Consider the following 144,179-nt stretch of genomic DNA (forward strand, 5'->3'; position numbering starts at 1 on the left):
AACATATTTGATTAGAAGGAAGCTGAAAGAGTCTTGTAACATTTCAAGAAGAAGGGGGATTTGGAGGGACTTTGAAATGGGCAGAGGGGCCGTGGGACTCTATACTGAAACATAGTGCAATGTTAGTGTTTAAGCTTTTTCAGACTGACACTTTCAAATTGATTAGGTTCCCTACAGCTAGAAAGCTAAAGGTTCTCTTCCTCATTTCTGAAATGTTCCTCCCCTTTGCCTTCCTCCACCTACCAGGGAGGTTTGTCCAACAGCACCTCAGTCCACACTCAGTAACCACCTGCATCCATACACTCCCACCCTGTGTCCACATTAACGAGGCTCTCTGAGTAATTCCTGAGCAGCATCACCAGTGTCCTGACACTTACTCTGTGTCCTCCTAGAGCCCCCTGAGGACCTGTTGGAGAAACTGCCCCATGTGAGGACAATTAAAGTGGCTCCTGCTACCTCCAGGGTAAGCTCCCCTTATTTATCAGAGATTAAAAGTTTGCTTCATTTCTTTCTTTTCCAATTGATTTCAGATCTGAAGATCTACAATGTTCAAGACAGCTGATGTATACAATTTTGCTTGGTTGGATGAATGCTGAGTGAAGGTCTTTCCCAACAGATAACTCATTCAAAAGGCCATTTAAAAAATGGCAACATCAGTTAGAAACTGTAGAGTCAGACACACTTTCCTCAGCAGAAAATTTCCCTCCTTGAAATAGACTTTTGTATTTGCTCCTCAAAGTGGACCTGAGAGATCTTCCAGGCAAAGCTCCAGCCTTTCCCACAGCTGTCTTCTCTGGTTTCTTTTGGGGCCATTGACTCAACAACCGTTTCCCATTTGGTTTTCTGAGGACAAAAAAAGAGATGAAATACCTGTGTCCACAGAGCACAGGATGCTGAGATCCTTACACTGTTTTCTCTTCTCTAATCACAGGTGGATTGGACAGCAAACAAAACCGGTATGTATTCAGAGTTCACCCCTGTGCTGAGGAACAATCTAGATGATGAAGAAGGTGGGACTCTCTTGCTGGCTTTGCTTGGAGAGACACCCTGATTCAGGGTCCCTCCAGGGATGAGGGCTGGGGGTGTAGAGCTAGAGAGTGATTTCCCAGTAAAGAGCCGTGCCCAAGTTCTATGGTCCTGGAAGTAACTGCATCATTTAGAGGATGTGGGTTTGTGTGTATCAGGGTTGGGGTGGGATCCATGTGTGAGCCTATGTGGTGTGATTGTGAACCTGCATGCGTGAGCGTGTGTGTGTTTCCTCAGGAGATATTTCCCTCTTACACAGCACAATTCACCTGTCAACAAAGCTCATCACCACTGCACACTGTCTGTACACTACCTTGTTCTTCCCTCAACACAGCTGTTGCCCAGATTTGGTTAATATTCCTTTTCCTCAGAAGGAGATGGTGCAGAGATAAATGTTCTCAGCTCTTGACCTCCTAAGTGGAAAAGCCAAACTGAGAACCCAGGTGTGGGTCCCAATGTGGGTGCTCTGGATCCCTGACCTGCACTTACCACTCAGCCAAGGGATCCTCAGTCATGGAGCAAGGGAGTCCCTGCATCCGTATCCTTGGCTGGAAGTCCTAGCATCTCCAAAGGTCCAGACCCTGCCCATCAGGTGGCCTTAGTGGTCACAGAATCCAGGGCAGCTATGGGTGGACTTATCAGTTGACTTTGGCACAGTCATTAATGTGAAATTCACCTCAGGACCTGCATTCTCCTGGTCAGCTCACAGATTCTGAGAGGTGTGAGACCCCATGTACACAGTACAGGTCATATCTGTCAGTGCTGGTGTCATTGCTTAAACAAGGCCAGAAGCAGATAAGAATCAGGGAGCTATTTTATTGTATTGGATAACATTACCATAAGCCTTAGAATTGGTCAATTCCTGTAATCCACACCCAAGGACTCAAAGTGGAACCTGACTGTTAGCCTGTACACTTCTCCTGCGCAGCTGGGTTAGAGACAGGCTGTGCTCAGTCCGGGCTCCCTCTTCATAACGAAGTGTCCCACTTATGGAACAGCTCCCTAGAGTATGGACAGCCCCTGACTCAATGGGCATACGTACATTGTATAGAAAACAAAGACTGGGAGAAAAATATGATACGATTGATAGTGGCTGTATCTAAATGGTAGGATTTCAGTTTTGTCAAATCTTGTGTATTTGATTTTCTTTAAGACAAGTGATTAGTGAATAAATGTAGCATATTTTGTCTAGGATTGAATTCAGTCCTTTAATGGAGGTTTCTGTTAATCAAGTATAAAATATCATACAACAGAAGACATGATAAAGGCAGTAGCTGGCATTGTGGATGCTGGGGAAAGAGTGATCTGGGAAAAATCAAGCGACAGTGGCAATTTAGCAGAAGCTCAAAAGAGGCAGGATGGGTCATGGGCCTGTGTCATTGAAACAGAGCATGCATTTTAGTGTTTACCATTTTTTAGATCGACCCTTCCCTTCTGATGAGGCTCCCCTTAGCTAGAAAGCCAAAACTCTGTTTTCATTTCCTTCCTCTTGTCCTTTGCCTTCCTTCATCCCCCAAAGAGGATGGCCCAACACCAGCTCAGCCCACACTTACTAACCTCCCACATCCATACACACCACCCCATGTCCTCATCGAGAAGAAAGCCCCTGAGTAATTCCTGAGCCGCATCACCAGTGTCCTGACAGTTACTCTGTGTCCCTCCAGCTCTCCCTGAGGTTTCGGTGGATGACCTGCACCGTGATAGGACAGAAGAAAAGCCCCCGTGGATCCCCAAGGCAAGCTGGATTTTTTCTGGTCTGAGATAGAAATATTGCTTTATTTCTCTTTCAATAGAATTAAGTTATGTATATTTGAGGGTATTCCTTCCAGATACATACAATTCCCTTGGTTGGGAGAATGTGGAGTGAGAGTCTATTACCAACTCATGGTGCCTGATTCCACAGGACATTACAATTGACAGCATCCATTACAGCCTGTACAGTACAGAGCTCTCTCTCCTGCAGCGATTTTTCCTCTAGGAAAAGAATTCTGTAATTTCCAACCTAAATGGACTTGGAAGTCCCATCCTCCCAGCCAAGTTCTTGCCTTTCAGCCTGAGTAGGTTTGCTCTGATAACCCTTGCTGGGTTCCCTGGACCACTGTTTCTTATCAGGTTTTCTACTGTCAGCAAATGAACAAAAGACCTGAGCATCACTGTGATCTTATCCTCATAGTGTTTTCTCTTCTGTAATTGCAGGTGGCCTTCCCAGAAGGTGAAAACGGTATGTATTCTGGAATCAGTCACTTGGGGAGGAAGAACTTTGAAGATGAGAAAGTGGGACATTCTTGCTGGTTTTAGTGTAGAGGGCAAACTGATTCCAAATTTGTGCTGGGAATGAGAGTAGGGGTCCTGGTGATAGAAAGTGATTTACAAGTAATGTGACCAATTACTATAGTCCCAGGAAGAAGCTGTATTACGGTTAGGTTGTGTAGGTTTGTGTGCATGAGACTGGGTGTGTCTGTATGTGAAGTGAGTGGTATGACTCTGTGTGTGTGTATGTGAACTTTTTGTGTTGTGTTTCCCTTGATATATGTTCCCCTAAACATCACTGTTACTGGTGCCAAATTTCTAGAAAATATTCCCATCACTGCATCATAAATGGGTATGGATATAAAAGTAAATATACTGTACACTTTCAGTGTGTGCATTGATTTTATACCAAGTGAGCCTCATTTAACCTGGAAAACAAATCCTATCACCACCCAGGCAAATGTTTACTGGATTATTATTATTATTATTATTATTTGGCTGTGTTGGGTCTTCGTTGCAGTGCGTGGGCTTCTCATTTCGGTGGCTTCTGTTGTTCCAGAGCATGGGCTCTAGGTGCATGGGCTTCAATAGTTGTGGCACGTGGGCTGAGTAGTTGTGACGTGCGGGCTCTAGAGCACAGGCTTAGTAGTTGTGGTGCACGGACTTAGTTGCTCCATGGCTGGACTCTTAATGAGCAAAACTGGGTTACAGCATCCCTACTACTGGGTCAATTACAACTCCATTTAATAAGAAATCTCATCTCTTAGTAGGTCTCATAGCATTCTGAATGGTTATGATACATCTCTCTGCCACTTCCCTCATTCTAACTGTTTCCTATTAGAGCCTCGGGATGAGTCCTCCCCCCTTACCTGAAGCACCTAGTGCTAGGCAGGCCTCCTTCCTTTTGCAGGGAGCCCATGCTTGTACCCACATGCCACACCCAGTTCTGGAGGAGTCCGAGAAAGAAGGAGCCTCCAGGAGTAGATGGAGGAAATTCACTCCACCTTTCTCCTTTGAGGCTAATATTCACTATCGGATTCTGTGCTAAGGAAAGGAAATGTCCTTCTCCTGTGGAAAGTCTGTCTTCCATCACTTGTGCCGGCCCTGTTTCTGTGTGCTGGGCAAGAAACACTGCATACAGTGAAGACAGAACCAAAAGATCTACCCCAGGGATTAAGCTCAGGGTAGTCACTGGCTCTGTCTGTCCTGTCCGTGATCCATCATTCATCATGGTTGTGACTCTTGAACAGTCACTTATCTCTCTAAATTTCCACACCCTCCACCATAACATGTGGGTTACAGCCCCACTTTGCCCTCCCCTTCACCCCCAACAGGGATGGGTGTCAGACATGGTAATGGATATTCTCCATGAACTGTAAAGCATTGTTCCCATGAAAAAGCTGAAGAGTAAGCTTGAATCCCCCTTTACTTGGAGCCGTCAAATCCCTTCTTTCCTTTCAACAGCTACGAAATATCCAGCTGCTTCTTGCCATCATTCAGGATTGAACACTTATAGAGAATTTGTGAAGCACAGGTCCTTTATTTTTCAAACATTTTACCGTTATTCAACCATTTTTGGCCACATGGCATAATGCTAAAATTAGGCCATATTAACATTTCTACATCTCAGAACAGGGAACTGAGGCAAAGAGGGATCTACATATCTTTCCCCAGTACATGCTTCTTCTAAACGAGATTTGAATCCAGTCCCTCCGTCATGGTCACAATGGTTTGCTGAGTTTCTAGACATTCTCAGTTAAATAAAGATATTTGCCCACAAAACCTGTCTGTTGGGTGTTTTCACTGCATACCAAACTGCAAGATCTTCCTAAGTCTAACTTTGATTCAGGAGGCTCTGCTGGGCAGCTGGTGAGGAAAGGGACCAAAGGATTGAACTGTGAATAAATTATTGCTTATTTCCCCATGGTCTTCTGCCAGCAAGATGTCAATAGTTGTCTCTATTGTAATGCATTTCCCAGGATGCTGCTCCCAGAATGCGCGAAGAAGAAACACTCATCAGAGGTCAAGAATATCAACCCCAGGCTGGCTGAAAAAGATCCGCATCCGGCCACATTTTAGGATGCACCCTATAAATGACCCAGCTGAAGGTACTGTGGAAAATGTCTCATTCAGTTCACTCAAGAATAATTATTCTAGTTGATTCAGTGCCTCATATTGAAGAAAAAGCTATGAAATATTAAGAAGTATTCTTCTTTTATTCCATGTGTTCAAATTGAAACTTACTAAGCCAGCTGGTACTGTTTTAACCATGGAAGTAAACATGCATTTATTTAATTTTTGAATTTTATTTTTTTTATTAGTTTCTGCTTTATAACAAAGTGAATCAGTCATACATATACATCTGTTCCCATATCCCTTCCCTCATGCATCTCCCTCCCTCCCACCCTCCCCATCCCACGCCGACAGGCAGTCACAAAGCACCGAGGTGATCTCCCTCTGCTCTGAGGCATGCATTTAAAATTCAACATTTGGTTCACGTTTAAGAGGGAAGATGGTCTCTAGTTATGGTTTAGACATTAGCTGATTTTTGAACGTCAGCAACAACACATCCCTCCCTGAAACCATGTTTTGAGATTTCTTTAAATTATTAGACATTATTTAGAACAGGATTATATTGACATAAAAGTTGTACATGCAATACAGAAAATTCCTGTATCCTATCACTCCAGTTTCAGCTATTAATAATATACAGCATAGGTGAAGTACATTTGTTACAATTAGTGAAACAATGTAAGTATATTTTTACTAATGAAAAGTCCATAGTTCACCTCAGAGTCACACCTTGTGTTGTTATATGCAATGATATTTGAAATATGTACAATATTATTTGTCACCATTATGGTGCCATATAGAAATGCGTACACTAATGTTCATAGTAGCATTATTCTTAGTAGCCAAAAGATAGAAACAATCCAAAGTCCATGAGGTGATGAATGGATAAATAAAATGTGATATATACACAGAATGGAATAATTTTCAACCATAAAAAGGAATTAAAGATTGACTTATGCTACAAAATGAATGATCCAAATAATATAAAAAATATATTATTGTTAGTGAAATAAGGCAGGCGCAGAAAGTCAAATATTATATGATTCCTCTTGTATGACGTACCTAGTGTAGGCAAACTCACAGACACCGGAAGTAGAAATTACCAAGGTCAGGAGGCAGGAGTAAGGTGGATTATGATTTAATGGGTACAGAGGTTACATTGAAATGATGAAAAAGATTAAGATGTAGATTGTGTTGATGGGTACACAGCATTGTGAAAGTAAGAAATGCTAGTGAACTGTATACTTAAAAATTATGAAAAGTATAAATATTTATATTTCATCACAATAAAATAAGTCAAAAATCCAACAGAATGGACGATGAATGAAGGAGCAACATATTTGATTAGAAGGAAGCTGAAAGAGTCTTGTAACATTTCAAGAAGAAGGGGGATTTGGAGGGACTTTGAAATGGGCAGAGGGGCCGTGGGACTCTATACTGAAACATAGTGCAATGTTAGTGTTTAAGCTTTTTCAGACTGACACTTTCAAATTGATTAGGTTCCCTACAGCTAGAAAGCTAAAGGTTCTCTTCCTCATTTCTGAAATGTTCCTCCCCTTTGCCTTCCTCCACCTACCAGGGAGGTTTGTCCAACAGCACCTCAGTCCACACTCAGTAACCACCTGCATCCATACACTCCCACCCTGTGTCCACATTAACGAGGCTCTCTGAGTAATTCCTGAGCAGCATCACCAGTGTCCTGACACTTACTCTGTGTCCTCCTAGAGCCCCCTGAGGACCTGTTGGAGAAACTGCCCCATGTGAGGACAATTAAAGTGGCTCCTGCTACCTCCAGGGTAAGCTCCCCTTATTTATCAGAGATTAAAAGTTTGCTTCATTTCTTTCTTTTCCAATTGATTTCAGATCTGAAGATCTACAATGTTCAAGACAGCTGATGTATACAATTTTGCTTGGTTGGATGAATGCTGAGTGAAGGTCTTTCCCAACAGATAACTCATTCAAAAGGCCATTTAAAAAATGGCAACATCAGTTAGAAACTGTAGAGTCAGACACACTTTCCTCAGCAGAAAATTTCCCTCCTTGAAATAGACTTTTGTATTTGCTCCTCAAAGTGGACCTGAGAGATCTTCCAGGCAAAGCTCCAGCCTTTCCCACAGCTGTCTTCTCTGGTTTCTTTTGGGGCCATTGACTCAACAACCGTTTCCCATTTGGTTTTCTGAGGACAAAAAAAGAGATGAAATACCTGTGTCCACAGAGCACAGGATGCTGAGATCCTTACACTGTTTTCTCTTCTCTAATCACAGGTGGATTGGACAGCAAACAAAACCGGTATGTATTCAGAGTTCACCCCTGTGCTGAGGAACAATCTAGATGATGAAGAAGGTGGGACTCTCTTGCTGGCTTTGCTTGGAGAGACACCCTGATTCAGGGTCCCTCCAGGGATGAGGGCTGGGGGTGTAGAGCTAGAGAGTGATTTCCCAGTAAAGAGCCATGCCCAAGTTCTATGGTCCTGGAAGTAACTGCATCATTTAGAGGATGTGGGTTTGTGTGTATCAGGGTTGGGGTGGGATCCATGTGTGAGCCTATGTGGTGTGATTGTGAACCTGCATGCGTGAGCGTGTGTGTGTTTCCTCAGGAGATATTTCCCTCTTACACAGCACAATTCACCTGTCAACAAAGCTCATCACCACTGCACACTGTCTGTACACTACCTTGTTCTTCCCTCAACACAGCTGTTGCCCAGATTTGGTTAATATTCCTTTTCCTCAGAAGGAGATGGTGCAGAGATAAATGTTCTCAGCTCTTGACCTCCTAAGTGGAAAAGCCAAACTGAGAACCCAGGTGTGGGTCCCAATGTGGGTGCTCTGGATCCCTGACCTGCACTTACCACTCAGCCAAGGGATCCTCAGTCATGGAGCAAGGGAGTCCCTGCATCCGTATCCTTGGCTGGAAGTCCTAGCATCTCCAAAGGTCCAGACCCTGCCCATCAGGTGGCCTTAGTGGTCACAGAATCCAGGGCAGCTATGGGTGGACTTATCAGTTGACTTTGGCACAGTCATTAATGTGAAATTCACCTCAGGACCTGCATTCTCCTGGTCAGCTCACAGATTCTGAGAGGTGTGAGACCCCATGTACACAGTACAGGTCATATCTGTCAGTGCTGGTGTCATTGCTTAAACAAGGCCAGAAGCAGATAAGAATCAGGGAGCTATTTTATTGTATTGGATAACATTACCATAAGCCTTAGAATTGGTCAATTCCTATAATCCACACCCAAGGACTCAAAGTGGAACCTGACTGTTAGCCTGTACACTTCTCCTGCGCAGCTGGGTTAGAGACAGGCTGTGCTCAGTCCGGGCTCCCTCTTCATAACGAAGTGTCCCACTTATGGAACAGCTCCCTAGAGTATGGACAGCCCCTGACTCAATGGGCATACGTACATTGTATAGAAAACAAAGACTGGGAGAAAAATATGATACGATTGATAGTGGCTGTATCTAAATGGTAGGATTTCAGTTTTGTCAAATCTTGTGTATTTGATTTTCTTTAAGACAAGTGATTAGTGAATAAATGTAGCATATTTTGTCTAGGATTGAATTCAGTCCTTTAATGGAGGTTTCTGTTAATCAAGTATAAAATATCATACAACAGAAGACATGATAAAGGCAGTAGCTGGCATTGTGGATGCTGGGGAAAGAGTGATCTGGGAAAAATCAAGCGACAGTGGCAATTTAGCAGAAGCTCAAAAGAGGCAGGATGGGTCATGGGCCTGTGTCATTGAAACAGAGCATGCATTTTAGTGTTTACCATTTTTTAGATCGACCCTTCCCTTCTGATGAGGCTCCCCTTAGCTAGAAAGCCAAAACTCTGTTTTCATTTCCTTCCTCTTGTCCTTTGCCTTCCTTCATCCCCCAAAGAGGATGGCCCAACACCAGCTCAGCCCACACTTACTAACCTCCCACATCCATACACACCACCCCATGTCCTCATCGAGAAGAAAGCCCCTGAGTAATTCCTGAGCCGCATCACCAGTGTCCTGACAGTTACTCTGTGTCCCTCCAGCTCTCCCTGAGGTTTCGGTGGATGACCTGCACCGTGATAGGACAGAAGAAAAGCCCCCGTGGATCCCCAAGGCAAGCTGGATTTTTTCTGGTCTGAGATAGAAATATTGCTTTATTTCTCTTTCAATAGAATTAAGTTATGTATATTTGAGGGTATTCCTTCCAGATACATACAATTCCCTTGGTTGGGAGAATGTGGAGTGAGAGTCTATTACCAACTCATGGTGCCTGATTCCACAGGACATTACAATTGACAGCATCCATTACAGCCTGTACAGTACAGAGCTCTCTCTCCTGCAGCGATTTTTCCTCTAGGAAAAGAATTCTGTAATTTCCAACCTAAATGGACTTGGAAGTCCCATCCTCCCAGCCAAGTTCTTGCCTTTCAGCCTGAGTAGGTTTGCTCTGATAACCCTTGCTGGGTTCCCTGGACCACTGTTTCTTATCAGGTTTTCTACTGTCAGCAAATGAACAAAAGACCTGAGCATCACTGTGATCTTATCCTCATAGTGTTTTCTCTTCTGTAATTGCAGGTGGCCTTCCCAGAAGGTGAAAACGGTATGTATTCTGGAATCAGTCACTTGGGGAGGAAGAACTTTGAAGATGAGAAAGTGGGACATTCTTGCTGGTTTTAGTGTAGAGGGCAAACTGATTCCAAATTTGTGCTGGGAATGAGAGTAGGGGTCCTGGTGATAGAAAGTGATTTACAAGTAATGTGACCAATTACTATAGTCCCAGGAAGAAGCTGTATTACGGTTAGGTTGTGTAGGTTTGTGTGCATGAGACTGGGTGTGTCTGTATGTGAAGTGAGTGGTATGACTCTGTGTGTGTGTATGTGAACTTTTTGTGTTGTGTTTCCCTTGATATATGTTCCCCTAAACATCACTGTTACTGGTGCCAAATTTCTAGAAAATATTCCCATCACTGCATCATAAATGGGTATGGATATAAAAGTAAATATACTGTACATTTTCAGTGTGTGCATTGATTTTATACCAAGTGAGCCTCATTTAACCTGGAAAACAAATCCTATCACCACCCAGGCAAATGTTTACTGGATTATTATTATTATTATTATTATTTGGCTGTGTTGGGTCTTCGTTGCAGTGCGTGGGCTTCTCATTTCGGTGGCTTCTGTTGTTCCAGAGCATGGGCTCTAGGTGCATGGGCTTCAATAGTTGTGGCACGTGGGCTGAGTAGTTGTGACGTGCGGGCTCTAGAGCACAGGCTTAGTAGTTGTGGTGCACGGACTTAGTTGCTCCATGGCTGGACTCTTAATGAGCAAAACTGGGTTACAGCATCCCTACTACTGGGTCAATTACAACTCCATTTAATAAGAAATCTCATCTCTTAGTAGGTCTCATAGCATTCTGAATGGTTATGATACATCTCTCTGCCACTTCCCTCATTCTAACTGTTTCCTATTAGAGCCTCGGGATGAGTCCTCCCCCCTTACCTGAAGCACCTAGTGCTAGGCAGGCCTCCTTCCTTTTGCAGGGAGCCCATGCTTGTACCCACATGCCACACCCAGTTCTGGAGGAGTCCGAGAAAGAAGGAGCCTCCAGGAGTAGATGGAGGAAATTCACTCCACCTTTCTCCTTTGAGGCTAATATTCACTATCGGATTCTGTGCTAAGGAAAGGAAATGTCCTTCTCCTGTGGAAAGTCTGTCTTCCATCACTTGTGCCGGCCCTGTTTCTGTGTGCTGGGCAAGAAACACTGCATACAGTGAAGACAGAACCAAAAGATCTACCCCAGGGATTAAGCTCAGGGTAGTCACTGGCTCTGTCTGTCCTGTCCGTGATCCATCATTCATCATGGTTGTGACTCTTGAACAGTCACTTATCTCTCTAAATTTCCACACCCTCCACCATAACATGTGGGTTACAGCCCCACTTTGCCCTCCCCTTCACCCCCAACAGGGATGGGTGTCAGACATGGTAATGGATATTCTCCATGAACTGTAAAGCATTGTTCCCATGAAAAAGCTGAAGAGTAAGCTTGAATCCCCCTTTACTTGGAGCCGTCAAATCCCTTCTTTCCTTTCAACAGCTACGAAATATCCAGCTGCTTCTTGCCATCATTCAGGATTGAACACTTATAGAGAATTTGTGAAGCACAGGTCCTTTATTTTTCAAACATTTTACCGTTATTCAACCATTTTTGGCCACATGGCATAATGCTAAAAGTAGGCCATATTAACATTTCTACATCTCAGAACAGGGAACTGAGGCAAAGAGGGATCTACATATCTTTCCCCAGTACATGCTTCTTCTAAACGAGATTTGAATCCTGTCCCTCAGTCATGGTCACAATGGTTTGCTGAGTTTCTAGACATTCTCAGTTAAATAAAGATATTTGCCCACAAAACCTGTCTGTTGGGTGTTTTCACTGCATACCAAACTGCAAGATCTTCCTAAGTCTAACTTTGATTCAGGAGGCTCTGCTGGGCAGCTGGTGAGGAAAGGGACCAAAGGATTGAACTGTGAATAAATTATTGCTTATTTCCCCATGGTCTTCTGCCAGCAAGATGTCAATAGTTGTCTCTATTGTAATGCATTTCCCAGGATGCTGCTCCCAGAATGCGCGAAGAAGAAACACTCATCAGAGGTCAAGAATATCAACCCCAGGCTGGCTGAAAAAGATCCGCATCCGGCCACATTTTAGGATGCACCCTATAAATGACCCAGCTGAAGGTACTGTGGAAAATGTCTCATTCGGTTCACTCAAGAATAATTATTCTAGTTGATTCAGTGCCTCATATTGAAGAAAAAGCTATGAAATATTAAGCAGTATTCTTCTTTTATTCCATGTGTTCAAATTGAAACTTACTAAGCCAACTGGTACTGTTTTAATCATGGAAGTAAACATGCATTTATGTATGTATGTATTTATTTATTTATTTTTTGAATTTTATTTTTTTTATTAGTTTCTGCTTTATAACAAAGTGAATCAGTCATACATATACATCTGTTCCCACATCCCTTCCCTCATGCATCTCCCTCCCTCCCACCCTCCCCATCCCACCCCTCCAGGCGGTCACAAAGCACCGAGCTGATCTCCCTGTGCTCTGAGGCATGCATTTAAAATTCAACATTTGGTTCATGTTTAAGAGGGAAGATGGTCTCTAGTTATGGTTTAGACATTAGCTGATTTTTGAACGTTAGCAACAACACATCCCTCCCTGAAACCATGTTTTGAGATTTCTTTAAATTATTAGACATTATTTAGAACAGGATTATATTGACATAAAAGTTGTACATGCAATACAGAAAATACCTGTATCCTATCACTCCAGTTTCAGCTATTAATAATATATAGCATAGGTGAAGTACATTTGTTACAATTAGTGAAACAATGTAAGTATATTTTTACTAATGAAAAGTCCATAGTTCACCTCAGAGTCACACCTTGTGTTGTTATATGCAATGATATTTGAAATATGTACAATATTATTTGTCACCATTATGGTGCCATACAGAAATGTGTACACTAATGTTCATAGTCGCATTATTCTTAGTAGCCTAAAGATAGAAACAATCCAAAGTCCATGAGGTGATGAATGGATAAATAAATTGTGATATATACATAGAATGGAATAATTTAAAAACATAAAAAGGAATTAAAGATTGACTTATGCTACAAAATGAATGATCCAAATAATATAAAAAATATATTATTGTTAGTGAAATAAGGCAGGCGCAGAAAGTCAAATATTATATGATTCCTCTTGTATGAGGTAGCTAGTGTAGGCAAACTCACAGACACCGGAAGTAGAAATTACCAAGGTCAGGAGGCAGGAGTAAGGTGGATTATGATTTAATGGGTACAGAGGTTACGTTGAAATGATGAAAAAGATTAAGATGTAGATTGTGTTGATGGCTACACAGCATTGTGAAAGTAAGAAATGCTAGTGAACTGTATACTTAAAAATTATGAAAAGCATAAATATGTATATTTCATCACAATAAAATAAGTCAGAAATCCAACAGAATGGACGATGAATGAAGGAGCAACATATTTGATTAGAAGGAAGCTGAAAGAGTCTTGTAACATTTCAAGAAGAAGGGGGATTTGGAGGGACTTTGAAATGGGCAGAGGGGCCGTGGGACTCTATACTGAAACATAGTGCAATGTTAGTGTTTAAGCTTTTTCAGACTGACACTTTCAAATTGATTAGGTTCCCTACAGCTAGAAAGCTAAAGGTTCTCTTCCTCATTTCTGAAATGTTCCTCCCCTTTGCCTTCCTCCACCTACCAGGGAGGTTTGTCCAACAGCACCTCAGTCCACACTCAGTAACCACCTGCATCCATACACTCCCACCCTGTGTCCACATTAACGAGGCTCTCTGAGTAATTCCTGAGCAGCATCACCAGTGTCCTGACACTTACTCTGTGTCCTCCTAGAGCCCCCTGAGGACCTGTTGGAGAAACTGCCCCATGTGAGGACAATTAAAGTGGCTCCTGCTACCTCCAGGGTAAGCTCCCCTTATTTATCAGAGATTAAAAGTTTGCTTCATTTCTTTCTTTTCCAATTGATTTCAGATCTGAAGATCTACAATGTTCAAGACAGCTGATGTATACAATTTTGCTTGGTTGGATGAATGCTGAGTGAAGGTCTTTCCCAACAGATAACTCATTCAAAAGGCCATTTAAAAAATGGCAACATCAGTTAGAAACTGTAGAGTCAGACACACTTTCCTCAGCAGAAAATTTCCCTCCTTGAAATAGACTTTTGTATTTGCTCCTCAAAGTGGACCTGAGAGATCTTCCAGGCAAAGCTCCAGCCTTTCCCACAGCTGTCTTCTCTGGTTTCTTTTGGGGCCATTGACTCAACAACCGTTTCCCATTTGGTTTTCTGAGGACAAAAAAAGAGATGAAATACCTGTGTCCACAGAGCACAGGATGCTGAGATCCTTACACTGTTTTCTCTTCTCTAATCACAGGTGGATTGGACAGCAAACAAAACCGGTATGTATTCAGAGTTCACCCCTGTGCTGAGGAACAATCTAGATGATGAAGAAGGTGGGACTCTCTTGCTGGCTTTGCTTGGAGAGACACCCTGATTCAGGGTCCCTCCAGGGATGAGGGCTGGGGGTGTAGAGCTAGAGAGTGATTTCCCAGTAAAGAGCCATGCCCAAGTTCTATGGTCCTGGAAGTAACTGCATCATTTAGAGGATGTGGGTTTGTGTGTATCAGGGTTGGGGTGGGATCCATGTGTGAGCCTATGTGGTGTGATTGTGAACCTGCATGCGTGAGCGTGTGTGTGTTTCCTCAGGAGATATTTCCCTCTTACACAGCACAATTCACCTGTCAACAAAGCTCATCACCACTGCACACTGTCTGTACACTACCTTGTTCTTCCCTCAACACAGCTGTTGCCCAGATTTGGTTAATATTCCTTTTCCTCAGAAGGAGATGGTGCAGAGATAAATGTTCTCAGCTCTTGACCTCCTAAGTGGAAAAGCCAAACTGAGAACCCAGGTGTGGGTCCCAATGTGGGTGCTCTGGATCCCTGACCTGCACTTACCACTCAGCCAAGGGATCCTCAGTCATGGAGCAAGGGAGTCCCTGCATCCGTATCCTTGGCTGGAAGTCCTAGCATCTCCAAGGGTCCAGACCCTGCCCATCAGGTGGCCTTAGTGGTCACAGAATCCAGGGCAGCTATGGGTGGACTTATCAGTTGACTTTGGCACAGTCATTAATGTGAAATTCACCTCAGGACCTGCATTCTCCTGGTCAGCTCACAGATTCTGAGAGGTGTGAGACCCCATGTACACAGTACAGGTCATATCTGTCAGTGCTGGTGTCATTGCTTAAACAAGGCCAGAAGCAGATAAGAATCAGGGAGCTATTTTATTGTATTGGATAACATTACCATAAGCCTTAGAATTGGTCAATTCCTGTAATCCACACCCAAGGACTCAAAGTGGAACCTGACTGTTAGCCTGTACACTTCTCCTGCGCAGCTGGGTTAGAGACAGGCTGTGCTCAGTCCGGGCTCCCTCTTCATAACGAAGTGTCCCACTTATGGAACAGCTCCCTAGAGTATGGACAGCCCCTGACTCAATGGGCATACGTACATTGTATAGAAAACAAAGACTGGGAGAAAAATATGATACGATTGATAGTGGTTGTATCTAAATGGTAGGATTTCAGTTTTGTCAAATCTTGTGTATTTGATTTTCTTTAAGACAAGTGATTAGTGAATAAATGTAGCATATTTTGTCTAGGATTGAATTCAGTCCTTTAATGGAGGTTGCTGTTAATCAAGTATAAAATATCATACAACAGAAAACATGATAAAGGCAGTAGCTGGCATTGTGGATGCTGGGGAAAGAGTGATCTGGGAGAAATCAAGAGACAGTGGCAATTTAGCAGAAGCTCAAAAGAGACAGGATGGGTCATGGGCCTGTGTCATTGAAACAGAGCATGCATTTTAGTGTTTACCATTTTTTAGATCGACCCTTCCCTTCTGATGAGGCTCCCCTTAGCTAGAAAGCCAAAACTCTGTTTTCATTTCCTTCCTCTTGTCCTTTGCCTTCCTTCATCCCCCAAAGAGGATGGCCCAACACCAGCTCAGCCCACACTTACTAGCCTCCCACATCCATACACACCACCCCCTGTCCTCATCGAGAAGAAAACCCCTGAGTAAATCCTCAGCCGCATCACCAGTGTCCTGACAGTTACTCTGTGTCCCTCCAGCTCTCCCTGAGGTTTCGGTGGATGACCTGCACCGTGATAGGACAGAAGAAAAGCCCCCGTGGATCCCCAAGGCAAGCTGGATTTTTTCTGGTCTGAGATAGAAATATTGCTTTATTTCTCTTTCAATAGAATTAACTTATGTATATTTGAGGGTATTCCTTCCAGATACATACAATTCCCTTGGTTGGGAGAATGTGGAGTGAGAGTCTATTACCAACTCATGGTGCCTGATTCCACAGGACATTACAATTGACAGCATCCATTACAGCCTGTAGAGTACGGAGCTCTCTCTCCTGCAGCGATTTTTCCTCTAGGCAAAGAATTCTGTAATTTCCAACCTAAATGGACTTGGAAGTTCCATCCTCCCAGCAAAGTTCTTGCCTTTCAGCCTGAGTAGGTTTGCTCTGTTAACCCTTGCTGGGTTCCCTGGACCACTGTTTCTTATCAGGTTTTCTACTGTCAGCAAATGAACAAAAGACCTGAGCATCACTGTGATCTTATCCTCATAGTGTTTTCTCTTCTGTAATTGCAGGTGGCCTTCCCAGAAGGTGAAAACGGTATGTATTCTGGAATCAGTCACTTGGGGAGGAAGAACTTTGATGATGAGAAAGTGCGACATTCTTGCTGGTTTTAGTGTAGAGGGCAAACTGATTCCAAATTTGTGCTGGGAATGAGAGTAGGGGTCCTGGTGATAGAAAGTGATTTACAAGTAATGTGACCAATTACTATAGTCCCAGGAAGAAGCTGTATTACGGTTAAGTGGTGTAGGTTTGTGTGCATGAGACTGGGTGTGTCTGTATGTGAAATGAGTGGTATGACTCTGTGTGTGTATGTGAACTTTTTGTGTTGTGTTTCCCTTGATTTATGTTCCCCTAAACGTCACTGTTACTGGTGCCAACTTTCTAGAAAATATTCCCATCACTGCATCATGAATGGGTATGGATATAAAAGTAAATAAACTGTACACTTTCAGTGTGTGCATTGATTTTATACCAAGTGAGCCTCATTTAACCTGGAAAACAAATCCTATCACCACCCAGGCAAATGTTTACTGGATTATTATTATTATTATTATTATTATTTGGCCGTGTTGGGTCTTCGTTGCAGTGCGCGGGCTTCTCATTTCGGTGGCTTCTGTTGTTCCAGAGCATGGGCTCTAGGTGCATGGGCTTCAATAGTTGTGGCACGTGGGCTGAGTAGTTGTGACTTGCGGGCTCTAGAGCACAGGCTTAGTAGTTGTGGTGCACGGACTTAGTTGCTCCATGGCTGGATTCTTAATGAACAAAACTGGGTTTCAGCATCCCTACTACTGGGTCAATTACAACTTCATTTAATAAGAAATCTCATCTCTTAGTAGGTCTCATAGCATTCTGAATGGTTATGATACATCTCTCTGCCACTTCCCTCATTCTAACTGTTTCCTATTAGAGCCTCGGGATGAGTCCTCCCCCCTTACCTGAAGCAACTAGTGCTAGGCAGGCCTCCTTCCTTTTGCAGGGAGCCCATGCTTGTACCCACATGCCACACCCAGTTCTGGAGGAGTCCGAGAAAGAAGGAGCCTCCAGGAGTAGACGGAGGAATTTCACTCCACCTTTCTCCTTTGAGGCTAATATTCACTATCGGATTCTGTGCTAAGGAAACGAAATGTCCTTCTCCTGTGGAAAGTCTGTCTTCCATCACTTGTGCCGGCCCTGTTTCTGTGTGCTGGGCAAGAAACACTGCATACAGTGAAGACAGAACCAAGAGATCTACCCCAGGGATTGAGCTCAGGGTAGGCACTGGCTCTGTCTGTCCTGTCCGTGATCCATCATGCGTCATGGTTGTGACTCTTGGACAGTCACTTATCTCTCTAAATTTCCACACCCTCCACCATAACATAAGGGTTACAGCCCCCACTTTGACCTCCCCTTCACCCCCAACAGGGCTGGGTGTCAGACATGATAATGGATATTCTCCATGAGCTGTAAAGCATTGTTCCCATGAAAAAGCTGAAGAGTAAGCTTGAATCCCCCTTTACTTGGAGCCGTCAAATCCCTTCTCTCCTTTCAACAGCTACGAAATATCCAGCTTCTTCTTGCCATCATTCAGGATTGAACACTTATAGAGCATTTGTGAAGCACCGGTCCTTTATTTTTCAAACATTTTACCGGTATTCAATCATTTTTGGCCACATGACATAATGCTAAAAGTAGGCCATATTAACATTTCTACATCTCAGAACAGGGAACTGAGGCAAAGAGGGATCTACATATCTTTCCCAAGTACATGCTTCTTCTAAACGGGATTTGAATCCAGTCCGTCAGTCATGGTCCCAATCGTTTGCTGAGTTTCTAGACATCCTCAGTTAAATAATGATATTTGCCCACAAAACCTGTCTGTTGGGTGTTTTCACTGCATACCAAACTGCAAGATCTTCCTAAGTCAAACTTTGATTCAGGAGGCTCTGCTGGGCAGCTGGTGAGGAAAGGGACCAAAGGATTGAACTGTGAATAAATTATTGCTAATTTCCCCATGGTCTTCTGCCAGCAAGATGTCAATAGTTGTCTCTATTGTAATGCATTTCCCAGGATGCTGCTCCCAGATTGTGAGAAGAAGAAACACTCATCAGAGGTCAAGAATATCAACCCCAGGCTGGCTGAAAAAGATCCGCATCCGGCCACATTTTAGGATGCACCCTATAAATGACCCAGCTGAAGGTACTGTGGAAAATGTCTCATTCGGTTCACTCAAGAATAATTATTCTAGTTGATTCAGTGCCTCATATTGAAGAAAAAGCTATGAAATATTAAGCAGTATTCTTCTTTTATTCCATGTGTTCAAATTGAAACTTACTAAGCCAACTGGTACTGTTTTAATCATGGAAGTAAACATGCATTTATGTATGTATTTATTTATTTATTTATTTTTTGAATTTTATTTTTTTATTAGTTTCTGCTTTATAACAAAGTGAATCAGTCATACATATACATCTGTTCCCACATCCCTTCCCTCATGCATCTCCCTCCCTCCCACCCTCCCCATCCCACCCCTCCAGGCGGTCACAAAGCACCGAGCTGATCTCCCTGTGCTCTGAGGCATGCATTTAAAATTCAACATTTGGTTCATGTTTAAGAGGGAAGATGGTCTCTAGTTATGGTTTAGACATTAGCTGATTTTTGAACGTTAGCAACAACACATCCCTCCCTGAAACCATGTTTTGAGATTTCTTTAAATTATTAGACATTATTTAGAACAGGATTATATTGACATAAAAGTTGTACATGCAACACAGAAAATACCTGTATCCTATCACTCCAGTTTCAGCTATTAATAATATATAGCATAGGTGAAGTACATTTGTTACAATTAGTGAAACAATGTAAGTATATTTTTACTAATGAAAAGTCCATAGTTCACCTCAGAGTCACACCTTGTGTTGTTATATGCAATGATATTTGAAATATGTACAATATTATTTGTCACCATTATGGTGCCATACAGAAATGTGTACACTAATGTTCATAGTCGCATTATTCTTAGTAGCCAAAAGATAGAAACAATCCAAAGTCCATGAGGTGATGAATGGATAAATAAATTGTGATATATACATAGAATGGAATAATTTTCAAACATAAAAAGGAATTAAAGATTGACTTATGCTACAAAATGAATGATCCAAATAATATAAAAAATATATTATTGTTAGTGAAATAAGGCAGGCGCAGAAAGTCAAATATTATACGATTCCTCTTGTATGAGGTAGCTAGTGTAGGCAAACTCACAGACACCGGAAGTAGAAATTACCAAGGTCAGGAGGCAGGAGTAAGGTGGATTATGATTTAATGGGTACAGAGGTTACGTTGAAATGATGAAAAAGATTAAGATGTAGATTGTGTTGATGGGTACACAGCATTGTGAAAGTAAGAAATGCTAGTGAACTGTATACTTAAAAATTATGAAAAGCATAAATATGTATATTTCATCACAATAAAATAAGTCAGAAATCCAACAGAATGGACGATGAATGAAGGAGCAACATATTTGATTAGAAGGAAGCTGAAAGAGTCTTGTAACATTTCAAGAAGAAGGGGGATTTGGAGGGACTTTGAAATGGGCAGAGGGGCCGTGGGACTCTATACTGAAACATAGTGCAATGTTAGTGTTTAAGCTTTTTCAGACTGACACTTTCAAATTGATTAGGTTCCCTACAGCTAGAAAGCTAAAGGTTCTCTTCCTCATTTCTGAAATGTTCCTCCCCTTTGCCTTCCTCCACCCACCAGGGAGGTTTGTCCAACAGCACCTCAGTCCACACTCAGTAACCACCTGCCTCCATACACTCCCACCCTGTGTCCACATTAACGAGGCTCTCTGAGTAATTCCTGAGCAGCATCACCAGTGTCCTGACACTTACTCTGTGTCCTCCTAGAGCCCCCTGAGGACCTGTTGGAGAAACTGCCCCATGTGAGGACAATTAAAGTGGCTCCTGCTACCTCCAGGGTAAGCTCCCCTTATTTATCAGAGATTAAAAGTTTGCTTCATTTCTTTCTTTTCCAATTGATTTCAGATCTGAAGATCTACAATGTTCAAGACAGCTGATGTATACAATTTTGCTTGGTTGGATGAATGCTGAGTGAAGGTCTTTCCCAACAGATAACTCATTCAAAAGGCCATTTAAAAAATGGCAACATCAGTTAGAAACTGTAGAGTCAGACACACTTTCCTCAGCAGAAAATTTCCCTCCTTGAAATAGACTTTTGTATTTGCTCCTCAAAGTGGACCTGAGAGATCTTCCAGGCAAAGCTCCAGCCTTTCCCACAGCTGTCTTCTCTGGTTTCTTTTGGGGCCATTGACTCAACAACAGTTTCCCATTTGGTTTTCTGAGGACAAAAAAAGAGATGAAATACCTGTGTCCACAGAGCACAGGATGCTGAGATCCTTACACTGTTTTCTCTTCTCTAATCACAGGTGGATTGGACAGCAAACAAAACCGGTATGTATTCAGAGTTCACCCCTGTGCTGAGGAACAATCTAGATGATGAAGAAGGTGGGACTCTCTTGCTGGCTTTGCTTGGAGAGACACCCTGATTCAGGGTCCCTCCAGGGATGAGGGCTGGGGGTGTAGAGCTAGAGAGTGATTTCCCAGTAAAGAGCCGTGCCCAAGTTCTATGGTCCTGGAAGTAACTGCATCATTTAGAGGATGTGGGTTTGTGTGTATCAGGGTTGGGGTGGGATCCATGTGTGAGCCTATGTGGTGTGATTGTGAACCTGCATGCGTGAGCGTGTGTGTGTTTCCTCAGGAGATATTTCCCTCTTACACAGCACAATTCACCTGTCAACAAAGCTCATCACCACTGCACACTGTCTGTACACTACCTTGTTCTTCCCTCAACACAGCTGTTGCCCAGATTTGGTTAATATTCCTTTTCCTCAGAAGGAGATGGTGCAGAGATAAATGTTCTCAGCTCTTGACCTCCTAAGTGGAAAAGCCAAACTGAGAACCCAGGTGTGGGTCCCAATGTGGGTGCTCTGGATCCCTGACCTGCACTTACCACTCAGCCAAGGGATCCTCAGTCATGGAGCAAGGGAGTCCCTGCATCCGTATCCTTGGCTGGAAGTCCTAGCATCTCCAAAGGTCCAGACCCTGCCCATCAGGTGGCCTTAGTGGTCACAGAATCCAGGGCAGCTATGGGTGGACTTATCAGTTGACTTTGGCACAGTCATTAATGTGAAATTCACCTCAGGACCTGCATTCTCCTGGTCAGCTCACAGATTCTGAGAGGTGTGAGACCCCATGTACACAGTACAGGTCATATCTGTCAGTGCTGGTGTCATTGCTTAAACAAGGCCAGAAGCAGATAAGAATCAGGGAGCTATTTTATTGTATTGGATAACATTACCATAAGCCTTAGAATTGGTCAATTCCTGTAACCCACACCCAAGGACTGAAAGTGGAACCTGACTGTTAGCCTGTACACTTCTCCTGCGCAGCTGGGTTAGAGACAGGCTGTGCTCAGTCCAGGCTCCCTCTTCATAACGAAGTGTCCCACTTATGGAACAGCTCCCTAGAGTATGGACAGCCCCTGACTCAATGGGCATACGTACATTGTATAGAAAACAAAGACTGGGAGAAAAATATGATACGATTGATAGTGGCTGTATCTAAATGGTAGGATTTCAGTTTTGTCAAATCTTGTGTATTTGATTTTCTTTAAGACAAGTGATTAGTGAATAAATGTAGCATATTTTGTCTAGGATTGAATTCAGTCCTTTAATGGAGGTTGCTGTTAATCAAGTATAAAATATCATACAACAGAAGACATGATAAAGGCAGTAGCTGGCATTGTGGATGCTGGGGAAAGAGTGATCTGGGAAAAATCAAGAGACAGTGGCAATTTAGCAGAAGCTCAAAAGAGGCAGGATGGGTCATGGGCCTGTGTCATTGAAACAGAGCATGCATTTTAGTGTTTACCATTTTTTAGATCGACCCTTCCCTTCTGATGAGGCTCCCCTTAGCTAGAAAGCCAAAACTCTGTTTTCATTTCCTTCCTCTTGTCCTTTGCCTTCCTTCATCCCCCAAAGAGGATGGCCCAACACCAGCTCAGCCCACACTTACTAGCCTCCCACATCCATACACAACACGGCATGTCCTCATCGAGAAGAAAGCCCCTGAGTAAATCCTGAGCCGCATCACCAGTGTCCTGACAGTTACTCTGTGTCCCTCCAGCTCTCCCTGAGGTTTCGGTGGATGACCTGCACCGTGATAGGACAGAAGAAAAGCCCCCGTGGATCCCCAAGGCAAGCTGGATTTTTTTCTGGTCTGAGATAGAAATATTGCTTTATTTCTCTTTCAATAGAATTAAGTTATGTATATTTGAGGGTATTCCTTCCAGATACATACAATTCCCTTGGTTGGGAGAATGTGGAGTGAGAGTCTATTACCAACTCATGGTGCCTGATTCCACAGGACATTACAATTGACAGCATCCATTACAGCCTGTAGAGTACGGAGCTCTCTCTCCTGCAGCGATTTTTCCTCTAGGCAAAGAATTCTGTAATTTCCAACCTAAATGGACTTGGAAGTTCCATCCTCCCAGCCAAGTTCTTGCCTTTCAGCCTGAGTAGGTTTGCTCTGATAACCCTTGCTGGGTTCCCTGGACCACTGTTTCTTATCAGGTTTTCTACTGTCAGCAAATGAACAAAAGACCTGAGCATCACTGTGATCTTATCCTCATAGTGTTTTCTCTTCTGTAATTGCAGGTGGCCTTCCCAGAAGGTGAAAACGGTATGTATTCTGGAATCAGTCACTTGGGGAGGAAGAACTTTGAAGATGAGAAAGTGGGACATTCTTGCTGGTTTTAGTGTAGAGGGCAAACTGATTCCAAATTTGTGCTGGGAATGAGAGTAGGGGTCCTGGTGATAGAAAGTGATTTACAAGTAATGTGACCAATTACTATAGTCCCAGGAAGAAGCTGTATTACGGTTAGGTTGTGTAGGTTTGTGTGCATGAGACTGGGTGTGTCTGTATGTGAAATGAGTGGTATGACTCTGTGTGTGTATGTGAACTTTTTGTGTTGTGTTTCCCTTGATTTATGTTCCCCTAAACGTCACTGTTACTGGTGCCAACTTTCTAGAAAATATTCCCATCACTGCATCATGAATGGGTATGGATATAAAAGTAAATAAACTGTACACTTTCAGTGTGTGCATTGAGTTTATACCAAGTGAGCCTCATTTAACCTGGAAAACAAATCCTATCACCACCCAGGCAAATGTTTACTGGATTATTATTATTATTATTATTATTTGGCTGTGTTGGGTCTTCGTTGCAGTGTGCGGGCTTCTCATTTCGGTGGCTTCTGTTGTTCCAGAGCATGGGCTCTAGGTGCATGGGCTTCAATAGTTGTGGCACGTGGGCTGAGTAGTTGTGACTTGCGGGCTCTAGAGCACAGGCTTAGTAGTTGTGGTGCACGGACTTAGTTGCTCCATGGCTGGATTCTTAATGAACAAAACTGGTTTTCAGCATCCCTACTACTGGGTCAATTACAACTTCATTTAATAAGAAATCTCATCTCTTAGTAGGTCTCATAGCATTCTGAATGGTTATGATACATCTCTCTGCCACTTCCCTCATTCTAACTGTTTCCTATTAGAGCCTCGGGATGAGTCCTCCCACCTTACCTGAAGCACCTAGTGCTAGGCAGGCCTCCTTCCTTTTACAGGGAGCCCATGCTTGTACCCACATGCCACACCCAGTTCTGGAGGAGTCCGAGAAAGAAGGAGCCTCCAGGAGTAGACGGAGGAATTTCACTCCACCTTTCTCCTTTGAGGCTAATATTCACTATCGGATTCTGTGCTAAGGAAACGAAATGTCCTTCTCCTGCGGAAAGTCTGTCTTCCATCACTTGTGCCGGCCCTGTTCCTGTGTGCTGTGCAAGAAACACTGCATACAGTGAAGACAGAACCAAGAGATCTACCCCAGGGATTGAGCTCAGGGTAGGCACTGGCTCTGTCTGTCCTGTCCGTGATCCATCATTCATCATGGTTGTGACTCTTGGACAGTCACTTATCTCTCTAAATTTCCATACCCTCCACCATAACATATGTGTTACAGCCCCCACTTTACCCTCCCCTTCACCCCCAACAGTGCTGGGTGTCAGACATGGTAATGGATATTCTCCATGAGCTGTAAAGCATTGTTCCCATTAAAAAGCTGAAGAGTAAGCTTGAATCCCCCTTTACTTGGAGCCGTCAAATCCCTTCTCTCCTTTCAACAACTACGAAATATCCAGCTTCTTCTTGCCATCATTCAGGATTGAACACTTATAGAGCATTTGTGAAGCACCGGTCCTTTATTTTTCAAACATTTTACCGGTATTCAATCATTTTTGGCCACATGACATAATGCTAAAAGTAGGCCATATTAACATTTCTACATCTCAGAACAGGGAACTGAGGCAAAGAGGGATCTACATATCTTTCCCAAGTACATGCTTCTTCTAAACGGGATTTGAATCCAGTCCGTCAGTCATGGTCCCAATGGTTTGCTGAGTTTCTAGACATCCTCAGTTAAATAAAGATATTTGCCCACAAAACCTGTCTGTTGGGTGTTTTCACTGCATACCAAACTGCAAGATCTTCCTAAGTCAAACTTTGATTCAGGAGGCTCTGCTGGGCAGCTGGTGAGGAAAGGGACCAAAGGATTGAACTGTGAATAAATTATTGCTAATTTCCCCATGGTCTTCTGCCAGCAAGATGTCAATAGTTGTCTCTATTGTAATGCATTTCCCAGGATGCTGCTCCCAGAATGCGCGAAGAAGAAACACTCATCAGAGGTCAAGAATATCAACCCCAGGCTGGCTGAAAAAGATCCGCATCCGGCCACATTTTAGGATGCACCCTATAAATGACCCAGCTGAAGGTACTGTGGAAAATGTCTCATTCGGTTCACTCAAGAATAATTATTCTAGTTGATTCAGTGCCTCATATTGAAGAAAAAGCTATGAAATATTAAGCAGTATTCTTCTTTTATTCCATGTGTTCAAATTGAAACTTACTAAGCCAACTGGTACTGTTTTAATCATGGAAGTAAACATGCATTTATGTATGTATGTATTTATTTATTTATTTTTTGAATTTTATTTTTTTTATTAGTTTCTGCTTTATAACAAAGTGAATCAGTCATACATATACATCTGTTCCCACATCCCTTCCCTCATGCATCTCCCTCCCTCCCACCCTCCCCATCCCACCCCTCCAGGCGGTCACAAAGCACCGAGCTGATCTCCCTGTGCTCTGAGGCATGCATTTAAAATTCAACATTTGGTTCATGTTTAAGAGGGAAGATGGTCTCTAGTTATGGTTTAGACATTAGCTGATTTTTGAACGTTAGCAACAACACATCCCTCCCTGAAACCATGTTTTGAGATTTCTTTAAATTATTAGACATTATTTAGAACAGGATTATATTGACATAAAATTTGTACATGCAATACAGAAAATACCTGTATCCTATCACTCCAGTTTCAGCTATTAATAATATATAGCATAGGTGAAGTACATTTGTTACAATTAGTGAAACAATGTAAGTATATTTTTACTAATGAAAAGTCCATAGTTCACCTCAGAGTCACACCTTGTGTTGTTATATGCAATGATATTTGAAATATGTACAATATTATTTGTCACCATTATGGTGCCATACAGAAATGTGTACACGAATGTTCATAGTCGCATTATTCTTAGTAGCCAAAAGATAGAAACAATCCAAAGTCCATGAGGTGATTAATGGATAAATAAATTGTGATATATACATAGAATGGAATGATTTTCAACCATAAAAAGGAATTAAAGATTGACTTATGCTACAAAATGAATGATCCAAATAATATAAAAAATATATTATTGTTAGTGAAATAAGGCAGGCGCAGAAAGTCAAATATTATACGATTCCACTTGTATGAGGTACCTAGTGTAGGCAAACTCACAGACACCGGAAGTAGAAATTACCAAGGTCAGGAGGCAGGAGTAAGGTGGATTATGATTTAATGGGTACAGAGGTTACGTTGAAATGATGAAAAAGTTTAAGATGTAGATTGTGTTGATGGGTACACAGCATTGTGAAAGTAAGAAATGCTAGTGAACTGTATACTTCAAAATTATGAAAAGCATAAATATGTATATTTCATCACAATAAAATAAGTCAGAAATCCAACAGAATGGACGATGAATGAAGGAGCAACATATTTGATTAGAAGGAAGCTGAAAGAGTCTTGTAACATTTCAAGAAGAAGGGGGATTTGGAGGGACTTTGAAATGGGCAGAGGGGCCGTGGGACTCTATACTGAAACATAGTGCAATGTTAGTGTTTAAGCTTTTTCAGACTGACACTTTCAAATTGATTAGGTTCCCTACAGCTAGAAAGCTAAAGGTTCTCTTCCTCATTTCTGAAATGTTCCCCCCCTTTGCCTTCCTCCACCCACCAGGGAGGTTTGTCCAACAGCACCTCAGTCCACACTCAGTAACCACCTGCATCCATACACTCCCACCCTGTGTCCACATTAACGAGGCTCTCTGAGTAATTCCTGAGCAGCATCACCAGTGTCCTGACACTTACTCTGTGTCCTCCTAGAGCCCCCTGAGGACCTGTTGGAGAAACTGCCCCATGTGAGGACAATTAAAGTGGCTCCTGCTACCTCCAGGGTAAGCTCCCCTTATTTATCAGAGATTAAAAGTTTGCTTCATTTCTTTCTTTTCCAATTGATTTCAGATCTGAAGATCTACAATGTTCAAGACAGCTGATGTATACAATTTTGCTTGGTTGGATGAATGCTGAGTGAAGGTCTTTCCCAACAGATAACTCATTCAAAAGGCCATTTAAAAAATGGCAACATCAGTTAGAAACTGTAGAGTCAGACACACTTTCCTCAGCAGAAAATTTCCCTCCTTGAAATAGACTTTTGTATTTGCTCCTCAAAGTGGACCTGAGAGATCTTCCAGGCAAAGCTCCAGCCTTTCCCACAGCTGTCTTATCTGGTTTCTTTTGGGGCCATTGACTCAACAACCGTTTCCCATTTGGTTTTCTGAGGACAAAAAAAGAGATGAAATACCTGTGTCCACAGAGCACAGGATGCTGAGATCCTTACACTGTTTTCTCTTCTCTAATCACAGGTGGATTGGACAGCAAACAAAACCGGTATGTATTCAGAGTTCACCCCTGTGCTGAGGAACAATCTAGATGATGAAGAAGGTGGGACTCTCTTGCTGGCTTTGCTTGGAGAGACACCCTGATTCAGGGTCCCTACAGGGATGAGGGCTGGGGGTGTAGAGCTAGAGAGTGATTTCCCAGTAAAGAGCCGTGCCCAAGTTCTATGGTCCCGGAAGTAACTGCATCATTTAGAGGATGTGGGTTTGTGTGTATCAGGGTTGGGGTGGGGTCCATGTGTGAGCCTATGTGGTGTGATTGTGAACCTGCATGCGTGAGCGTGTGTGTGTTTCCTCAGGAGATATTTCCCTCTTACACAGCACAATTCACCTGTCAACAAAGCTCATCACCACTGCACACTGTCTGTACACTACCTTGTTCTTCCCTCAACACAGCTGTTGCCCAGATTTGGTTAATATTCCTTTTCCTCAGAAGGAGATGGTGCAGAGATAAATGTTCTCAGCTCTTGACCTCCTAAGTGGAAAAGCCAAACTGAGAACCCAGGTGTGGGTCCCAATGTGGGTGCTCTGGATCCCTGACCTGCACTTACCACTCAGCCAAGGGATCCTCAGTCATGGAGCAAGGGAGTCCCTGCATCCGTATCCTTGGCTGGAAGTCCTAGCATCTCCAAAGGTCCAGACCCTGCCCATCAGGTGGCCTTAGTGGTCACAGAATCCAGGGCAGCTATGGGTGGACTTATCAGTTGACTTTGGCACAGTCATTAATGTGAAATTCACCTCAGGACCTGCATTCTCCTGGTCAGCTCACAGATTCTGAGAGGTGTGAGACCCCATGTACACAGTACAGGTCATATCTGTCAGTGCTGGTGTCATTGCTTAAACAAGGCCAGAAGCAGATAAGAATCAGGGAGCTATTTTATTGTATTGGATAACATTACCATAAGCCTTAGAATTGGTCAATTCCTGTAGCCCACACCCAAGGACTCAAAGTGGAACCTGACTGTTAGCCTGTACACTTCTCCTGCGCAGCTGGGTTAGAGACAGGCTGTGCTCAGTCCAGGCTCCCTCTTCATAACGAAGTGTCCCACTTATGGAACAGCTCCCTAGAGTATGGACAGCCCCTGACTCAATGGGCATACGTACATTGTATAGAAAACAAAGACTGGGAGAAAAATATGATACGATTGATAGTGGCTGTATCTAAATGGTAGGATTTCAGTTTTGTCAAATCTTGTGTATTTGATTTTCTTTAAGACAAGTGATTAGTGAATAAATGTTGCATATTTTGTCTAGGATTGAATTCAGTCCTTTAATGGAGGTTGCTGTTAATCAAGTATAAAATATCATACAACAGAAGACATGATAAAGGCAGTAGCTGGCATTGTGGATGCTGGGGAAAGAGTGATCTGGGAAAAATCAAGAGACAGTGTCAATTTAGCAGAAGCTCAAAAGAGGCAGGATGGGTCATGGGCCTGTGTCATTGAAACAGAGCATGCATTTTAGTGTTTACCATTTTTAGATCGACCCTTCCCTTCTGATGAGGCTCCCCTTAGCTAGAAAGCCAAAACTCTGTTTTCATTTCCTTCCTCTTGTCCTTTGCCTTCCTTCATCCCCCAAAGAGGATGGCCCAACACCAGCTCAGCCCACACTTACTAACCTCCCACATCCATACACACCACCCCATGTCCTCATCGATAAGAAAGCCCCTGAGTAAATCCTGAGCCGCATCACCAGTGTCCTGACAGTTACTCTGTGTCCCTCCAGCTCTCCCTGAGGTTTCGGTGGATGACCTGCACCGTGATAGGACAGAAGAAAAGCCCCCGTGGATCCCCAAGGCAAGCTGGATTTTTTCTGGTCTGAGATAGAAATATTGCTTTATTTCTCTTTCAATAGAATTAAGTTATGTATATTTGAGGGTATTCCTTCCAGATACATACAATTCCCTTGGTTGGGAGAATGTGGAGTGAGAGTCTATTACCAACTCATGGTGCCTGATTCCACAGGACATTACAATTGACAGCATCCATTACAGCCTGTAGAGTACGGAGCTCTCTCTCCTGCAGCGATTTTTCCTCTAGGCAAAGAATTCTGTAATTTCCAACCTAAATGGACTTGGAAGTTCCATCCTCCCAGCCAAGTTCTTGCCTTTCAGCCTGAGTAGGTTTGCTCTGATAACCCTTGCTGGGTTCCCTGGACCACTGTTTCTTATCAGGTTTTCTACTGTCAGCAAATGAACAAAAGACCTGAGCATCACTGTGATCTTATCCTCATAGTGTTTTCTCTTCTGTAATTGCAGGTGGCCTTCCCAGAAGGTGAAAACGGTATGTATTCTGGAATCAGTCACTTGGGGAGGAAGAACTTTGAAGATGAGAAAGTGGGACATTCTTGCTGGTTTTAGTGTAGAGGGCAAACTGATTCCAAATTTGTGCTGGGAATGAGAGTAGGGGTCCTGGTGATAGAAAGTGATTTACAAGTAATGTGACCAATTACTATAGTCCCAGGAAGAAGCTGTATTACGGTTAAGTGGTGTAGGTTTGTGTGCATGAGACTGGGTGTGTCTGTATGTGAAATGAGTGGTATGACTCTGTGTGTGTATGTGAACTTTTTGTGTTGTGTTTCCCTTGATTTATGTTCCCCTAAACGTCACTGTTACTGGTGCCAACTTTCTAGAAAATATTCCCATCACTGCATCATGAATGGGTATGGATATAAAAGTAAATAAACTGTACACTTTCAGTGTGTGCATTGATTTTATACCAAGTGAGCCTCATTTAACCTGGAAAACAAATCCTATCACCACCCAGGCAAATGTTTACTGGATTATTATTATTATTATTATTATTATTATTATTTGGCTGTGTTGGGTCTTCGTTGCAGTGCGCGGGCTTCTCATTTCGGTGTCTTCTGTTGTTCCAGAGCATGGGCTCTAGGTGCATGGGCTTCAATAGTTGTGGCACGTGGGCTGAGTAGTTGTGACTTGCGGGCTCTAGAGCACAGGCTTAGTAGTTGTGGTGCACGGACTTAGTTGCTCCATGGCTGGATTCTTAATGAACAAAACTGGGTTTCAGCATCCCTACTACTGGGTCAATTACAACTTCATTTAATAAGAAATCTCATCTCTTAGTAGGTCTCATAGCATTCTGAATGGTTATGATACATCTCTCTGCCACTTCCCTCATTCTAACTGTTTCCTATTAGAGCCTCGGGATGAGTCCTCCCCCCTTACCTGAAGCACCTAGTGCTAGGCAGGCCTCCTTCCTTTTGCAGGGAGCCCATGCTTGTACCCACATGCCACACCCAGTTCTGGAGGAGTCCGAGAAAGAAGGAGCCTCCAGGAGTAGATGGAGGAATTTCACTCCACCTTTCTCCTTTGAGGCTAATATTCACTATCGGATTCTGTGCTAAGGAAACGAAATGTCCTTCTCCTGTGGAAAGTCTGTCTTCCATCACTTGTGCCGGCCCTGTTTCTGTGTGCTGGGCAAGAAACACTGCATACAGTGAAGACAGAACCAAGAGAACTACCCCAGGGATTGAGCTCAGGGTAGGCACTGGCTCTGTCTGTCCTGTCCGTGATCCATCATTCATCATGGTTGTGACTCTTGGACAGTCACTTATCTCTCTAAATTTCCACACCCTCCACCATAACATATGGGTTACAGCCCCCACTTTGCCCTCCCCTTCACCCCCAACAGTGCTGGGTGTCAGACATGGTAATGGATATTCTCCATGAGCTGTAAAGCATTGTTCCCATGAAAAAGCTGAAGAGTAAGCTTGAATCCCCCTTTACTTGGAGCCGTCAAATCCCTTCTCTCCTTTCAACAGCTACGAAATATACAGCTTTTTCTTGCCATCATTCAGGATTGAACACTTATAGAGCATTTGTGAAGCACCGGTCCTTTATTTTTCAAACATTTTACCAGTATTCAATCATTTTTGGCCACATGACATAATGCTAAAAGTAGGCCATATTAACATTTCTACATCTCAGAACAGGGAACTGAGGCAAAGAGGGATCTACATATCTTTCCCAAGTACATGCTTCTTCTAAACGGGATTTGAATCCAGTCCGTCAGTCATGGTCCCAATGGTTTGCTGAGTTTCTAGACATCCTCAGTTAAATAAAGATATTTGCCCACAAAACCTGTCTGTTGGGTGTTTTCACTGCATACCAAACTGCAAGATCTTCCTAAGTCAAACTTTGATTCAGGAGGCTCTGCTGGGCAGCTGGTGAGGAAAGGGACCAAAGGATTGAACTGTGAATAAATTATTGCTAATTTCCCCATGGTCTTCTGCCAGCAAGATGTCAATAGTTGTCTCTATTGTAATGCATTTCCCAGGATGCTGCTCCCAGAATGCGCGAAGAAGAAACACTCATCAGAGGTCAAGAATATCAACCCCAGGCTGGCTGAAAAAGATCCGCATCCGGCCACATTTTAGGATGCACCCTATAAATGACCCAGCTGAAGGTACTGTGGAAAATGTCTCATTCGGTTCACTCAAGAATAATTATTCTAGTTGATTCAGTGCCTCATATTGAAGAAAAAGCTATGAAATATTAAGCAGTATTCTTCTTTTATTCCATGTGTTCAAATTGAAACTTACTAAGCCAACTGGTACTGTTTTAATCATGGAAGTAAACATGCATTTATGTATGTATGTATTTATTTATTTATTTTTTGAATTTTATTTTTTTATTAGTTTCTGCTTTATAACAAAGTGAATCAGTCATACATATACATCTGTTCCCACATCCCTTCCCTCATGCATCTGCCTCCCTCCCACCCTCCCCATCCCACCCCTCCAGGCGGTCACAAAGCACCGAGCTGATCTCCCTGTGCTCTGAGGCATGCATTTAAAATTCAACATTTGGTTCATGTTTAAGAGGGAAGATGGTCTCTAGTTATGGTTTAGACATTAGCTGATTTTTGAACGTTAGCAACAACACATCCCTCCCTGAAACCATGTTTTGAGATTTCTTTAAATTATTAGACATTATTTAGAACAGGATTATATTGACATAAAAGTTGTACATGCAATACAGAAAATACCTGTATCCTATCACTCCAGTTTCAGCTATTAATAATATATAGCATAGGTGAAGTACATTTGTTACAATTAGTGAAACAATGTAAGTATATTTTTACTAATGAAAAGTCCATAGTTCACCTCAGAGTCACACCTTGTGTTGTTATATGCAATGATATTTGAAATATGTACAATATTATTTGTCACCATTATGGTGCCATACAGAAATGTGTACACTAATGTTCATAGTCGCATTATTCTTAGTAGCCAAAAGATAGAAACAATCCAAAGTCCATGAGGTGATGAATGGATAAATAAATTGTGATATATACATAGAATGGAATAATTTTCAAACATAAAAAGGAATTAAAGATTGACTTATGCTACAAAATGAATGATCCAAATAATATAAAAAATATAATATTGTTAGTGAAATAAGGCAGGCGCAGAAAGTCAAATATTATATGATTCCTCTTGTATGAGGTACCTAGTGTAGGCAAACTCACAGACACCGGAAGTAGAAATTACCAAGGTCAGGAGGCAGGAGTAAAGTGGATTATGATTTAATGGGTACAGAGGTTACGTTGAAATGATGAAAAAGATTAAGATGTAGATTGTGTTGATGGGTACACAGCATTGTGAAAGTAAGAAATGCTAGTGAACTGTATACTTAAAAATTATGAAAAGCATAAATATGTATATTTCATCACAATAAAATAAGTCAGAAATCCAACAGAATGGACGATGAATGAAGGAGCAACATATTTGATTAGAAGGAAGCTGAAAGAGTCTTGTAACATTTCAAGAAGAAGGGGGATTTGGAGGGACTTTGAAATGGGCAGAGGGGCCGTGGGACTCTATACTGAAACATAGTGCAATGTTAGTGTTTAAGCTTTTTCAGACTGACACTTTCAAATTGATTAGGTTCCCTACAGCTAGAAAGCTAAAGGTTCTCTTCCTCATTTCTGAAATGTTCCTCCCCTTTGCCTTCCTCCACCCACCAGGGAGGTTTGTCCAACAGCACCTCAGTCCACACTCAGTAACCACCTGCATCCATACACTCCCACCCTGTGTCCACATTAACGAGGCTCTCTGAGTAATTCCTGAGCAGCATCACCAGTGTCCTGACACTTACTCTGTGTCCTCCTAGAGCCCCCTGAGGACCTGTTGGAGAAACTGCCCCATGTGAGGACAATTAAAGGGGCTCCTGCTACATCCAGGGTAAGCTCCCCTTATTTATCAGAGATTAAAAGTTTGCTTCATTTCTTTCTTTTCCAATTGATTTCAGATCTGAAGATCTACAATGTTCAAGACAGCTGATGTATACAATTTTGCTTGGTTGGAGGAATGCTGAGTGAAGGTCTTTCCCAACAGATAACTCATTCAAAAGGCCATTAAAAAAAAGGCAACATCAGTTAGAAACTGTAGAGTCAGACACACTTTCCTCAGCAGAAAATTTCCCTCCTTGAAATAGACTTTTGTATTTGCTCCTCAAAGTGGACCTGAGAGATCTTCCAGGCAAAGCTCCAGCCTTTCCCACAGCTGTCTTCTCTGGTTTCTTTTGGGGCCATTGACTCAACAACCGTTTCCCATTTGGTTTTCTGAGGACAGAAAAAGAGATGAAATGCCTGTGTCCACAGAGCACAGGATGCTGAGATCCTTACACTGTTTTCTCTTCTCTAATCACAGGTGGATTGGACAGCAAACAAAACCGGTATGTATTCAGAGTTCACCCCTGTGCTGAGGAACAATCTAGATGATGAAGAAGGTGGGACTCTCTTGCTGGCTTTGCTTGGAGAGACACCCTGATTCAGGGTCCCTCCAGGGATGAGGGCTGGGGGTGTAGAGCTAGAGAGTGATTTCCCAGTAAAGAGCCGTGCCCAAGTACTATGGTCCCGGAAGTAACTGCATCATTTAGAGGATGTGGGTTTGTGTGTATCAGGGTTGGGGTGGGGTCCATGTGTGAGCCTATGTGGTGTGATTGTGAACCTGCATGCGTGAGCGTGTGTGTGTTTCCTCAGGAGATATTTCCCTCTTACACAGCACAATTCACCTGTCAACAAAGCTCATCACCACTGCACACTGTCTGTACACTACCTTGTTCTTCCCTAAACACAGCTGTTGCCCAGATTTGGTTAATATTCCTTTTGCTCAGAAGGAGATGGTGCAGAGATAAATGTTCTCAGCTCTTGACCTCCTAAGTGGAAAATCCAAACTGAGAACCCAGGGGTGGGTCCCAATGTGGGTGCTCTGGATCCCTGACCTGCACTTACCACTCAGCCAAGGGATCCTCAGTCATGGAGCAAGGGAGTCCCTGCATCCGTATCCTTGGCTGGAAGTCCTAGCATCTCCAAAGGTCCAGACCCTGCCCATCAGGTGGCCTTAGTGGTCACAGAATCCAGGGCAGCTATGGGTGGACTTATCAGTTGACTTTGGCACAGTCATTAATGTGAAATTCACCTCAGGACCTGCATTCTCCTGGTCAGCTCACAGATTCTGAGAGGTGTGATACCCCATGTACACAGTACAGGTCATATCTGCCAGTGCTGGTGTCATTGCTTAAACAAGGCCAGAAGCAGATAAGAATCAGGGAGGTATTTTATTGTATTGGATAACATTACCATAAGCCTTAGAATTGGTCAATTCCTGTGGCCCACACCCAAGGACTCAATGTGGAACCTGACTGTTAGCCTGTACACTTCTCCTGCGCAGCTGGGTTAGAGACAGGCTGTGCTCAGTCCGGGCTCCCTCTTCATAACGAAGTGTCCCACTTATGGAACAGCTCCCTAGAGTATGGACAGCCCCTGACTCAATGGGCATACGTACATTGTATAGAAAACAAAGACTGGGAGAAAAATATGATACGATTGATAGTGGCTGTATCTAAATGGTAGGATTTCAGTTTTGTCAAATCTTGTGTATTTGATTTTCTTTAAGACAAGTGATTAGTGAATAAATGTTGCATATTTTGTCTAGGATTGAATTCAGTCCTTTAATGGAGGTTGCTGTTAATCAAGTATAAAATATCATACAACAGAAGACATGATAAAGGCAGTAGCTGGCATTGTGGATGCTGGGGAAAGAGTGATCTGGGAAAAATCAAGAGACAGTGGCAATTTAGCAGAAGCTCAAAAGAGGCAGGATGGGTCATGGGCCTGTGTCATTGAAACAGAGCATGCATTTTAGTGTTTACCATTTTTTAGATCGACCCTTCCCTTCTGATGAGGCTCCCCTTAGCTAGAAAGCCAAAACTCTGTTTTCATTTCCTTCCTCTTGTCCTTTGCCTTCCTTCATCCCCCAAAGAGGATGGCCCAACACCAGCTCAGCCCACACTTACTAGCCTCCCACATCCATACACACCACCCCATGTCCTCATCGATAAGAAAGCCCCTGAGTAAATCCTGAGCCGCATCACCAGTGTCCTGACAGTTACTCTGTGTCCCTCCAGCTCTCCCTGAGGTTTCGGTGGATGACCTGCACCGTGATAGGACAGAAGAAAAGCCCCCGTGGATCCCCAAGGCAAGCTGGATTTTTTCTGGTCTGAGATAGAAATATTGCTTTATTTCTCTTTCAATAGAATTAACTTATGTATATTTGAGGGTATTCCTTCCAGATACATACAATTCCCTTGGTTGGGAGAATGTGGAGTGAGAGTCTATTACCAACTCATGGTGCCTGATTCCACAGGACATTACAATTGACAGCATCCATTACAGCCTGTAGAGTACGGAGCTCTCTCTCCTGCAGCGATTTTTCCTCTAGGCAAAGAATTCTGTAATTTCCAACCTAAATGGACTTGGAAGTTCCATCCTCCCAGCCAAGTTCTTGCCTTTCAGCCTGAGTAGGTTTGCTCTGATAACCCTTGCTGGGTTCCCTGGACCACTGTTTCTTATCAGGTTTTCTACTGTCAGCAAATGAACAAAAGACCTGAGCATCACTGTGATCTTATCCTCATAGTGTTTTCTCTTCTGTAATTGCAGGTGGCCTTCCCAGAAGGTGAAAACGGTATGTATTCTGGAATCAGTCACTTGGGGAGGAAGAACTTTGAAGATGAGAAAGTGGGACATTCTTGCTGGTTTTAGTGTAGAGGGCAAACTGATTCCAAATTTGTGCTGGGAATGAGAGTAGGGGTCCTGGTGATAGAAAGTGATTTACAAGTAATGTGACCAATTACTATAGTCCCAGGAAGAAGCTGTATTACGGTTAGGTTGTGTAGGTTTGTGTGCATGAGACTGGGTGTGTCTGTATGTGAAGTGAGTGGTATGACTCTGTGTGTGTGTATGTGAACTTTTTGTGTTGTGTTTCCCTTGATTTATGTTCCCCTAAACATCACTGTTACTGGTGCCAAATTTCTAGAAAATATTCCCATCACTGCATCATAAATGGGTATGGATATAAAAGTAAATATACTGTACACTTTCAGTGTGTGCATTGATTTTATACCAAGTGAGCCTCATTTAACCTGGAAAACAAATCCTATCACCACCCAGGCAAATGTTTACTGGATTATTATTATTATTATTATTATTTGGCTGTGTTGGGTCTTCGTTGCAGTGCGTGGGCTTCTCATTTCGGTGGCTTCTGTTTTTCCAGAGCATGGGCTCTAGGTGCATGGGCTTCAATAGTTGTGGCACGTGGGCTGAGTAGTTGTGATGTGCGGGCTCTAGAGCACAGGCTTAGTAGTTGTGGTGCACGGACTTAGTTGCTCCATGGCTGGACTCTTAATGAGCAAAACTGGGTTACAGCATCCCTACTACTGGGTCAATGACAACTTCTTTTAATAAGAAATCTCATCTCTTAGTAGGTCTCATAGCATTCTGAATGGTTATGATACATCTCTCTGCCACTTCCCTCATTCTAACTGTTTCCTATTAGAGCCTCGGGATGAGTCCTCCCCCCTTACCTGAAGCACCTAGTGCTAGGCAGGCCTCCTTCCTTTTGCAGGGAGCCCATGCTTGTACCCACATGCCACACCCAGTTCTGGAGGAGTCCGAGAAAGAAGGAGCCTCCAGGAGTAGATGGAGGAAATTCACTCCACCTTTTCCTTTGAGGCTAATATTCACTATCGGATTCTGTGCTAAGGAAACGAAATGTCCTTCTCCTGTGGAAAGTCTGTCTTCCATCACTTGTGCCGGCCCTGTTTCTGTGTGCTGGGCAAGAAACACTGCATACAGTGAAGACAGAACCAAAAGATCTACCCCAGGGATTAAGCTCAGGGTAGTCACTGGCTCTGTCTGTCCTGTCCGTGATCCATCATTCATCATGGTTGTGACTCTTGAACAGTCACTTATCTCTCTAAATTTCCACACCCTCCACCATAACATGTGTGTTACAGCCCCACTTGGCCCTCCCCTTCACCCCCAACAGGGATGGGTGTCAGACATGGTAATGGATATTCTCCATGAACTGTAAAGCATTGTTCCCATGAAAAAGCTGAAGAGTAAGCTTGAATCCCCCTTTACTTGGAGCCGTCAAATCCCTTCTTTCCTTTCAACAGCTACGAAATATCCAGCTGCTTCTTGCCATCATTCAGGATTGAACACTTATAGAGAATTTGTGAAGCACAGGTCCTTTATTTTTCAAACATTTTACCGGTATTCAACCATTTTTGGCCACATGGCATAATGCTAGAAGTAGGCCATATTAACATTTCTACATCTCAGAACAGGGAACTGAGGCAAAGAGGGATCTACATATCTTTCCCCAGTACATGCTTCTTCTAACGGGATTTGAATCCAGTCCGTCAGTCATGGTCCCAATGGTTTGCTGAGTTTCTAGACATCCTCAGTTAAATAAAGATATTTGCCCACAAAACCTGTCTGTTGGGTGTTTTCACTGCATACCAAACTGCAAGATCTTCCTAAGTCAAACTTTGATTCAGGAGGCTCTGCTGGGCAGCTGGTGAGGAAAGGGACCAAAGGATTGAACTGTGAATAAATTATTGCTAATTTCCCCATGGTCTTCTGCCAGCAAGATGTCAATAGTTGTCTCTATTGTAATGCATTTCCCAGGATGCTGCTCCCAGAATGCGCGAAGAAGAAACACTCATCAGAGGTCAAGAATATCAACCCCAGGCTGGCTGAAAAAGATCCGCATCCGGCCACATTTTAGGATGCACCCTATAAATGACCCAGCTGAAGGTACTGTGGAAAATGTCTCATTCGGTTCACTCAAGAATAATTATTCTAGTTGATTCAGTGCCTCATATTGAAGAAAAAGCTATGAAATATTAAGCAGTATTCTTCTTTTATTCCATGTGTTCAAATTGAAACTTACTAAGCCAACTGGTACTGTTTTAATCATGGAAGTAAACATGCATTTATGTATGTATGTATTTATTTATTTATTTTTTGAATTTTATTTTTTTTATTAGTTTCTGCTTTATAACAAAGTGAATCAGTCATACATATACATCTGTTCCCACATCCCTTCCCTCATGCATCTCCCTCCCTCCCACCCTCCCCATCCCACCCCTCCAGGCGGTCACAAAGCACCGAGCTGATCTCCCTGTGCTCTGAGGCATGCATTTAAAATTCAACATTTGGTTCATGTTTAAGAGGGAAGATGGTCTCTAGTTATGGTTTAGACATTAGCTGATTTTTGAACGTTAGCAACAACACATCCCTCCCTGAAACCATGTTTTGAGATTTCTTTAAATTATTAGACATTATTTAGAACAGGATTATATTGACATAAAAGTTGTACATGCAATACAGAAAATACCTGTATCCTATCACTCCAGTTTCAGCTATTAATAATATATAGCATAGGTGAAGTACATTTGTTACAATTAGTGAAACAATGTAAGTATATTTTTACTAATGAAAAGTCCATAGTTCACCTCAGAGTCACACCTTGTGTTGTTATATGCAATGATATTTGAAATATGTACAATATTATTTGTCACCATTATGGTGCCATACAGAAATGTGTACACTAATGTTCATAGTCGCATTATTCTTAGTAGCCAAAAGATAGAAACAATCCAAAGTCCATGAGGTGATGAATGGATAAATAAATTGTGATATATACATAGAATGGAATAATTTTCAAACATAAAAAGGAATTAAAGATTGACTTATGCTACAAAATGAATGATCCAAATAATATAAAAAATATAATATTGTTAGTGAAATAAGGCAGGCGCAGAAAGTCAAATATTATATGATTCCTCTTGTATGAGGTACCTAGTGTAGGCAAACTCACAGACACTGGAAGTAGAAATTACCAAGGTCAGGAGGCAGGAGTAAAGTGGATTATGATTTAATGGGTACAGAGGTTACGTTGAAATGATGAAAAAGATTAAGATGTAGATTGTGTTGATGGGTACACAGCATTGTGAAAGTAAGAAATGCTAGTGAACTGTATACTTAAAAATTATGAAAAGCATAAATATGTATATTTCATCACAATAAAATAAGTCAGAAATCCAACAGAATGGACGATGAATGAAGGAGCAACATATTTGATTAGAAGGAATCTGAAAGAGTCTTGTAACATTTCAAGAAGAAGGGGGATTTGGAGGGACTTTGAAATGGGCAGAGGGGCCGTGGGACTCTATACTGAAACATAGTGCAATGTTAGTGTTTAAGCTTTTTCAGACTGACACTTTCAAATTGATTAGGTTCCCTACAGCTAGAAAGCTAAAGGTTCTCTTCCTCATTTCTGAAATGTTCCTCCCCTTTGCCTTCCTCCACCCACCAGGGAGGTTTGTCCAACAGCACCTCAGTCCACACTCAGTAACCACCTGCATCCATACACTCCCACCCTGTGTCCACATTAACGAGGCTCTCTGAGTAATTCCTGAGCAGCATCACCAGTGTCCTGACACTTACTCTGTGTCCTCCTAGAGCCCCCTGAGGACCTGTTGGAGAAACTGCCCCATGTGAGGACAATTAAAGTGGCTCCTGCTACCTCCAGGGTAAGCTCCCCTTATTTATCAGAGATTAAAAGTTTGCTTCATTTCTTTCTTTTCCAATTGATTTCAGATCTGAAGATCTACAATGTTCAAGACAGCTTATGTATACAATTTTGCTTGGTTGGATGAATGCTGAGTGAAGGTCTTTCCCAACAGATAACTCATTCAAAAGGCCATTTAAAAAAAGGCAACATCAGTTAGAAACTGTAGAGTCAGACACACTTTCCTCAGCAGAAAATTTCCCTCCTTGAAATAGACTTTTGTATTTGCTCCTCAAAGTGGACCTGAGAGATCTTCCAGGCAAAGCTCCAGCCTTTCCCACAGCTGTCTTATCTGGTTTCTTTTGGGGCCATTGACTGAACAACCGTTTCCCATTTGGTTTTCTGAGGACAGAAAAAGAGATGAAATGCCTGTGTCCACAGAGCACAGGATGCTGAGATCCTTACACTGTTTTCTCTTCTCTAATCACAGGTGGATTGGACAGCAAACAAAACCGGTATGTATTCAGAGTTCACCCCTGTGCTGAGGAACAATCTAGATGATGAAGAAGGTGGGACTCTCTTGCTGGCTTTGCTTGGAGTGACACCCTGATTCAGGGTCCCTACAGGGATGAGGGCTGGGGGTGTAGAGCTAGAGAGTGATTTCCCAGTAAAGAGCCGTGCCCAAGTTCTATGGTCCTGGAAGTAACTGCATCATTTAGAGGATGTGGGTTTGTGTGTATCAGGGTTGGGGTGGGGTCCATGTGTGAGCCTATGTGGTGTGATTGTGAACCTGCATGCGTGAGCGTGTGTGTGTTTCCTCAGGAGATATTTCCCTCTTACACAGCACAATTCACCTGTCAACAAAGCTCATCACCACTGCACACTGTCTGTACACTACCTTGTTCTTCCCTCAACACAGCTGTTGCCCAGATTTGGTTAATATTCCTTTTGCTCAGAAGGAGATGGTGCAGAGATAAATGTTCTCAGCTCTTGACCTCCTAAGTGGAAAAGCCAAACTGAGAACCCAGGGGTGGGTCCCAATGTGGGTGCTCTGGATCCCTGACCTGCACTTACCACTCAGCCAAGGGATCCTCAGTCATGGAGCAAGGGAGTCCCTGCATCCGTATCCTTGGCTGGAAGTCCTAGCATCTCCAAAGGTCCAGACCCTGCCCATCAGGTGGCCTTAGTGGTCACAGAATCCAGGGCAGCTATGGGTGGACTTATCAGTTGACTTTGGCACAGTCATTAATGTGAAATTCACCTCAGGACCTGCATTCTCCTGGTCAGCTCACAGATTCTGAGAGGTGTGATACCCCATGTACACAGTACAGGTCATATCTGCCAGTGCCGGTGTCATTGCTTAAACAAGGCCAGAAGCAGATAAGAATCAGGGAGGTATTTTATTGTATTGGATAACATTACCATAAGCCTTAGAATTGGTCAATTCCTGTGGCCCACACCCAAGGACACAATGTGGAACCTGACTGTTAGCCTGTACACTTCTCCTGCGCAGCTGGGTTAGAGACAGGCTGTGCTCAGTCCGGGCTCCCTCTTCATAACGAAGTGTCCCACTTATGGAACAGCTCCCTAGAGTATGGACAGCCCCTGACTCAATGGGCATACGTACATTGTATAGAAAACAAAGACTGGGAGAAAAATATGATACGATTGATAGTGGCTGTATCTAAATGGTAGGATTTCAGTTTTGTCAAATCTTGTGTATTTGATTTTCTTTAAGACAAGTGATTAGTGAATAAATGTTGCATATTTTGTCTAGGATTGAATTCAGTCCTTTAATGGAGGTTGCTGTTAATCAAGTATAAAATATCATACAACAGAAGACATGATAAAGGCAGTAGCTGGCATTGTGGATGCTGGGGAAAGAGTGATCTGGGAAAAATCAAGAGACAGTGTCAATTTAGCAGAAGCTCAAAAGAGGCAGGATGGGTCATGGGCCTGTGTCATTGAAACAGAGCATGCATTTTAGTGTTTACCATTTTTAGATCGACCCTTCCCTTCTGATGAGGCTCCCCTTAGCTAGAAAGCCAAAACTCTGTTTTCATTTCCTTCCTCTTGTCCTTTGCCTTCCTTCATCCCCCAAAGAGGATGGCCCAACACCAGCTCAGCCCACACTTACTAGCCTCCCACATCCATACACACCACCCCATGTCCTCATCGAGAAGAAAGCCCCTGAGTAATTCCTGAGCCGCATCACCAGTGTCCTGACAGTTACTCTGTGTCCCTCCAGCTCTCCCTGAGGTTTCGGTGGATGACCTGCACCGTGATAGGACAGAAGAAAAGCCCCCGTGGATCCCCAAGGCAAGCTGGATTTTTTCTGGTCTGAGATAGAAATATTGCTTTATTTCTCTTTCAATAGAATTAAGTTATGTATATTTGAGGGTATTCCTTCCAGATACATACAATTCCCTTGGTTGGGAGAATGTGGAGTGAGAGTCTATTACCAACTCATCGTGCCTGATTCCACAGGACATTACAATTGACAGCATCCATTACAGCCTGTAGAGTACGGAGCTCTCTCTCCTGCAGCGATTTTTCCTCTAGGCAAAGAATACTGTAATTTCCAACCTATATGGACTTGGAAGTTCCATCCTCCCAGCCAAGTTCTTGCCTTTCAGCCTGAGTAGGTTTGCTCTGATAACCCTTGCTGGGTTCCCTGGACCACTGTTTCTTATCAGGTTTTCTACTGTCAGCAAATGAACAAAAGACCTGAGCATCACTGTGATCTTATCCTCATAGTGTTTTCTCTTCTGTAATTGCAGGTGGCCTTCCCAGAAGGTGAAAACGGTATGTATTCTGGAATCAGTCACTTGGGGAGGAAGAACTTTGAAGATGAGAAAGTGGGACATTCTTGCTGGTTTTAGTGTAGAGGGCAAACTGATTCCAAATTTGTGCTGGGAATGAGAGTAGGGGTCCTGGTGATAGAAAGTGATTTACAAGTAATGTGACCAATTACTATAGTCCCAGGAAGAAGCTGTATTACGGTTAAGTGGTGTAGGTTTGTGTGCATGAGACTGGGTGTGTCTGTATGTGAAATGAGTGGTATGACTCTGTGTGTGTATGTGAACTTTTTGTGTTGTGTTTCCCTTGATTTATGTTCCCCTAAACGTCACTGTTACTGGTGCCAACTTTCTAGAAAATATTCCCATCACTGCATCTTGAATGGGTATGGATATAAAAGTAAATAAACTGTACACTTTCAGTGTGTGCATTGATTTTATACCAAGTGAGCCTCATTTAACCTGGAAAACAAATCCTATCACCACCCAGGCAAATGTTTACTGGATTATTATTATTATTATTATTATTTGGCTGTGTTGGGTGTTTGTTGCAGTGTGCGGGCTTCTCATTTCGGTGTCTTCTGTTGTTCCAGAGCATGGGCTCTAGGTGGATGGGCTTCAATAGTTGTGGCACGTGGGCTGAGTAGTTGTGACTTGCGGGCTCTAGAGCACAGGCTTAGTAGTTGTGGTGCACGGACTTAGTTGCTCCATGGCTGGATTCTTAATGAACAAAACTGGGTTTCAGCATCCCTACTACTGGGTCAATTACAACTTCATTTAATAAGAAATCTCATCTCTTAGTAGGTCTCATAGCATTCTGAATGGTTATGATACATCTCTCTGCCACTTCCCTCATTCTAACTGTTTCCTATTAGAGCCTCGGGATGAGTCCTCCCCCCTTACCTGAAGCACCTAGTGCTAGGCAGGCCTCCTTCCTTTTGCAGGGAGCCCATGCTTGTACCCACATGCCACACCCAGTTCTGGAGGAGTACTAGAAAGAAGGAGCTTCCAGGAGTAGACGGAGGAATTTCACTCCACCTTTCTCCTTTGAGGCTAATATTCACTATCGGATTCTGTGCTAAGGAAACGAAATGTCCTTCTCCTGTGGAAAGTCTGTCTTCCATCACTTGTGCCGGCCCTGTTTCTGTGTGCTGGGCAAGAAACACTGCATACAGTGAAGACAGAACCAAGAGATCTACCCCAGGGATTGAGCTCAGGGTAGGCACTGGCTCTGTCTGTCCTGTCCGTGATCCATCATTCATCATGGTTGTGACTCTTGGACAGTCACTTATCTCTCTAAATTTCCACACCCTCCACCATAACATATGGGTTACAGCCCCCACTTTGCCCTCCCCTTCACCCCCAACAGTGCTGGGTGTCAGACATGGTAATGGATATTCTCCATGAGCTGTAAAGCATTGTTCCCATGAAAAAGCTGAAGAGTAAGCTTGAATCCCCCTTTACTTGGAGCCGTCAAATCCCTTCTCTCCTTTCAACAGCTACGAAATATCCAGCTTCTTCTTGCCATCATTCAGGATTGAACACTTATAGAGCATTTGTGAAGCACCGGTCCTTTATTTTCAAACATTTTACCGGTATTCAATCATTTTTGGCCACATGACATAATGCTAAAAGTAAGCCATATTAACATTTCTACATCTCAGAACAGGGAACTGAGGCAAAGAGGGATCTACATGTCTTTCACAAGTACATGCTTCTTCTAAACGGGATTTGAATCCAGTCCGTCAGTCATGGTCCCAATGGTTTGCTGAGTTTCTAGACATCCTCAGTTAAATAAAGATATTTGCCCACAAAACCTGTCTGTTGGGTGTTTTCACTGTATACCAAACTGCAAGATCTTCCTAAGTCCAACTTTGATTCAGGAGGCTCTGCTGGGCAGCTGGTGAGGAAAGGGACCAAAGGATTGAACTGTGAATAAATTATTGCTAATTTCCCCATGGTCTTCTGCCAGCAAGATGTCAATAGTTGTCTCTATTGTAATGCATTTCCCAGGATGCTGCTCCCAGAATGCGCGAAGAAGAAACACTCATCAGAGGTCAAGAATATCAACCCCAGGCTGGCTGAAAAAGATCCGCATCCGGCCACATTTTAGGATGCACCCTATAAATGACCCAGCTGAAGGTACTGTGGAAAATGTCTCATTCGGTTCACTCAAGAATAATTATTCTAGTTGATTCAGTGCCTCATATTTAAGAAAAAGCTATGAAATATTAAGCAGTATTCTTCTTTTATTCCATGTGTTCAAATTGAAACTTACTAAGCCAACTGATACTGTTTTAATCATGGAAGTAAACATGCATTTATGTATGTATTTATTTATTTATTTATTTTTTGAATTTTATTTTTTTTTATTAGTTTCTGCTTTATAACAAAGTGAATCAGTCATACATATACATCTGTTCCCACATCCCTTCCCTCATGCATCTCCCTCCCTCCCACCCTCCCCATCCCACCCCTCCAGGCGGTCACAAAGCACCGAGCTGATCTCCCTGTGCTCTGAGGCATGCATTTAAAATTCAACATTTGGTTCATGTTTAAGAGGGAAGATGGCCTCTAGTTATGGTTTAGACATTAGCTGATTTTTGAACGTTAGCAACAACACATCCCTCCCTGAAACCATGTTTTGAGATTTCTTTAAATTATTAGACATTATTTAGAACAGGATTATATTGACATAAAAGTTGTACATGCAACACAGAAAATACCTGTATCCTATCACTCCAGTTTCAGCTATTAATAATATATAGCATAGGTGAAGTACATTTGTTACAATTAGTGAAACAATGTAAGTATATTTTTACTAATGAAAAGTCCATAGTTCACCTCAGAGTCACACCTTGTGTTGTTATATGCAATGATATTTGAAATATGTACAATATTATTTGTCACCATTATGGTGCCATACAGAAATGTGTACACTAATGTTCATAGTCGCATTATTTTTAGTAGCCAAAAGATAGAAACCATCCAAAGTCCATGAGGTGATGAATGGATAAATAAATTGTGATATATACATAGAATGGAATAATTTTCAACCATAAAAAGGAATTAAAGATTGACGTATGCTACAAAATGAATGATCCAAATAATATAAAAAATATATTATTGTTAGTGAAATAAGGCAGGCGCAGAAAGTCAAATATTATATGATTCCTCTTGTATGAGGTACCTAGTGTAGGCAAACTCACAGACACCGGAAATAGAAATTACCAAGGTCAGGAGGCAGGAGTAAGGTGGATTATGATTTAATGGGTACAGAGGTTACGTTGAAATGATGAAAAAGATTAAGATGTAGATTGTGTTGATGGCTACACAGCATTGTGAAAGTAAGAAATGCTAGTGAACTGTATACTTAAAAATTATGAAAAGCATAAATATGTATATTTCATCACAATAAAATAAGTCAGAAATCCAACAGAATGGACGATGAATGAAGGAGCAACATATTTGATTAGAAGGAATCTGAAAGAGTCTTGTAACATTTCAAGAAGAAGGGGGATTTGGAGGGACTTTGAAATGGGCAGAGGGGCCGTGGGACTCTATACTGAAACATAGTGCAATGTTAGTGTTTAAGCTTTTTCAGACTGACACTTTCAAATTGATTAGGTTCCCTACAGCTAGAAAGCTAAAGGTTCTCTTCCTCATTTCTGAAATGTTCCTCCCCTTTGCCTTCCTCCACCCACCAGGGAGGTTTGTCCAACAGCACCTCAGTCCACACTCAGTAACCACCTGCCTCCATACACTCCCACCCTGTGTCCACATTAACGAGGCTCTCTGAGTAATTCCTGAGCAGCATCACCAGTGTACTGACACTTACTCTGTGTCCTCCTAGAGCCCCCTGAGGACCTGTTGGAGAAACTGCCCCATGTGAGGACAATTAAAGTGGCTCCTGCTACCTCCAGGGTAAGCTCCCCTTATTTATCAGAGATTAAAAGTTTGCTTCATTTCTTTCTTTTCCAATTGATTTCAGATCTGAAGATCTACAATGTTCAAGACAGCTTATGTATACAATTTTGCTTGGTTGGATGAATGCTGAGTGAAGGTCTTTCCCAACAGATAACTCATTCAAAAGGCCATTTAAAAAATGGCAACATCAGTTAGAAACTGTAGAGTCAGACACACTTTCCTCAGCAGAAAATTTCCCTCCTTGAAATAGACTTTTGTATTTGCTCCTCAAAGTGGACCTGAGAGATCTTCCAGGCAAAGCTCCAGCCTTTCCCACAGCTGTCTTCTCTGGTTTTTTTGGGGGCCATTGACTCAACAACCGTTTCCCATTTGGTTTTCTGAGGACAAAAAAAGAGATGAAATGCCTGTGTCCACAGAGCAAAGGATGCTGAGATCCTTACACTGTTTTCTCTTCTCTAATCACAGGTGGATTGGACAGCAAACAAAACCGGTATGTATTCAGAGTTCACCCCTGTGCTGAGGAACAATCTAGATGATGAAGAAGGTGGGACTCTCTTGCTGGCTTTGCTTGGAGAGACACCCTGATTCAGGGTCCCTACAGGGATGAGGGCTGGGGGTGTAGAGCTAGAGAGTGATTTCCCAGTAAAGAGCCGTGCCCAAGTTCTATGGTCCTGGAAGTAACTGCATCATTTAGAGGATGTGGGTTTGTGTGTATCAGGGTTGGGGTGGGGTCCATGTGTGAGCCTATGTGGTGTGATTGTGAACCTGCATGCGTGAGCGTGTGTGTGTTTCCTCAGGAGATATTTCCCTCTTACACAGCACAATTCACCTGTCAACAAAGCTCATCACCACTGCACACTGTCTGTACACTACCTTGTTCTTCCCTCAACACAGCTGTTGCCCAGATTTGGTTAATATTCCTTTTCCTCAGAAGGAGATGGTGCAGAGATAAATGTTCTCAGCTCTTGACCTCCTAAGTGGAAAAGCCAAACTGAGAACCCAGGGGTGGGTCCCAATGTTGGTGCTCTGGATCCCTGACCTGCACTTACCACTCAGCCAAGGGATCCTCAGTCATGGAGCAAGGGAGTCCCTGCATCCGTATCCTTGGCTGGAAGTCCTAGCATCTCCAAAGGTCCAGACCCTGCCCATCAGGTGGCCTTAGTGGTCACAGAATCCAGGGCAGCTATGGGTGGACTTATCAGTTGACTTTGGCACAGTCATTAATGTGAAATTCACCTCAGGACCTGCATTCTCCTGGTCAGCTCACAGATTCTGAGAGGTGTGAGACCCCATGTATACAGTACAGGTCATATCTGTCAGTGCTGGTGTCATTGCTTAAACAAGGCCAGAAGCAGATAAGAATCAGGGAGCTATTTTATTGTATTGGATAACATTACCATAAGCCTTAGAATTGGTCAATTCCTGTAACCCACACCCAAGGACTGAAAGTGGAACCTGACTGTTAGCCTGTACACTTCTCCTGCGCAGCTGGGTTAGAGACAGGCTGTGCTCAGTCCAGGCTCCCTCTTCATAACGAAGTGTCCCACTTATGGAACAGCTCCCTAGAGTATGGACAGCCCCTGACTCAATGGGCATACGTACATTTTATAGAAAACAAAGACTGGGAGAAAAATATGATACGATTGATAGGGGCTGTATCTAAATGGTAGGATTTCAGTTTTGTCAAATCTTGTGTATTTGATTTTCTTTAAGACAAGTGATTAGTGAATAAATGTAGCATATTTTGTCTAGGATTGAATTCAGTCCTTTAATGGAGGTTGCTGTTAATCAAGTATAAAATATCATACAACAGAAGACATGATAAAGGCAGTAGCTGGCATTGTGGATGCTGGGGAAAGAGTGATCTGGGAAAAATCAAGAGACAGTGGCAATTTAGCAGAAGCTCAAAAGAGGCAGGATGGGTCATGGGCCTGTGTCATTGAAACAGAGCATGCATTTTAGTGTTTACCATTTTTTAGATCGACCCTTCCTTTCTGATGAGGCTCCCCTTAGCTAGAAAGCCAAAACTCTGTTTTCATTTCCTTCCTCTTGTCCTTTGCCTTCCTTCATCCCCCAAAGAGGATGGCCCAACACCAGCTCAGCCCACACTTACTAGCCTCCCACATCCATACACACCACCCCATGTCCTCATCGAGAAGAAAGCCCCTGAGTAATTCCTGAGCCTCATCACCAGTGTCCTGACAGTTACTCTGTGTCCCTCCAGCTCTCCCTGAGGTTTCGGTGGATGACCTGCACCGTGATAGGACAGAAGAAAAGCCCCCGTGGATCCCCAAGGCAAGCTGGATTTTTTTCTGGTCTGAGATAGAAATATTGCTTTATTTCTCTTTCAATAGAATTAAGTTATGTATATTTGAGGGTATTCCTTCCAGATACATACAATTCCCTTGGTTGGGAGAATGTGGAGTGAGAGTCTATTACCAACTCATGGTGCCTGATTCCACAGGACATTACAATTGACAGCATTCATTACAGCCTGTAGAGTACGGAGCTCTCTCTCCTGCAGCGATTTTTCCTCTAGGCAAAGAATTCTGTAATTTCCAACCTAAATGGACTTGGAAGTTCCATCCTCCCAGCCAAGTTCTTGCCTTTCAGCCTGAGTAGGTTTGCTCTGATAACCCTTGCTGGGTTCCCTGGACCACTGTTTCTTACCAGGTTTTCTACTGTCAGCAAATGAACAAAAGACCTGAGCATCACTGTGATCTTATCCTCATAGTGTTTTCTCTTCTGTAATTGCAGGTGGCCTTCCCAGAAGGTGAAAACGGTATGTATTCTGGAATCAGTCACTTGGGGAGGAAAAACTTTGAAGATGAGAAAGTGGGACATTCTTGCTGGTTTTAGTGTAGAGGGCAAACTGATTCCAAATTTGTGCTGGGAATGAGAGTAGGGGTCCTGGTGATAGAAAGTGATTTACAAGTAATGTGACCAATTACTATAGTCCCAGGAAGAAGCTGTATTACGGTTAAGTGGTGTAGGTTTGTGTGCATGAGACTGGGTGTGTCTGTATGTGAAATGAGTGGTATGACTCTGTGTGTGTATGTGAACTTTTTGTGTTGTGTTTCCCTTGATTTATGTTCCCCTAAACGTCACTGTTACTGGTGCCAACTTTCTAGAAAATATTCCCATCACTGCATCATGAATGGGTATGGATATAAAAGTAAATAAACTGTACACTTACAGTGTGTGCATTGAATTTATACCAAGTGATCCTCATTTAACCTGGAAAACAAATCCTATCACAACCCAGGCAAATGTTTACTGGATACTTTTTTATTTTTTCGGCTGTGTTGTGTCATCATTGCAGTGCGAGGGCTTCTCATTTTGGTGGCTTCTGTTGTTCCAGAACACGGGCTCTATGTGCATGGGCTTCAATAGATGTGGCACGTGGGCCCAGTAGTTGTGACTTGCGGGCTCTAGAGCAAAGGCTTAGTAGTTGTGGTGCAGGGACTTACTTGATCCATGGCTGGATTCTTGATGAACAAAACTGGGTTTCAGAATCCCTACTACTAGGTCAATTATAAGTTCATTTAATAAGAAATCTCATCTCTTAGTAGGTCTCATAGCATTCTGAATGGTTCTGATACATATCTCTGCCTCTTCCCTCATTCTAACTGTTTCCTATTAGAGTCTCGGGATGAGTCCTCCCCCCTTACCTGAAGCACCTAATGCTAGGCAGGCCTCCTTCATTTTGCCGGGAGCCCACGCTTGTACCCACATGCCACACCCAGTTCTGGAGCAGCCCGAGAAAGGAGGGACCTCCAGGAGTAGATGGAGGAAATTCACTCCACCTTTCTCCTTTGAGGCTAATATTCACTATCGGATTCTGTGCTAAGGAAACGAAATGTCCTTCTCCTGTGGAAAGTCTGTCTTCCATCTCTTGTGCCGGCCCTGTTCCTGTGTGCTGGGCAAGGAACACTGTATACAGTGAAGACAGAACCAAGAAATCTACCACAGGGTGTGAGCTTTGGTTGGGTACTGGCTCCCTTCCCAGGAGGGCGGACAGGAGGTTGTGCTTTGCAAGGTGGGACAGAGAAACCAAGCAGTGTGAAAAGAGCATCTCCACTCATGTTGCTGTGCAAACTGCCAGATGAAGTAGGTTCTTCGTATTTTCTGAAGGCTTAGGTAAGCAAACAAGTCTGGGAGTATAGTCGATTAAAACATGGAAAGTTATACTTAAAAATTTTTTTTCAATAATGAGTCCTTTGAGAAATACATACTTTAATAGAATATGATTGCCTTATATGTGTCAATATTTTCCCCACCAAAGAAAACACTGAAAATGCTTGATTGTAAAATGTCACTTGTTTACACAAGAGACTGTCTATGAGTAAAGTTGTTCTAGAAATCCTCAATCCCTAGGTCATAGTCTCCTGATGGTGCTGAGGGGAACCCTGGTGTGCGATTCAGTGCCTGCTACTCACAGGGAGGCTCTTAAGAACTCAGAGACCCGCTCAGTTGACCCCACGTGTGAGGACAGGATTGGAGCCTCGGGCTGGACTTGAAGAGGGTAATGCTTTAGAGAAGTGAAAGGAGATACAAGAAGGGCACCTGAGCCATGGGGAGTCAGGGGTGGTTGGTTTAGAGATCAAGGAAAAGTGTACACCTGAGCACAGCCTGGGCCACACTTAGGATGCTATTGGCACTTCTGCTTGAATGGGGAAGAGAAAGGACATCCCCCTCTTGCGGGAGTGAACTCTGGAGAGATGTCTTCTTTAAAGCCTGGGGAGAGGAGCTTCTCTCCCATTATCTCCTGATACCTGTGTACATTTGAGACCCTTCCTCCATTCTTCTTTCCCTCTGTTGACGCCCTTTCCTTATTTTTCTTCTATTTTCCCCTTTTTCCACTTTGTATTTATTTTACATATGTATATTTTATTGTTGTAAAAGTACATATACAATGAAATCCAACGTCTTAACAAGTTTTGAAATGTCCATTCAGTCCTGTTGACTACATGCACCTTGTTGTACAGCATGTGTCTAGAACTTTTCCATTTTGCAAATAACACATTATAACCTTGAACAGAGACTCCCCATGTCAACTTCCTGCCAGCTCTTGGAACCACCTTTCTACTCTCAGCTTCTCGGTGTTTTCTTTCAGTTTTTGACCTTCTGTGACTGGCTTATTTCACTCTTACAAATGTCCTCCAAGTTCTTTCGTGTTGCTTCAAATAGCAGGGTTTCCTTCTATTTCAAAGACTGAATGACATTCCACTGTATGTATACACCACATTTTCTTTATTAATTCATGTTCCCATGGACACTAGGCAGATTTCCTGTATTGTAAATTTTGTGTAATGCTGCAATGGACATGAGATTGTAGATATCTCTTAGACATTATTGTTTTATCTCCTTTCTATATAAACCTAAATCAGTGATTGCTGGATTTTATGAGAGTTCTCTTAATAATTTTTGGGGGACCTCCATTCTGTTTTCCATAATGGCTACACCATTTTACATTACTACAGGGTACAAAACAGGGTACAGAAGTTCCACTTCTTCACATCTTTGCCAACATCCATTAATTTTCTTTCTTTTCACTTCTATTTTTTTTTTCTTTTGGCAGTACACTGGCCTCTCATTGTTGTGAGGTCTCCCGACGTGGAGCACAGGTTCCAAATGCACAGTCTCAGCGGCCATGGTTCATGGGCCAAGCCGCTCAGCGGCATGTGGGATCCTCTCAAAACGGGGCACGAACTTGTGTCCCCTGCATGGGCCGGCGGACACTCAACCACTGTGCCCCCAGGGAAGCCCTAATTGTCTTTTTATAATACACATTCTAACAGGTGTGAGTGATATCTCCTTGTGGCTTGATTTCCATTTCCCTGATGCTTAGCGATGTTGAGCAAATTTTCATATGTAGATTGACCACTTGTATGTCTTTATGGAGAAATGTCTAGTGAAGATTTTTACCCATTTTTAAACTCAGTTATTTGCCCGCTGTTTTTCTGAAATTGCCTTCTAGTAGTTTCTTTTATATTCTGGATATTGGTCCCTTATTCAGATGCAAGTTTTACACATATTTCCTCCCATCCTCTAGGTTGCCTTTTCATTCCGTTGATTGTTGAAGAGACTATCCTTTCTTCACTTTGTAATCTTAGAACTTTGCCCAAGATCAGTTGGTCATATATATGTGTGTTTATTTGGCGTCTCTCTATTATATTTCATTGATCCATCTCATTGTCTTGATGCCAGTAGCAGACTGTTTTGACTACTGTGGAATTGTTATGTGTTTTGAGTTCAGGAAGTGTTAATCTCCATCATTGCTCTTTGCTCTCAAGATGGTTTTATCTACTCTGGGGGGTTCCGTATATATTTTAGGACTCTGTCTGCTTCTATAATAATGACATGGAATTTTGTGGGTTGTTGCGATATATGTATACATCATTTTATGTAGTATAGAAATGCCAACAGTATTTTATAATCCAATCTATGAACATGGTATGTCATTCCAATTACTTGTCTCATCTTTAATTTCTTTCCGCAATGTCCTGTAGTTTTCAGTATACAAATTTTTCACCTCCTACGGTGTCTTTTCCATGCCTTCCTCAAGTCTTCTAGAGTCAGGGGTGAGAAGGATGGACTCATGCAGAGAGTGAATTCCCTCCCTCCCCTCTGCACCTAATCTCTAATTATGTCTAATACAGGTGTACTGGGCCATGCCCTTCACCTCTGTCTACAACTGGGCCCCTTGCTGGGAATTCCTCTTGGATCTGAGTGTTGACTGTACTATTTCAGTGTCCACAAGGACTCTCGCAATGCCAGGCGTGGGTCCAAGAGCGCAAGATATACCTACATACGAATGATCAGATCAGGCCATCAAATTTTCTGCAGTAAAGAACAACCAGGGGAGGGGTGGCTGGTTGCCTCTTTCTCATCTTTGGATTTCTTAGAGCTGAGCTTTCCAGTGTGGTAGCCACTAACCAAATGTGTCTATTCATGATTAATTTAGTTCAAACAATAATTAACTCATTCTATTAAAAAATGCAAAAAACACACAATTGCTTGGTCACACTAGCCATGTTTCAAGTGTGTCTGTAACATCTGGAATTTCAGGTTGGTAAGGTTGACGGTGAAAGATATAAATGGGTCTATAGAAGTGAGGGGTCGAAAGGTTATTTTCTCAGCATCTCTCCCTCATTTGCAATTTTCAACGGTGATCAATATCATTTTGAAAGACTCTGTCTGCACAGAGCACAGGGGAGGTCTGAGAACCTGGAGGGAAGACCAGGGGGATGCTGTGTGAGCCAGCAAGTCGAGTAGGAGAAATGGGTGGGTCAACTTGTATAATCACTTTATGCCCATGGTTGTGTTTGTACAGAATGCATCGTGGAGAGCATACATAACAGCGATGCTGATGACGATTCATGTAGCGAACAATGCTCAGGTAGGATCTAAAGCGAGACATTTCCTAGAACACTAGGGTTCCACCCGGTTCTTTAGAATCTAAGGAAGGTGAATATGAAATCAGGAAGAAGAAGGAAATATGTGTAGAATTTTGATTTGTTCTTTCCAAATTTAATTGATATAATAGAGTTATGGTGTCCATGTCCTTTGACTGTACTGTGCTTATAGTCAGCTTTTCTTGCTTTGCCATTCAGAAATTTTCTTTCTCACAAGACTACTCTTTCATTGCTTTTTCACTGCCAAAGATGAAACGTTCATTTCTGTTTGATACCGGGAGGGTATTTTGCACCAGGATTTTGGTTTCCTTTTTACATTCACGTATGTTGGCCATATCCTAGTGGGAACAAAACACTCATAATCACTTGACACTGGAGAACAAGTTCTTATAGTGAGTGTCAGGTGGTGGATGAGACTTGAACTCTCTCCCTCTACACTTTCAGGACTTGTCGCTTCACCTTAGGTTTGTCCTCACTGTTTATTCCTCATGGAAAGGGCGCTCCCAGAGGTGGATGAGTCAGAGAACACATGCTTTGGGATCACTGCATGTGCTCAGTCTCCTCATTTCAGCCTCAGCACCTCCCAAGGCTGATGTGCTGACATGCTTCCATTTGAGAGGGCTCCACGTCCAGCTGCCCCTAAAGACCCTTCATGGCCGGCAGGAATTCTAGAGGACTCTGTGAAGGGGCTTCTGGGCTCGCTTCACACACTGGCTCTCACAGCCCTGCTAACCTGGTCTCCTGGAATTGAACAGGCCCGGGACAAAGACTCAGGGCAGCAGGACCCAGGGTCACTGCTCTTCTTACAACCCACTGCTCCATCCGGACAGCCCTGCCCCTGCTCCCCACACTCCCGTCCTGCCCACCCTCTGACCTTTCCTCAGGCCTGCCTTGGTCTTATCCTTCCCAGTTCTTCCAAGGCTGGGGTAAACCCTGGCAGGTGCTGTGTGTTTATGAGGCTTCCCCTGCTGTAGAACTTTTGTTTCAGTCCAGACTAAGGGAATTGGGACAAGTTACTTTTAACTGTAATATTGCTTTCATCCTCTCTAAGGGGCTAAGAGACTTACAGAGTTGTTTTGAAGTACCTAAGGTTAGCTCAGGCACAGGACACTTACTTCTTTTGTGAAGTTGGTTGCATATCTTGGCTATTGTGGGGAATGCTGCAATGAACCTAAGTTCAACTCATTGTGATACTGATTTAATTTCCTTTGGATATATACCCAGAACTGTGATTGCTGAATCATATGATATTTCTGTTTATAATTTTATAAGGAATCCCCATACTCTTTTTCATAATAGCTGTACCATTTTCCATTCCCACAGGCAGTGTACAAATTTTCCAATACCCCACATCTTGGCCTTGACTTGTGGGCTCTAGAGCACAGGCTTAGTAGTTGTGGTGCACGGGCTTAGTTGCTCCATGGCTGGATTCTTAGTGAACAAAACTGGGTTTCAGCATGCCTACTACTGGGTCAACTACAACTTCATTTAATAAGAAATCTCATCCCTTAGTAGGTCTCATAGCATTCTGAATGATTCTGATACATCTCTCTGCCACTTCCCTCATTCTAACTGTTTCCTATTAGAGTCTCGGGATGAGTCCTCCCCCCTTACCTGAAGCACCTAGTGCTAGGCAGGCCTCCTTCTTTTTGCAGGGAGCCCATGGTTGTACCCACATGCCACACCCAGTTCTGGAGGAGTCCGAGAAAGAAGGAGCCTCCAGGAGTAGATGGAGGAAATTCACTCCACCTTTCTCCTTTGAGGCTAATATTCACTATCGGATTCTGTGCTAAGGAAATGATATGTCCTTCTCCTGTGGAAAGTCTGTCTTCCATCACTTGTGCCGGCCCTGTTTCTGTGTGCTGGGCAAGAAACACTGAGCACAGTGAAGACAGAACCAAGAGATCTACCCCAGGGATTGAGCTCAGGGTGGGCACTGACTCCCTTCAGAGGAGGGCGGAGAGGAGGTTGTGCTTTGCAAGGTGGGACAGAGAAACCAAGCAGTGTGACAAGAGTATCTCCAATCATGTTGCTGTGCAAACTGCCAGATGAAGTAGGTTCTTCGTATTTTCTGAAGGCTTTTGCAAGCAAACAAGTCTGTGAGTAAAGTCAATTAAAACATGGAAAGTTATACTTAAAATTTTTTTTCGATAGTGAGTCCTTTGAGAAATACATACTTTAATAGAATATGATTGCGTTATATGTGTCAATATTTTCCCCACCAAAGAAAACACTGAAAATGCTTGATTGTAAAATGTCACTTGTTTACCCAAGAGACTGTCTATGAGTAAGGTTGTTCTAGATATCCTCAATCCCTAGGTCGTAGTTTCCTGATGGTGCTGAGGGGAAACCTGGTGTGCGATTCAGTGCCTGCTACTCACAGGGAGGCTCTTAAGAACTGAGACCCGCTCAGTGGACCCCACGTGTGAGGACAGGATTGGAGCCTCGGGCTGGACTTGAAGAGGGAAATGCTTTAGAGAAGTGGAAGGAGATACAGGAAGGGCACCTAAGCCATGGGGAGTCAGGGGTGGTTGGTTTAGAGATCAAGGAAAAGTGTACACCTGAGCACAGCCTGGGCCACCCTTAGGATGCTATTGGCACTTCTGCTTGAATGGGGAAGAGAAAGGACATCCCCCTCTTGCGGGAGTGAACTCTGGGAGATGTGTTCTTTAAAGCCTGGGGAAAGGAGCTTCTCTCCCATTATCTCCTGATACCTGTGTACCTTTGAGACCCTTCCTCCTTTCTTCTTTCCCTCTGTTGACTCCCTTTCCTTATTTTTCTTCTTTTTTCCCCTTTTTCCACTTTGTATTTATTTTACATATGTACAGTTTATTGTTGTAAAGTACACATACGATGAAATCCAACTTCTTAACAAGTTTTAAAATGTCCAGTCAGTCCTGTTGACTACATGCACCTTGATGTACAGCATGTGTCTAGAACTTTTCCATTTTGAAATAACACATTCTAACCATTGAACAGAGACTTCCCATGTCAACCTCCTGCCAGCTCTTGGAACTACCCTCTACTCTCTGCTTCTCGGGGTTTTCTTTCAGTTTTTGATCTTCTGTGACTGGCTTATTTCACTCTTACAAATGTCCTCCAAGTTCTTTCGTGTTGCTGCAAATGGCAGGATTTCCTTCTTTTTCAAAGACTGAATGACATTCCACTGTATGTGTACACCACATTTTCTTTATTAATTCATCTTCCCATGGACACTAGGCAGTTTTCCTATGTTGTGTATTGTGTATAATGCTGCAATGGACATGAGATTGTAGATATCTCTTGGACATTCTTGTTTTATCTCCTTTGTATATAAACCTAAATGAGTGATTGCTGGATTTTATGAGAGTTCTCTTAATAATTTTTGGGGGACCTCCATGCTGTTTTCCATAATGGCTACACGATTTTACATTACTACAGGGTCCAAAACAGGGTACAGAAGTTCCACTTCTTCACATCTTTGCCAGCATCCATCAATTATCTTTCTTTTCTTCTTTTTCTTTCTTTCTTTTTTTTTTTTTTTTTTTTTTTTTTTGCAGTAGATAGGCTTCTCATTGTTGTGAGGTCTCCCGTTGCGGAGCACAGGCTCCAAACGCACAGGCTCAGCGGCCATGATTCATGGTCCAAGCCGCTCAGCGGCATGTGGGATCCTCTCAAACCGGGGCACGAACATGTGTCCCCTGCATCGGCTGGCGGACCCTTAACCACTGTGCCACCAGGGAAGCCCTAATTGTCTTTTTATAATACACATTCTAACAGGTGTGAGTGATACCTCCTTGTGGCTTGATTTCCATTTCCCTGATACTTAGCAATGTTGAGCAAATTTTCATATGTAGATTGACCACTTGTATGTCTTTATGGAGAAATGTCTAGTGAAGATTTTTACCCATTTTTAAACTCAGTTATTTGCCCGCTGTTTTTCTGAAATTGCCTTCTAGTAGTTTCTTTTATATTCTGGATATTGGTCCCTTATTCAGATGCAAGTTTTACACATATTTCCTCCCATCCTCTAGGTTGCCTTTTCATTCTGTTGATTGTTGAAGACACTATCCTTTGTTCACTTGGTAATCTTAGAACCTAGGCCAAGATCAGTTGGCCATATATATGTGCGTTTATTTGGCGACTCTCTATTATATTTCATTGGTCTATCTCACTGTCTTGATGCCAGTAGCAGACTGTTTTGACTACTGTGGCATTGTTATGTGTTTTGATTTCAAGAAGTGTTAATCTCCATCATTGCTCTTTGCTCTCAAGATTGTTTTATCTACTTGGGGGGGTTCCATATGTATTTTAGGATTCTGTCCGCTTCTATAATAATGACATGGAATTTTGTGGGTTGTTGCGATATATGTGTACATCACTTTATGTAGTATAGAAATGCCAACAGTAGTTAATAATCCAGTCTATGAACATAGTATGTCATTCCAATTACTTGTCTCTTCTTTAATTTCTTTCCGCAATATCCTGTAGTTTTCAGTATACAAATTTTTCACCTCCTACGGGGCCTTTTCCACTGCCTTCCTCAGGTCTTCTAGTGTCAGGGGTGAGAAGATGGACTCATGCAGAGAGTGAAATCCCTCCCTCCCCTCTGCACCTACTCTCTGATTATGTCTAATACAGGTGTACTGGGCCATGCCCTTCACCTCTGTCTACAAGTGGGCCTCTTGCTGGGAATTCCTCCTGGATCTGAGTGTTGACTGTACTATTTCAGTGTCCACAAGGACTCTCGCAATGCCTGGCATGGGTCCAAGAGCCCAAGATGTACCTACATACGAATGATCAGATGAGGCCATCAAATTTTCTGCTGTAAAGAACAACCAGGGGAAGGGTGGCTAGTTGCCTCTTTCTCATCTTTGGATTTCTTATAGCTGAGCTTTCCAGTGTGGTAGCCACTAACCAAATGTGTCTATTTATGATTAATTTAGTTCAAACAATAATTAACTCATTCTATTAAAAAATGCAAAAAACACACAATTGCTTGGTCACACTAGCCATGTTTCAAGTGTGTCTGTAACATCTGGAATTTCAGGTTGGTAAGGTTGACGGTGAAAGTTATAAATGGGTCTATAGAAGTGAGGGGTCGAAAGGTGATTTTCTCAGCATCTCTCCCTCATTTGAAATTTTCAACGGTGATCAATATCATATTGAAGGACTCTGTCTGCGCAGAGCACAGGGGAGGTCTGAGAACCTGGAAGGAAGACCAGGGGGATGCTGTGTGAGCCAGCAAGTCGAGTAGGAGAAATGGGTGGGTCAACTTGTATAATAACTTTATGCTCATGGTTGTGTTTGTACAGAATGCATCGTGCAGAGCATTCATAACAGCGATGCTGATGACGATTCACGTAGCGAACAACTCTCAGGTAGGATCTAAAGTGAGACAATTCCTAGAACACTTGGGTTCCACCCGGTTTTTTAGAAACTAAGGAAGGTGAATATGAAATCAGATAGAAGAAGGAGGAAATATGTGTAGAATTCTGATTTGTTCTTTCCAAATTTTAATGATATAATAGAATTATGGTGTCCATGTCCTTTGACTGTACTGTGCTTATAGTCATCTTTTCTTGCTTTGCCATTCAGAAATTTTCTTTCTCACAAGACTACTCTTTCATTGCTTTTTCACTGCCAAAGATGAAAGGTTCATTTCTGTTTGATACCGGGAGGGTATTTTGCACCAGGATTTTGGTTTCCTTTTTACATTCACGTATGATGAGCATATACTAGTGGGAAGAAAACTCTCATAATCACTTGACACTGGAGAACAAGTTCTTATAGTGAGTGTCAGGTGGAGGATGAGACTTGAACTCTCTCCCTCTACACTTTCAGGACTTGTCGCTTCACCTTAGGTTTGTCCTCACTGTTTATTCCTCATGGATAGGGCGCTCCCAGAGGTGGATGAGTGCTTTGGGATCACTGCATGTGCTCAGTCTCCTCATTTCAGCCTCAGCACCTCCCAAGGCTGATGTGCTGACATGCTTCCATTTGAGAGGGCTCCACGTCCAGCTGCCCCTAAAGACCCTTCATGGCCGGCAGGAATTCTAGAGGACTGTGTGAAGGGGCTGCTGGGCTCGCTTCACACACTGGCTCTCACAGCGCTGCTAACCTCGTCTCCTGGAATTTTCCAGGACCAGGACAAAGACTCAGGGCAGCAGGACCCACGGTCACTGCACTTCTTACAACCCACTGCTCCGTCCGGACAGCCCTGCCCCTGCTCCCCACACTCCCGTCCTGCCCACCCTCTGACCTTTCCTCAGGCCTGCCTTGGTCTTATCCTTCCCAGTTCTTCCAAGGCTGGGGTAAACCCTGGCAGGTGCTGTGTGTTTATGAGGCTTCCCCTGCTGTAGAACTTTTGTTTCAGTATTCCAGTCTAAGGGAATTGGGACAAGTTACTTTTAACTGTAATATTGCTTTCATCCTCTCTAAGGGGCTAAGAGACTTACAGAGTTGTTTTGAAGTACCTAAGGTTAGCTCAGGCACAGGACACTTACTTCTTTTGTGAAGTTGGTTGCATATCTAGGCTATTGTGTGGAATGCTGCAATGAACCTAAGTTCAACTCATTGTGATACTGATTTAATTTCCTTTGGATATATACCCAGAACTGTGATTGCTGAATCATATGATATTTCTGTTTATAATTTTATAAGGAATCCCCATACTCTTTTTCATAATAGCTGCACCATTTTCCATTCCCACAGGCAGTGTACAAATTTTCCAATACCCCACATCTTGGCCTTGACTTGTGGGCTCTAGAGCACAGGCTTAGTAGTTGTGGTGCACGGGCTTAGTTGCTCCATGGCTGGATTCTTAGTGAACAAAACTGGGTTTCAGCATGCCTACTACTGGGTCAACTACAACTTCATTTAATAAGAAATCTCATCCCTTAGTAGGTCTCATAGCATTCTGAATGGTTCTGATACATCTCTCTGCCACTTCCCTCATTCTAACTGTTTCCTATTAGAGTCTCGGGATGAGTCCTCCCCCCTTACCTGAAGCACCTAGTGCTAGGCAGGCCTCCTTCTTTTTGCAGGGAGCCCATGGTTGTACCCACATGCCACACCCAGTTCTGGAGGAGTCCGAGAAAGAAGGAGCCTCCAGGAGTAGATGGAGGAAATTCACTCCACCTTTCTCCTTTGAGGCTAATATTCACTATCGGATTCTGTGCTAAGGAAACGAAATGTCCTTCTCCTGTGGAAAGTCTGTCTTCCATCACTTGTGCCGGCCCTGTTTCTGTGTGCTGGGCAAGAAACACTGCGTACAGTGAAGACAGAACCAAGAGGTCTACCCCAGGGATTGAGCTCAGGGTGGGCACTGACTCCCTTCCCAGGAGGGCGGAGAGGAGGTTGTGCTTTGCAAGGTGGGACAGAGAAACCAAGCAGTGTGACAAGAGCATCTCCACTCATGTTGCTGTGCACACTGCCAGATGAAGTAGGTTCTTGGTATTTTCTGAAGGCTTTTGCGAGCAAACAAGTCTGGGAGTAAAGTCAATTAAAACATGGAAAGTTATACTTAAAATTTTTTTTTCGATAGTGAGTCCTTTGAGAAATACATACTTTAATAGAATATGATTGCCTTATATGTGTCAATATTTTCCCCACCAAAGAAAACACTGAAAATGCTTGATTGTAAAATGTCACTTGTTTACCCAAGAGACTGTCTATGAGTAAGGTTGTTCTAGAAATCCTCAATCCCTAGGTCGTAGTTTCCTGATGGTGCTGAGGGGAACCCTGGTGTGCGATTCAGTGCCTGCTACTCACAGGGAGGCTCTTAAGAACTCAGAGACCCGCTCAGTGGACCCCACGTGTGAGGACAGGATTGGAGCCTCGGGCTGGACTTGAAGAGGGAAATGCTTTAGAGAAGTGGAAGGAGATACAGGAAGGGCACCTGAGCCATGGGGAGTCAGGGGTGGTTGGTTTAGAGATCAAGGAAAAGTGTACACCTGAGCACAGCCTGGGCCACACTTAGGATGCTATTGGCACTTCTGCTTGAATGGGGAAGAGAAAGGACATCCCCCTCTTGCTGGAGTGAACTCTGGAGAGATGTGTTCTTTAAAGCCTGGGGAGAGGAGCTTCTCTCCCATTATCTCCTGATACCTGTGTACATTCGAGACCCTTCCTCCTTTCTTCTTTCCCTCTGTTGACTCCCTTTCCTCATTTTTCTTCTTTTTTCCCCTTTTTCCACTTTGTATTTATTTTACATATGTATATTTTATTGTTGTAAAAGTACACATACGATGAAATCTAACTTCTTAACAAGTTTTAAAATGTCCAGTCAGTCCTGTTGACTACATGCACCTTGTTGTACAGCATGTATCTAAAACTTTTCCATTTTGAAATAACACATTCTAACCATTGAACAGAGACTTCCCATGTCAACCTCCTGCCAGCTCTTGGAACCACCCTTCTACTCTCTGCTTCTCGGAGTTTTCTTTCAGTTTTTGACCTTCTGTGACTGGCTTATTTCACTCTTACAAATGTCCTCCAAGTTCTTTCGTGTTGCTGCAAATGGCAGGATTTCCTTCTTTTTCAAAGACTGAATGACATTCCACTGTATGTGTACGCCACATTTTCTTTATTAATTCATCTCCCCATGGACACTAGGCAGTTTTCCTATGTTGTGTATTGTGTATAATGCTGCAATGGACATGAGATTGTAGATATCTCTTGGACATTCTTGTTTTATCTCCTTTGTATATAAACCTAAATGAGTGATTGCTGGATTTTTTGAGAGTTCTCTTAATAATTTTTGGGGGACCTTTATTCTGTTTTCCATAATGGCTACACCATTTTACATTACTACAGGGTACAAAACAGGGTACAGAAGCTCCACTTCTTCACATCTTTGCCAGCATCCATTAATTTTCTTTCTTTTCTTCTTTTTCTTTTTTTTTTTCTTTTTCTTTTTTTTTTTCGCAGTACACGTGCCTCTCATTGTCGTGAGGTCTCCCGTTGTGGAGCACAGGCTCCAAACACACAGGCTCAGCGGCCATGCTTCATGGGCCAAGCCGTTCAGCGGCATGTGGGATCCTCTCAATCCGGGGCACGAACATGTGTCCCCTGCATTGGCAGGCGGACTCTCAGCCACTGTGCCACCAGGGAAGCCCTAATTGTCTTTTTATAATACACATTCTAACAGGTGTGAGTGATATCTCCTTGTGGCTTGATTTCCATTTCCCTGATGCTTAGCGATGTTGAGCAAATTTTCATATGTAGATTGACCACTTGTATGTCTTTATGGAGAAATGTCTAGTGAAGCTTTTTACCCATTTTTAAACTCAGTTATTTGCCCGCTGTTTTTCTGAAATTGCCTTCTAGTAGTTTCTTTTATATTCTGGATATTGGTCCCTTATTCAGATGCAAGTTTTACACATATTTCCTCCCATCCTCTAGGTTGCCTTTTCATTCTGTTGATTGTTGAAGAGACTATCCTTTCTTCACTTGGTAATCTTAGAATGTTGGCCAAGGTCAGTTGGCCATATATATGTCCGTTTATTTGGCGTCTCTGTATTATATTTCATTAGTCTATTTCACTGTCTTAATGCCAGTAGCAGACTGTTTTGACTACTGTGGCATTGTTATGTGTTTTGAGTTCAGGAAGTGTTAATCTCCATCATTGCTCTTTGCTCTCAAGATTGTTTTATCTACTTGGGGGTGTTCCATATGTATTTTAGGATTCTGTCCGCTTCTATAATAATGACATGGAATTTTGTGGGTTGTTGCGATATATGTGTACATCACTTTATGTAGTATAGAAATGCCAACACTATTTAATAATCCAGTCTATGAACGTGGTATGTCATTCCAATTACTTGTCTCTTCTTTAATTTCTTTCCGCAATGTCCTGTAGTTTTCAGTATACAGATTTTTCACCTCCTACGGGGCCTTTTCCACTGCCTTCCTCAGGTCTTCTAGAGTCAGGGGTGAGAAGATGGACTCATGCAGAGAGTGAAATCCCTCCCTCCCCTCTGCACCTACTCTCTGATTATGTCTAATACAGGTGTACTGGGCCATGCCGTTCACCTCTGTCTACAAGTGGGCCCCTTGCTGGGAATTCCTCTTGGATCTGAGTGTTGACTGTACTATTTCAGTGTCCACAAGGACTCTCTCAATGCCTGGCGTGGGTCCAAGAGCCCAAGATATACCTACATACGAATGATCAGATGAGGCCATCAAATTTTCTGCAGTAAAGAACAACCAGGGGAGGGGTGGCTGGTTGCCTCTTTCTCATCTTTGGATTTCTTAGAGCTGAGCTTTCCAGTGTGGTAGCCACTAACCAAATGTGTCTATTTATGATTAATTTAGTTCAAACAATAATTAACTCATTCTATTAAAAAATGCAAAAAACACACAATTGCTTGGTCACACTAGCCATGTTTCAAGTGTGACTGTAACATCTGGAATTTCAGGTTGGTAAGGTTGACGGTGAAAGCTATAAATGGGTCTATAGAAGTGAGGGGTCGAAAGGTGATTTTCTCAGCATCTCTCCCTCATTTGCAATTTTCAACGGTGATCAATATCTTATTGAAGGACTCTGTCTGCACAGAGCACAGGGGAGGTCTGAGAACCTGGAGGGAAGACCAGGGGGATGCTGTGTGAGCCAGCAAGTCGAGTAGGAGAAATGGGTGGGTCAACTTGTATAATCACTTTATGCTCATGGTTGTGTTTGTACAGAATGCATCGTGGAGAGCATACATAACAGCGATGCTGATGACGATTCATGTAGCGAACAACGCTCAGGTAGGATCTAAAGCGAGACATTTCCTAGAACACTAGGGTTCCACCCGGTTCTTTAGAATCTAAGGAAAGTGAATATGAAATCAGGAAGAAGAAGGAAATATGTGTAGAATTTTGATTTGTTCTTTCCAAATTTAATTGATATAATAGAGTTATGGTGTCCATGTCCTTTGACTGTACTGTGCTTATAGTCAGCTTTTCTTGCTTTGCCATTCAGAAATTTTCTTTCTCACAAGACTACTCTTTCATTGCTTTTTCACTGCCAAAGATGAAACGTTCATTTCTGTTTGATACCGGGAGGGTATTTTGCACCAGGATTTTGGTTTCCTTTTTACATTCACGTATGTTGGCCATATCCTAGTGGGAACAAAACACTCATAATCACTTGACACTGGAGAACAAGTTCTTATAGTGAGTGTCAGGTGGTGGATGAGACTTGAACTCTCTCCCTCTACACTTTCAGGACTTGTCGCTTCACCTTAGGTTTGTCCTCACTGTTTATTCCTCATGGAAAGGGCGCTCCCAGAGGTGGATGAGTCAGAGAACACATGCTTTGGGATCACTGCATGTGCTCAGTCTCCTCATTTCAGCCTCAGCACCTCCCAAGGCTGATGTGCTGACATGCTTCCATTTGAGAGGGCTCCACGTCCAGCTGCCCCTAAAGACCCTTCATGGCCGGCAGGAATTCTAGAGGACTCTGTGAAGGGGCTTCTGGGCTCGCTTCACACACTGGCTCTCACAGCCCTGCTAACCTGGTCTCCTGGAATTGAACAGGCCCGGGACAAAGACTCAGGGCAGCAGGACCCAGGGTCACTGCTCTTCTTACAACCCACTGCTCCATCCGGACAGCCCTGCCCCTGCTCCCCACACTCCCGTCCTGCCCACCCTCTGACCTTTCCTCAGGCCTGCCTTGGTCTTATCCTTCCCAGTTCTTCCAAGGCTGGGGTAAACCCTGGCAGGTGCTGTGTGTTTATGAGGCTTCCCCTGCTGTAGAACTTTTGTTTCAGTCCAGACTAAGGGAATTGGGACAAGTTACTTTTAACTGTAATATTGCTTTCATCCTCTCTAAGGGGCTAAGAGACTTACAGAGTTGTTTTGAAGTACCTAAGGTTAGCTCAGGCACAGGACACTTACTTCTTTTGTGAAGTTGGTTGCATATCTTGGCTATTGTGGGGAATGCTGCAATGAACCTAAGTTCAACTCATTGTGATACTGATTTAATTTCCTTTGGATATATACCCAGAACTGTGATTGCTGAATCATATGATATTTCTGTTTATAATTTTATAAGGAATCCCCATACTCTTTTTCATAATAGCTGTACCATTTTCCATTCCCACAGGCAGTGTACAAATTTTCCAATACCCCACATCTTGGCCTTGACTTGTGGGCTCTAGAGCACAGGCTTAGTAGTTGTGGTGCACGGGCTTAGTTGCTCCATGGCTGGATTCTTAGTGAACAAAACTGGGTTTCAGCATGCCTACTACTGGGTCAACTACAACTTCATTTAATAAGAAATCTCATCCCTTAGTAGGTCTCATAGCATTCTGAATGATTCTGATACATCTCTCTGCCACTTCCCTCATTCTAACTGTTTCCTATTAGAGTCTCGGGATGAGTCCTCCCCCCTTACCTGAAGCACCTAGTGCTAGGCAGGCCTCCTTCTTTTTGCAGGGAGCCCATGGTTGTACCCACATGCCACACCCAGTTCTGGAGGAGTCCGAGAAAGAAGGAGCCTCCAGGAGTAGATGGAGGAAATTCACTCCACCTTTCTCCTTTGAGGCTAATATTCACTATCGGATTCTGTGCTAAGGAAACGATATGTCCTTCTCCTGTGGAAAGTCTGTCTTCCATCACTTGTGCCGGCCCTGTTTCTGTGTGCTGGGCAAGAAACACTGAGCACAGTGAAGACAGAACCAAGAGATCTACCCCAGGGATTGAGCTCAGGGTGGGCACTGACTCCCTTCAGAGGAGGGCGGAGAGGAGGTTGTGCTTTGCAAGGTGGGACAGAGAAACCAAGCAGTGTGACAAGAGTATCTCCAATCATGTTGCTGTGCAAACTGCCAGATGAAGTAGGTTCTTCGTATTTTCTGAAGGCTTTTGCAAGCAAACAAGTCTGTGAGTAAAGTCAATTAAAACATGGAAAGTTATACTTAAAATTTTTTTTCGATAGTGAGTCCTTTGAGAAATACATACTTTAATAGAATATGATTGCGTTATATGTGTCAATATTTTCCCCACCAAAGAAAACACTGAAAATGCTTGATTGTAAAATGTCACTTGTTTACCCAAGAGACTGTCTATGAGTAAGGTTGTTCTAGATATCCTCAATCCCTAGGTCGTAGTTTCCTGATGGTGCTGAGGGGAAACCTGGTGTGCGATTCAGTGCCTGCTACTCACAGGGAGGCTCTTAAGAACTGAGACCCGCTCAGTGGACCCCACGTGTGAGGACAGGATTGGAGCCTCGGGCTGAACTTGAAGAGGGAAATGCTTTAGAGAAGTGGAAGGAGATACAGGAAGGGCACCTGAGCCATGGGGAGTCAGGGGTGGTTGGTTTAGAGATCAAGGAAAAGTGTACACCTGAGCACAGCCTGGGCCACACTTAGGATGCTATTGGCACTTCTGCTTGAATGGGGAAGAGAAAGGACATCCCCCTCTTGCTGGAGTGAACTCTGGAGAGATGTGTTCTTTAAAGCCTGGGGAGAGGAGCTTCTCTCCCATTATCTCCTGATACCTGTGTACATTCGAGACCCTTCCTCCTTTCTTCTTTCCCTCTGTTGACTCCCTTTCCTTATTTTTCTTCTTTTTTCCCCTTTTTCCACTTTGTATTTATTTTACATATGTATATTTTATTGTTGTAAAAGTACACATACGATGAAATCTAACTTCTTAACAAGTTTTAAAATGTCCAGTCAGTCCTGTTGACTACATGCACCTTGTTGTACAGCATGTATCTAAAACTTTTCCATTTTGAAATAACACATTCTAACCATTGAACAGAGACTTCCCATGTCAACCTCCTGCCAGCTCTTGGAACCACCCTTCTACTCTCTGCTTCTCGGAGTTTTCTTTCAGTTTTTGACCTTCTGTGACTGGCTTATTTCACTCTTACAAATGTCCTCCAAGTTCTTTCGTGTTGCTGCAAATGGCAGGATTTCCATCTTTTTCAAAGACTGAATGACATTCCACTGTATGTGTACGCCACATTTTCTTTATTAATTCATCTTCCCATGGACACTAGGCAGTTTTCCTATGTTGTGTATTGTGTATAATGCTGCAATGGACATGAGATTGTAGATATCTCTTGGACATTCTTGTTTTATCTCCTTTGTATATAAACCTAAATGAGTGATTGCTGGATTTTTTGAGAGTTCTCTTAATAATTTTTGGGGGACCTTCATTCTGTTTTCCATAATGGCTACACCATTTTACATTACTACAGGGTACAAAACAGGGTACAGAAGCTCCACTTCTTCACATCTTTGCCAGCATCCATTAATTTTCTTTCTTTTCTTCTTTTTCTTTTTTTTTTTCTTTTTCTTTTTTTTTTTCGCAGTACACGTGCCTCTCATTGTCGTGAGGTCTCCCGTTGTGGAGCACAGGCTCCAAACACACAGGCTCAGCGGCCATGCTTCATGGGCCAAGCCGTTCAGCGGCATGTGGGATCCTCTCAATCCGGGGCACGAACATGTGTCCCCTGCATTGGCAGGCGGACTCTCAGCCACTGTGCCACCAGGGAAGCCCTAATTGTCTTTTTATAATACACATTCTAACAGGTGTGAGTGATATCTCCTTGTGGCTTGATTTCCATTTCCCTGATGCTTAGCGATGTTGAGCAAATTTTCATATGTAGATTGACCACTTGTATGTCTTTATGGAGAAATGTCTAGTGAAGCTTTTTACCCATTTTTAAACTCAGTTATTTGCCCGCTGTTTTTCTGAAATTGCCTTCTAGTAGTTTCTTTTATATTCTGGATATTGGTCCCTTATTCAGATGCAAGTTTTACACATATTTCCTCCCATCCTCTAGGTTGCCTTTTCATTCTGTTGATTGTTGAAGAGACTATCCTTTCTTCACTTGGTAATCTTAGAATGTTGGCCAAGGTCAGTTGGCCATATATATGTCCGTTTATTTGGCGTCTCTGTATTATATTTCATTAGTCTATTTCACTGTCTTAATGCCAGTAGCAGACTGTTTTGACTACTGTGGCATTGTTATGTGTTTTGAGTTCAGGAAGTGTTAATCTCCATCATTGCTCTTTGCTCTCAAGATTGTTTTATCTACTTGGGGGTGTTCCATATGTATTTTAGGATTCTGTCCGCTTCTATAATAATGACATGGAATTTTGTGGGTTGTTGCGATATATGTGTACATCACTTTATGTAGTATAGAAATGCCAACACTATTTAATAATCCAGTCTATGAACGTGGTATGTCATTCCAATTACTTGTCTCTTCTTTAATTTCTTTCCGCAATGTCCTGTAGTTTTCAGTATACAGATTTTTCACCTCCTACGGGGCCTTTTCCACTGCCTTCCTCAGGTCTTCTAGAGTCAGGGGTGAGAAGATGGACTCATGCAGAGAGTGAAATCCCTCCCTCCCCTCTGCACCTACTCTCTGATTATGTCTAATACAGGTGTACTGGGCCATGCCGTTCACCTCTGTCTACAAGTGGGCCCCTTGCTGGGAATTCCTCTTGGATCTGAGTGTTGACTGTACTATTTCAGTGTCCACAAGGACTCTCTCAATGCCTGGCGTGGGTCCAAGAGCCCAAGATATACCTACATACGAATGATCAGATGAGGCCATCAAATTTTCTGCAGTAAAGAACAACCAGGGGAGGGGTGGCTGGTTGCCTCTTTCTCATCTTTGGATTTCTTAGAGCTGAGCTTTCCAGTGTGGTAGCCACTAACCAAATGTGTCTATTTATGATTAATTTAGTTCAAACAATAATTAACTCATTCTATTAAAAAATGCAAAAAACACACAATTGCTTGGTCACACTAGCCATGTTTCAAGTGTGACTGTAACATCTGGAATTTCAGGTTGGTAAGGTTGACGGTGAAAGCTATAAATGGGTCTATAGAAGTGAGGGGTCGAAAGGTGATTTTCTCAGCATCTCTCCCTCATTTGCAATTTTCAACGGTGATCAATATCTTATTGAAGGACTCTGTCTGCACAGAGCACAGGGGAGGTCTGAGAACCTGGAGGGAAGACCAGGGGGATGCTGTGTGAGCCAGCAAGTCGAGTAGGAGAAATGGGTGGGTCAACTTGTATAATCACTTTATGCTCATGGTTGTGTTTGTACAGAATGCATCGTGGAGAGCATACATAACAGCGATGCTGATGACGATTCATGTAGCGAACAACGCTCAGGTAGGATCTAAAGCGAGACATTTCCTAGAACACTAGGGTTCCACCCGGTTCTTTAGAATCTAAGGAAGGTGAATATGAAATCAGGAAGAAGAAGGAAATATGTGTAGAATTTTGATTTGTTCTTTCCAAATTTAATTGATATAATAGAGTTATGGTGTCCATGTCCTTTGACTGTACTGTGCTTATAGTCAGCTTTTCTTGCTTTGCCATTCAGAAATTTTCTTTCTCACAAGACTACTCTTTCATTGCTTTTTCACTGCCAAAGATGAAACGTTCATTTCTGTTTGATACCGGGAGGGTATTTTGCACCAGGATTTTGGTTTCCTTTTTACATTCACGTATGTTGGCCATATCCTAGTGGGAACAAAACACTCATAATCACTTGACACTGGAGAACAAGTTCTTATAGTGAGTGTCAGGTGGTGGATGAGACTTGAACTCTCTCCCTCTACACTTTCAGGACTTGTCGCTTCACCTTAGGTTTGTCCTCACTGTTTATTCCTCATGGAAAGGGCGCTCCCAGAGGTGGATGAGTCAGAGAACACATGCTTTGGGATCACTGCATGTGCTCAGTCTCCTCATTTCAGCCTCAGCACCTCCCAAGGCTGATGTGCTGACATGCTTCCATTTGAGAGGGCTCCACGTCCAGCTGCCCCTAAAGACCCTTCATGGCCGGCAGGAATTCTAGAGGACTCTGTGAAGGGGCTTCTGGGCTCGCTTCACACACTGGCTCTCACAGCCCTGCTAACCTGGTCTCCTGGAATTGAACAGGCCCGGGACAAAGACTCAGGGCAGCAGGACCCAGGGTCACTGCTCTTCTTACAACCCACTGCTCCATCCGGACAGCCCTGCCCCTGCTCCCCACACTCCCGTCCTGCCCACCCTCTGACCTTTCCTCAGGCCTGCCTTGGTCTTATCCTTCCCAGTTCTTCCAAGGCTGGGGTAAACCCTGGCAGGTGCTGTGTGTTTATGAGGCTTCCCCTGCTGTAGAACTTTTGTTTCAGTCCAGACTAAGGGAATTGGGACAAGTTACTTTTAACTGTAATATTGCTTTCATCCTCTCTAAGGGGCTAAGAGACTTACAGAGTTGTTTTGAAGTACCTAAGGTTAGCTCAGGCACAGGACACTTACTTCTTTTGTGAAGTTGGTTGCATATCTTGGCTATTGTGGGGAATGCTGCAATGAACCTAAGTTCAACTCATTGTGATACTGATTTAATTTCCTTTGGATATATACCCAGAACTGTGATTGCTGAATCATATGATATTTCTGTTTATAATTTTATAAGGAATCCCCATACTCTTTTTCATAATAGCTGTACCATTTTCCATTCCCACAGGCAGTGTACAAATTTTCCAATACCCCACATCTTGGCCTTGACTTGTGGGCTCTAGAGCACAGGCTTAGTAGTTGTGGTGCACGGGCTTAGTTGCTCCATGGCTGGATTCTTAGTGAACAAAACTGGGTTTCAGCATGCCTACTACTGGGTCAACTACAACTTCATTTAATAAGAAATCTCATCCCTTAGTAGGTCTCATAGCATTCTGAATGATTCTGATACATCTCTCTGCCACTTCCCTCATTCTAACTGTTTCCTATTAGAGTCTCGGGATGAGTCCTCCCCCCTTACCTGAAGCACCTAGTGCTAGGCAGGCCTCCTTCTTTTTGCAGGGAGCCCATGGTTGTACCCACATGCCACACCCAGTTCTGGAGGAGTCCGAGAAAGAAGGAGCCTCCAGGAGTAGATGGAGGAAATTCACTCCACCTTTCTCCTTTGAGGCTAATATTCACTATCGGATTCTGTGCTAAGGAAACGAAATGTCCTTCTCCTGTGGAAAGTCTGTCTTCCATCACTTGTGCCGGCCCTGTTTCTGTGTGCTGGGCAAGAAACACTGAGCACAGTGAAGACAGAACCAAGAGATCTACCCCAGGGATTGAGCTCAGGGTGGGCACTGACTCCCTTCAGAGGAGGGCGGAGAGGAGGTTGTGCTTTGCAAGGTGGGACAGAGAAACCAAGCAGTGTGACAAGAGTATCTCCAATCATGTTGCTGTGCAAACTGCCAGATGAAGTAGGTTCTTCGTATTTTCTGAAGGCTTTTGCAAGCAAACAAGTCTGGGAGTAAAGTCAATTAAAACATGGAAAGTTATACTTAAAATTTTTTTTCGATAGTGAGTCCTTTGAGAAATACATACTTTAATAGAATATGATTGCGTTATATGTGTCAATATTTTCCCCACCAAAGAAAACACTGAAAATGCTTGATTGTAAAATGTCACTTGTTTACCCAAGAGACTGTCTATGAGTAAGGTTGTTCTAGATATCCTCAATCCCTAGGTCGTAGTTTCCTGATGGTGCTGAGGGGAAACCTGGTGTGCGATTCAGTGCCTGCTACTCACAGGGAGGCTCTTAAGAACTGAGACCCGCTCAGTGGACCCCACGTGTGAGGACAGGATTGGAGCCTCGGGCTGGACTTGAAGAGGGAAATGCTTTAGAGAAGTGGAAGGAGATACAGGAAGGGCACCTAAGCCATGGGGAGTCAGGGGTGGTTGGTTTAGAGATCAAGGAAAAGTGTACACCTGAGCACAGCCTGGGCCACCCTTAGGATGCTATTGGCACTTCTGCTTGAATGGGGAAGAGAAAGGACATCCCCCTCTTGCGGGAGTGAACTCTGGGAGATGTGTTCTTTAAAGCCTGGGGAGAGGAGCTTCTCTCCCATTATCTCCTGATACCTGTGTACCTTCGAGACCCTTCCTCCTTTCTTCTTTCCCTCTGTTGACTCCGTTTCCTTATTTTTCTTCTTTTTTCCCCTTTTTCCACTTTGTATTTATTTTACATATGTATAGTTTATTGTTGTAAAAGTACACATACGATGAAATCCAACTTCTTAACAAGTTTTAAAATGTCCAGTCAGTCCTGTTGACTACATGCACCTTGATGTACAGCATGTGTCTAGAACTTTTCCATTTTGAAATAACACATTCTAACCATTGAACAGAGACTTCCCATGTCAACCTCCTGCCAGCTCTTGGAACTACCCTCTACTCTCTGCTTCTCGGGGTTTTCTTTCAGTTTTTGATCTTCTGTGACTGGCTTATTTCACTCTTACAAATGTCCTCCAAGTTCTTTCGTGTTGCTGCAAATGGCAGGATTTCCTTCTTTTTCAAAGACTGAATGACATTCCACTGTATGTGTACACCACATTTTCTTTATTAATTCATCTTCCCATGGACACTAGGCAGTTTTCCTATGTTGTGTATTGTGTATAATGCTGCAATGGACATGAGATTGTAGATATCTCTTGGACATTCTTGTTTTATCTCCTTTGTATATAAACCTAAATGAGTGATTGCTGGATTTTATGAGAGTTCTCTTAATAATTTTTGGGGGACCTCCATGCTGTTTTCCATAATGGCTACACGATTTTACATTACTACAGGGTCCAAAACAGGGTACAGAAGTTCCACTTCTTCACATCTTTGCCAGCATCCATCAATTATCTTTCTTTTCTTCTTTTTCTTTCTTTCTTTTTTTTTTTTTTTTTTTTTTTTTTTTTTTTTTGCAGTAGATAGGCTTCTCATTGTTGTGAGGTCTCCCGTTGCGGAGCACAGGCTCCAAACGCACAGGCTCAGCGGCCATGATTCATGGTCCAAGCCGCTCAGCGGCATGTGGGATCCTCTCAAACCGGGGCACGAACATGTGTCCCCTGCATCGGCTGGCGGACCCTTAACCACTGTGCCACCAGGGAAGCCCTAATTGTCTTTTTATAATACACATTCTAACAGGTGTGAGTGATATCTCCTTGTGGCTTGATTTCCATTTCCCTGATACTTAGCAATGTTGAGCAAATTTTCATATGTAGATTGACCACTTGTATGTCTTTATGGAGAAATGTCTAGTGAAGCTTTTTACCCATTTTTAAACTCAGTTATTTGCCCGCTGTTTTTCTGAAATTGCCTTCTAGTAGTTTCTTTTATATTCTGGATATTGGTCCCTTATTCAGATGCAAGTTTTACACATATTTCCTCCCATCCTCTAGGTTGCCTTTTCATTCTGTTGATTGTTGAAGACACTATCCTTTGTTCACTTGGTAATCTTAGAACCTAGGCCAAGATCAGTTGGCCATATATATGTGCGTTTATTTGGCGACTCTCTATTATATTTCATTGGTCTATCTCACTGTCTTGATGCCAGTAGCAGACTGTTTTGACTACTGTGGCATTGTTATGTGTTTTGATTTCAAGAAGTGTTAATCTCCATCATTGCTCTTTGCTCTCAAGATTGTTTTATCTACTTGGGGGGGTTCCATATGTATTTTAGGATTCTGTCCACTTCTATAATAATGACATGGAATTTTGTGGGTTGTTGCGATATATGTGTACATCACTTTATGTAGTATAGAAATGCCAACAGTAGTTAATAATCCAGTCTATGAACATAGTATGTCATTCCAATTACTTGTCTCTTCTTTAATTTCTTTCCGCAATATCCTGTAGTTTTCAGTATACAAATTTTTCACCTCCTACGGGGCCTTTTCCACTGCCTTCCTCAGGTCTTCTAGAGTCAGGGGTGAGAAGATGGACTCATGCAGAGAGTGAAATCCCTCGCTCCCCTCTGCATCTACTCTCTGATTATGTCTAATACAGGTGTACTGGGCCATGCCCTTCACCTCTGTCTACAACTGGGCCCCTTGCTGGGAATTCCTCCTGGATCTGAGTGTTGACTGTACTATTTCAGTGTCCACAAGGACTCTCGCAATGCCTGGCATGGGTCCAAGAGCCCAAGATGTACCTACATACGAATGATCAGATGAGGCCATCAAATTTTCTGCAGTAAAGAACAACCAGGGGAAGGGTGGCTAGTTGCCTCTTTCTCATCTTTGGATTTCTTATAGCTGAGCTTTCCAGTGTGGTAGCCACTAACCAAATGTGTCTATTTATGATTAATTTAGTTCAAACAATAATTAACTCATTCTATTAAAAAATGCAAAAAACACACAATTGCTTGGTCACACTAGCCATGTTTCAAGTGTGTCTGTAACATCTGGAATTTCAGGTTGGTAAGGTTGACGGTGAAAGTTATAAATGGGTCTATAGAAGTGAGGGGTCGAAAGGTGATTTTCTCAGCATCTCTCCCTCATTTGAAATTTTCAACGGTGATCAATATCATATTGAAGGACTCTGTCTGCGCAGAGCACAGGGGAGGTCTGAGAACCTGGAAGGAAGACCAGGGGGATGCTGTGTGAGCCAGCAAGTCGAGTAGGAGAAATGGGTGGGTCAACTTGTATAATAACTTTATGCTCATGGTTGTGTTTGTACAGAATGCATCGTGCAGAGCATTCATAACAGCGATGCTGATGACGATTCACGTAGCGAACAACTCTCAGGTAGGATCTAAAGCGAGACAATTCCTAGAACAATTGGGTTCCACCCGGTTCTTTAGAAACTAAGGAAGGTGAATATGAAATCAGATAGAAGAAGGAGGAAATATGTGTAGAATTCTGATTTGTTCTTTCCAAATTTTAATGATATAATAGAATTATGGTGTCCATGTCCTTTGACTGTACTGTGCTTATAGTCATCTTTTCTTGCTTTGCCATTCAGAAATTTTCTTTCTCACAAGACTACTCTTTCATTGCTTTTTCACTGCCAAAGATGAAAGGTTCATTTCTGTTTGATACCGGGAGGGTATTTTGCACCAGGATTTTGGTTTCCTTTTTACATTCACGTATGATGAGCATATACTAGTGGGAAGAAAACTCTCATAATCACTTGACACTGGAGAACAAGTTCTTATAGTGAGTGTCAGGTGGAGGATGAGACTTGAACTCTCTCCCTCTACACTTTCAGGACTTGTCGCTTCACCTTAGGTTTGTCCTCACTGTTTATTCCTCATGGATAGGGCGCTCCCAGAGGTGGATGAGTGCTTTGGGATCACTGCATGTGCTCAGTCTCCTCATTTCAGCCTCAGCACCTCCCAAGGCTGATGTGCTGACATGCTTCCATTTGAGAGGGCTCCACGTCCAGCTGCCCCTAAAGACCCTTCATGGCCGGCAGGAATTCTAGAGGACTGTGTGAAGGGGCTGCTGGGCTCGCTTCACACACTGGCTCTCACAGCGCTGCTAACCTCGTCTCCTGGAATTTTCCAGGACCAGGACAAAGACTCAGGGCAGCAGGACCCACGGTCACTGCACTTCTTACAACCCACTGCTCCGTCCGGACAGCCCTGCCCCTGCTCCCCACACTCCCGTCCTGCCCACCCTCTGACCTTTCCTCAGGCCTGCCTTGGTCTTATCCTTCCCAGTTCTTCCAAGGCTGGGGTAAACCCTGGCAGGTGCTGTGTGTTTATGAGGCTTCCCCTGCTGTAGAACATTTGTTTCAGTATTCCAGTCTAAGGGAATTGGGACAAGTTACTTTTAACTGTAATATTGCTTTCATCCTCTCTAAGGGGCTAAGAGACTTACAGAGTTGTTTTGAAGTACCTAAGGTTAGCTCAGGCACAGGACACTTACTTCTTTTGTGAAGTTGGTTGCATATCTAGGCTATTGTGTGGAATGCTGCAATGAACCTAAGTTCAACTCATTGTGATACTGATTTAATTTCCTTTGGATATATACCCAGAACTGTGATTGCTGAATCATATGATATTTCTGTTTATAATTTTATAAGGAATCCCCATACTCTTTTTCATAATAGCTGCACCATTTTCCATTCCCACAGGCAGTGTACAAATTTTCCAATACCCCACATCTTGGCCTTGACTTGTGGGCTCTAGAGCACAGGCTTAGTAGTTGTGGTGCACGGGCTTAGTTGCTCCATGGCTGGATTCTTAGTGAACAAAACTGGGTTTCAGCATGCCTACTACTGGGTCAACTACAACTTCATTTAATAAGAAATCTCATCCCTTAGTAGGTCTCATAGCATTCTGAATGGTTCTGATACATCTCTCTGCCACTTCCCTCATTCTAACTGTTTCCTATTAGAGTCTCGGGATGAGTCCTCCCCCCTTACCTGAAGCACCTAGTGCTAGGCAGGCCTCCTTCTTTTTGCAGGGAGCCCATGGTTGTACCCACATGCCACACCCAGTTCTGGAGGAGTCCGAGAAAGAAGGAGCCTCCAGGAGTAGATGGAGGAAATTCACTCCACCTTTCTCCTTTGAGGCTAATATTCACTATCGGATTCTGTGCTAAGGAAACGAAATGTCCTTCTCCTGTGGAAAGTCTGTCTTCCATCACTTGTGCCGGCCCTGTTTCTGTGTGCTGGGCAAGAAACACTGCGTACAGTGAAGACAGAACCAAGAGGTCTACCCCAGGGATTGAGCTCAGGGTGGGCACTGACTCCCTTCCCAGGAGGGCGGAGAGGAGGTTGTGCTTTGCAAGGTGGGACAGAGAAACCAAGCAGTGTGACAAGAGCATCTCCACTCATGTTGCTGTGCACACTGCCAGATGAAGTAGGTTCTTGGTATTTTCTGAAGGCTTTTGCAAGCAAACAAGTCTGGGAGTAAAGTCAATTAAAACATGGAAAGTTATACTTAAAATTTTTTTTTCGATAGTGAGTACTTTGAGAAATACATACTTTAATAGAATATGATTGCCTTATATGTGTCAATATTTTCCCCACCAAAGAAAACACTGAAAATGCTTGATTGTAAAATGTCACTTGTTTACCCAAGAGACTGTCTATGAGTAAGGTTGTTCTAGAAATCCTCAATCCCTAGGTCGTAGTTTCCTGATGGTGCTGAGGGGAACCCTGGTGTGCGATTCAGTGCCTGCTACTCACAGGGAGGCTCTTAAGAACTCAGAGACCCGCTCAGTGGACCCCACGTGTGAGGACAGGATTGGAGCCTCGGGCTGGACTTGAAGAGGGAAATGCTTTAGAGAAGTGGAAGGAGATACAGGAAGGGCACCTGAGCCATGGGGAGTCAGGGGTGGTTGGTTTAGAGATCAAGGAAAAGTGTACACCTGAGCACAGCCTGGGCCACCCTTAGGATGCTATTGGCACTTCTGCTTGAATGGGGAAGAGAAAGGACATCCCCCTCTTGCTGGAGTGAACTCTGGAGAGATGTGTTCTTTAAAGCCTGGGGAGAGGAGCTTCTCTCCCATTATCTCCTGATACCTGTGTACATTCGAGACCCTTCCTCCTTTCTTCTTTCCCTCTGTTGACTCCCTTTCCTCATTTTTCTTCTTTTTTCCCCTTTTTCCACTTTGTATTTATTTTACATATGTATATTTTATTGTTGTAAAAGTACACATACGATGAAATCTAACTTCTTAACAAGTTTTAAAATGTCCAGTCAGTCCTGTTGACTACATGCACCTTGTTGTACAGCATGTATCTAAAACTTTTCCATTTTGAAATAACACATTCTAACCATTGAACAGAGACTTCCCATGTCAACCTCCTGCCAGCTCTTGGAACCACCCTTCTACTCTCTGCTTCTCGGAGTTTTCTTTCAGTTTTTGACCTTCTGTGACTGGCTTATTTCACTCTTACAAATGTCCTCCAAGTTCTTTCGTGTTGCTGCAAATGGCAGGATTTCCTTCTTTTTCAAAGACTGAATGACATTCCACTGTATGTGTACGCCACATTTTCTTTATTAATTCATCTCCCCATGGACACTAGGCAGTTTTCCTATGTTGTGTATTGTGTATAATGCTGCAATGGACATGAGATTGTAGATATCTCTTGGACATTCTTGTTTTATCTCCTTTGTATATAAACCTAAATGAGTGATTGCTGGATTTTTTGAGAGTTCTCTTAATAATTTTTGGGGGACCTTTATTCTGTTTTCCATAATGGCTACACCATTTTACATTACTACAGGGTACAAAACAGGGTACAGAAGCTCCACTTCTTCACATCTTTGCCAGCATCCATTAATTTTCTTTCTTTTCTTCTTTTTCTTTTTTTTTTTCTTTTTCTTTTTTTTTTCCGCAGTACACGTGCCTCTCATTGTCGTGAGGTCTCCCGTTGTGGAGCACAGGCTCCAAACACACAGGCTCAGCGGCCATGCTTCATGGGCCAAGCCGTTCAGCGGCATGTGGGATCCTCTCAATCCGGGGCACGAACATGTGTCCCCTGCATTGGCAGGCGGACTCTCAGCCACTGTGCCACCAGGGAAGCCCTAATTGTCTTTTTATAATACACATTCTAACAGGTGTGAGTGATATCTCCTTGTGGCTTGATTTCCATTTCCCTGATGCTTAGCGATGTTGAGCAAATTTTCATATGTAGATTGACCACTTGTATGTCTTTATGGAGAAATGTCTAGTGAAGCTTTTTACCCATTTTTAAACTCAGTTATTTGCCCGCTGTTTTTCTGAAATTGCCTTCTAGTAGTTTCTTTTATATTCTGGATATTGGTCCCTTATTCAGATGCAAGTTTTACACATATTTCCTCCCATCCTCTAGGTTGCCTTTTCATTCTGTTGATTGTTGAAGAGACTATCCTTTCTTCACTTGGTAATCTTAGAATGTTGGCCAAGGTCAGTTGGCCATATATATGTCCGTTTATTTGGCGTCTCTGTATTATATTTCATTAGTCTATTTCACTGTCTTAATGCCAGTAGCAGACTGTTTTGACTACTGTGGCATTGTTATGTGTTTTGAGTTCAGGAAGTGTTAATCTCCATCATTGCTCTTTGCTCTCAAGATTGTTTTATCTACTTGGGGGTGTTCCATATGTATTTTAGGATTCTGTCCGCTTCTATAATAATGACATGGAATTTTGTGGGTTGTTGCGATATATGTGTACATCACTTTATGTAGTATAGAAATGCCAACACTATTTAATAATCCAGTCTATGAACGTGGTATGTCATTCCAATTACTTGTCTCTTCTTTAATTTCTTTCCGCAATGTCCTGTAGTTTTCAGTATACAGATTTTTCACCTCCTACGGGGCCTTTTCCACTGCCTTCCTCAGGTCTTCTAGAGTCAGGGGTGAGAAGATGGACTCATGCAGAGAGTGAAATCCCTCCCTCCCCTCTGCACCTACTCTCTGATTATGTCTAATACAGGTGTACTGGGCCATGCCGTTCACCTCTGTCTACAAGTGGGCCCCTTGCTGGGAATTCCTCTTGGATCTGAGTGTTGACTGTACTATTTCAGTGTCCACAAGGACTCTCTCAATGCCTGGCGTGGGTCCAAGAGCCCAAGATATACCTACATACGAATGATCAGATGAGGCCATCAAATTTTCTGCAGTAAAGAACAACCAGGGGAGGGGTGGCTGGTTGCCTCTTTCTCATCTTTGGATTTCTTAGAGCTGAGCTTTCCAGTGTGGTAGCCACTAACCAAATGTGTCTATTTATGATTAATTTAGTTCAAACAATAATTAACTCATTCTATTAAAAAATGCAAAAAACACACAATTGCTTGGTCACACTAGCCATGTTTCAAGTGTGACTGTAACATCTGGAATTTCAGGTTGGTAAGGTTGACGGTGAAAGCTATAAATGGGTCTATAGAAGTGAGGGGTCGAAAGGTGATTTTCTCAGCATCTCTCCCTCATTTGCAATTTTCAACGGTGATCAATATCTTATTGAAGGACTCTGTCTGCACAGAGCACAGGGGAGGTCTGAGAACCTGGAGGGAAGACCAGGGGGATGCTGTGTGAGCCAGCAAGTCGAGTAGGAGAAATGGGTGGGTCAACTTGTATAATAACTTTATGCTCATGGTTGTGTTTGTACAGAAAGCATCGTGCAGAGCATACGTAACAGCGATGCTGATGACGATTCACGTAGCGAACAAGTCTCAGGTAGGATCTAAAGCGAGACAATTCCTAGAACAATTGGGTTCCACCCGGTTCTTTAGAAATTAAGGAAGGTGAATATGAAATCAGGAAGAAGAAGGAAATATGTGTAGAATTCTGATTTGTTCTTTCCAAATTTTAATGATATAATAGAATTATGGTGTCCATGTCCTTTGACTGTACTGTGGTTATAGTCATCTTTTCTTGCTTTGCCATTCAGAAATTTTCTTTCTCACAAGACTACTCTTTCATTGCTTTTTCACTGCCAAAGATGAAAGGTTCATTTCTGTTTGATACCGGGAGGGTATTTTGCACCAGGATTTTGGTTTCCTTTTTACATTCACGTATGATGGCCATATCCTAGTGGGAACAAAACTCTCATAATCACTTGACACTGGAGAACAAGTTCTTACAGTGAGTGTCAGGTGGAGGATGAGACTTGAACTCTCTCCCTCTACATTTTCAGGACTTGTCGCTTCACCTTAGGTTTGTCCTCACTGTTTATTCTTCATGGAAAGGGCGCTCCCAGAGGTGGATGAGTCAGAGAACACATGCTTTGGGATCACTGCATGTGCTCAGTGTCCTCATTTCAGCCTCAGCACCTCCCAAGGCTGATGTGCTGACATGCTTCCATTTGAGAGGGCTCCACGTCCAGCTGCCCCTAAAGACCCTTCATGGCCGGCAGGAATTCTAGAGGACTGTGTGAAGGGGCTGCTGGGCTCGCTTCACACACTGGCTCTCACAGCGCTGCTAACCTCGTCTCCTGGAATTTTCCAGGACCAGGACAAAGACTCAGGGCAGCAGGACCCACGGTCACTGCACTTCTTACAACCCACTGCTCCGTCCGGACAGCCCTGCCCCTGCTCCCCACACTCCCGTCCTGCCCACCCTCTGACCTTTCCTCAGGCCTGCCTTGGTCTTATCCTTCCCAGTTCTTCCAAGGCTGGGGTAAACCCTGGCAGGTGCTGTGTGTTTATGAGGCTTCCCCTGCTGTAGAACTTTTGTTTCAGTATTCCAGTCTAAGGGAATTGGGACAAGTTACTTTTAACTGTAATATTGCTTTCATCCTCTCTAAGGGGCTAAGAGACTTACAGAGTTGTTTTGAAGTACCTAAGGTTAGCTCAGGCACAGGACACTTACTTCTTTTGTGAAGTTGGTTGCATATCTAGGCTATTGTGTGGAATGCTGCAATGAACCTAAGTTCAACTCATTGTGATACTGATTTAATTTCCTTTGGATATATACCCAGAACTGTGATTGCTGAATCATATGATATTTCTGTTTATAATTTTATAAGGAATCCCCATACTCTTTTTCATAATAGCTGCACCATTTTCCATTCCCACAGGCAGTGTACAAATTTTCCAATACCCCACATCTTGGCCTTGACTTGTGGGCTCTAGAGCACAGGCTTAGTAGTTGTGGTGCACGGGCTTAGTTGCTCCATGGCTGGATTCTTAGTGAACAAAACTGGGTTTCAGCATGCCTACTACTGGGTCAACTACAACTTCATTTAATAAGAAATCTCATCCCTTAGTAGGTCTCATAGCATTCTGAATGGTTCTGATACATCTCTCTGCCACTTCCCTCATTCTAACTGTTTCCTATTAGAGTCTCGGGATGAGTCCTCCCCCCTTACCTGAAGCACCTAGTGCTAGGCAGGCCTCCTTCTTTTTGCAGGGAGCCCATGGTTGTACCCACATGCCACACCCAGTTCTGGAGGAGTCCGAGAAAGAAGGAGCCTCCAGGAGTAGATGGAGGAAATTCACTCCACCTTTCTCCTTTGAGGCTAATATTCACTATCGGATTCTGTGCTAAGGAAACGAAATGTCCTTCTCCTGTGGAAAGTCTGTCTTCCATCACTTGTGCCGGCCCTGTTTCTGTGTGCTGGGCAAGAAACACTGCGTACAGTGAAGACAGAACCAAGAGGTCTACCCCAGGGATTGAGCTCAGGGTGGGCACTGACTCCCTTCCCAGGAGGGCGGAGAGGAGGTTGTGCTTTGCAAGGTGGGACAGAGAAACCAAGCAGTGTGACAAGAGCATCTCCACTCATGTTGCTGTGCACACTGCCAGATGAAGTAGGTTCTTGGTATTTTCTGAAGGCTTTTGCAAGCAAACAAGTCTGGGAGTAAAGTCAATTAAAACATGGAAAGTTATACTTAAAATTTTTTTTTCGATAGTGAGTCCTTTGAGAAATACATACTTTAATAGAATATGATTGCCTTATATGTGTCAATATTTTCCCCACCAAAGAAAACACTGAAAATGCTTGATTGTAAAATGTCACTTGTTTACCCAAGAGACTGTCTATGAGTAAGGTTGTTCTAGAAATCCTCAATCCCTAGGTCGTAGTTTCCTGATGGTGCTGAGGGGAACCCTGGTGTGCGATTCAGTGCCTGCTACTCACAGGGAGGCTCTTAAGAACTCAGAGACCCGCTCAGTGGACCCCACGTGTGAGGACAGGATTGGAGCCTCGGGCTGGACTTGAAGAGGGAAATGCTTTAGAGAAGTGGAAGGAGATACAGGAAGGGCACCTGAGCCATGGGGAGTCAGGGGTGGTTGGTTTAGAGATCAAGGAAAAGTGTACACCTGAGCACAGCCTGGGCCACACTTAGGATGCTATTGGCACTTCTGCTTGAATGGGGAAGAGAAAGGACATCCCCCTCTTGCTGGAGTGAACTCTGGAGAGATGTGTTCTTTAAAGCCTGGGGAGAGGAGCTTCTCTCCCATTATCTCCTGATACCTGTGTACATTCGAGACCCTTCCTCCTTTCTTCTTTCCCTCTGTTGACTCCCTTTCCTTATTTTTCTTCTTTTTTCCCCTTTTTCCACTTTGTATTTATTTTACATATGTATATTTTATTGTTGTAAAAGTACACATACGATGAAATCTAACTTCTTAACAAGTTTTAAAATGTCCAGTCAGTCCTGTTGACTACATGCACCTTGTTGTACAGCATGTATCTAAAACTTTTCCATTTTGAAATAACACATTCTAACCATTGAACAGAGACTTCCCATGTCAACCTCCTGCCAGCTCTTGGAACCACCCTTCTACTCTCTGCTTCTCGGAGTTTTCTTTCAGTTTTTGACCTTCTGTGACTGGCTTATTTCACTCTTACAAATGTCCTCCAAGTTCTTTCGTGTTGCTGCAAATGGCAGGATTTCCTTCTTTTTCAAAGACTGAATGACATTCCACTGTATGTGTACGCCACATTTTCTTTATTAATTCATCTTCCCATGGACACTAGGCAGTTTTCCTATGTTGTGTATTGTGTATAATGCTGCAATGGACATGAGATTGTAGATATCTCTTGGACATTCTTGTTTTATCTCCTTTGTATATAAACCTAAATGAGTGATTGCTGGATTTTTTGAGAGTTCTCTTAATAATTTTTGGGGGACCTTCATTCTGTTTTCCATAATGGCTACACCATTTTACATTACTACAGGGTACAAAACAGGGTACAGAAGCTCCACTTCTTCACATCTTTGCCAGCATCCATTAATTTTCTTTCTTTTCTTCTTTTTCTTTTTTTTTTCTTTTTCTTTTTTTTTTTCGCAGTACACGTGCCTCTCATTGTCGTGAGGTCTCCCGTTGTGGAGCACAGGCTCCAAACACACAGGCTCAGCGGCCATGCTTCATGGGCCAAGCCGTTCAGCGGCATGTGGGATCCTCTCAATCCGGGGCACGAACATGTGTCCCCTGCATTGGCAGGCGGACTCTCAGCCACTGTGCCACCAGGGAAGCCCTAATTGTCTTTTTATAATACACATTCTAACAGGTGTGAGTGATATCTCCTTGTGGCTTGATTTCCATTTCCCTGATGCTTAGCGATGTTGAGCAAATTTTCATATGTAGATTGACCACTTGTATGTCTTTATGGAGAAATGTCTAGTGAAGCTTTTTACCCATTTTTAAACTCAGTTATTTGCCCGCTGTTTTTCTGAAATTGCCTTCTAGTAGTTTCTTTTATATTCTGGATATTGGTCCCTTATTCAGATGCAAGTTTTACACATATTTCCTCCCATCCTCTAGGTTGCCTTTTCATTCTGTTGATTGTTGAAGAGACTATCCTTTCTTCACTTGGTAATCTTAGAATGTTGGCCAAGGTCAGTTGGCCATATATATGTCCGTTTATTTGGCGTCTCTGTATTATATTTCATTAGTCTATTTCACTGTCTTAATGCCAGTAGCAGACTGTTTTGACTACTGTGGCATTGTTATGTGTTTTGAGTTCAGGAAGTGTTAATCTCCATCATTGCTCTTTGCTCTCAAGATTGTTTTATCTACTTGGGGGTGTTCCATATGTATTTTAGGATTCTGTCCGCTTCTATAATAATGACATGGAATTTTGTGGGTTGTTGCGATATATGTGTACATCACTTTATGTAGTATAGAAATGCCAACACTATTTAATAATCCAGTCTATGAACGTGGTATGTCATTCCAATTACTTGTCTCTTCTTTAATTTCTTTCCGCAATGTCCTGTAGTTTTCAGTATACAGATTTTTCACCTCCTACGGGGCCTTTTCCACTGCCTTCCTCAGGTCTTCTAGAGTCAGGGGTGAGAAGATGGACTCATGCAGAGAGTGAAATCCCTCCCTCCCCTCTGCACCTACTCTCTGATTATGTCTAATACAGGTGTACTGGGCCATGCCGTTCACCTCTGTCTACAAGTGGGCCCCTTGCTGGGAATTCCTCTTGGATCTGAGTGTTGACTGTACTATTTCAGTGTCCACAAGGACTCTCTCAATGCCTGGCGTGGGTCCAAGAGCCCAAGATATACCTACATACGAATGATCAGATGAGGCCATCAAATTTTCTGCAGTAAAGAACAACCAGGGGAGGGGTGGCTGGTTGCCTCTTTCTCATCTTTGGATTTCTTAGAGCTGAGCTTTCCAGTGTGGTAGCCACTAACCAAATGTGTCTATTTATGATTAATTTAGTTCAAACAATAATTAACTCATTCTATTAAAAAATGCAAAAAACACACAATTGCTTGGTCACACTAGCCATGTTTCAAGTGTGACTGTAACATCTGGAATTTCAGGTTGGTAAGGTTGACGGTGAAAGCTATAAATGGGTCTATAGAAGTGAGGGGTCGAAAGGTGATTTTCTCAGCATCTCTCCCTCATTTGCAATTTTCAACGGTGATCAATATCTTATTGAAGGACTCTGTCTGCACAGAGCACAGGGGAGGTCTGAGAACCTGGAGGGAAGACCAGGGGGATGCTGTGTGAGCCAGCAAGTCGAGTAGGAGAAATGGGTGGGTCAACTTGTATAATAACTTTATGCTCATGGTTGTGTTTGTACAGAAAGCATCGTGCAGAGCATACGTAACAGCGATGCTGATGACGATTCACGTAGCGAACAAGTCTCAGGTAGGATCTAAAGCGAGACAATTCCTAGAACAATTGGGTTCCACCCGGTTCTTTAGAAATTAAGGAAGGTGAATATGAAATCAGGAAGAAGAAGGAAATATGTGTAGAATTCTGATTTGTTCTTTCCAAATTTTAATGATATAATAGAATTATGGTGTCCATGTCCTTTGACTGTACTGTGGTTATAGTCATCTTTTCTTGCTTTGCCATTCAGAAATTTTCTTTCTCACAAGACTACTCTTTCATTGCTTTTTCACTGCCAAAGATGAAAGGTTCATTTCTGTTTGATACCGGGAGGGTATTTTGCACCAGGATTTTGGTTTCCTTTTTACATTCACGTATGATGGCCATATCCTAGTGGGAACAAAACTCTCATAATCACTTGACACTGGAGAACAAGTTCTTACAGTGAGTGTCAGGTGGAGGATGAGACTTGAACTCTCTCCCTCTACATTTTCAGGACTTGTCGCTTCACCTTAGGTTTGTCCTCACTGTTTATTCTTCATGGAAAGGGCGCTCCCAGAGGTGGATGAGTCAGAGAACACATGCTTTGGGATCACTGCATGTGCTCAGTGTCCTCATTTCAGCCTCAGCACCTCCCAAGGCTGATGTGCTGACATGCTTCCATTTGAGAGGGCTCCACGTCCAGCTGCCCCTAAAGACCCTTCATGGCCGGCAGGAATTCTAGAGGACTGTGTGAAGGGGCTGCTGGGCTCGCTTCACACACTGGCTCTCACAGCGCTGCTAACCTCGTCTCCTGGAATTTTCCAGGACCAGGACAAAGACTCAGGGCAGCAGGACCCACGGTCACTGCACTTCTTACAACCCACTGCTCCGTCCGGACAGCCCTGCCCCTGCTCCCCACACTCCCGTCCTGCCCACCCTCTGACCTTTCCTCAGGCCTGCCTTGGTCTTATCCTTCCCAGTTCTTCCAAGGCTGGGGTAAACCCTGGCAGGTGCTGTGTGTTTATGAGGCTTCCCCTGCTGTAGAACTTTTGTTTCAGTATTCCAGTCTAAGGGAATTGGGACAAGTTACTTTTAACTGTAATATTGCTTTCATCCTCTCTAAGGGGCTAAGAGACTTACAGAGTTGTTTTGAAGTACCTAAGGTTAGCTCAGGCACAGGACACTTACTTCTTTTGTGAAGTTGGTTGCATATCTAGGCTATTGTGTGGAATGCTGCAATGAACCTAAGTTCAACTCATTGTGATACTGATTTAATTTCCTTTGGATATATACCCAGAACTGTGATTGCTGAATCATATGATATTTCTGTTTATAATTTTATAAGGAATCCCCATACTCTTTTTCATAATAGCTGCACCATTTTCCATTCCCACAGGCAGTGTACAAATTTTCCAATACCCCACATCTTGGCCTTGACTTGTGGGCTCTAGAGCACAGGCTTAGTAGTTGTGGTGCACGGGCTTAGTTGCTCCATGGCTGGATTCTTAGTGAACAAAACTGGGTTTCAGCATGCCTACTACTGGGTCAACTACAACTTCATTTAATAAGAAATCTCATCCCTTAGTAGGTCTCATAGCATTCTGAATGGTTCTGATACATCTCTCTGCCACTTCCCTCATTTTAACTGTTTCCTATTAGAGTCTCGGGATGAGTCCTCCCCCCTTACCTGAAGCACCTAGTGCTAGGCAGGCCTCCTTCTTTTTGCAGGGAGCCCATGGTTGTACCCACATGCCACACCCAGTTCTGGAGGAGTCCGAGAAAGAAGGAGCCTCCAGGAGTAGATGGAGGAAATTCACTCCACCTTTCTCCTTTGAGGCTAATATTCACTATCGGATTCTGTGCTAAGGAAACGAAATGTCCTTCTCCTGTGGAAAGTCTGTCTTCCATCACTTGTGCCGGCCCTGTTTCTGTGTGCTGGGCAAGAAACACTGCGTACAGTGAAGACAGAACCAAGAGGTCTACCCCAGGGATTGAGCTCAGGGTGGGCACTGACTCCCTTCCCAGGAGGGCGGAGAGGAGGTTGTGCTTTGCAAGGTGGGACAGAGAAACCAAGCAGTGTGACAAGAGCATCTCCACTCATGTTGCTGTGCACACTGCCAGATGAAGTAGGTTCTTGGTATTTTCTGAAGGCTTTTGCAAGCAAACAAGTCTGGGAGTAAAGTCAATTAAAACATGGAAAGTTATACTTAAAATTTTTTTTTCGATAGTGAGTCCTTTGAGAAATACATACTTTAATAGAATATGATTGCCTTATATGTGTCAATATTTTCCCCACCAAAGAAAACACTGAAAATGCTTGATTGTAAAATGTCACTTGTTTACCCAAGAGACTGTCTATGAGTAAGGTTGTTCTAGAAATCCTCAATCCCTAGGTCGTAGTTTCCTGATGGTGCTGAGGGGAACCCTGGTGTGCGATTCAGTGCCTGCTACTCACAGGGAGGCTCTTAAGAACTCAGAGACCCGCTCAGTGGACCCCACGTGTGAGGACAGGATTGGAGCCTCGGGCTGGACTTGAAGAGGGAAATGCTTTAGAGAAGTGGAAGGAGATACAGGAAGGGCACCTGAGCCATGGGGAGTCAGGGGTGGTTGGTTTAGAGATCAAGGAAAAGTGTACACCTGAGCACAGCCTGGGCCACACTTAGGATGCTATTGGCACTTCTGCTTGAATGGGGAAGAGAAAGGACATCCCCCTCTTGCTGGAGTGAACTCTGGAGAGATGTGTTCTTTAAAGCCTGGGGAGAGGAGCTTCTCTCCCATTATCTCCTGATACCTGTGTACATTCGAGACCCTTCCTCCTTTCTTCTTTCCCTCTGTTGACTCCCTTTCCTTATTTTTCTTCTTTTTTCCCCTTTTTCCACTTTGTATTTATTTTACATATGTATATTTTATTGTTGTAAAAGTACACATACGATGAAATCTAACTTCTTAACAAGTTTTAAAATGTCCAGTCAGTCCTGTTGACTACATGCACCTTGTTGTACAGCATGTATCTAAAACTTTTCCATTTTGAAATAACACATTCTAACCATTGAACAGAGACTTCCCATGTCAACCTCCTGCCAGCTCTTGGAACCACCCTTCTACTCTCTGCTTCTCGGAGTTTTCTTTCAGTTTTTGACCTTCTGTGACTGGCTTATTTCACTCTTACAAATGTCCTCCAAGTTCTTTCGTGTTGCTGCAAATGGCAGGATTTCCTTCTTTTTCAAAGACTGAATGACATTCCACTGTATGTGTACGCCACATTTTCTTTATTAATTCATCTTCCCATGGACACTAGGCAGTTTTCCTATGTTGTGTATTGTGTATAATGCTGCAATGGACATGAGATTGTAGATATCTCTTGGACATTCTTGTTTTATCTCCTTTGTATATAAACCTAAATGAGTGATTGCTGGATTTTTTGAGAGTTCTCTTAATAATTTTTGGGGGACCTTCATTCTGTTTTCCATAATGGCTACACCATTTTACATTACTACAGGGTACAAAACAGGGTACAGAAGCTCCACTTCTTCACATCTTTGCCAGCATCCATTAATTTTCTTTCTTTTCTTCTTTTTCTTTTTTTTTTCTTTTTCTTTTTTTTTTTCGCAGTACACGTGCCTCTCATTGTCGTGAGGTCTCCCGTTGTGGAGCACAGGCTCCAAACACACAGGCTCAGCGGCCATGCTTCATGGGCCAAGCCGTTCAGCGGCATGTGGGATCCTCTCAATCCGGGGCACGAACATGTGTCCCCTGCATTGGCAGGCGGACTCTCAGCCACTGTGCCACCAGGGAAGCCCTAATTGTCTTTTTATAATACACATTCTAACAGGTGTGAGTGATATCTCCTTGTGGCTTGATTTCCATTTCCCTGATGCTTAGCGATGTTGAGCAAATTTTCATATGTAGATTGACCACTTGTATGTCTTTATGGAGAAATGTCTAGTGAAGCTTTTTACCCATTTTTAAACTCAGTTATTTGCCCGCTGTTTTTCTGAAATTGCCTTCTAGTAGTTTCTTTTATATTCTGGATATTGGTCCCTTATTCAGATGCAAGTTTTACACATATTTCCTCCCATCCTCTAGGTTGCCTTTTCATTCTGTTGATTGTTGAAGAGACTATCCTTTCTTCACTTGGTAATCTTAGAATGTTGGCCAAGGTCAGTTGGCCATATATATGTCCGTTTATTTGGCGTCTCTGTATTATATTTCATTAGTCTATTTCACTGTCTTAATGCCAGTAGCAGACTGTTTTGACTACTGTGGCATTGTTATGTGTTTTGAGTTCAGGAAGTGTTAATCTCCATCATTGCTCTTTGCTCTCAAGATTGTTTTATCTACTTGGGGGTGTTCCATATGTATTTTAGGATTCTGTCCGCTTCTATAATAATGACATGGAATTTTGTGGGTTGTTGCGATATATGTGTACATCACTTTATGTAGTATAGAAATGCCAACACTATTTAATAATCCAGTCTATGAACGTGGTATGTCATTCCAATTACTTGTCTCTTCTTTAATTTCTTTCCGCAATGTCCTGTAGTTTTCAGTATACAGATTTTTCACCTCCTACGGGGCCTTTTCCACTGCCTTCCTCAGGTCTTCTAGAGTCAGGGGTGAGAAGATGGACTCATGCAGAGAGTGAAATCCCTCCCTCCCCTCTGCACCTACTCTCTGATTATGTCTAATACAGGTGTACTGGGCCATGCCGTTCACCTCTGTCTACAAGTGGGCCCCTTGCTGGGAATTCCTCTTGGATCTGAGTGTTGACTGTACTATTTCAGTGTCCACAAGGACTCTCTCAATGCCTGGCGTGGGTCCAAGAGCCCAAGATATACCTACATACGAATGATCAGATGAGGCCATCAAATTTTCTGCAGTAAAGAACAACCAGGGGAGGGGTGGCTGGTTGCCTCTTTCTCATCTTTGGATTTCTTAGAGCTGAGCTTTCCAGTGTGGTAGCCACTAACCAAATGTGTCTATTTATGATTAATTTAGTTCAAACAATAATTAACTCATTCTATTAAAAAATGCAAAAAACACACAATTGCTTGGTCACACTAGCCATGTTTCAAGTGTGACTGTAACATCTGGAATTTCAGGTTGGTAAGGTTGACGGTGAAAGCTATAAATGGGTCTATAGAAGTGAGGGGTCGAAAGGTGATTTTCTCAGCATCTCTCCCTCATTTGCAATTTTCAACGGTGATCAATATCTTATTGAAGGACTCTGTCTGCACAGAGCACAGGGGAGGTCTGAGAACCTGGAGGGAAGACCAGGGGGATGCTGTGTGAGCCAGCAAGTCGAGTAGGAGAAATGGGTGGGTCAACTTGTATAATAACTTTATGCTCATGGTTGTGTTTGTACAGAAAGCATCGTGCAGAGCATACGTAACAGCGATGCTGATGACGATTCACGTAGCGAACAAGTCTCAGGTAGGATCTAAAGCGAGACAATTCCTAGAACAATTGGGTTCCACCCGGTTCTTTAGAAATTAAGGAAGGTGAATATGAAATCAGGAAGAAGAAGGAAATATGTGTAGAATTCTGATTTGTTCTTTCCAAATTTTAATGATATAATAGAATTATGGTGTCCATGTCCTTTGACTGTACTGTGGTTATAGTCATCTTTTCTTGCTTTGCCATTCAGAAATTTTCTTTCTCACAAGACTACTCTTTCATTGCTTTTTCACTGCCAAAGATGAAAGGTTCATTTCTGTTTGATACCGGGAGGGTATTTTGCACCAGGATTTTGGTTTCCTTTTTACATTCACGTATGATGGCCATATCCTAGTGGGAACAAAACTCTCATAATCACTTGACACTGGAGAACAAGTTCTTACAGTGAGTGTCAGGTGGAGGATGAGACTTGAACTCTCTCCCTCTACATTTTCAGGACTTGTCGCTTCACCTTAGGTTTGTCCTCACTGTTTATTCTTCATGGAAAGGGCGCTCCCAGAGGTGGATGAGTCAGAGAACACATGCTTTGGGATCACTGCATGTGCTCAGTGTCCTCATTTCAGCCTCAGCACCTCCCAAGGCTGATGTGCTGACATGCTTCCATTTGAGAGGGCTCCACGTCCAGCTGCCCCTAAAGACCCTTCATGGCCGGCAGGAATTCTAGAGGACTGTGTGAAGGGGCTGCTGGGCTCGCTTCACACACTGGCTCTCACAGCGCTGCTAACCTCGTCTCCTGGAATTTTCCAGGACCAGGACAAAGACTCAGGGCAGCAGGACCCACGGTCACTGCACTTCTTACAACCCACTGCTCCGTCCGGACAGCCCTGCCCCTGCTCCCCACACTCCCGTCCTGCCCACCCTCTGACCTTTCCTCAGGCCTGCCTTGGTCTTATCCTTCCCAGTTCTTCCAAGGCTGGGGTAAACCCTGGCAGGTGCTGTGTGTTTATGAGGCTTCCCCTGCTGTAGAACTTTTGTTTCAGTATTCCAGTCTAAGGGAATTGGGACAAGTTACTTTTAACTGTAATATTGCTTTCATCCTCTCTAAGGGGCTAAGAGACTTACAGAGTTGTTTTGAAGTACCTAAGGTTAGCTCAGGCACAGGACACTTACTTCTTTTGTGAAGTTGGTTGCATATCTAGGCTATTGTGTGGAATGCTGCAATGAACCTAAGTTCAACTCATTGTGATACTGATTTAATTTCCTTTGGATATATACCCAGAACTGTGATTGCTGAATCATATGATATTTCTGTTTATAATTTTATAAGGAATCCCCATACTCTTTTTCATAATAGCTGCACCATTTTCCATTCCCACAGGCAGTGTACAAATTTTCCAATACCCCACATCTTGGCCTTGACTTGTGGGCTCTAGAGCACAGGCTTAGTAGTTGTGGTGCACGGGCTTAGTTGCTCCATGGCTGGATTCTTAGTGAACAAAACTGGGTTTCAGCATGCCTACTACTGGGTCAACTACAACTTCATTTAATAAGAAATCTCATCCCTTAGTAGGTCTCATAGCATTCTGAATGGTTCTGATACATCTCTCTGCCACTTCCCTCATTTTAACTGTTTCCTATTAGAGTCTCGGGATGAGTCCTCCCCCCTTACCTGAAGCACCTAGTGCTAGGCAGGCCTCCTTCTTTTTGCAGGGAGCCCATGGTTGTACCCACATGCCACACCCAGTTCTGGAGGAGTCCGAGAAAGAAGGAGCCTCCAGGAGTAGATGGAGGAAATTCACTCCACCTTTCTCCTTTGAGGCTAATATTCACTATCGGATTCTGTGCTAAGGAAACGAAATGTCCTTCTCCTGTGGAAAGTCTGTCTTCCATCACTTGTGCCGGCCCTGTTTCTGTGTGCTGGGCAAGAAACACTGCGTACAGTGAAGACAGAACCAAGAGGTCTACCCCAGGGATTGAGCTCAGGGTGGGCACTGACTCCCTTCCCAGGAGGGCGGAGAGGAGGTTGTGCTTTGCAAGGTGGGACAGAGAAACCAAGCAGTGTGACAAGAGCATCTCCACTCATGTTGCTGTGCACACTGCCAGATGAAGTAGGTTCTTGGTATTTTCTGAAGGCTTTTGCAAGCAAACAAGTCTGGGAGTAAAGTCAATTAAAACATGGAAAGTTATACTTAAAATTTTTTTTTCGATAGTGAGTCCTTTGAGAAATACATACTTTAATAGAATATGATTGCCTTATATGTGTCAATATTTTCCCCACCAAAGAAAACACTGAAAATGCTTGATTGTAAAATGTCACTTGTTTACCCAAGAGACTGTCTATGAGTAAGGTTGTTCTAGAAATCCTCAATCCCTAGGTCGTAGTTTCCTGATGGTGCTGAGGGGAACCCTGGTGTGCGATTCAGTGCCTGCTACTCACAGGGAGGCTCTTAAGAACTCAGAGACCCGCTCAGTGGACCCCACGTGTGAGGACAGGATTGGAGCCTCGGGCTGGACTTGAAGAGGGAAATGCTTTAGAGAAGTGGAAGGAGATACAGGAAGGGCACCTGAGCCATGGGGAGTCAGGGGTGGTTGGTTTAGAGATCAAGGAAAAGTGTACACCTGAGCACAGCCTGGGCCACACTTAGGATGCTATTGGCACTTCTGCTTGAATGGGGAAGAGAAAGGACATCCCCCTCTTGCTGGAGTGAACTCTGGAGAGATGTGTTCTTTAAAGCCTGGGGAGAGGAGCTTCTCTCCCATTATCTCCTGATACCTGTGTACATTCGAGACCCTTCCTCCTTTCTTCTTTCCCTCTGTTGACTCCCTTTCCTCATTTTTCTTCTTTTTTCCCCTTTTTCCACTTTGTATTTATTTTACATATGTATATTTTATTGTTGTAAAAGTACACATACGATGAAATCTAACTTCTTAACAAGTTTTAAAATGTCCAGTCAGTCCTGTTGACTACATGCACCTTGTTGTACAGCATGTATCTAAAACTTTTCCATTTTGAAATAACACATTCTAACCATTGAACAGAGACTTCCCATGTCAACCTCCTGCCAGCTCTTGGAACCACCCTTCTACTCTCTGCTTCTCGGAGTTTTCTTTCAGTTTTTGACCTTCTGTGACTGGCTTATTTCACTCTTACAAATGTCCTCCAAGTTCTTTCGTGTTGCTGCAAATGGCAGGATTTCCTTCTTTTTCAAAGACTGAATGACATTCCACTGTATGTGTACGCCACATTTTCTTTATTAATTCATCTTCCCATGGACACTAGGCAGTTTTCCTATGTTGTGTATTGTGTATAATGCTGCAATGGACATGCGATTGTAGATATCTCTTGGACATTCTTGTTTTATCTCCTTTGTATATAAACCTAAATGAGTGATTGCTGGATTTTTTGAGAGTTCTCTTAATAATTTTTGGGGGACCTTCATTCTGTTTTCCATAATGGCTACACCATTTTACATTACTACAGGGTACAAAACAGGGTACAGAAGCTCCACTTCTTCACATCTTTGCCAGCATCCATTAATTTTCTTTCTTTTCTTCTTTTTCTTTTTTTTTTCTTTTTCTTTTTTTTTTTCGCAGTACACGTGCCTCTCATTGTCGTGAGGTCTCCCGTTGTGGAGCACAGGCTCCAAACACACAGGCTCAGCGGCCATGCTTCATGGGCCAAGCCGTTCAGCGGCATGTGGGATCCTCTCAATCCGGGGCACGAACATGTGTCCCCTGCATTGGCAGGCGGACTCTCAGCCACTGTGCCACCAGGGAAGCCCTAATTGTCTTTTTATAATACACATTCTAACAGGTGTGAGTGATATCTCCTTGTGGCTTGATTTCCATTTCCCTGATGCTTAGCGATGTTGAGCAAATTTTCATATGTAGATTGACCACTTGTATGTCTTTATGGAGAAATGTCTAGTGAAGCTTTTTACCCATTTTTAAACTCAGTTATTTGCCCGCTGTTTTTCTGAAATTGCCTTCTAGTAGTTTCTTTTATATTCTGGATATTGGTCCCTTATTCAGATGCAAGTTTTACACATATTTCCTCCCATCCTCTAGGTTGCCTTTTCATTCTGTTGATTGTTGAAGAGACTATCCTTTCTTCACTTGGTAATCTTAGAATGTTGGCCAAGGTCAGTTGGCCATATATATGTCCGTTTATTTGGCGTCTCTGTATTATATTTCATTAGTCTATTTCACTGTCTTAATGCCAGTAGCAGACTGTTTTGACTACTGTGGCATTGTTATGTGTTTTGAGTTCAGGAAGTGTTAATCTCCATCATTGCTCTTTGCTCTCAAGATTGTTTTATCTACTTGGGGGTGTTCCATATGTATTTTAGGATTCTGTCCGCTTCTATAATAATGACATGCAATTTTGTGGGTTGTTGCGATATATGTGTACATCACTTTATGTAGTATAGAAATGCCAACACTATTTAATAATCCAGTCTATGAACGTGGTATGTCATTCCAATTACTTGTCTCTTCTTTAATTTCTTTCCGCAATGTCCTGTAGTTTTCAGTATACAGATTTTTCACCTCCTACGGGGCCTTTTCCACTGCCTTCCTCAATTCTTCTAGAGTCAGGGGTGAGAAGATGGACTCATGCAGAGAGTGAAATCCCTCCCTCCCCTCTGCACCTACTCTCTGATTATGTCTAATACAGGTGTACTGGGCCATGCCGTTCACCTCTGTCTACAAGTGGGCCCCTTGCTGGGAATTCCTCTTGGATCTGAGTGTTGACTGTACTATTTCAGTGTCCACAAGGACTCTCTCAATGCCTGGCGTGGGTCCAAGAGCCCAAGATATACCTACATACGAATGATCAGATGAGGCCATCAAATTTTCTGCAGTAAAGAACAACCAGGGGAGGGGTGGCTGGTTGCCTCTTTCTCATCTTTGGATTTCTTAGAGCTGAGCTTTCCAGTGTGGTAGCCACTAACCAAATGTGTCTATTTATGATTAATTTAGTTCAAACAATAATTAACTCATTCTATTAAAAAATGCAAAAAACACACAATTGCTTGGTCACACTAGCCATGTTTCAAGTGTGACTGTAACATCTGGAATTTCAGGTTGGTAAGGTTGACGGTGAAAGCTATAAATGGGTCTATAGAAGTGAGGGGTCGAAAGGTGATTTTCTCAGCATCTCTCCCTCATTTGCAATTTTCAACGGTGATCAATATCTTATTGAAGGACTCTGTCTGCACAGAGCACAGGGGAGGTCTGAGAACCTGGAGGGAAGACCAGGGGGATGCTGTGTGAGCCAGCAAGTCGAGTAGGAGAAATGGGTGGGTCAACTTGTATAATCACTTTATGCTCATGGTTGTGTTTGTACAGAATGCATCGTGGAGAGCATACATAACAGCGATGCTGATGACGATTCATGTAGCGAACAACGCTCAGGTAGGATCTAAAGCGAGACATTTCCTAGAACACTAGGGTTCCACCCGGTTCTTTAGAATCTAAGGAAGGTGAATATGAAATCAGGAAGAAGAAGGAAATATGTGTAGAATTTTGATTTGTTCTTTCCAAATTTAATTGATATAATAGAGTTATGGTGTCCATGTCCTTTGACTGTACTGTGCTTATAGTCAGCTTTTCTTGCTTTGCCATTCAGAAATTTTCTTTCTCACAAGACTACTCTTTCATTGCTTTTTCACTGCCAAAGATGAAACGTTCATTTCTGTTTGATACCGGGAGGGTATTTTGCACCAGGATTTTGGTTTCCTTTTTACATTCACGTATGTTGGCCATATCCTAGTGGGAACAAAACACTCATAATCACTTGACACTGGAGAACAAGTTCTTATAGTGAGTGTCAGGTGGTGGATGAGACTTGAACTCTCTCCCTCTACACTTTCAGGACTTGTCGCTTCACCTTAGGTTTGTCCTCACTGTTTATTCCTCATGGAAAGGGCGCTCCCAGAGGTGGATGAGTCAGAGAACACATGCTTTGGGATCACTGCATGTGCTCAGTCTCCTCATTTCAGCCTCAGCACCTCCCAAGGCTGATGTGCTGACATGCTTCCATTTGAGAGGGCTCCACGTCCAGCTGCCCCTAAAGACCCTTCATGGCCGGCAGGAATTCTAGAGGACTCTGTGAAGGGGCTTCTGGGCTCGCTTCACACACTGGCTCTCACAGCCCTGCTAACCTGGTCTCCTGGAATTGAACAGGCCCGGGACAAAGACTCAGGGCAGCAGGACCCAGGGTCACTGCTCTTCTTACAACCCACTGCTCCATCCGGACAGCCCTGCCCCTGCTCCCCACACTCCCGTCCTGCCCACCCTCTGACCTTTCCTCAGGCCTGCCTTGGTCTTATCCTTCCCAGTTCTTCCAAGGCTGGGGTAAACCCTGGCAGGTGCTGTGTGTTTATGAGGCTTCCCCTGCTGTAGAACTTTTGTTTCAGTCCAGACTAAGGGAATTGGGACAAGTTACTTTTAACTGTAATATTGCTTTCATCCTCTCTAAGGGGCTAAGAGACTTACAGAGTTGTTTTGAAGTACCTAAGGTTAGCTCAGGCACAGGACACTTACTTCTTTTGTGAAGTTGGTTGCATATCTTGGCTATTGTGGGGAATGCTGCAATGAACCTAAGTTCAACTCATTGTGATACTGATTTAATTTCCTTTGGATATATACCCAGAACTGTGATTGCTGAATCATATGATATTTCTGTTTATAATTTTATAAGGAATCCCCATACTCTTTTTCATAATAGCTGTACCATTTTCCATTCCCACAGGCAGTGTACAAATTTTCCAATACCCCACATCTTGGCCTTGACTTGTGGGCTCTAGAGCACAGGCTTAGTAGTTGTGGTGCACGGGCTTAGTTGCTCCATGGCTGGATTCTTAGTGAACAAAACTGGGTTTCAGCATGCCTACTACTGGGTCAACTACAACTTCATTTAATAAGAAATCTCATCCCTTAGTAGGTCTCATAGCATTCTGAATGATTCTGATACATCTCTCTGCCACTTCCCTCATTCTAACTGTTTCCTATTAGAGTCTCGGGATGAGTCCTCCCCCCTTACCTGAAGCACCTAGTGCTAGGCAGGCCTCCTTCTTTTTGCAGGGAGCCCATGGTTGTACCCACATGCCACACCCAGTTCTGGAGGAGTCCGAGAAAGAAGGAGCCTCCAGGAGTAGATGGAGGAAATTCACTCCACCTTTCTCCTTTGAGGCTAATATTCACTATCAGATTCTGTGCTAAGGAAACGATATGTCCTTCTCCTGTGGAAAGTCTGTCTTCCATCACTTGTGCCGGCCCTGTTTCTGTGTGCTGGGCAAGAAACACTGAGCACAGTGAAGACAGAACCAAGAGATCTACCCCAGGGATTGAGCTCAGGGTGGGCACTGACTCCCTTCAGAGGAGGGCGGAGAGGAGGTTGTGCTTTGCAAGGTGGGACAGAGAAACCAAGCAGTGTGACAAGAGTATCTCCAATCATGTTGCTGTGCAAACTGCCAGATGAAGTAGGTTCTTCGTATTTTCTGAAGGCTTTTGCAAGCAAACAAGTCTGTGAGTAAAGTCAATTAAAACATGGAAAGTTATACTTAAAATTTTTTTTCGATAGTGAGTCCTTTGAGAAATACATACTTTAATAGAATATGATTGCGTTATATGTGTCAATATTTTCCCCACCAAAGAAAACACTGAAAATGCTTGATTGTAAAATGTCACTTGTTTACCCAAGAGACTGTCTATGAGTAAGGTTGTTCTAGATATCCTCAATCCCTAGGTCGTAGTTTCCTGATGGTGCTGAGGGGAAACCTGGTGTGCGATTCAGTGCCTGCTACTCACAGGGAGGCTCTTAAGAACTGAGACCCGCTCAGTGGACCCCACGTGTGAGGACAGGATTGGAGCCTCGGGCTGGACTTGAAGAGGGAAATGCTTTAGAGAAGTGGAAGGAGATACAGGAAGGGCACCTAAGCCATGGGGAGTCAGGGGTGGTTGGTTTAGAGATCAAGGAAAAGTGTACACCTGAGCACAGCCTGGGCCACCCTTAGGATGCTATTGGCACTTCTGCTTGAATGGGGAAGAGAAAGGACATCCCCCTCTTGCGGGAGTGAACTCTGGGAGATGTGTTCTTTAAAGCCTGGGGAGAGGAGCTTCTCTCCCATTATCTCCTGATACCTGTGTACCTTCGAGACCCTTCCTCCTTTCTTCTTTCCCTCTGTTGACTCCCTTTCCTTATTTTTCTTCTTTTTTCCCCTTTTTCCACTTTGTATTTATTTTACATATGTATAGTTTATTGTTGTAAAGTACACATACGATGAAATCCAACTTCTTAACAAGTTTTAAAATGTCCAGTCAGTCCTGTTGACTACATGCACCTTGATGTACAGCATGTGTCTAGAACTTTTCCATTTTGAAATAACACATTCTAACCATTGAACAGAGACTTCCCATGTCAACCTCCTGCCAGCTCTTGGAACTACCCTCTACTCTCTGCTTCTCGGAGTTTTCTTTCAGTTTTTGATCTTCTGTGACTGGCTTATTTCACTCTTACAAATGTCCTCCAAGTTCTTTCGTGTTGCTGCAAATGGCAGGATTTCCTTCTTTTTCAAAGACTGAATGACATTCCACTGTATGTGTACGCCACATTTTCTTTATTAATTCATCTTCCCATGGACACTAGGCAGTTTTCCTATGTTGTGTATTGTGTATAATGCTGCAATGGACATGAGATTGTAGATATCTCTTGGACATTCTTGTTTTATCTCCTTTGTATATAAACCTAAATGAGTGATTGCTGGATTTTATGAGAGTTCTCTTAATAATTTTTGGGGGACCTCCATGCTGTTTTCCATAATGGCTACACGATTTTACATTACTACAGGGTCCAAAACAGGGTACAGAAGTTCCACTTCTTCACATCTTTGCCAGCATCCATCAATTATCTTTCTTTTCTTCTTTTTCTTTCTTTCTTTTTTTTTTTTCTTTTTTTTTTTTTTGCAGTAGATAGGCTTCTCATTGTTGTGAGGTCTCCCGTTGCGGAGCACAGGCTCCAAACGCACAGGCTCAGCGGCCATGATTCATGGTCCAAGCCGCTCAGCGGCATGTGGGATCCTCTCAAACCGGGGCACGAACATGTGTCCCCTGCATCGGCTGGCGGACCCTTAACCACTGTGCCACCAGGGAAGCCCTAATTGTCTTTTTATAATACACATTCTAACAGGTGTGAGTGATATCTCCTTGTGGCTTGATTTCCATTTCCCTGATACTTAGCAATGTTGAGCAAATTTTCATATGTAGATTGACCACTTGTATGTCTTTATGGAGAAATGTCTAGTGAAGATTTTTACCCATTTTTAAACTCAGTTATTTGCCCGCTGTTTTTCTGAAATTGCCTTCTAGTAGTTTCTTTTATATTCTGGATATTGGTCCCTTATTCAGATGCAAGTTTTACACATATTTCCTCCCATCCTCTAGGTTGCCTTTTCATTCTGTTGATTGTTGAAGACACTATCCTTTGTTCACTTGGTAATCTTAGAACCTAGGCCAAGATCAGTTGGCCATATATATGTGCGTTTATTTGGCGACTCTCTATTATATTTCATTGGTCTATCTCACTGTCTTGATGCCAGTAGCAGACTGTTTTGACTACTGTGGCATTGTTATGTGTTTTGATTTCAAGAAGTGTTAATCTCCATCATTGCTCTTTGCTCTCAAGATTGTTTTATCTACTTGGGGGGGTTCCATATGTATTTTAGGATTCTGTCTGCTTCTATAATAATGACATGGAATTTTGTGGGTTGTTGCGATATATGTGTACATCACTTTATGTAGTATAGAAATGCCAACAGTAGTTAATAATCCAGTCTATGAACATAGTATGTCATTCCAATTACTTGTCTCTTCTTTAATTTCTTTCCGCAATATCCTGTAGTTTTCAGTATACAAATTTTTCACCTCCTACGGGGCCTTTTCCACTGCCTTCCTCAGGTCTTCTAGAGTCAGGGGTGAGAAGATGGACTCATGCAGAGAGTGAAATCCCTCCCTCCCCTCTGCACCTACTCTCTGATTATGTCTAATACAGGTGTACTGGGCCATGCCGTTCACCTCTGTCTACAAGTGGGTCCCTTGCTGGGAATTCCTCCTGGATCTGAGTGTTGACTGTACTATTTCAGTGTCCACAAGGACTCTCGCAATGCCTGGCATGGGTCCAAGAGCCCAAGATGTACCTACATATGAATGATCAGATGAGGCCATCAAATTTTCTGCAGTAAAGAACAACCAGGGGAAGGGTGGCTAGTTGCCTCTTTCTCATCTTTGGATTTCTTATAGCTGAGCTTTCCAGTGTGGTAGCCACTAACCAAATGTGTCTATTTATGATTAATTTAGTTCAAACAATAATTAACTCATTCTATTAAAAAATGCAAAAAACACACAATTGCTTGGTCACAGTAGCCATGTTTCAAGTGTGTCTGTAACATCTGGAATTTCAGGTTGGTAAGGTTGACGGTGAAAATTATAAATGGGTCTATAGAAGTGAGGGGTCGAAAGGTGATTTTCTCAGCATCTCTCCCTCATTTGAAATTTTCAACGGTGATCAATATCATATTGAAGGACTCTGTCTGCGCAGAGCACAGGGGAGGTCTGAGAACCTGGAAGGAAGACCAGGGGGATGCTGTGTGAGCCAGCAAGTCGAGTAGGAGAAATGGGTGGGTCAACTTGTATAATAACTTTATGCTCATGGTTGTGTTTGTACAGAATGCATCGTGCAGAGCATTCATAACAGCGATGCTGATGACGATTCACGTAGCGAACAACTCTCAGGTAGGATCTAAAGCGAGACAATTCCTAGAACAATTGGGTTCCACCCGGTTCTTTAGAAACTAAGGAAGGTGAATATGAAATCAGATAGAAGAAGGAGGAAATATGTGTAGAATTCTGATTTGTTCTTTCCAAATTTTAATGATATAATAGAATTATGGTGTCCATGTCCTTTGACTGTACTGTGCTTATAGTCATCTTTTCTTGCTTTGCCATTCAGAAATTTTCTTTCTCACAAGACTACTCTTTCATTGCTTTTTCACTGCCAAAGATGAAAGGTTCATTTCTGTTTGATACCGGGAGGGTATTTTGCACCAGGATTTTGGTTTCCTTTTTACATTCACGTATGATGAGCATATACTAGTGGGAAGAAAACTCTCATAATCACTTGACACTGGAGAACAAGTTCTTATAGTGAGTGTCAGGTGGAGGATGAGACTTGAACTCTCTCCCTCTACACTTTCAGGACTTGTCGCTTCACCTTAGGTTTGTCCTCACTGTTTATTCCTCATGGATAGGGCGCTCCCAGAGGTGGATGAGTGCTTTGGGATCACTGCATGTGCTCAGTGTCCTCATTTCAGCCTCAGCACCTCCCAAGGCTGATGTGCTGACATGCTTCCATTTGAGAGGGCTCCACGTCCAGCTGCCCCTAAAGACCCTTCATGGCCGGCAGGAATTCTAGAGGACTGTGTGAAGGGGCTGCTGGGCTCGCTTCACACACTGGCTCTCACAGCGCTGCTAACCTCGTCTCCTGGAATTTTCCAGGACCAGGACAAAGACTCAGGGCAGCAGGACCCACGGTCACTGCACTTCTTACAACCCACTGCTCCGTCCGGACAGCCCTGCCCCTGCTCCCCACACTCCCGTCCTGCCCACCCTCTGACCTTTCCTCAGGCCTGCCTTGGTCTTATCCTTCCCAGTTCTTCCAAGGCTGGGGTAAACCCTGGCAGGTGCTGTGTGTTTATGAGGCTTCCCCTGCTGTAGAACTTTTGTTTCAGTATTCCAGTCTAAGGGAATTGGGACAAGTTACTTTTAACTGTAATATTGCTTTCATCCTCTCTAAGGGGCTAAGAGACTTACAGAGTTGTTTTGAAGTACCTAAGGTTAGCTCAGGCACAGGACACTTACTTCTTTTGTGAAGTTGGTTGCATATCTAGGCTATTGTGTGGAATGCTGCAATGAACCTAAGTTCAACTCATTGTGATACTGATTTAATTTCCTTTGGATATATACCCAGAACTGTGATTGCTGAATCATATGATATTTCTGTTTATAATTTTATAAGGAATCCCCATACTCTTTTTCATAATAGCTGCACCATTTTCCATTCCCACAGGCAGTGTACAAATTTTCCAATACCCCACATCTTGGCCTTGACTTGTGGGCTCTAGAGCACAGGCTTAGTAGTTGTGGTGCACGGGCTTAGTTGCTCCATGGCTGGATTCTTAGTGAACAAAACTGGGTTTCAGCATGCCTACTACTGGGTCAACTACAACTTCATTTAATAAGAAATCTCATCCCTTAGTAGGTCTCATAGCATTCTGAATGGTTCTGATACATCTCTCTGCCACTTCCCTCATTCTAACTGTTTCCTATTAGAGTCTCGGGATGAGTCCTCCCCCCTTACCTGAAGCACCTAGTGCTAGGCAGGCCTCCTTCTTTTTGCAGGGAGCCCATGGTTGTACCCACATGCCACACCCAGTTCTGGAGGAGTCCGAGAAAGAAGGAGCCTCCAGGAGTAGATGGAGGAAATTCACTCCACCTTTCTCCTTTGAGGCTAATATTCACTATCGGATTCTGTGCTAAGGAAACGAAATGTCCTTCTCCTGTGGAAAGTCTGTCTTCCATCACTTGTGCCGGCCCTGTTTCTGTGTGCTGGGCAAGAAACACTGCGTACAGTGAAGACAGAACCAAGAGGTCTACCCCAGGGATTGAGCTCAGGGTGGGCACTGACTCCCTTCCCAGGAGGGCGGAGAGGAGGTTGTGCTTTGCAAGGTGGGACAGAGAAACCAAGCAGTGTGACAAGAGCATCTCCACTCATGTTGCTGTGCACACTGCCAGATGAAGTAGGTTCTTGGTATTTTCTGAAGGCTTTTGCAAGCAAACAAGTCTGGGAGTAAAGTCAATTAAAACATGGAAAGTTATACTTAAAATTTTTTTTTCGATAGTGAGTACTTTGAGAAATACATACTTTAATAGAATATGATTGCCTTATATGTGTCAATATTTTCCCCACCAAAGAAAACACTGAAAATGCTTGATTGTAAAATGTCACTTGTTTACCCAAGAGACTGTCTATGAGTAAGGTTGTTCTAGAAATCCTCAATCCCTAGGTCGTAGTTTCCTGATGGTGCTGAGGGGAACCCTGGTGTGCGATTCAGTGCCTGCTACTCACAGGGAGGCTCTTAAGAACTCAGAGACCCGCTCAGTGGACCCCACGTGTGAGGACAGGATTGGAGCCTCGGGCTGGACTTGAAGAGGGAAATGCTTTAGAGAAGTGGAAGGAGATACAGGAAGGGCACCTGAGCCATGGGGAGTCAGGGGTGGTTGGTTTAGAGATCAAGGAAAAGTGTACACCTGAGCACAGCCTGGGCCACACTTAGGATGCTATTGGCACTTCTGCTTGAATGGGGAAGAGAAAGGACATCCCCCTCTTGCTGGAGTGAACTCTGGAGAGATGTGTTCTTTAAAGCCTGGGGAGAGGAGCTTCTCTCCCATTATCTCCTGATACCTGTGTACATTCGAGACCCTTCCTCCTTTCTTCTTTCCCTCTGTTGACTCCCTTTCCTCATTTTTCTTCTTTTTTCCCCTTTTTCCACTTTGTATTTATTTTACATATGTATATTTTATTGTTGTAAAAGTACACATACGATGAAATCTAACTTCTTAACAAGTTTTAAAATGTCCAGTCAGTCCTGTTGACTACATGCACCTTGTTGTACAGCATGTATCTAAAACTTTTCCATTTTGAAATAACACATTCTAACCATTGAACAGAGACTTCCCATGTCAACCTCCTGCCAGCTCTTGGAACCACCCTTCTACTCTCTGCTTCTCGGAGTTTTCTTTCAGTTTTTGACCTTCTGTGACTGGCTTATTTCACTCTTACAAATGTCCTCCAAGTTCTTTCGTGTTGCTGCAAATGGCAGGATTTCCTTCTTTTTCAAAGACTGAATGACATTCCACTGTATGTGTACGCCACATTTTCTTTATTAATTCATCTTCCCATGGACACTAGGCAGTTTTCCTATGTTGTGTATTGTGTATAATGCTGCAATGGACATGAGATTGTAGATATCTCTTGGACATTCTTGTTTTATCTCCTTTGTATATAAACCTAAATGAGTGATTGCTGGATTTTTTGAGAGTTCTCTTAATAATTTTTGGGGGACCTTCATTCTGTTTTCCATAATGGCTACACCATTTTACATTACTACAGGGTACAAAACAGGGTACAGAAGCTCCACTTCTTCACATCTTTGCCAGCATCCATTAATTTTCTTTCTTTTCTTCTTTTTCTTTTTTTTTTCTTTTTCTTTTTTTTTTTCGCAGTACACGTGCCTCTCATTGTCGTGAGGTCTCCCGTTGTGGAGCACAGGCTCCAAACACACAGGCTCAGCGGCCATGCTTCATGGGCCAAGCCGTTCAGCGGCATGTGGGATCCTCTCAATCCGGGGCACGAACATGTGTCCCCTGCATTGGCAGGCGGACTCTCAGCCACTGTGCCACCAGGGAAGCCCTAATTGTCTTTTTATAATACACATTCTAACAGGTGTGAGTGATATCTCCTTGTGGCTTGATTTCCATTTCCCTGATGCTTAGCGATGTTGAGCAAATTTTCATATGTAGATTGACCACTTGTATGTCTTTATGGAGAAATGTCTAGTGAAGCTTTTTACCCATTTTTAAACTCAGTTATTTGCCCGCTGTTTTTCTGAAATTGCCTTCTAGTAGTTTCTTTTATATTCTGGATATTGGTCCCTTATTCAGATGCAAGTTTTACACATATTTCCTCCCATCCTCTAGGTTGCCTTTTCATTCTGTTGATTGTTGAAGAGACTATCCTTTCTTCACTTGGTAATCTTAGAATGTTGGCCAAGGTCAGTTGGCCATATATATGTCCGTTTATTTGGCGTCTCTGTATTATATTTCATTAGTCTATTTCACTGTCTTAATGCCAGTAGCAGACTGTTTTGACTACTGTGGCATTGTTATGTGTTTTGAGTTCAGGAAGTGTTAATCTCCATCATTGCTCTTTGCTCTCAAGATTGTTTTATCTACTTGGGGGTGTTCCATATGTATTTTAGGATTCTGTCCGCTTCTATAATAATGACATGGAATTTTGTGGGTTGTTGCGATATATGTGTACATCACTTTATGTAGTATAGAAATGCCAACACTATTTAATAATCCAGTCTATGAACGTGGTATGTCATTCCAATTACTTGTCTCTTCTTTAATTTCTTTCCGCAATGTCCTGTAGTTTTCAGTATACAGATTTTTCACCTCCTACGGGGCCTTTTCCACTGCCTTCCTCAGGTCTTCTAGAGTCAGGGGTGAGAAGATGGACTCATGCAGAGAGTGAAATCCCTCCCTCCCCTCTGCACCTACTCTCTGATTATGTCTAATACAGGTGTACTGGGCCATGCCGTTCACCTCTGTCTACAAGTGGGCCCCTTGCTGGGAATTCCTCTTGGATCTGAGTGTTGACTGTACTATTTCAGTGTCCACAAGGACTCTCTCAATGCCTGGCGTGGGTCCAAGAGCCCAAGATATACCTACATACGAATGATCAGATGAGGCCATCAAATTTTCTGCAGTAAAGAACAACCAGGGGAGGGGTGGCTGGTTGCCTCTTTCTCATCTTTGGATTTCTTAGAGCTGAGCTTTCCAGTGTGGTAGCCACTAACCAAATGTGTCTATTTATGATTAATTTAGTTCAAACAATAATTAACTCATTCTATTAAAAAATGCAAAAAACACACAATTGCTTGGTCACACTAGCCATGTTTCAAGTGTGACTGTAACATCTGGAATTTCAGGTTGGTAAGGTTGACGGTGAAAGCTATAAATGGGTCTATAGAAGTGAGGGGTCGAAAGGTGATTTTCTCAGCATCTCTCCCTCATTTGCAATTTTCAACGGTGATCAATATCTTATTGAAGGACTCTGTCTGCACAGAGCACAGGGGAGGTCTGAGAACCTGGAGGGAAGACCAGGGGGATGCTGTGTGAGCCAGCAAGTCGAGTAGGAGAAATGGGTGGGTCAACTTGTATAATCACTTTATGCTCATGGTTGTGTTTGTACAGAATGCATCGTGGAGAGCATACGTAACAGCGATGCTGATGACGATTCACGTAGCGAACAAGTCTCAGGTAGGATCTAAAGCGAGACAATTCCTAGAACAATTGGGTTCCACCCGGTTCTTTAGAAATTAAGGAAGGTGAATATGAAATCAGGAAGAAGAAGGAAATATGTGTAGAATTCTGATTTGTTCTTTCCAAATTTTAATGATATAATAGAATTATGGTGTCCATGTCCTTTGACTGTACTGTGGTTATAGTCATCTTTTCTTGCTTTGCCATTCAGAAATTTTCTTTCTCACAAGACTACTCTTTCATTGCTTTTTCACTGCCAAAGATGAAAGGTTCATTTCTGTTTGATACCGGGAGGGTATTTTGCACCAGGATTTTGGTTTCCTTTTTACATTCACGTATGATGGCCATATCCTAGTGGGAACAAAACTCTCATAATCACTTGACACTGGAGAACAAGTTCTTACAGTGAGTGTCAGGTGGAGGATGAGACTTGAACTCTCTCCCTCTACATTTTCAGGACTTGTCGCTTCACCTTAGGTTTGTCCTCACTGTTTATTCCTCATGGAAAGGGCGCTCCCACAGGTGGATGAGTCAGAGAACACATGCTTTGGGATCACTGCATGTGCTCAGTGTCCTCATTTCAGCCTCAGCACCTCCCAAGGCTGATGTGCTGACATGCTTCCATTTGAGAGGGCTCCACGTCCAGCTGCCCCTAAAGACCCTTCATGGCCGGCAGGAATTCTAGAGGACTGTGTGAAGGGGCTGCTGGGCTCGCTTCACACACTGGCTCTCACAGCGCTGCTAACCTCGTCTCCTGGAATTTTCCAGGACCAGGACAAAGACTCAGGGCAGCAGGACCCACGGTCACTGCACTTCTTACAACCCACTGCTCCGTCCGGACAGCCCTGCCCCTGCTCCCCACACTCCCGTCCTGCCCACCCTCTGACCTTTCCTCAGGCCTGCCTTGGTCTTATCCTTCCCAGTTCTTCCAAGGCTGGGGTAAACCCTGGCAGGTGCTGTGTGTTTATGAGGCTTCCCCTGCTGTAGAACTTTTGTTTCAGTATTCCAGACTAAGGGAATTGGGACAAGTTACTTTTAACTGTAATATTGCTTTCATCCTCTCTAAGGGGCTAAGAGACTTACAGAGTTGTTTTGAAGTACCTAAGGTTAGCTCAGGCACAGGACACTTACTTCTTTTGTGAAGTTGGTTGCATATCTAGGCTACTGTGTGGAATGCTGCAATGAACCTAAGTTCAACTCATTGTGATACTGATTTAATTTCCTTTGGATATATACCCAGAACTGTGATTGCTGAATCATATGATATTTCTGTTTATAATTTTATAAGGAATCCCCATACTCTTTTTCATAATAGCTGCACCATTTTCCATTCCCACAGGCAGTGTACAAATTTTCCAATACCCCACATCTTGGCCTTGACTTGTGGGCTCTAGAGCACAGGCTTAGTAGTTGTGGTGCACGGGCTTAGTTGCTCCATGGCTGGATTCTTAGTGAACAAAACTGGGTTTCAGCATGCCTACTACTGGGTCAACTACAACTTCATTTAATAAGAAATCTCATCCCTTAGTAGGTCTCATAGCATTCTGAATGGTTCTGATACATCTCTCTGCCACTTCCCTCATTCTAACTGTTTCCTATTAGAGTCTCGGGATGAGTCCTCCCCCCTTACCTGAAGCACCTAGTGCTAGGCAGGCCTCCTTCTTTTTGCAGGGAGCCCATGGTTGTACCCACATGCCACACCCAGTTCTGGAGGAGTCCGAGAAAGAAGGAGCCTCCAGGAGTAGATGGAGGAAATTCACTCCACCTTTCTCCTTTGAGGCTAATATTCACTATCGGATTCTGTGCTAAGGAAACGAAATGTCCTTCTCCTGTGGAAAGTCTGTCTTCCATCACTTGTGCCGGCCCTGTTTCTGTGTGCTGGGCAAGAAACACTGCGTACAGTGAAGACAGAACCAAGAGGTCTACCCCAGGGATTGAGCTCAGGGTGGGCACTGACTCCCTTCCCAGGAGGGCGGAGAGGAGGTTGTGCTTTGCAAGGTGGGACAGAGAAACCAAGCAGTGTGACAAGAGCATCTCCACTCATGTTGCTGTGCACACTGCCAGATGAAGTAGGTTCTTGGTATTTTCTGAAGGCTTTTGCAAGCAAACAAGTCTGGGAGTAAAGTCAATTAAAACATGGAAAGTTATACTTAAAATTTTTTTTTCGATAGTGAGTCCTTTGAGAAATACATACTTTAATAGAATATGATTGCCTTATATGTGTCAATATTTTCCCCACCAAAGAAAACACTGAAAATGCTTGATTGTAAAATGTCACTTGTTTACCCAAGAGACTGTCTATGAGTAAGGTTGTTCTAGAAATCCTCAATCCCTAGGTCGTAGTTTCCTGATGGTGCTGAGGGGAACCCTGGTGTGCGATTCAGTGCCTGCTACTCACAGGGAGGCTCTTAAGAACTCAGAGACCCGCTCAGTGGACCCCACGTGTGAGGACAGGATTGGAGCCTCGGGCTGAACTTGAAGAGGGAAATGCTTTAGAGAAGTGGAAGGAGATACAGGAAGGGCACCTGAGCCATGGGGAGTCAGGGGTGGTTGGTTTAGAGATCAAGGAAAAGTGTACACCTGAGCACAGCCTGGGCCACACTTAGGATGCTATTGGCACTTCTGCTTGAATGGGGAAGAGAAAGGACATCCCCCTCTTGCTGGAGTGAACTCTGGAGAGATGTGTTCTTTAAAGCCTGGGGAGAGGAGCTTCTCTCCCATTATCTCCTGATACCTGTGTACATTCGAGACCCTTCCTCCTTTCTTCTTTCCCTCTGTTGACTCCCTTTCCTTATTTTTCTTCTTTTTTCCCCTTTTTCCACTTTGTATTTATTTTACATATGTATATTTTATTGTTGTAAAAGTACACATACGATGAAATCTAACTTCTTAACAAGTTTTAAAATGTCCAGTCAGTCCTGTTGACTACATGCACCTTGTTGTACAGCATGTATCTAAAACTTTTCCATTTTGAAATAACACATTCTAACCATTGAACAGAGACTTCCCATGTCAACCTCCTGCCAGCTCTTGGAACCACCCTTCTACTCTCTGCTTCTCGGAGTTTTCTTTCAGTTTTTGACCTTCTGTGACTGGCTTATTTCACTCTTACAAATGTCCTCCAAGTTCTTTCGTGTTGCTGCAAATGGCAGGATTTCCTTCTTTTTCAAAGACTGAATGACATTCCACTGTATGTGTACGCCACATTTTCTTTATTAATTCATCTTCCCATGGACACTAGGCAGTTTTCCTATGTTGTGTATTGTGTATAATGCTGCAATGGACATGAGATTGTAGATATCTCTTGGACATTCTTGTTTTATCTCCTTTGTATATAAACCTAAATGAGTGATTGCTGGATTTTATGAGAGTTCTCTTAATAATTTTTGGGGGACCTCCATTCTGTTTTCCATAATGGCTACACCATTTTACATTACTACAGGGTACAAAACAGGGTACAGAAGCTCCACTTCTTCACATCTTTGCCAGCATCCATTAATTTTCTTTCTTTTCTTCTTTTTCTTTTTTTTTTTCTTTTTCTTTTTTTTTTTCGCAGTACACGTGCCTCTCATGTCATGAGGTCTCCCGTTGTGGAGCACAGGCTCCAAACACACAGGCTCAGCGGCCATGCTTCATGGGCCAAGCCGTTCAGCGGCATGTGGGATCCTCTCAATCCGGGGCACGAACATGTGTCCCCTGCATTGGCAGGCGGACTCTCAGCCACTGTGCCACCAGGGAAGCCCTAATTGTCTTTTTATAATACACATCCTAACAGGTGTGAGTGATATCTCCTTGTGGCTTGATTTCCATTTCCCTGATGCTTAGCGATGTTGAGCAAATTTTCATATGTAGATTGACCACTTGTATGTCTTTATGGAGAAATGTCTAGTGAAGCTTTTTACCCATTTTTAAACTCAGTTATTTGCCCGCTGTTTTTCTGAAATTGCCTTCTAGTAGTTTCTTTTATATTCTGGATATTGGTCCCTTATTCAGATGCAAGTTTTACACATATTTCCTCCCATCCTCTAGGTTGCCTTTTCATTCTGTTGATTGTTGAAGAGACTATCCTTTCTTCACTTGGTAATCTTAGAATGTTGGCCAAGGTCAGTTGGCCATATATATGTCCGTTTATTTGGCGTCTCTGTATTATATTTCATTAGTCTATTTAACTGTCTTAATGCCAGTAGCAGACTGTTTTGACTACTGTGGCATTGTTATGTGTTTTGAGTTCAGGAAGTGTTAATCTCCATCATTGCTCTTTGCTCTCAAGATTGTTTTATCTACTTGGGGGTGTTCCATATGTATTTTAGGATTCTGTCCGCTTCTATAATAATGACATGGAATTTTGTGGGTTGTTGCGATATATGTGTACATCACTTTATGTAGTATAGAAATGCCAACACTATTTAATAATCCAGTCTATGAACGTGGTATGTCATTCCAATTACTTGTCTCTTCTTTAATTTCTTTCCGCAATGTCCTGTAGTTTTCAGTATACAGATTTTTCACCTCCTACGGGGCCTTTTCCACTGCCTTCCTCAGGTCTTCTAGAGTCAGGGGTGAGAAGATGGACTCATGCAGAGAGTGAAATCCCTCCCTCCCCTCTGCACCTACTCTCTGATTATGTCTAATACAGGTGTACTGGGCCATGCCGTTCACCTCTGTCTACAAGTGGGCCCCTTGCTGGGAATTCCTCTTGGATCTGAGTGTTGACTGTACTATTTCAGTGTCCACAAGGACTCTCTCAATGCCTGGCGTGGGTCCAAGAGCCCAAGATATACCTACATACGAATGATCCGATGAGGCCATCAAATTTTCTGCAGTAAAGAACAACCAGGGGAGGGGTGGCTGGTTGCCTCTTTCTCATCTTTGGATTTCTTAGAGCTGAGCTTTCCAGTGTGGTAGCCACTAACCAAATGTGTCTATTTATGATTAATTTAGTTCAAACAATAATTAACTCATTCTATTAAAAAATGCAAAAAACACACAATTGCTTGGTCACACTAGCCATGTTTCAAGTGTGTCTGTAACATCTGGAATTTCAGGTTGGTAAGGTTGACGGTGAAAGCTATAAATGGGTCTATAGAAGTGAGGGGTCGAAAGGTGATTTTCTCAGCATCTCTCCCTCATTTGCAATTTTCAACGGTGATCAATATCTTATTGAAGGACTCTGTCTGCACAGAGCACAGGGGAGGTCTGAGAACCTGGAGGGAAGACCAGGGGGATGCTGTGTGAGCCAGCAAGTCGAGTAGGAGAAATGGGTGGGTCAACTTGTATAATCACTTTATGCTCATGGTTGTGTTTGTACAGAATGCATCGTGCAGAGCATTCATAACAGCGATGCTGATGACGATTCACGTAGCGAACAAGTCTCAGGTAGGATCTAAAGCGAGACAATTCCTAGAACAATTGGGTTCCACCCGGTTCTTTAGAAATTAAGGATGGTGAATATGAAATCAGGAAGAAGAAGGAAATATGTGTAGAATTCTGATTTGTTCTTTCCAAATTTTAATGATATAATAGAATTATGGTGTCCATGTCCTTTGACTGTACTGTGGTTATAGTCATCTTTTCTTGCTTTGCCATTCAGAAATTTTCTTTCTCACAAGACTACTCTTTCATTGCTTTTTCACTGCCAAAGATGAAAGGTTCATTTCTGTTTGATACCGGGAGGGTATTTTGCACCAGGATTTTGGTTTCCTTTTTACATTCACGTATGATGGCCATATCCTAGTGGGAACAAAACTCTCATAATCACTTGACACTGGAGAACAAGTTCTTACAGTGAGTGTCAGGTGGAGGATGAGACTTGAACTCTCTCCCTCTACATTTTCAGGACTTGTCGCTTCACCTTAGGTTTGTCCTCACTGTTTATTCTTCATGGAAAGGGCGCTCCCAGAGGTGGATGAGTCAGAGAACACATGCTTTGGGATCACTGCATGTGCTCAGTGTCCTCATTTCAGCCTCAGCACCTCCCAAGGCTGATGTGCTGACATGCTTCCATTTGAGAGGGCTCCACGTCCAGCTGCCCCTAAAGACCCTTCATGGCCGGCAGGAATTCTAGAGGACTGTGTGAAGGGGCTGCTGGGCTCGCTTCACACACTGGCTCTCACAGCGCTGCTAACCTCGTCTCCTGGAATTTTCCAGGACCAGGACAAAGACTCAGGGCAGCAGGACCCACGGTCACTGCACTTCTTACAACCCACTGCTCCGTCCGGACAGCCCTGCCCCTGCTCCCCACACTCCCGTCCTGCCCACCCTCTGACCTTTCCTCAGGCCTGCCTTGGTCTTATCCTTCCCAGTTCTTCCAAGGCTGGGGTAAACCCTGGCAGGTGCTGTGTGTTTATGAGGCTTCCCCTGCTGTAGAACTTTTGTTTCAGTATTCCAGTCTAAGGGATTTGGGACAAGTTACTTTTAACTGTAATATTGCTTTCATCCTCTCTAAGGGGCTAAGAGACTTACAGAGTTGTTTTGAAGTACCTAAGGTTAGCTCAGGCACAGGACACTTACTTCTTTTGTGAAGTTGGTTGCATATCTAGGCTATTGTGTGGAATGCTGCAATGAACCTAAGTTCAACTCATTGTGATACTGATTTAATTTCCTTTGGATATATACCCAGAACTGTGATTGCTGAATCATATGATATTTCTGTTTATAATTTTATAAGGAATCCCCATACTCTTTTTCATAATAGCTGCACCATTTTCCATTCCCACAGGCAGTGTACAAATTTTCCAATACCCCACATCTTGGCCTTGACTTGTGGGCTCTAGAGCACAGGCTTAGTAGTTGTGGTGCACGGGCTTAGTTGCTCCATGGCTGGATTCTTAGTGAACAAAACTGGGTTTCAGCATGCCTACTACTGGGTCAACTACAACTTCATTTAATAAGAAATCTCATCCCTTAGTAGGTCTCATAGCATTCTGAATGGTTCTGATACATCTCTCTGCCACTTCCCTCATTCTAACTGTTTCCTATTAGAGTCTCGGGATGAGTCCTCCCCCCTTACCTGAAGCACCTAGTGCTAGGCAGGCCTCCTTCTTTTTGCAGGGAGCCCATGGTTGTACCCACATGCCACACCCAGTTCTGGAGGAGTCCGAGAAAGAAGGAGCCTCCAGGAGTAGATGGAGGAAATTCACTCCACCTTTCTCCTTTGAGGCTAATATTCACTATCGGATTCTGTGCTAAGGAAACGAAATGTCCTTCTCCTGTGGAAAGTCTGTCTTCCATCACTTGTGCCGGCCCTGTTTCTGTGTGCTGGGCAAGAAACACTGCGTACAGTGAAGACAGAACCAAGAGGTCTACCCCAGGGATTGAGCTCAGGGTGGGCACTGACTCCCTTCCCAGGAGGGCGGAGAGGAGGTTGTGCTTTGCAAGGTGGGACAGAGAAACCAAGCAGTGTGACAAGAGCATCTCCACTCATGTTGCTGTGCACACTGCCAGATGAAGTAGGTTCTTGGTATTTTCTGAAGGCTTTTGCAAGCAAACAAGTCTGGGAGTAAAGTCAATTAAAACATGGAAAGTTATACTTAAAATTTTTTTTTCGATAGTGAGTCCTTTGAGAAATACATACTTTAATAGAATATGATTGCCTTATATGTGTCAATATTTTCCCCACCAAAGAAAACACTGAAAATGCTTGATTGTAAAATGTCACTTGTTTACCCAAGAGACTGTCTATGAGTAAGGTTGTTCTAGAAATCCTCAATCCCTAGGTCGTAGTTTCCTGATGGTGCTGAGGGGAACCCTGGTGTGCGATTCAGTGCCTGCTACTCACAGGGAGGCTCTTAAGAACTCAGAGACCCGCTCAGTGGACCCCACGTGTGAGGACAGGATTGGAGCCTCGGGCTGGACTTGAAGAGGGAAATGCTTTAGAGAAGTGGAAGGAGATACAGGAAGGGCACCTGAGCCATGGGGAGTCAGGGGTGGTTGGTTTAGAGATCAAGGAAAAGTGTACACCTGAGCACAGCCTGGGCCACACTTAGGATGCTATTGGCACTTCTGCTTGAATGGGGAAGAGAAAGGACATCCCCCTCTTGCTGGAGTGAACTCTGGAGAGATGTGTTCTTTAAAGCCTGGGGAGAGGAGCTTCTCTCCCATTATCTCCTGATACCTGTGTACATTCGAGACCCTTCCTCCTTTCTTCTTTCCCTCTGTTGACTCCCTTTCCTTATTTTTCTTCTTTTTTCCCCTTTTTCCACTTTGTATTTATTTTACATATGTATATTTTATTGTTGTAAAAGTACACATACGATGAAATCTAACTTCTTAACAAGTTTTAAAATGTCCAGTCAGTCCTGTTGACTACATGCACCTTGTTGTACAGCATGTATCTAAAACTTTTCCATTTTGAAATAACACATTCTAACCATTGAACAGAGACTTCCCATGTCAACCTCCTGCCAGCTCTTGGAACCACCCTTCTACTCTCTGCTTCTCGGAGTTTTCTTTCAGTTTTTGACCTTCTGTGACTGGCTTATTTCACTCTTACAAATGTCCTCCAAGTTCTTTCGTGTTGCTGCAAATGGCAGGATTTCCTTCTTTTTCAAAGACTGAATGACATTCCACTGTATGTGTACGCCACATTTTCTTTATTAATTCATCTTCCCATGGACACTAGGCAGTTTTCCTATGTTGTGTATTGTGTATAATGCTGCAATGGACATGAGATTGTAGATATCTCTTGGACATTCTTGTTTTATCTCCTTTGTATATAAACCTAAATGAGTGATTGCTGGATTTTATGAGAGTTCTCTTAATAATTTTTGGGGGACCTCCATTCTGTTTTCCATAATGGCTACACCATTTTACATTACTACAGGGTACAAAACAGGGTATAGAAGCTCCACTTCTTCACATCTTTGCCAGCATCCATTAATTTTCTTTCTTTTCTTCTTTTACTTTTTTTTTCGCAGTACACGTGCCTCTCATTGTCGTGAGGTCTCCCGTTGTGGAGCACAGGCTCCAAACACACAGGCTCAGCGGCCATGGTTCATGGGCCAAGCCGTTCAGCGGCATGTTGGATACTCTCAATCCGGGTCACGAACATGTGTCCCCTGCATTGGCAGGCGGACTCTCAGCCACTGTGCCACCAGGGAATCCTTAATTGTCTTTTTATAATACACATCCTAACAGATGTGAGTGATATCTCCTTGTGGCTTGATTTCCATTTCCCTGATGCTTAGCGATGTTGAGCAAATTTTCATATGTAGATTGACCACTTGTATGTCTTTATGGAGAAATGTCTAGTGAAGCATTTTACCCATTTTTAAACTCAGTTATTTGCCCGCTGTTTTTCTGAAATTGCCTTCTAGTAGTTTCTTTTATATTCTGGATATTGGTCCCTTATTCAGATGCAAGTTTTACACATATTTCCTCCCATCCTCTAGGTTGCCTTTTCATTCTGTTGATTGTTGAAGACACTATCCTTTGTTCACTTGGTAATCTTAGAATGTTGGCCAAGATCAGTTGGCCATATATATGTGCGCTTATTTGGCGTCTCTGTATTATATTTCATTAGTCTATTTCACTATCTTAATGCCAGTAGCAGACTGTTTTGACTACTATGGCATTGTTATGTGCCTTGAGTTCAGGAAGTGTTAATCTCCATCATTGCTCTTTGCTCTCAAGATTGATTTATCTACTTGGGGGTGTTCCATATGTATTTTAGGATTCTGTCCGCTTCTATAATAATGACATGGAATTTTGTGGGTTGTTGCGATATATGTGTACATCACTTTATGTAGTATAGAAATGCCAACACTATTTAATACTCCAGTCTATGAACGTGGTATGTCATTCCAATTACTTGTCTCTTCTTTAATTTCTTTCCGCAATGTCCTGTAGTTTTCAGTATACAAATTTTTCACCTCCTACGGGGCCTTTTCCACTGCCTTCCTCAGGTCTTCTAGAGTCAGGGGTGAGAAGATGGACTCATGCAGAGAGTGAAATCCCTCCCTCCCCTCTGCACCTACTCTCTGATTATGTCTAATACAGGTGTACTGGGCCATGCCGTTCACCTCTGTCTACAAGTGGGCCCCTTGCTGGGAATTCCTCTTGGATCTGAGTGTTGACTGTACTATTTCAGTGCCCACAAGGACTCTCGCAATGCCTGGCGTGGGTCCAAGAGCCCAAGATATACCTACATACGAATGATCAGATGAGGCCATCAAATTTTCTGCAGTAAAGAACAACCAGGGGAGGGGTGGCTGGTTGCATCTTTCTCATCTTTGGATTTCTTAGAGCTGAGCTTTCCAGTGTGGTAGCCACTAACCAAATGTGTCTATTTATGATTAAGTTAGTTCAAACAATAACAAACTCATTCTATTAAAAAATGCAAAAAACACACAATTGCTTGGTCACACTAGCCATGTTTCAAGTGTGTCTGTAACATCTGGAATTTCAGGTTGGTAAGTTTGACGGTGAAAGCTATAAATGGGTCTATAGAAGTGAGGGGTCGAAAGGTGATTTTCTCAGCATCTCTCCCTCATTTGCAATTTTCAACGGTGATCAATATCTTATTGAAGGACTCTGTCTGCACAGAGCACAGGGGAGGTCTGAGAACCTGGAGGGAAGACCAGGGGGATGCTGTGTGAGCCAGAAAGTCGAGTAGGAGAAATGGGTGGGTCAACTTGTATAATAACTTTATGCTCATGGTTGTGTTTGTACAGAATGCATCGTGCAGAGCATACGTAACAGCGATGCTGATGACGATTCACGTAGCGAACAAGTCTCAGGTAGGATCTAAAGCGAGACAATTCCTAGAACACTTGGGTTCCACCCGGTTCTTTAGAAACTAAGGAAGGTGAATATGAAATCAGGAAGAAGAAGGAAATATGTGTAGAATTCTGATTTGTTCTTTCCAAATTTTAATGATATAATAGCGTTATGGTGTCCATGTCCTTTGACTGTACTGTGCTTATAGTCATCTTTTCTTGCTTTGCCATTCAGAAATTTTCTTTCTCACAAGACTACTCTTTCATTGCTTTTTCACTGCCAAAGATGAAACGTTCATTTCTGTTTGATACCGGGAGGGTATTTTGCACCAGGATTTTGGTTTCCTTTTTACATTCACGTATGATGGCCATATCCTAGTGGGAACAAAACTCTCATAATCACTTGACACTGGAGAACAAGTTCTTACAGTGAGTGTCAGGTGGAGGATGAGACTTGAACTCTCTCCCTCTACATTTTCAGGACTTGTCGCTTCACCTTAGGTTTGTCCTCACTGTTTATTCCTCATGGAAAGGGCGCTCCCAGAGGTGGATGAGTCAGAGAACACATGCTTTGGGATCACTGCATGTGCTCAGTGTCCTCATTTCAGCCACAGCACCTCCCAAGGCTGATGTGCTGACATGCTTCCATTTGAGAGGGCTCCACGTGCAGCTGCCCCTAAAGACCCTTCATGGCCGGCAGGAATTCTAGAGGACTGTGTGAAGGGGCTGCTGGGCTCGCTTCACACACTGGCTCTCACAGCGCTGCTAACCTCGTCTCCTGGAATTTTCCAGGACCAGGACAAAGACTCAGGGCAGCAGGACCCAGGGTCACTGCTCTTCTTACAACCCACTGCTCCATCCGGACAGCCCTGCCCCTGCTCCCCACACTCCCGTCCTGCCCACCATCTGACCTTTCCTCAGGCCTGCCTTGGTCTTATCCTTCCCAGTTCTTCCAAGGCTGGGGTAAACCCTGGCAGGTGCTGTGTGTTTATGAGGCTTCCCCTGCTGTAGAACTTTTGTTTCAGTATTCCAGACTAAGGGAATTGGGACAAGTTACTTTTAACTGTAATATTGCTTTCATCCTCTCTAAGGGGCTAAGAGACTTACAGAGTTGTTTTGAAGTACCTAAGGTTAGCTCAGGCACAGGACACTTACTTCTTTTGTGAAGTTGGTTGCATATCTAGGCTACTGTGTGGAATGCTGCAATGAACCTAAGTTCAACTCATTGTGATACTGATTTAATTTCCTTTGGATATATACCCAGAACTGTGATTGCTGAATCATATGATATTTCTGTTTATAATTTTATAAGGAATCCCCATACTCTTTTTCATAATAGCTGCACCATTTTCCATTCCCACAGGCAGTGTACAAATTTTCCAATACCCCACATCTTGGCCTTGACTTGTGGGCTCTAGAGCACAGGCTTAGTAGTTGTGGTGCACGGGCTTAGTTGCTCCATGGCTGGATTCTTAGTGAACAAAACTGGGTTTCAGCATGCCTACTACTGGGTCAACTACAACTTCATTTAATAAGAAATCTCATCCCTTAGTAGGTCTCATAGCATTCTGAATGGTTCTGATACATCTCTCTGCCACTTCCCTCATTCTAACTGTTTCCTATTAGAGTCTCGGGATGAGTCCTCCCCCCTTACCTGAAGCACCTAGTGCTAGGCAGGCCTCCTTCTTTTTGCAGGGAGCCCATGGTTGTACCCACATGCCACACCCAGTTCTGGAGGAGTCCGAGAAAGAAGGAGCCTCCAGGAGTAGATGGAGGAAATTCACTCCACCTTTCTCCTTTGAGGCTAATATTCACTATCGGATTCTGTGCTAAGGAAACGAAATGTCCTTCTCCTGTGGAAAGTCTGTCTTCCATCACTTGTGCCGGCCCTGTTTCTGTGTGCTGGGCAAGAAACACTGCGTACAGTGAAGACAGAACCAAGAGGTCTACCCCAGGGATTGAGCTCAGGGTGGGCACTGACTCCCTTCCCAGGAGGGCGGAGAGGAGGTTGTGCTTTGCAAGGTGGGACAGAGAAACCAAGCAGTGTGACAAGAGCATCTCCACTCATGTTGCTGTGCACACTGCCAGATGAAGTAGGTTCTTGGTATTTTCTGAAGGCTTTTGCAAGCAAACAAGTCTGGGAGTAAAGTCAATTAAAACATGGAAAGTTATACTTAAAATTTTTTTTTCGATAGTGAGTCCTTTGAGAAATACATACTTTAATAGAATATGATTGCCTTATATGTGTCAATATTTTCCCCACCAAAGAAAACACTGAAAATGCTTGATTGTAAAATGTCACTTGTTTACCCAAGAGACTGTCTATGAGTAAGGTTGTTCTAGAAATCCTCAATTCCTAGGTCGTAGTTTCCTGATGGTGCTGAGGGGAACCCTGGTGTGCGATTCAGTGCCTGCTACTCACAGGGAGGCTCTTAAGAACTCAGAGACCCGCTCAGTGGACCCCACATGTGAGGACAGGATTGGAGCCTCGGGCTGGACTTGAAGAGGGAAATGCTTTAGAGAAGTGGAAGGAGATACAGGAAGGGCACCTGAGCCATGGGGAGTCAGGGGTGGTTGGTTTAGAGATCAAGGAAAAGTGTACACCTGAGCACAGCCTGGGCCACACTTAGTATGCTATTGGCACTTCTGCTTGAATGGGGAAGAGAAAGGACATCCCCCTCTTGCTGGAGTGAACTCTGGAGAGATGTGTTCTTTAAAGCCTGGGGAGAGGAGCTTCTCTCCCATTATCTCCTGATACCTGTGTACATTCGAGACCCTTCCTCCTTTCTTCTTTCCCTCTGTTGACTCCCTTTCCTTATTTTTCTTCTTTTTCCCCCTTTTTCCACTTTGTATTTATTTTACATATGTATATTTTATTGTTGTAAAAGTACACATACGATGAAATCTAACTTCTTAACAAGTTTTAAAATGTCCAGTCAGTCCTGTTGACTACATGCACCTTGTTGTACAGCATGTATCTAAAACTTTTCCATTTTGAAATAACACATTCTAACCATTGAACAGAGACTTCCCATGTCAACCTCCTGCCAGCTCTTGGAACCACCCTTCTACTCTCTGCTTCTCGGAGTTTTCTTTCAGTTTTTGACCTTCTGTGACTGGCTTATTTCACTCTTACAAATGTCCTCCAAGTTCTTTCGTGTTGCTGCAAATGGCAGGATTTCCTTCTTTTTCAAAGACTGAATGACATTCCACTGTATGTGTATGCCACATTTTCTTTATTAATTCATCTTCCCATGGACACTAGGCAGTTTTCCTATGTTGTGTATTGTGTATAATGCTGCAATGGACATGAGATTGTAGATATCTCTTGGACATTCTTGTTTTATCTCCTTTGTATATAAACCTAAATGAGTGATTGCTGGATTTTATGAGAGTTCTCTTAATAATTTTTGGGGGACCTTCATTCTGTTTTCCATAATGGCTACACCATTTTACATTACTACAGGGTACAAAACAGGGTACAGAAGCTCCACTTCTTCACATCTTTGCCAGCATCCATTAATTTTCTTTCTTTTCTTCTTTTTCTTTTTTTTTTCTTTTTCTTTTTTTTTTCGCAGTACACGTGCCTCTCATTGTCGTGAGGTCTCCCGTTGTGGAGCACAGGCTCCAAACACACAGGCTCAGCGGCCATGCTTCATGGGCCAAGCCGTTCAGCGGCATGTGGGATCCTCTCAATCCGGGGCACGAACATGTGTCCCCTGCATTGGCAGGCGGACTCTCAGCCACTGTGCCACCAGGGAAGCCCTAATTGTCTTTTTATAATACACATCCTAACAGGTGTGAGTGATATCTCCTTGTGGCTTGATTTCCATTTCCCTGATGCTTAGCGATGTTGAGCAAATTTTCATATGTAGATTGACCACTTGTATGTCTTTATGGAGAAATGTCTAGTGAAGCATTTTACCCATTTTTAAACTCAGTTATTTGCCCGCTGTTTTTCTGAAATTGCCTTCTAGTAGTTTCTTTTATATTCTGGATATTGGTCCCTTATTCAGATGCAAGTTTTACACATATTTCCTCCCATCCTCTAGGTTGCCTTTTCATTCTGTTGATTGTTGAAGACACTATCCTTTGTTCACTTGGTAATCTTAGAATGTTGGCCAAGTTCAGTTGGCCATATATATGTGCGCTTATTTGGCGTCTCTGTATTATATTTCATTAGTCTATTTCACTATCTTAATGCCAGTAGCAGACTGTTTTGACTACTATGGCATTGTTATGTGCCTTGAGTTCAGGAAGTGTTAATCTCCATCATTGCTCTTTGCTCTCAAGATTGTTTTATCTACTTGGGGGTGTTCCATATGTATTTTAGGGTTCTGTCCGCTTCTATAATAATGACATGGAATTTTGTGGGTTGTTGCCATATATGTGTACATCACTTTATGTAGTATAGAAATGCCAACACTATTTAATACTCCAGTCTATGAACGTGGTATGTCATTCCAATTACTTGTCTCTTCTTTAATTTCTTTCCGCAATGTCCTGTAGTTTTCAGTATACAAATTTTTCACCTCCTACGGGGCCTTTTCCACTGCCTTCCTCAGGTCTTCTAGAGTCAGGGGTGAGAAGATGGACTCATGCAGAGAGTGAAATCCCTCCCTCCCCTCTGCACCTACTCTCTGATTATGTCTAATACAGGTGTACTGGGCCATGCCGTTCACCTCTGTCTACAAGTGGGCCCCTTGCTGGGAATTCCTCTTGGATCTGAGTGTTGACTGTACTATTTCAGTGCCCACAAGGACTCTCGCAATGCCTGGCGTGGGTCCAAGAGCCCAAGATATACCTACATACGAATGATCAGATGAGGCCATCAAATTTTCTGCAGTAAAGAACAACCAGGGGAGGGGTGGCTGGTTGCATCTTTCTCATCTTTGGATTTCTTAGAGCTGAGCTTTCCAGTGTGGTAGCCACTAACCAAATGTGTCTATTTATGATTAAGTTAGTTCAAACAATAACAAACTCATTCTATTAAAAAATGCAAAAAACACACAATTGCTTGGTCACACTAGCCATGTTTCAAGTGTGTCTGTAACATCTGGAATTTCAGGTTGGTAAGTTTGACGGTGAAAGCTATAAATGGGTCTATAGAAGTGAGGGGTCGAAAGGTGATTTTCTCAGCATCTCTCCCTCATTTGCAATTTTCAACGGTGATCAATATCTTATTGAAGGACTCTGTCTGCACAGAGCACAGGGGAGGTCTGAGAACCTGGAGGGAAGACCAGGGGGATGCTGTGTGAGCCAGAAAGTCGAGTAGGAGAAATGGGTGGGTCAACTTGTATAATAACTTTATGCTCATGGTTGTGTTTGTACAGAATGCATCGTGCAGAGCATACGTAACAGCGATGCTGATGACGATTCACGTAGCGAACAAGTCTCAGGTAGGATCTAAAGCGAGACAATTCCTAGAACACTTGGGTTCCACCCGGTTCTTTAGAAACTAAGGAAGGTGAATATGAAATCAGGAAGAAGAAGGAAATATGTGTAGAATTCTGATTTGTTCTTTCCAAATTTTAATGATATAATAGCGTTATGGTGTCCATGTCCTTTGACTGTACTGTGCTTATAGTCATCTTTTCTTGCTTTGCCATTCAGAAATTTTCTTTCTCACAAGACTACTCTTTCATTGCTTTTTCACTGCCAAAGATGAAACGTTCATTTCTGTTTGATACCGGGAGGGTATTTTGCACCAGGATTTTGGTTTCCTTTTTACATTCACGTATGATGGCCATATCCTAGTGGGAACAAAACTCTCATAATCACTTGACACTGGAGAACAAGTTCTTACAGTGAGTGTCAGGTGGAGGATGAGACTTGAACTCTCTCCCTCTACATTTTCAGGACTTGTCGCTTCACCTTAGGTTTGTCCTCACTGTTTATTCCTCATGGAAAGGGCGCTCCCAGAGGTGGATGAGTCAGAGAACACATGCTTTGGGATCACTGCATGTGCTCAGTGTCCTCATTTCAGCCACAGCACCTCCCAAGGCTGATGTGCTGACATGCTTCCATTTGAGAGGGCTCCACGTGCAGCTGCCCCTAAAGACCCTTCATGGCCGGCAGGAATTCTAGAGGACTGTGTGAAGGGGCTGCTGGGCTCGCTTCACACACTGGCTCTCACAGCGCTGCTAACCTCGTCTCCTGGAATTTTCCAGGACCAGGACAAAGACTCAGGGCAGCAGGACCCAGGGTCACTGCTCTTCTTACAACCCACTGCTCCATCCGGACAGCCCTGCCCCTGCTCCCCACACTCCCGTCCTGCCCACCATCTGACCTTTCCTCAGGCCTGCCTTGGTCTTATCCTTCCCAGTTCTTCCAAGGCTGGGGTAAACCCTGGCAGGTGCTGTGTGTTTATGAGGCTTCCCCTGCTGTAGAACTTTTGTTTCAGTATTCCAGACTAAGGGAATTGGGACAAGTTACTTTTAACTGTAATATTGCTTTCATCCTCTCTAAGGGGCTAAGAGACTTACAGAGTTGTTTTGAAGTACCTAAGGTTAGCTCAGGCACAGGACACTTACTTCTTTTGTGAAGTTGGTTGCATATCTAGGCTACTGTGTGGAATGCTGCAATGAACCTAAGTTCAACTCATTGTGATACTGATTTAATTTCCTTTGGATATATACCCAGAACTGTGATTGCTGAATCATATGATATTTCTGTTTATAATTTTATAAGGAATCCCCATACTCTTTTTCATAATAGCTGCACCATTTTCCATTCCCACAGGCAGTGTACAAATTTTCCAATACCCCACATCTTGGCCTTGACTTGTGGGCTCTAGAGCACAGGCTTAGTAGTTGTGGTGCACGGGCTTAGTTGCTCCATGGCTGGATTCTTAGTGAACAAAACTGGGTTTCAGCATGCCTACTACTGGGTCAACTACAACTTCATTTAATAAGAAATCTCATCCCTTAGTAGGTCTCATAGCATTCTGAATGGTTCTGATACATCTCTCTGCCACTTCCCTCATTCTAACTGTTTCCTATTAGAGTCTCGGGATGAGTCCTCCCCCCTTACCTGAAGCACCTAGTGCTAGGCAGGCCTCCTTCTTTTTGCAGGGAGCCCATGGTTGTACCCACATGCCACACCCAGTTCTGGAGGAGTCCGAGAAAGAAGGAGCCTCCAGGAGTAGATGGAGGAAATTCACTCCACCTTTCTCCTTTGAGGCTAATATTCACTATCGGATTCTGTGCTAAGGAAACGAAATGTCCTTCTCCTGTGGAAAGTCTGTCTTCCATCACTTGTGCCGGCCCTGTTTCTGTGTGCTGGGCAAGAAACACTGCGTACAGTGAAGACAGAACCAAGAGGTCTACCCCAGGGATTGAGCTCAGGGTGGGCACTGACTCCCTTCCCAGGAGGGCGGAGAGGAGGTTGTGCTTTGCAAGGTGGGACAGAGAAACCAAGCAGTGTGACAAGAGCATCTCCACTCATGTTGCTGTGCACACTGCCAGATGAAGTAGGTTCTTGGTATTTTCTGAAGGCTTTTGCAAGCAAACAAGTCTGGGAGTAAAGTCAATTAAAACATGGAAAGTTATACTTAAAATTTTTTTTTCGATAGTGAGTCCTTTGAGAAATACATACTTTAATAGAATATGATTGCCTTATATGTGTCAATATTTTCCCCACCAAAGAAAACACTGAAAATGCTTGATTGTAAAATGTCACTTGTTTACCCAAGAGACTGTCTATGAGTAAGGTTGTTCTAGAAATCCTCAATTCCTAGGTCGTAGTTTCCTGATGGTGCTGAGGGGAACCCTGGTGTGCGATTCAGTGCCTGCTACTCACAGGGAGGCTCTTAAGAACTCAGAGACCCGCTCAGTGGACCCCACGTGTGAGGACAGGATTGGAGCCTCGGGCTGGACTTGAAGAGGGAAATGCTTTAGAGAAGTGGAAGGAGATACAGGAAGGGCACCTGAGCCATGGGGAGTCAGGGGTGGTTGGTTTAGAGATCAAGGAAAAGTGTACACCTGAGCACAGCCTGGGCCACACTTAGTATGCTATTGGCACTTCTGCTTGAATGGGGAAGAGAAAGGACATCCCCCTCTTGCTGGAGTGAACTCTGGAGAGATGTGTTCTTTAAAGCCTGGGGAGAGGAGCTTCTCTCCCATTATCTCCTCATACCTGTGTACATTCGAGACCCTTCCTCCTTTCTTCTTTCCCTCTGTTGACTCCCTTTCCTTATTTTTCTTCTTTTTTCCCCTTTTTCCACTTTGTATTTATTTTACATATGTATATTTTATTGTTGTAAAAGTACACATACGATGAAATCTAACTTCTTAACAAGTTTTAAAATGTCCAGTCAGTCCTGTTGACTACATGCACCTTGTTGTACAGCATGTATCTAAAACTTTTCCATTTTGAAATAACACATTCTAACCATTGAACAGAGACTTCCCATGTCAACCTCCTGCCAGCTCTTGGAACCACCCTTCTACTCTCTGCTTCTCGGAGTTTTCTTTCAGTTTTTGACCTTCTGTGACTGGCTTATTTCACTCTTACAAATGTCCTCCAAGTTCTTTCGTGTTGCTGCAAATGGCAGGATTTCCTTCTTTTTCAAAGACTGAATGACATTCCACTGTATGTGTATGCCACATTTTCTTTATTAATTCATCTTCCCATGGACACTAGGCAGTTTTCCTATGTTGTGTATTGTGTATAATGCTGCAATGGACATGAGATTGTAGATATCTCTTGGACATTCTTGTTTTATCTCCTTTGTATATAAACCTAAATGAGTGATTGCTGGATTTTATGAGAGTTCTCTTAATAATTTTTGGGGGACCTTCATTCTGTTTTCCATAATGGCTACACCATTTTACATTACTACAGGGTACAAAACAGGGTACAGAAGCTCCACTTCTTCACATCTTTGCCAGCATCCATTAATTTTCTTTCTTTTCTTCTTTTTCTTTTTTTTTTCTTTTTCTTTTTTTTTTCGCAGTACACGTGCCTCTCATTGTCGTGAGGTCTCCCGTTGTGGAGCACAGGCTCCAAACACACAGGCTCAGCGGCCATGCTTCATGGGCCAAGCCGTTCAGCGGCATGTGGGATCCTCTCAATCCGGGGCACGAACATGTGTCCCCTGCATTGGCAGGCGGACTCTCAGCCACTGTGCCACCAGGGAAGCCCTAATTGTCTTTTTATAATACACATCCTAACAGGTGTGAGTGATATCTCCTTGTGGCTTGATTTCCATTTCCCTGATGCTTAGCGATGTTGAGCAAATTTTCATATGTAGATTGACCACTTGTATGTCTTTATGGAGAAATGTCTAGTGAAGCATTTTACCCATTTTTAAACTCAGTTATTTGCCCGCTGTTTTTCTGAAATTGCCTTCTAGTAGTTTCTTTTATATTCTGGATATTGGTCCCTTATTCAGATGCAAGTTTTACACATATTTCCTCCCATCCTCTAGGTTGCCTTTTCATTCTGTTGATTGTTGAAGACACTATCCTTTGTTCACTTGGTAATCTTAGAATGTTGGCCAAGATCAGTTGGCCATATATATGTGCGCTTATTTGGCGTCTCTGTATTATATTTCATTAGTCTATTTCACTATCTTAATGCCAGTAGCAGACTGTTTTGACTACTATGGCATTGTTATGTGCCTTGAGTTCAGGAAGTGTTAATCTCCATCATTGCTCTTTGCTCTCAAGATTGTTTTATCTACTTGGGGGTGTTCCATATGTATTTTAGGGTTCTGTCCGCTTCTATAATAATGACATGGAATTTTGTGGGTTGTTGCGATATATGTGTACATCACTTTATGTAGTATAGAAATGCCAACACTATTTAATACTCCAGTCTATGAACGTGGTATGTCATTCCAATTACTTGTCTCTTCTTTAATTTCTTTCCGCAATGTCCTGTAGTTTTCAGTATACAAATTTTTCACCTCCTACGGGGCCTTTTCCACTGCCTTCCTCAGGTCTTCTAGAGTCAGGGGTGAGAAGATGGACTCATGCAGAGAGTGAAATCCCTCCCTCCCCTCTGCACCTACTCTCTGATTATGTCTAATACAGGTGTACTGGGCCATGCCCTTCACCTCTGTCTACAAGTGGGCCCCTTGCTGGGAATTCCTCTTGGATCTGAGTGTTGACTGTACTATTTCAGTGCCCACAAGGACTCTCGCAATGCCTGGCGTGGGTCCAAGAGCCCAAGATATACCTACATACGAATGATCAGATGAGGCCATCAAATTTTCTGCAGTAAAGAACAACCAGGGGAGGGGTGGCTGGTTGCATCTTTCTCATCTTTGGATTTCTTAGAGCTGAGCTTTCCAGTGTGGTAGCCACTAACCAAATGTGTCTATTTATGATTAAGTTAGTTCAAACAATAACAAACTCATTCTATTAAAAAATGCAAAAAACACACAATTGCTTGGTCACACTAGCCATGTTTCAAGTGTGTCTGTAACATCTGGAATTTCAGGTTGGTAAGGTTGACGGTGAAAGCTATAAATGGGTCTATAGAAGTGAGGGGTCGAAAGGTGATTTTCTCAGCATCTCTCCCTCATTTGCAATTTTCAACGGTGATCAATATCTTATTGAAGGACTCTGTCTGCACAGAGCACAGGGGAGGTCTGAGAACCTGGAGGGAAGACCAGGGGGATGCTGTGTGAGCCAGAAAGTCGAGTAGGAGAAATGGGTGGGTCAACTTGTATAATAACTTTATGCTCATGGTTGTGTTTGTACAGAATACATCGTGCAGAGCATACGTAACAGCGATGCTGATGACGATTCACGTAGCGAACAAGTCTCAGGTAGGATCTAAAGCGAGACAATTCCTAGAACACTTGGGTTCCACCCGGTTCTTTAGAAACTAAGGAAGGTGAATATGAAATCAGGAAGAAGAAGGAAATATGTGTAGAATTCTGATTTGTTCTTTCCAAATTTTAATGATATAATAGAATTATGGTGTCCATGTCCTTTGACTGTACTGTGCTTATAGTCATCTTTTCTTGCTTTGCCATTCAGAAATTTTCTTTCTCACAAGACTACTCTTTCATTGCTTTTTCACTGCCAAAGATGAAAGGTTCATTTCTGTTTGATACCGGGAGGGTATTTTGCACCAGGATTTTGGTTTCCTTTTTACATTCACGTATGATGGCCATATCCTAGTGGGAACAAAACTCTCATAATCACTTGACACTGGAGAACAAGTTCTTACAGTGAGTGTCAGGTGGAGGATGAGACTTGAACTCTCTCCCTCTACATTTTCAGGACTTGTCGCTTCACCTTAGGTTTGTCCTCACTGTTTATTCCTCATGGAAAGGGCGCTCCCACAGGTGGATGAGTCAGAGAACACATGTTTTGGGATCACTGCATGTGCTCAGTGTCCTCATTTCAGCCACAGCACCTCCCAAGGCTGATGTGCTGACATGCTTCCATTTGAGAGGGCTCCACGTGCAGCTGCCCCTAAAGACCCTTCATGGCCGGCAGGAATTCTAGAGGACTGTGTGAAGGGGCTGCTGGGCTCGCTTCACACACTGGCTCTCACAGCGCTGCTAACCTCGTCTCCTGGAATTTTCCAGGACCAGGACAAAGACTCAGGGCAGCAGGACCCAGGGTCACTGCTCTTCTTACAACCCACTGCTCCATCCGGACAGCCCTGCCCCTGCTCCCCACACTCCCGTCCTGCCCACCATCTGACCTTTCCTCAGGCCTGCCTTGGTCTTATCCTTCCCAGTTCTTCCAAGGCTGGGGTAAACCCTGGCAGGTGCTGTGTGTTTATGAGGCTTCCCCTGCTGTAGAACTTTTGTTTCAGTATTCCAGACTAAGGGAATTGGGACAAGTTACTTTTAACTGTAATATTGCTTTCATCCTCTCTAAGGGGCTAAGAGACTTACAGAGTTGTTTTGAAGTACCTAAGGTTAGCTCAGGCACAGGACACTTACTTCTTTTGTGAAGTTGGTTGCATATCTAGGCTACTGTGTGGAATGCTGCAATGAACCTAAGTTCAACTCATTGTGATACTGATTTAATTTCCTTTGGATATATACCCAGAACTGTGATTGCTGAATCATATGATATTTCTGTTTATAATTTTATAAGGAATCCCCATACTCTTTTTCATAATAGCTGCACCATTTTCCATTCCCACAGGCAGTGTACAAATTTTCCAATACCCCACATCTTGGCCTTGACTTGTGGGCTCTAGAGCACAGGCTTAGTAGTTGTGGTGCACGGGCTTAGTTGCTCCATGGCTGGATTCTTAGTGAACAAAACTGGGTTTCAGCATGCCTACTACTGGGTCAACTACAACTTCATTTAATAAGAAATCTCATCCCTTAGTAGGTCTCATAGCATTCTGAATGGTTCTGATACATCTCTCTGCCACTTCCCTCATTCTAACTGTTTCCTATTAGAGTCTCGGGATGAGTCCTCCCCCCTTACCTGAAGCACCTAGTGCTAGGCAGGCCTCCTTCTTTTTGCAGGGAGCCCATGGTTGTACCCACATGCCACACCCAGTTCTGGAGGAGTCCGAGAAAGAAGGAGCCTCCAGGAGTAGATGGAGGAAATTCACTCCACCTTTCTCCTTTGAGGCTAATATTCACTATCGGATTCTGTGCTAAGGAAACGAAATGTCCTTCTCCTGTGGAAAGTCTGTCTTCCATCACTTGTGCCGGCCCTGTTTCTGTGTGCTGGGCAAGAAACACTGCGTACAGTGAAGACAGAACCAAGAGGTCTACCCCAGGGATTGAGCTCAGGGTGGGCACTGACTCCCTTCCCAGGAGGGCGGAGAGGAGGTTGTGCTTTGCAAGGTGGGACAGAGAAACCAAGCAGTGTGACAAGAGCATCTCCACTCATGTTGCTGTGCACACTGCCAGATGAAGTAGGTTCTTGGTATTTTCTGAAGGCTTTTGCAAGCAAACAAGTCTGGGAGTAAAGTCAATTAAAACATGGAAAGTTATACTTAAAATTTTTTTTTCGATAGTGAGTCCTTTGAGAAATACATACTTTAATAGAATATGATTGCCTTATATGTGTCAATATTTTCCCCACCAAAGAAAACACTGAAAATGCTTGATTGTAAAATGTCACTTGTTTACCCAAGAGACTGTCTATGAGTAAGGTTGTTCTAGAAATCCTCAATTCCTAGGTCGTAGTTTCCTGATGGTGCTGAGGGGAACCCTGGTGTGCGATTCAGTGCCTGCTACTCACAGGGAGGCTCTTAAGAACTCAGAGACCCGCTCAGTGGACCCCACGTGTGAGGACAGGATTGGAGCCTCGGGCTGGACTTGAAGAGGGAAATGCTTTAGAGAAGTGGAAGGAGATACAGGAAGGGCACCTGAGCCATGGGGAGTCAGGGGTGGTTGGTTTAGAGATCAAGGAAAAGTGTACACCTGAGCACAGCCTGGGCCACACTTAGTATGCTATTGGCACTTCTGCTTGAATGGGGAAGAGAAAGGACATCCCCCTCTTGCTGGAGTGAACTCTGGAGAGATGTGTTCTTTAAAGCCTGGGGAGAGGAGCTTCTCTCCCATTATCTCCTCATACCTGTGTACATTCGAGACCCTTCCTCCTTTCTTCTTTCCCTCTGTTGACTCCCTTTCCTTATTTTTCTTCTTTTTTCCCCTTTTTCCACTTTGTATTTATTTTACATATGTATATTTTATTGTTGTAAAAGTACACATACGATGAAATCTAACTTCTTAACAAGTTTTAAAATGTCCAGTCAGTCCTGTTGACTACATGCACCTTGTTGTACAGCATGTATCTAAAACTTTTCCATTTTGAAATAACACATTCTAACCATTGAACAGAGACTTCCCATGTCAACCTCCTGCCAGCTCTTGGAACCACCCTTCTACTCTCTGCTTCTCGGAGTTTTCTTTCAGTTTTTGACCTTCTGTGACTGGCTTATTTCACTCTTACAAATGTCCTCCAAGTTCTTTCGTGTTGCTGCAAATGGCAGGATTTCCTTCTTTTTCAAAGACTGAATGACATTCCACTGTATGTGTATGCCACATTTTCTTTATTAATTCATCTTCCCATGGACACTAGGCAGTTTTCCTATGTTGTGTATTGTGTATAATGCTGCAATGGACATGAGATTGTAGATATCTCTTGGACATTCTTGTTTTATCTCCTTTGTATATAAACCTAAATGAGTGATTGCTGGATTTTATGAGAGTTCTCTTAATAATTTTTGGGGGACCTTCATTCTGTTTTCCATAATGGCTACACCATTTTACATTACTACAGGGTACAAAACAGGGTACAGAAGCTCCACTTCTTCACATCTTTGCCAGCATCCATTAATTTTCTTTCTTTTCTTCTTTTTCTTTTTTTTTTTCTTTTTCTTTTTTTTTTCGCAGTACACGTGCCTCTCATTGTCGTGAGGTCTCCCGTTGTGGAGCACAGGCTCCAAACACACAGGCTCAGCGGCCATGCTTCATGGGCCAAGCCGTTCAGCGGCATGTGGGATCCTCTCAATCCGGGGCACGAACATGTGTCCCCTGCATTGGCAGGCGGACTCTCAGCCACTGTGCCACCAGGGAAGCCCTAATTGTCTTTTTATAATACACATCCTAACAGGTGTGAGTGATATCTCCTTGTGGCTTGATTTCCATTTCCCTGATGCTTAGCGATGTTGAGCAAATTTTCATATGTAGATTGACCACTTGTATGTCTTTATGGAGAAATGTCTAGTGAAGCATTTTACCCATTTTTAAACTCAGTTATTTGCCCGCTGTTTTTCTGAAATTGCCTTCTAGTAGTTTCTTTTATATTCTGGATATTGGTCCCTTATTCAGATGCAAGTTTTACACATATTTCCTCCCATCCTCTAGGTTGCCTTTTCATTCTGTTGATTGTTGAAGACACTATCCTTTGTTCACTTGGTAATCTTAGAATGTTGGCCAAGATCAGTTGGCCATATATATGTGCGCTTATTTGGCGTCTCTGTATTATATTTCATTAGTCTATTTCACTATCTTAATGCCAGTAGCAGACTGTTTTGACTACTATGGCATTGTTATGTGCCTTGAGTTCAGGAAGTGTTAATCTCCATCATTGCTCTTTGCTCTCAAGATTGTTTTATCTACTTGGGGGTGTTCCATATGTATTTTAGGGTTCTGTCCGCTTCTATAATAATGACATGGAATTTTGTGGGTTGTTGCGATATATGTGTACATCACTTTATGTAGTATAGAAATGCCAACACTATTTAATAATCCAGTCTATGAACGTGGTATGTCATTCCAATTACTTGTCTCTTCTTTAATTTCTTTCCGCAATGTCCTGTAGTTTTCAGTATACAAATTTTTCACCTCCTACGGGGCCTTTTCCACTGCCTTCCTCAGGTCTTCTAGAGTCAGGGGTGAGAAGATGGACTCATGCAGAGAGTGAAATCCCTCCCTCCCCTCTGCACCTACTCTCTGATTATGTCTAATACAGGTGTACTGGGCCATGCCCTTCACCTCTGTCTACAAGTGGGCCCCTTGCTGGGAATTCCTCTTGGATCTGAGTGTTGACTGTACTATTTCAGTGCCCACAAGGACTCTGGCAATGCCTGGCGTGGGTCCAAGAGCCCAAGATATACCTACATACGAATGATCAGATGAGGCCATCAAATTTTCTGCAGTAAAGAACAACCAGGGGAGGGGTGGCTGGTTGCATCTTTCTCATCTTTGGATTTCTTAGAGCTGAGCTTTCCAGTGTGGTAGCCACTAACCAAATGTGTCTATTTATGATTAAGTTAGTTCAAACAATAACAAACTCATTCTATTAAAAAATGCAAAAAACACACAATTGCTTGGTCACACTAGCCATGTTTCAAGTGTGTCTGTAACATCTGGAATTTCAGGTTGGTAAGGTTGACGGTGAAAGCTATAAATGGGTCTATAGAAGTGAGGGGTCGAAAGGTGATTTTCTCAGCATCTCTCCCTCATTTGCAATTTTCAACGGTGATCAATATCTTATTGAAGGACTCTGTCTGCACAGAGCACAGGGGAGGTCTGAGAACCTGGAGGGAAGACCAGGGGGATGCTGTCTGAGCCAGAAAGTCGAGTAGGAGAAATGGGTGGGTCAACTTGTATAATAACTTTATGCTCATGGTTGTGTTTGTACAGAATGCATCGTGCAGAGCATACGTAACAGCGATGCTGATGACGATTCACGTAGCGAACAAGTCTCAGGTAGGATCTAAAGCGAGACAATTCCTAGAACACTTGGGTTCCACCCGGTTCTTTAGAAACTAAGGAAGGTGAATATGAAATCAGGAAGAAGAAGGAAATATGTGTAGAACACTGATTTGTTCTTTCCAAATTTTAATGATATAATAGAATTATGGTGTCCATGTCCTTTGACTGTACTGTGCTTATAGTCATCTTTTCTTGCTTTGCCATTCAGAAATTTTCTTTCTCACAAGACTACTCTTTCATTGCTTTTTCACTGCCAAAGATGAAAGGTTCATTTCTGTTTGATACCGGGAGGGTATTTTGCACCAGGATTTTGGTTTCCTTTTTACATTCACGTATGATGGCCATATCCTAGTGGGAACAAAACTCTCATAATCACTTGACACTGGAGAACAAGTTCTTACAGTGAGTGTCAGGTGGAGGATGAGACTTGAACTCTCTCCCTCTACATTTTCAGGACTTGTCGCTTCACCTTAGGTTTGTCCTCACTGTTTATTCCTCATGGAAAGGGCGCTCCCACAGGTGGATGAGTCAGAGAACACATGCTTTGGGATCACTGCATGTGCTCAGTGTCCTCATTTCAGCCACAGCACCTCCCAAGGCTGATGTGCTGACATGCTTCCATTTGAGAGGGCTCCACGTGCAGCTGCCCCTAAAGACCCTTCATGGCCGGCAGGAATTCTAGAGGACTGTGTGAAGGGGCTGCTGGGCTCGCTTCACACACTGGCTCTCACAGCGCTGCTAACCTCGTCTCCTGGAATTTTCCAGGACCAGGACAAAGACTCAGGGCAGCAGGACCCAGGGTCACTGCTCTTCTTACAACCCACTGCTCCATCTGGACAGCCCTGCCCCTGCTCCCCACACTCCCGTCCTGCCCACCATCTGACCTTTCCTCAGGCCTGCCTTGGTCTTATCCTTCCCAGTTCTTCCAAGGCTGGGGTAAACCCTGGCAGGTGCTGTGTGTTTATGAGGCTTCCCCTGCTGTAGAACTTTTGTTTCAGTATTCCAGACTAAGGGAATTGGGACAAGTTACTTTTAACTGTAATATTGCTTTCATCCTCTCTAAGGGGCTAAGAGACTTACAGAGTTGTTTTGAAGTACCTAAGGTTAGCTCAGGCACAGGACACTTACTTCTTTTGTGAAGTTGGTTGCATATCTAGGCTACTGTGTGGAATGCTGCAATGAACCTAAGTTCAACTCATTGTGATACTGATTTAATTTCCTTTGGATATATACCCAGAACTGTGATTGCTGAATCATATGATATTTCTGTTTATAATTTTATAAGGAATCCCCATACTCTTTTTCATAATAGCTGCACCATTTTCCATTCCCACAGGCAGTGTACAAATTTTCCAATACCCCACATCTTGGCCTTGACTTGTGGGCTCTAGAGCACAGGCTTAGTAGTTGTGGTGCACGGGCTTAGTTGCTCCATGGCTGGATTCTTAGTGAACAAAACTGGGTTTCAGCATGCCTACTACTGGGTCAACTACAACTTCATTTAATAAGAAATCTCATCCCTTAGTAGGTCTCATAGCATTCTGAATGGTTCTGATACATCTCTCTGCCACTTCCCTCATTCTAACTGTTTCCTATTAGAGTCTCGGGATGAGTCCTCCCCCCTTACCTGAAGCACCTAGTGCTAGGCAGGCCTCCTTCTTTTTGCAGGGAGCCCATGGTTGTACCCACATGCCACACCCAGTTCTGGAGGAGTCCGAGAAAGAAGGAGCCTCCAGGAGTAGATGGAGGAAATTCACTCCACCTTTCTCCTTTGAGGCTAATATTCACTATCGGATTCTGTGCTAAGGAAACGAAATGTCCTTCTCCTGTGGAAAGTCTGTCTTCCATCACTTGTGCCGGCCCTGTTTCTGTGTGCTGGGCAAGAAACACTGCGTACAGTGAAGACAGAACCAAGAGGTCTACCCCAGGGATTGAGCTCAGGGTGGGCACTGACTCCCTTCCCAGGAGGGCGGAGAGGAGGTTGTGCTTTGCAAGGTGGGACAGAGAAACCAAGCAGTGTGACAAGAGCATCTCCACTCATGTTGCTGTGCACACTGCCAGATGAAGTAGGTTCTTGGTATTTTCTGAAGGCTTTTGCAAGCAAACAAGTCTGGGAGTAAAGTCAATTAAAACATGGAAAGTTATACTTAAAATTTTTTTTTCGATAGTGAGTCCTTTGAGAAATACATACTTTAATAGAATATGATTGCCTTATATGTGTCAATATTTTCCCCACCAAAGAAAACACTGAAAATGCTTGATTGTAAAATGTCACTTGTTTACCCAAGAGACTGTCTATGAGTAAGGTTGTTCTAGAAATCCTCAATTCCTAGGTCGTAGTTTCCTGATGGTGCTGAGGGGAACCCTGGTGTGCGATTCAGTGCCTGCTACTCACAGGGAGGCTCTTAAGAACTCAGAGACCCGCTCAGTGGACCCCACGTGTGAGGACAGGATTGGAGCCTCGGGCTGGACTTGAAGAGGGAAATGCTTTAGAGAAGTGGAAGGAGATACAGGAAGGGCACCTGAGCCATGGGGAGTCAGGGGTGGTTGGTTTAGAGATCAAGGAAAAGTGTACACCTGAGCACAGCCTGGGCCACACTTAGTATGCTATTGGCACTTCTGCTTGAATGGGGAAGAGAAAGGACATCCCCCTCTTGCTGGAGTGAACTCTGGAGAGATGTGTTCTTTAAAGCCTGGGGAGAGGAGCTTCTCTCCCATTATCTCCTGATACCTGTGTACATTCGAGACCCTTCCTCCTTTCTTCTTTCCCTCTGTTGACTCCCTTTCCTTATTTTTCTTCTTTTTTCCCCTTTTTCCACTTTGTATTTATTTTACATATGTATATTTTATTGTTGTAAAAGTACACATACGATGAAATCTAACTTCTTAACAAGTTTTAAAATGTCCAGTCAGTCCTGTTGACTACATGCACCTTGTTGTACAGCATGTATCTAAAACTTTTCCATTTTGAAATAACACATTCTAACCATTGAACAGAGACTTCCCATGTCAACCTCCTGCCAGCTCTTGGAACCACCCTTCTACTCTCTGCTTCTCGGAGTTTTCTTTCAGTTTTTGACCTTCTGTGACTGGCTTATTTCACTCTTACAAATGTCCTCCAAGTTCTTTCGTGTTGCTGCAAATGGCAGGATTTCCTTCTTTTTCAAAGACTGAATGACATTCCACTGTATGTGTATGCCACATTTTCTTTATTAATTCATCTTCCCATGGACACTAGGCAGTTTTCCTATGTTGTGTATTGTGTATAATGCTGCAATGGACATGAGATTGTAGATATCTCTTGGACATTCTTGTTTTATCTCCTTTGTATATAAACCTAAATGAGTGATTGCTGGATTTTATGAGAGTTCTCTTAATAATTTTTGGGGGACCTTCATTCTGTTTTCCATAATGGCTACACCATTTTACATTACTACAGGGTACAAAACAGGGTACAGAAGCTCCACTTCTTCACATCTTTGCCAGCATCCATTAATTTTCTTTCTTTTCTTCTTTTTCTTTTTTTTTTTCTTTTTCTTTTTTTTTTCGCAGTACACGTGCCTCTCATTGTCGTGAGGTCTCCCGTTGTGGAGCACAGGCTCCAAACACACAGGCTCAGCGGCCATGCTTCATGGGCCAAGCCGTTCAGCGGCATGTGGGATCCTCTCAATCCGGGGCACGAACATGTGTCCCCTGCATTGGCAGGCGGACTCTCAGCCACTGTGCCACCAGGGAAGCCCTAATTGTCTTTTTATAATACACATCCTAACAGGTGTGAGTGATATCTCCTTGTGGCTTGATTTCCATTTCCCTGATGCTTAGCGATGTTGAGCAAATTTTCATATGTAGATTGACCACTTGTATGTCTTTATGGAGAAATGTCTAGTGAAGCATTTTACCCATTTTTAAACTCAGTTATTTGCCCGCTGTTTTTCTGAAATTGCCTTCTAGTAGTTTCTTTTATATTCTGGATATTGGTCCCTTATTCAGATGCAAGTTTTACACATATTTCCTCCCATCCTCTAGGTTGCCTTTTCATTCTGTTGATTGTTGAAGACACTATCCTTTGTTCACTTGGTAATCTTAGAATGTTGGCCAAGATCAGTTGGCCATATATATGTGCGCTTATTTGGCGTCTCTGTATTATATTTCATTAGTCTATTTCACTATCTTAATGCCAGTAGCAGACTGTTTTGACTACTATGGCATTGTTATGTGCCTTGAGTTCAGGAAGTGTTAATCTCCATCATTGCTCTTTGCTCTCAAGATTGTTTTATCTACTTGGGGGTGTTCCATATGTATTTTAGGGTTCTGTCCGCTTCTATAATAATGACATGGAATTTTGTGGGTTGTTGCGATATATGTGTACATCACTTTATGTAGTATAGAAATGCCAACACTATTTAATAATCCAGTCTATGAACGTGGTATGTCATTCCAATTACTTGTCTCTTCTTTAATTTCTTTCCGCAATGTCCTGTAGTTTTCAGTATACAAATTTTTCACCTCCTACGGGGCCTTTTCCACTGCCTTCCTCAGGTCTTCTAGAGTCAGGGGTGAGAAGATGGACTCATGCAGAGAGTGAAATCCCTCCCTCCCCTCTGCACCTACTCTCTGATTATGTCTAATACAGGTGTACTGGGCCATGCCCTTCACCTCTGTCTACAAGTGGGCCCCTTGCTGGGAATTCCTCTTGGATCTGAGTGTTGACTGTACTATTTCAGTGCCCACAAGGACTCTGGCAATGCCTGGCGTGGGTCCAAGAGCCCAAGATATACCTACATACGAATGATCAGATGAGGCCATCAAATTTTCTGCAGTAAAGAACAACCAGGGGAGGGGTGGCTGGTTGCATCTTTCTCATCTTTGGATTTCTTAGAGCTGAGCTTTCCAGTGTGGTAGCCACTAACCAAATGTGTCTATTTATGATTAAGTTAGTTCAAACAATAACAAACTCATTCTATTAAAAAATGCAAAAAACACACAATTGCTTGGTCACACTAGCCATGTTTCAAGTGTGTCTGTAACATCTGGAATTTCAGGTTGGTAAGGTTGACGGTGAAAGCTATAAATGGGTCTATAGAAGTGAGGGGTCGAAAGGTGATTTTCTCAGCATCTCTCCCTCATTTGCAATTTTCAACGGTGATCAATATCTTATTGAAGGACTCTGTCTGCACAGAGCACAGGGGAGGTCTGAGAACCTGGAGGGAAGACCAGGGGGATGCTGTCTGAGCCAGAAAGTCGAGTAGGAGAAATGGGTGGGTCAACTTGTATAATAACTTTATGCTCATGGTTGTGTTTGTACAGAATGCATCGTGCAGAGCATACGTAACAGCGATGCTGATGACGATTCACGTAGCGAACAAGTCTCAGGTAGGATCTAAAGCGAGACAATTCCTAGAACACTTGGGTTCCACCCGGTTCTTTAGAAACTAAGGAAGGTGAATATGAAATCAGGAAGAAGAAGGAAATATGTGTAGAACTCTGATTTGTTCTTTCCAAATTTTAATGATATAATAGAATTATGGTGTCCATGTCCTTTGACTGTACTGTGCTTATAGTCATCTTTTCTTGCTTTGCCATTCAGAAATTTTCTTTCTCACAAGACTACTCTTTCATTGCTTTTTCACTGCCAAAGATGAAAGGTTCATTTCTGTTTGATACCGGGAGGGTATTTTGCACCAGGATTTTGGTTTCCTTTTTACATTCACGTATGATGGCCATATCCTAGTGGGAACAAAACTCTCATAATCACTTGACACTGGAGAACAAGTTCTTACAGTGAGTGTCAGGTGGAGGATGAGACTTGAACTCTCTCCCTCTACATTTTCAGGACTTGTCGCTTCACCTTAGGTTTGTCCTCACTGTTTATTCCTCATGGAAAGGGCGCTCCCACAGGTGGATGAGTCAGAGAACACATGCTTTGGGATCACTGCATGTGCTCAGTGTCCTCATTTCAGCCACAGCACCTCCCAAGGCTGATGTGCTGACATGCTTCCATTTGAGAGGGCTCCACGTGCAGCTGCCCCTAAAGACCCTTCATGGCCGGCAGGAATTCTAGAGGACTGTGTGAAGGGGCTGCTGGGCTCGCTTCACACACTGGCTCTCACAGCGCTGCTAACCTCGTCTCCTGGAATTTTCCAGGACCAGGACAAAGACTCAGGGCAGCAGGACCCAGGGTCACTGCTCTTCTTACAACCCACTGCTCCATCTGGACAGCCCTGCCCCTGCTCCCCACACTCCCGTCCTGCCCACCATCTGACCTTTCCTCAGGCCTGCCTTGGTCTTATCCTTCCCAGTTCTTCCAAGGCTGGGGTAAACCCTGGCAGGTGCTGTGTGTTTATGAGGCTTCCCCTGCTGTAGAACTTTTGTTTCAGTATTCCAGACTAAGGGAATTGGGACAAGTTACTTTTAACTGTAATATTGCTTTCATCCTCTCTAAGGGGCTAAGAGACTTACAGAGTTGTTTTGAAGTACCTAAGGTTAGCTCAGGCACAGGACACTTACTTCTTTTGTGAAGTTGGTTGCATATCTAGGCTACTGTGTGGAATGCTGCAATGAACCTAAGTTCAACTCATTGTGATACTGATTTAATTTCCTTTGGATATATACCCAGAACTGTGATTGCTGAATCATATGATATTTCTGTTTATAATTTTATAAGGAATCCCCATACTCTTTTTCATAATAGCTGCACCATTTTCCATTCCCACAGGCAGTGTACAAATTTTCCAATACCCCACATCTTGGCCTTGACTTGTGGGCTCTAGAGCACAGGCTTAGTAGTTGTGGTGCACGGGCTTAGTTGCTCCATGGCTGGATTCTTAGTGAACAAAACTGGGTTTCAGCATGCCTACTACTGGGTCAACTACAACTTCATTTAATAAGAAATCTCATCCCTTAGTAGGTCTCATAGCATTCTGAATGGTTCTGATACATCTCTCTGCCACTTCCCTCATTCTAACTGTTTCCTATTAGAGTCTCGGGATGAGTCCTCCCCCCTTACCTGAAGCACCTAGTGCTAGGCAGGCCTCCTTCTTTTTGCAGGGAGCCCATGGTTGTACCCACATGCCACACCCAGTTCTGGAGGAGTCCGAGAAAGAAGGAGCCTCCAGGAGTAGATGGAGGAAATTCACTCCACCTTTCTCCTTTGAGGCTAATATTCACTATCGGATTCTGTGCTAAGGAAACGAAATGTCCTTCTCCTGTGGAAAGTCTGTCTTCCATCACTTGTGCCGGCCCTGTTTCTGTGTGCTGGGCAAGAAACACTGCGTACAGTGAAGACAGAACCAAGAGGTCTACCCCAGGGATTGAGCTCAGGGTGGGCACTGACTCCCTTCCCAGGAGGGCGGAGAGGAGGTTGTGCTTTGCAAGGTGGGACAGAGAAACCAAGCAGTGTGACAAGAGCATCTCCACTCATGTTGCTGTGCACACTGCCAGATGAAGTAGGTTCTTGGTATTTTCTGAAGGCTTTTGCAAGCAAACAAGTCTGGGAGTAAAGTCAATTAAAACATGGAAAGTTATACTTAAAATTTTTTTTTCGATAGTGAGTCCTTTGAGAAATACATACTTTAATAGAATATGATTGCCTTATATGTGTCAATATTTTCCCCACCAAAGAAAACACTGAAAATGCTTGATTGTAAAATGTCACTTGTTTACCCAAGAGACTGTCTATGAGTAAGGTTGTTCTAGAAATCCTCAATTCCTAGGTCGTAGTTTCCTGATGGTGCTGAGGGGAACCCTGGTGTGCGATTCAGTGCCTGCTACTCACAGGGAGGCTCTTAAGAACTCAGAGACCCGCTCAGTGGACCCCACGTGTGAGGACAGGATTGGAGCCTCGGGCTGGACTTGAAGAGGGAAATGCTTTAGAGAAGTGGAAGGAGATACAGGAAGGGCACCTGAGCCATGGGGAGTCAGGGGTGGTTGGTTTAGAGATCAAGGAAAAGTGTACACCTGAGCACAGCCTGGGCCACACTTAGTATGCTATTGGCACTTCTGCTTGAATGGGGAAGAGAAAGGACATCCCCCTCTTGCTGGAGTGAACTCTGGAGAGATGTGTTCTTTAAAGCCTGGGGAGAGGAGCTTCTCTCCCATTATCTCCTGATACCTGTGTACATTCGAGACCCTTCCTCCTTTCTTCTTTCCCTCTGTTGACTCCCTTTCCTTATTTTTCTTCTTTTTTCCCCTTTTTCCACTTTGTATTTATTTTACATATGTATATTTTATTGTTGTAAAAGTACACATACGATGAAATCTAACTTCTTAACAAGTTTTAAAATGTCCAGTCAGTCCTGTTGACTACATGCACCTTGTTGTACAGCATGTATCTAAAACTTTTCCATTTTGAAATAACACATTCTAACCATTGAACAGAGACTTCCCATGTCAACCTCCTGCCAGCTCTTGGAACCACCCTTCTACTCTCTGCTTCTCGGAGTTTTCTTTCAGTTTTTGACCTTCTGTGACTGGCTTATTTCACTCTTACAAATGTCCTCCAAGTTCTTTCGTGTTGCTGCAAATGGCAGGATTTCCTTCTTTTTCAAAGACTGAATGACATTCCACTGTATGTGTATGCCACATTTTCTTTATTAATTCATCTTCCCATGGACACTAGGCAGTTTTCCTATGTTGTGTATTGTGTATAATGCTGCAATGGACATGAGATTGTAGATATCTCTTGGACATTCTTGTTTTATCTCCTTTGTATATAAACCTAAATGAGTGATTGCTGGATTTTATGAGAGTTCTCTTAATAATTTTTGGGGGACCTTC

The sequence above is a fragment of the Mesoplodon densirostris genome, chromosome 12 (genome assembly GCF_025265405.1).
Source record: "Mesoplodon densirostris isolate mMesDen1 chromosome 12, mMesDen1 primary haplotype, whole genome shotgun sequence".
NCBI classification, from domain to species: domain Eukaryota; kingdom Metazoa; phylum Chordata; class Mammalia; order Artiodactyla; family Ziphiidae; genus Mesoplodon; species Mesoplodon densirostris.